We start from the raw sequence: 101,878 nt of genomic DNA, 5'->3' as shown, positions 1-101,878 counted from the left end.
CAAGGTCAATATTGAATCTATCTATAGCTGTGATGGGTCACTAAAACACAAAAGTGAAGATATCCTACAGGAGTTTTTGCATTTTTATGAAACATTGTATTCGTCTGAATCATCTTCTTCTGAACAAGACATTTCCCAATTTTTGTCCAAGATTTCCTCTCCTTTCGACACTCTTCCGGACCTTTCCTCTTTAGAATCAGACCTTACGCAGAAAGATCTCCTTCAAGCTCTTAACTCTCTCAAACATGGTAAAGCTCCAGGTCCCGACGGTTTCACTGTTGAATTCTTTTCCTGTTTCTCAAAACTACTTATTCCCAAATTACATACTCTTCTTTCCACTTTCCTTCAAACTGGTTCCGCTTCTGTCTCTTTCTCTGATGCCCTTATTTGCATTATCCCGAAACCAGGTAAAGATCCACAACATTGTAAAAACTATCGCCCTATTTCTTTAGTAAATATCGACTATAACATTTTTTCAAAGGCTTTAGCATTGCGTTTAGAATATTTTTTACCCGAGCTTTTAGGGAAAGAGCAATCCGGTTTCGTTAAAGGTAGACTGCTGACGGATAATACTAGATTGTTTTTTGACATTCTCTCTAAGACCTCGCATAGCTCTCATCCCCTTGCAGCTATAGCCCTAGATGCAGAGAAAGCTTTTGATCGAGTTGAATGGCCATATTTATTTAGTACTCTTGTGGTAAATAAATAATTAATTACCGGTACTATTTTTCTAGGCATTAACTGAAACAGATAGCTCAATAAATAAGAGGCAGGATCCGTGGTATCTGAGTCGAATAGGCTTTAATCAGATGGCTCGAGCCAATGGACCATCGGGTTCCATCACCTGCAAAGGTTCAGGAAGGGACAGACACAAGGAAAGGGGAATGGCAGCTGCAGCATCTCATTAACATCATACAGTATATATAGTAAAACAGTACAATTGCATTGCATACAGTAGGCGTAACAAGTGACAAACGAAAGATAAGAACACATGGGCGTAAAAAGAAGGCGTGCACAGGGCGTGCACGAAGACATGTGACGTAAACGTCACAGAAGTGTCATAAATGGGTGGATACATGGAGGGGGCTACCTGGGCAGCTGAAACCTTTAACCTACTGGTGCGCGCAAACGGGCCATGACGTGTAACTGGGGAGAGCTGGGGCTCTGACTTCTGGCACTAGAAGAGGAGACTAAAGTCTGGGATGTCAGGACGACATGTACCTATAGCATATCTGATATCTTGTGTTTGGAGAACATGTTGCTTGAATCTAAAAGTCATCAGGGCAAAGGCTACTTGACACTAAGGCTAGTGCATGCATATATTGCTTAGTGTATTGCGTGTGCTATGAATCTTCTATGGATACTAATTCAGTAATTCTCTTGCATGGAGACAGAGAGACTAGACTATAGCTGAAAATGTTTATGCGGTTCGTTAGCTTAGGAATGTGAAGCCGGGGAGCTGAACTGATAACTAGAGGCATAACATATTCTTGGCAGACAGGCAGGCAGGCCAGGCCGGGCACCACGCTGCTTGGCAGGAAGTAAGTGAAGGGTCAGGGATGCGGGAGGGGCTGCATCGCTCCTCGGAGTGGTTTCAGGAGACTTGAGACTCGAATCTGGTGTCCGGGCCCTTTGAGGCCTAGAAACGGGGACAACTCGATGAATTAACGTTCACAATGTAAAGACGTTGGCAACATAGGCCTAATACTCGTTGCTTTCACGAGGGACTGGATAACTGGCATACTAACGTTGGACACAACTATAATCGCGTCTTTATTCGGTCAAGGGGGTAAATATGCATAGCGATCATGCACATATAGCATATAATGGGGAACACGTAGGGACACATGACAGGGCAAAATTCAATTTTCCTCATTCCCTCCTTGTTCCCTACTTGTTCCTTCAGGAAACATCAATATTCATGATACCATCTATCTGTTCATATAGCATCATTTGCTCGTCTCGAATCTTTTTGGAACGGGACTTAGGACTTGGAATACAAGAGGTAGCGCACAAGCCGCAAATCGCAGGGCCACATTGTAAACAGAGACAACAACTGAATATGATCATTACTACTATTCCCAGGAATGACAGTACTTTCCATCCCCATGCAGATATTATACTCCAGAGCCAACCGGACCATGTCCAGGTGCCTGGATTCTGGTGTAGCTGATGGGCTATCTTGTGAAGTCTGGTTATAGCTGAATAAACAGACGGTGCGTTATTAGGAATGAAAATGCAACAACTAGATCCGATGACTCTACAAGCTCCGCCCCTATCGGCCAGTATGACGTCAAGAACAAGGCGGTTCTGAAGAACAACAAATCTCATAGCAGACTGCTCTTCTGTTAAGTTACCTAGAGCGGAAGTAGTCTCATTCACTACTGCTTCAAGGGTTCTGGTTAACCTACGTATTAGCTTACTATTCTGGACAGGCCCTATGAAGAAAAAGAAACCTTTATTGAAGTCTGTATACTGTTCTAATGCAGTTTCAGTCTGATCGACAATTGGGGACTCGATCTCCCTTCTATGTCTGATGTGTACTAGATGTGTATTTCGGTGGTAATCGGATGGGGCTAGGAAAACTGGTGGCAGTAGGAAGGCAATGTAACATGTTCCATCCCAATCTAGGGGCAGACGTACATATGCGGTCTGACCACACACAAAATATGAATGACGTGAGGCTTTGAAAGTAGATTTCCCACTGTCACTATACTCGACCACAGTAGTACAATCACTGTGTCCTAGATGTACTGAACCATTCTTTCTAACACATAATTCGCCTTTCACTGGTAGAACTGTTATAGCAGGCAAATCTGGAGTAGTCTCGGACTGAACATTCAAAACCATGAAATTCGAGGAGAAATTACCTAGATCATATACTTCATTTTCTAGATCTAACCCTGTTCTATGGGAAAGACCTTCCTTGTCTGGGAAACATGTCTTATTCAGAAAGGACTTATCGTCTAAGGATGATGTTAACGTAAACCATGCTCCACACGAACCATTGTGTGAAAACGGATAGGGAAAGAGTGGCAGAACTCCCTTCGGTGTCTGGAAAGGGGGGAGTCGACCACACACCCAACAATTAGTGGCATTGCTGGTCTGGTGTGAATAGTGTAACATTCGGATAAAAGTATTGTTGCGCATGGCAAGTCGATAGGATAACTCGTGTGGAGGTAGTTCACTAAAAGTGTGCTCTACTGTATTATTAGAGGAAAGATGTACATGTGAATCAAGAGGAGGAAAAAATACATGTAAAACGTAACTTATACATGTGATCGTAAGACTCAGAAATAACATAAACAACAACGTAATAACGCATCTGCTGCGCAGATTTTTACAATAACGTATTTTCTTGGAGTTTCGTCTAACTCTCTCACTATGGGGGTCTATCTCATACATGTCAGGAACCTGTCTAACCGCTTCACCCGAGAGGGACTTAAACAATTAAACTGTCTGACTTGCTAGACCTTAACTTGATTTTATACTCCTGCTGCGGAGTTTTCTCTAACAGGGGAAGTTTAGAGTCAGTATCGGGGCAGTCCTTGAAAAAAGTCTTTGGACGGAGTCCATGAAAACGCTTGATGTGGCTGGAGTGGAGCCATCCCTTGCGGCCCTCCACTTTGACGGCGGTCCTTGTGGTCATCAGAACAAGCTTCGGCTCTTTCCAGCGGGGCTCCAGCGGACTTGAACGATCAAAGTTCCTCACTAGAACGAGGTCGCCTGGAATGACCTCGTGCGGTTTCACTTGGGTGTTGTCTGGAAAGGCAGCCGCGACCTGTGAACGACAAGAGAGTAGTGCAGACATCAAGGAAGCTAGGTAATCTGTCAGCATATTACTGTCAACATCGGTAATTTTACGTGGCATAGGTGTACCCCACATGTTCGGGGGACGACCGAATACAACCTCGAAAGGGGACAGACCTGAACGGGAGTGAGCGACCATTCTCATATAAAAAAGGGCGACTGGCAGGGCTACCATCCAATCTACACCTTTCTCTGCGCAAACTTTTGCAATGCGGATTTTCAGAGTCTGATTATGTCTCTCGACGAGGCCAGCTGCCTCGGGATGTCGTACACAGTGGAACTTCCACTGGTACCCTAACAGAAGAGATACTTGTTTCATGAGTTCGGATGAGAATGGCTGGCCGTTGTCTGAATACACGACCCTGGGCAAACCATAGCGTGGGAAAAACTCACGAACCAACTGCCTAGCAGTGGTCGCGGCAGTGTAATCTGGAACTGGATATGCTTCTGTCCATCTGGACAAAGCGCATACAACTACGAGGACATACTTGAAACCTCGACATCGATCCATCTGAATATAATCCATCTGGAGGACTTCAAAAGGGTGGTCAGGAGGATGGAATCCACCTTGTTCCACCGGAACACCTTTTCCTGGATTAAACTGACAACAGATCATGCAGGTACGCACTTTCTGCTTGGCTGCTGCTCGTAAATGCTTGTTAAACCAAAGGTTCTGGATGCTGTCTAACATGGCTTTTTCTCCTAAGTGTGCTGGACTATGTGCTGTATTAATGATGACTTGAACCATAGAGTCGGGGAGAAACCATGTGGCTTTTCCCTTCGTCAACCATCCCTGATCTGTCTGGACCCCTCCTTGTTCAGACCATTGCTTGATTTCGTCTGGGGTAGCATGTGACTGTATGTCTAGTACGTCTTGTGTAGGGTCCTTCACTGTCATGCAAGTTGTCAGGACTGAAACGTCTGTCTTTGTCTTGTCAGCTGGAATGTCTGGAGTCTGAGCTGTAAGCTTGGCTGTTCGATCTGCCAGATCGTTACCTTGGGAAATGGTGTCAGTGGCTTTCGTATGTGCTTTGCACTTCATAATGGCAATGGCTGTCGGTAAATGTATTGCTTCTAACAGAGCTTGAATGAGGGGGCCATGCTGAATCTTGGCTCCATGAGAGGTCATGAAACCTCTTTCTTGCCAGAGTACTCCAAAGTCGTGAACGACTCCGAATGCATAACGTGAATCTGTATATATGTTCACTTTCAGGTTCTTGGCTCGTATGCAGGCTTGGGTCAGAGCAATGAGCTCTGCTGCTTGAGCAGACAGGGTGTCAATACGATGTGTTTCTATAACTTCAGTTTCAGTAGTCACTGCATACGCGGCTACTAACTCTCCTGTACTTGTTCTCATACATGAACCGTCCACATAAAGTGTCAGGTCTGGATCAGATAATGCAATGTCCGTCAAGTCTTGTCTTGGCTTTGTCATGGTGTTAATAACTTCCACACAGTCATGTGTGGCAGGGTTTGATGTAATCGAGGGTAACAGTGTAGCAGGATTTAATACGTTGCAGCGTCTGATTTCTATGTGTGGCTGAAATAGTGTCAATTCATATCCTGTTAAACGTGCAATTGTCAGGTGCTGAGTCTGTGTTCGGTTTAAAAGAACTTCCACGGAGTGTGGAACTTGTACTGTCAGGGAGTGTCCTAACACTATGGAATCACTTTGTCTGATAGCTAGAGCTGTGGCTGCAACTGACTTGAGGCACGCAGGCAAAGCCTGGGCTACTGGATCTAATGTGCTAGAAAAATAAGCACAAGGCTTGTGTTGTCCTGCTTGATCTTGTGTGAGAACAGACAATGCTGTACCATCACGTTCAGTGACAAAAAGTGTAAAAGGCTTACTGTAGTTTGGTGTTGCTAGAACAGGTGCATTACATAAAGCTTTCTTTAACTCATTAAAAACAAGTGTATGTTCCTGGGTCCAAGGGAGGACAGTCGATACGGCTGCCTCCTGTGTCGTTAACTGTATCAGTGGTTTGGCTAGATATGCATACTGAGGGATCCATTGTCTGCAGTAAGAAGTGAGGCCAATAAAAGCTCGTACCTCCTTCTGTGTCTTGGGCTGTGGAAGATGTGCTATTAACTGGATACGGTCTGGTGTCAACTGTCTACCCCTCTTGGACAGTAAGTGTCCAAGGTATACCACTTGCTGGACACAGAATTGCAGTTTGGAAGGGGAAACCTTGTGCCCCATGTCTGCCAGGAAATACAAGACTGTCAGTGACGCACGTTCGCAGTCACGTTCTGTACGGGCTGTGATCAATAGATCATCGACATACTGGAGCAGGGCAGTGTCAGTTGGCATGTGAATACTGTCTAGTTGTCTTTTAAGTGCTTGACTGTAAATACTAGGACTTTCTGTGAAACCTTGAGGTGCTCGTGTGAATTTATAGCTACGTCCATTTAAACAGAATCCGAAAAGGAACTGGCTGTCTGGATGAATGGGGACACTAAAGAATGCGTTCTTGAGATCAATAACAGTAAAGAACGTAGCTTCAGAATCAATGGCAGTCAATAGGGAAGAGATATCTGGAACCACTGGGTACTGGGGTATGATACATTTATTAAGTTCTCAGAGGTCAATCAGTAATCGATAAACTGGGGGTGCATTTGGATCAGTACGTTTAAGAATCGGAATGATAGGAGAATTACATACATTGGAGTCAGTTTCTACAACTACTCCTTGAGCGATGAGCTCGTCAATTATTTTCGATAAGGCTGCTACAGCCTCAGGGGGTTACTTGTACTGTCGGATTCGTGGTAATACAACACCTTGTTTCAGAGTGACACGATATGGTGTAATATGCATACAACCTACATCAGTTGGACCTTGCGCCCATAAATGCTGTGGTACATTCAATAATCTTGGATCAAAATCACGTAACACATAATGACCTTTAAAATCTCGTAAAAACAATCTCACTCCTTCCGGAGAGCAGCATATTACCGCTCCTAATTCTTTCAATGTTTTAATACCCAGTAAATTTTCAGGACAGGATTTCGTAAGCAACAAATCTGTAGTTCGGGACAATGGACCAACTTCTAGGGAAACTGGTTTCGATATTTCATTAACAATAGGCTTTCCTGAAAATTCCAGGGAAACATTTCTTGAGCCTGAGAGTGGAGCCCCTGGAACCTCGTCATGACTGATGGTAGTCCTACTTGCCCCTGTATCAATCAGAAACTTTCTGTCTTTCCCTAATACTTGACTGTGTACATAGGGACCCTCTTGATCTACAGGAATCTCGATGAGAGGCAAGCCAACCTCCCTCTCTAGGCTATTTCATGAATACTGCTGATACTCTGGATAATCAGACTGTGCGTACTGGTACATCTGTTGTGTAACGTGTTGTGTGGCAGCTATAGGCTGCGGTACTGTAACTGGCTGTTGTGCGTTCTGCGGGGGTTGCGTATTTTGCGGAACATGTTCTTGTCTAGGAGGACGCGGTCTCTCTTTCGTCTTACCTGTAGCTATGTTATGTTTCAGAACTGCACATTCGTTTATGTAATGACCTGGCTGTTTACAGTAATTGCATGTCCCTTTAACGGGAGCTGCAGAATGACTAGTCTGATTCGTACCCCTCTTCTGACTATCTGATGGAACAGACTGTGCAACTAGTACTTTCATTTTCGTGTCTTTCATACGTCTTCTTTCGTGTTCTTGCTCTTCCCTGATTCTGTTCTGGTGATACTGTAACATCTGGAGCATTTGGGACGGGGTATTAGCTTGCCATGTACTCTCGACTTTTAATACTCGATTTTTAACTTGTGGTAAAGAATTCTCAACTAGTTTGGTAACAAAAAGATGTGGATATGACTCACTACTTGTTTTCAGACCGCTATTAATAATGAAACATTTCTCAAATCTGGAATAAAAATCACTAGTGTCTTCGTCCTGTTAATGTTTACAGGCTGAGATGGCGTCCCAGTCTTCCTTTTTCGTGGCTAGTAATCTTGGCAAGACTTGTATTAACAGCTCGGGCAACTCTTTGGCTTTATCCCCAAGACCAGTACCTGGGACTCGTGTGTTATCTTCGTTCTCTAACGCTGTCCAGTCAATCTTTTTCTCTCCCACCTCCCATTCTTTTTCTTTAAGTTTTTCATATATGCCCGCAGGCAACAGGACCTTTAACATTTTGATGATATCGGGATACGTGTATTCTCCCATACGGAGCATGTCTTTTAACTCCCGGTGGAACCCTGCAGGATCTTTATCGTGACAGGGCACTAACTTTTTCATTTCTAGTAATTCTATTTTCGTTATAGGGGTGTAAACAAATACTCGTTCGAGCTCACCCCCCGTTCCCTTAACAGGATGTACTTCTCGCAACGGATTCTGTCTATCTATGTAGAATGGGGGTGAAACAGAAACAAAATGCGGAGTCAGGAACGTTCTGTATTTGTGGCGCTGTTCTAGAATGACGTTAATTAAATCGGTACCTAGACCTCTCCATCTGTTTAGGAGTAACTCGTTCAGTACATTATATAAGGGACCTGGATCAGAATGCTGACTCTCGTACAGTGTAATGAGGTGCTGGATCATGTACATACCCACCAGTCGCTGCTCGGCTGGCGGTAGTTTCAGAAACATTTGAGCCACTACTTCGTCTGGAAACGTAGTAGAATCACTAGTCCATCGGACTGCTGATCGGGCGAGTTCTTGTTCATGCATGGTACTAATTTTACTGTAACCAATTCGTAATTTCAGAACTTTATCGGTAGCCTGGAATACTTGTTCAAGAGAACACTGTTCCGGCACGGGAGGAGGAAAAGCTTTCTTGTAGTCTAGGTGTGTGTGTCGATCAGAAGGTCTCTTCCTACCTACATACGCTATTCTGGTGGGATTCTCGTTGTCTACCTCTTCGTCTGAAGAGTCATTCTCTTTCTCTGCTATTATTCTTGCTTTCTCCCTCTCGTGTATGCCTATAATTTCTTTACGAATCTTCCTGTACATGGTTTCTATACTATTTTGTGTTCTGTGTTTTCCTTCTGCTATATTGTCACTCCATCTGGTCAGGACTCTCATCTCTTCTGGATTTTTATCAGGATGATCCTGTTCTCTTATTAAACAATTTATTAAAAATTGCAAAATCATGCCTTGAATCTCAACTTTTCTGTGTACCATAGCTTCGTGAATACTTTCTGGTTTCTCCCCTGTTCGGATGAAATGATATATTCTGTCTAGATGTTCTTTCATATTTGATATGGTAACCAAGAAGCTTGCAACTCGTCGTAAGCGTATGGAATATATTATCATACTATCTTCACCTGGTACTGGATCATATCTACAATCAGATCCGTACTCATTGAAATACTTTCTGAGGGCTTCGTACGTAGTCACTTTCGGGGTACGTTGTAACGCTGCATCTCTCAGCGTCAGGCGTTTTGTTTGAGGCGGGGTGATAGGAGTACCTCCCCCTGCCCCTCCTGAACTGGAATCGTCAATTAATACTGAATGTGCGGCTACTGGTAACGTGACTGGCAAAGTAGGGGTACGTAATGTGGGTTGGTCCTGGGATACTGGCAATGTGCAGGACAGGACCAACGACTGGAGGCACAGTAATTACATTATTAACAGGAGGTGGAAGTTGAACTGGCGGAGGATTCGTATTAGCATATTCTGGGACAGTGTCGTCCAAATAGGAAGAAAGGAAAATTTCAGCCGCGGTCGGTTTATGACGTAGCTTAGTCGGGACCAAGGGTGGCGGTAAATTACAGGACGTTTCCGGGGTCGCTTTAGGCAAGCCCTCGGCGAGAAGGGGATACATACCTTTAATAAGAGCATTCCTCTGTCTGTCTGACTGTTCTGCTCTAACTCGTTCACCTTCTTCTAGTAATTCCCTTTCTTGGGCTTTTTCGGAGGATTCTCTACTTAATTCTGCTTTTCTGAATTCTTTCTCTGTTCTTTTATGCGATTCTTTACGCCATAATTCTATGGCATCTTTCTGGGATTGTCTGGCTTTCTTTTTCCATAATGCTTCTTCTACTCTCATGATGCACTCGGCATCCCATGTTCCTGAAACAGGCCATCTATATTTCTCTTCAAGATGTTTGGTGTAGTCCACCCATAAATCTAGATACAGTATGGCATCTAAGCCATGCTTATGATACATGAAGGGTCCAGGACTGTCCCTGGGAGGGACAGGAACTGATTCTTCGAGTAACCCTTTTCTGGTTTTTATCTGACGTAACTTCGAAAACAGCGGCATATTTGAACCGTACTTGAACTTGAACACAATACACAATGGACACAGTAATGAAATAGCAAAACAATCACTCATACCACGATATCAAAAAAACCACGTTAATAACAGTTCCAACAGATACTACCTAATACATTGAAAACATAATACTTGAATTTCTCGAGAACAGACTTACTAGAATTACTGGATGCACTGCTAAAACAGTACAGAACATACCGGTCTCCTAACACGTCATACCGTATCCACCTAGGTGAACACGTCGGACCGGATCTGTGTACCCAAACCCGTCGGACCGGGCACTTATTAATGAACCCGTCTAGATACCCCCAGCAACGGTACTCACCGGGAAGCAAACTGAAGGCCTCGGACTGGACTGGACTGCTACGACGTCTGGTTACTGCTACGCACTACGCATGCGCCTCGGGCTTCGGGCTTCGGAAACAGGTGGGCCTCCGGATACCTCGGACCTTGCTCTCTCGGCTTGGGCTCTGGTCGGGACGATCCGCCTTCCTCACCGCCTCGTCTGGATGCCGGACCGCAGTCTCCGTCTCCTCCGTGGGCCTGAGGGAGACTTGAAGCAGAAATATCTGCACGTGCACAGTAGGGGTCCGTCACAGCTGTAGAAGGGTCAGGGGGCCTGCGTTACATCGCCGGCGCGTGGGGAAGGGGCTCGTCCCTATTCGGGCGCCATTTATGTGGTAAATAAATAATTAATTACCGGTACTATTTTTCTAGGCATTAACTGAAACAGATAGCTCAATAAATAAGAGGCAGGATCCGTGGTATCTGAGTCGAATAGGCTTTAATCAGATGGCTCGAGCCAATGGACCATCGGGTTCCATCACCTGCAAAGGTTCAGGAAGGGACAGACACAAGGAAAGGGGAATGGCAGCTGCAGCATCTCATTAATATCATACAGTATATATGGGCGTAAAAAGAAGGCGTGCACAGGGCGTGCACGAAGACATGTGATGTAAACGTCACAGAAGTGTCATAAATGGGTGGATACATGGAGGGGGCTACCTGGGCAGCTGAAACCTTTAACCTACTGGTGCGCGCAAACGGGCTATGACGTGTAACTGGGGAGAGCTGGGGCTCTGACTTCTGGCACTAGAAGAGGAGACTAAAGTCTGGGATGTCAGGACGACATGTACCTATAGCATATCTGATATCTTGTGTTTGGAGAACATGTTGCTTGAATCTAAAAGTCATCAGGGCAAAGGCTACTTGACACTAAGGCTAGTGCATGCATATATTGCTTAGTGTATTGCGTGTGCTATGAATCTTCTATGGATACTAATTCAGTAATTCTCTTGCATGGAGACAGAGAGACTAGACTATAGCTGAAAATGTTTATGCGGTTCGTTAGCTTAGGAATGTGAAGCCGGGGAGCTGAACTGATAACTAGAGGCATAACATATTCTTGGCAGACAGGCAGGCAGGCCAGGCCGGGCACCACGCTGCTTGGCAGGAAGTAAGTGAAGGGTCAGGGATGCGGGAGGGGCTGCATCGCTCCTCGGAGTGGTTTCAGGAGACTTGAGACTCGAATCTGGTGTCCGGGCCCTTTGAGGCCTAGAAACGGGGACAACTCGATGAATTAACGTGCACAATGTAAAGACGTTGGCAACATAGGCCTAATACTCGTTGCTTTCACGAGGGACTGGATAACTGGCATACTAACGTTGGACACAACTATAATCGCGTCTTTATTCGGTCAAGGGGGTAAATATGCATAGCGATCATGCACATATAGCATATAATGGGGAACACGTTAGGGACACATGATAGGGCAAAATTCAATTTTCCTCACTCTGAAGTGGTTTGGTTTTGGTCCAAAGATCTCCACCCTGATTTCGTTCCTTTATTCCTGCCCTAGAGCAGCAATTTCGGCAAACGGTACCTTATCTTCTTACTTTTCTCTTAATAGAGGGGTTAGACAGGGATGCCCACTTTCACCTTTTTTATTTAATCTTGCTTTAGAACCTTTCCTTTTGAGAATTCGTCAGAATGCTAATATACATGGTTTTAATTTCCACGACTCTGATATTAAGATGGCAGCATACGCTGACGATGTATTATTATTTCTCTCCCAACCAGACGCATCTCTCCCTGCTTTTTTGGATGAAGTTAACTCATTTGCACAAGTATCTGGCTACAAATTAAATAAGGATAAATGTGAAATTTTGCGACTTACCAAACTAACTCTCAAGGACGATTTCTCTGCTTCGGGCTTTACTTGGAGCCCTAACTCTATTAAATATTTGGGTCTCCATTTTACTTCTTCTCTTTCGGGCACAGTTACTAAGTGTATGGATGACTGTTTACAAAAATTGACTACTCTCACTAGCAAATGGCATCCTCTATATCTATCGTGGTGGGGGAGATTAGATACAATCAAGATGATGCTCTCTCCCATTGTGCTATTTACAATCTCTAACATACCGTTTTCTATCCCTTTGAAATGTTTCAAGAAAATTAACTCTATTTTATCTTCCTTTTTGCGGGGACATAAAAAGTCTCGTATGTCTTTGTCCAAATTAATGCGTTCTAAAAGAGAGGGTGGGGTAAACTTTCCGAATTTTGCCTTATATCATAAATCCTTTTTATTGAATCAAGTGTCGAACTGGATTACGGATTCCGCATCATCCTCTCCTCTCTGGTTGGCCTTAGAAAAATCTTTTATATCCCCCTTTTCTTTCAAAGAATATCTTATGTTTTCTCGTAAACCTCCATCTTTATCTACTCCTATTCTTAAGTATACCTCCAAAATCCTTCCTTCCTTTCCCGTTTCATCCTTTTTTGATCAACCTATTTGGCACAATACATCTATATTAGTTAACAATAAGCCGATTTTTGGGAAATCCTGGAGATCACGTGGCCTTATCTGGGTGCATCAATTGTTTCACCAAAATCAGATCATCCCATTTGCATTAGCTGCTACTTCTTTGAATCTACCTCCCGCTTTTCGAGTTAGATATTCATTACTGTCACACGCATTACAACTTGCCTACGATGCTCCCCTTGCTGCACCTCCTCCATCAAACCACGTATCCTCCGATATGTCTTCACTGAGTTCTTTACTTCTTAAACAACCTAAAGCTTCAAAAATCTACGCTTTTCTTCAAACTCAGTCTTCATCTCGCACGAAAACCACAACTGAAGAAACCTGGGAAAAAGACCTAGAAGTCTCTTGGCCTATTGAGCTATGGGACAAATTATGGCTTAAGATTCGTAGATCTTCCAGAGCTGCTAATACTACTCAAACACTATTTTTTATTTATAATCGTTTATTATTTTCACCACTAGTTCTTAGTAAACAATACCCAGATTCTTCTGATAAGTGTTGGTCCTGCTCCTTACCATCTGCAGATCTTTTCCACATGCTTTTCAGTTGTCCCCTGGTTCATAATTTTTGGCGGCAAGTTTGGTCTCAAATTAACAAGATTTTTTCCTCTAATCACTCCTTCTCTTTATCTCACATTTTCTTAGGGAGTGTTTCCCCCATCTGGGATCATTGCACTTTCAGGGTTAGAATAATTGACTTATTGTTGGCAGTAGCTTTCCAGCAAATAACTAAAAATTGGAAGGATTTTACCAAAATATCTTATCAGGCTTGGTGGTATGCTGTTTGCTATAATCACAGGTTAGATACGACTTTTGTCTACCCCTTGGCTTTAGCTGCCAAGCGAAAAGAATTGTGGAGTCCAGTTACACTATTTTTTTATTTAAGTGCTCAGAGTTCTCTGCCTTTGTCCCCGTTACAACAAGAAGTTCCTAAACCTCCATAAATTCCTGTATTTTGTTAAACATATTAATATTATTTTCGCTTTTATTGTAATTACAATGTATATTTAGTATATCTTTTATTACCTTATATCATACCAGTTGCCAATTTTGCTTATATTTATTCTTAATTTTTGATGTTTCTTTTTGTAGCTTATATTAATACCTTTAATTTTCTTGATGTATACTTTTGCTTGTTATTTTCTTTGTCTTACTTTGTAAGCTTATGTCATATTCTTTCAATAACATTTTTCTGAACTTAGAAAAGCACTGTACACTCTAAAATGACCATTCACAAGATAACATCCCTTGGCTGAAACCTAAATCTTTTTTGAAAGTAGATGAAAACAGGATATTGGATTTTATTTGACTGAAACCTGCCCGCCAATTTCAAAAAGCCACGATGCACTTTTTGAATTATCTTTATACTTTGTTTAAATACTTTTGTCAACTAGGAAAGTTTTTGTATTAACAAAATACACTATGCACTTTTAAGAATGACCGTCTTACCTATGGGGTAAAAAAAGCACTATGTGTCATGATTGCCAGCTCCGCTGTTCGATCCAAGATGGCCACCCCAAACTGCGCATGCGCGAGGAAGGTCAGACAGCCCTAAAAGCCTGACTTCCCTTTGACTGAGCGCTTCGCGTTTTAGTGATCGCTTCTCTCGCGTCACTTCCGCTTCGCCGAGCCACCATCTCTCTCCTTTGCTTCGGGAGTACCTCGTTCCTGACTTCCCGGTTTTGTTGGAACCGTGGGGTACTTGTTGCCCCTTATGCGTTCTGTTCCCCATGGTGCTTCCCTCTTCGTTTTTTGGATCTTTGTTGGTAGGGAGCGCTGAGGGGTTAACGCTTTCTGTTGTGTTCCCATTTTTCCGCCCTCCTGGCTCGCTACTCTCCCTGTGGTCTGGCGGGCTGGCCGGGCTGTCTACTCTCGTTTCCGCTTGCCTGCCGGACACTTTGTTCCATCGGCCAGCCGGACTTGAGTTGGGGCGGCTCCGTTGGCCCTACTGAGGGATCTTGGGAGTTGTAGTCTCCACTCCCGGTATTATCTTCCTCCCTTATTATTTATGCTTCATTGGACTCGAGGAATCATCGGGTTTCTGGCAATCATTGCAGCGGCATCCTCTTGGAGTAACAGGTACAGGCGCATAGCGCTACATGCTTCTACATGATCAGGTACATAAATATATTAACAGAACAATTGCTCTAATTCTTTTACAGCTGTTTGACCACTGAATAAGGTTATCATTGCACTGGTTAGTGGAGGAATATCCTAAACTCCGTGTCCCTGATGTATTTCTAGGGTAAGCTCTGTACATGCTGATAGATATCCCTCCATACATTGATAGATAGCTGGTATGGAAGTTCTTTACCGTTACAGGGGCAAGATTAGAGGCACCTTCATTCCAGACCAGAGCCACTAGTGAAGAAGATACGGCCATTTACTATAAAGAGTATGCTCGTAGGTAGGAATGACAACACCAATGAATATTATTTAGTTATCCTGTTATATGTAAATGCCATTGTGATGTGATGTTCCTTTATTTTAGGGTCTGTAGTGCCAGCCTGACGACCTTCTATTCAGTCCACGGAGCATTCCCCTTTCTTTCCTTGTTTTGTTCCCTCCTTTCCCTCCATATTACCCTTGTGTTCTAGGGTTTGATAGACACTGGAGGTGTAGGGGGGAAGGGTTTGGGTTTGTCATCAGTTCCGGACACTCCTGCAGAAACATCACCTGGATCCTTACAGAACGCGAAGCCCACGTTTTTTTTTGTGCCCGAGTGTCATGGAGCTGACTCAAGTCACGTTGGCTGATTTAGCCAATATGTTAGGTAATTTACAGATAGAGACACAGTCATTGGCAACCCGTGTGGACGCCATGCAAAGAGACAGAAGGGCTGATCAGGAAGGAGTTAGAGCTAGTGCAGGTACTCCTCCTATAATTCAGGTGTCAACCCCCCAGTCTATTCCTTTGGCGCCACCTGAACGTTTTATGGGGGATACGTCTAGGTTCGCTGCTTTCATCAGTCAGTGCCAATTGCATTTTATGTGCAAAGCTAGCTGTTTTCCCACCGATCAGGCTAAGGTAGCTTTTGTCATTTCTTACTTGGGAGGTTCAGCTGCCAATTGGACCATCCCATTAATTGAAAGAAATGATCATTTACTACAGGATTATTCTGCGTTTCGTAGAGAATTAAAGAAGTTGTTTGACAGACACACATTTACTCACTCAGCCGACACAGAATTACTATCATTAAAACAGGGCACTAAGGATTTAGCTACTTATATTACTACCTTTCATCGATTAGTAATTGAGGCAAATTGGCCTGAAGAAAAGCGTAGTGCTTTATTCTATAAGGGACTAAGAGATGACCTTAAAGATGCTCTATCTCAAGTAGTAGATCCCCCTGATAGATGCCCAGATCTTATTGATTTAGTGGTGAAACTAGATCACCGTATTCAAGAGAGAAAACGAGAAAGAGGAAAATCTGACTCCAAAGGGTTTGTGTTTCGAGAAAAACCAGCTGTGATAGAGAAACCTATGGATGAAGGAGAACCTATGCAAATAGGTAGTATTAGAGGCCCTTTGAGTTCCGAAGAGAGACAGCGCAGACGAGACAATAAACTATGTCTCTACTGCGGAAAATCTGGCCATTTTCTAAGAACTTGCCCTTCTAAACCCACACCTAGTAAGAAGACGGAAAACTAGAGAGCCCGAGGCCCTGTGAGGCCGGGACCTCGGGTAATTCAGGGTTAAGTGTCTCATCTATAGAAACCAGTGGAGATCAGTTGAGTCATTTTTCTGTACCTGCTAGTTTAGTTTGGGAAGACCAGGAATTGCCCGTCTTTGTAACAAGGAATTTCATTGATCAAAACTGGGCTTCAAGCCATAACATTGCTTACCAACCTAAAGACATTTGGAAAAAGGTTACCACTATAGACGGTAGTATGTTAAAGTCAGGTCCCATCACACAGAAGACTATTACATTACAATTAGTCTTAAAACAAGGACATAGGGAATATTTTACTTTTGATCTCATACAATCACTCCAATTCCCAGTGTTATTGGGGTTACCTTGGCTCCGCACTCATAACCCTACCATTGACTGGGTGAATGCTTCTTTAGATTTCCAGAATGAGTGTTGTAAGGAGCATATCTTGGGACTCCTTCAACCTATTAAAACCCCACAAAAACCACTTCTTTTTGAGAACCAGGAGTTACCCGCTCAATATCATGAATTTCAAAGTGTTTTCGATGTGGAGCAGGCACTCAATTTACCACCCCATAGTCCTTATGATTGCCGTATAGACCTGTGTGATGGAGCAAAGATACCGTGTAGTCGAGTCTATTCCCTTACGGAAAAAGAAAATCTTTACTTAAGAGAATATTTGGACCATATGCTTGACATCAGGTTCATCCGACCTTCCAGATCTCCTGCCTCATCTTCTTCTCTTTTTTTTATCCCCAAGAGGGAAGGAGGATTGAGGTGTTGTATTGATTATAGGGCTTTGAACACCGTTACGATAAAGAATCGATACCCTCTTCCTTTGATTTCCTCCCTCCTTGACAAAGTAAAGAATGCCACCATCTTTACTAAGTTAGATCTCCGCGGAGCATACCACCTAACGCGTGTCAAGGAGGGGGATGAATGGAAGACAGCCTTTTGCACCAAATTTGGGTTATTTGAATATCTTGTTATGCCCTTTGGGCTCTGTAATGCCCCTGCGGCTTTTCAGTTTTTTATCAACGAAGTCTTGAAAGAACTGCTAGATGAATGCGTCATAGCATATATAGACGATTTGCTCATATTCTCCTCTTTGGTACAAGAGCATGAAGGTCATGTCAGAAAGGTCTTGGAAAAGTTGCAAGAAAACTCTTTGTATTGTAAATTGGAAAAGTGCTTGTTTCACACAAAGGAGGTGGCTTTTCTGGGATTCATTATATCCCTTCAGGGATTACGCATGGATCCACAAAAGGAGGAAGCCATTCATAAATGGCCAGCCCCAAGGAAAATCAAAGAAATCCAGAGTTTTTGGGGATTCGCTAATTTTTATCGTCGTTTTATTGAAGGATTTTCTAAATTAGCGAGTCCCATTACTGCTTTACTGAAAAAGGGGGTGAAGTTTCAATGGTCAGAAGAGGCAGACATAGCTTTCCAATCCCTGAAAACAGCCTTCACTCAGGCTCCGATACTCCGTCACCCTAATCCTGCACGTATGTTTGTAGTTGAGGCCGACGCCTCTCACGTGGCAGTAGGGGGGGTTCTTTCACAAGCAGACCCTGATACAGGTGTTCTCCATCGGTGGCATTCTTTTCACATAAGTTGTCTCCTGCTGAAATAAATTACAGCATCGGCGAGAAGGAGCTTCTTGCAATAAAACGAGCATTTGAGGACTGGAGGCAGTATTTGCTGGGTGCAAATCATACGGTGACCGTGCTTACGGATCACCGTAACCTCCAGTTCTTAAGATCTGCTAGAGCTCTGTCTATGAGACAGTTAAGATGGACCTTATTCTTTAGCGAATATGATTTTATCATCAAGTATAGGGCAGGAAGAAAGGATGGGAAAGCAGATGCCCTATCTCGCTTAGGATATGATCCAGTTGAAAAACAGAGAGAGCCTCCTCCCATAATAGAGCCCAGTAGGATAATAGGACGAGTTCATTCTGAAAAAGAGTTTCTAGACAAGGTCAGGATAGAACAAAGTCAGGCAGATATGGAGCACATGTTACTGTCCGAAGAGTCCACCACTACAGACGGTTATGTGTATGTCAAGGGAGGTCTTGTTCTTCCTACCCTTGGATTACAAGAGCAGGCATTGGAATGGGGACATTCCCATCCTTTAACCGGACATCCAGGTTACGCAAAGACTATTGACAACTTGAGAAGACATTTTTGGTGGCCAAACATGGGGAAAGACGCCAAACGATACATACAGAGTTGTCATGTTTGTGCTCAAAGCAAGTCTTCACATCAGAATCCTGTGGGGTTATTACAACCACTGCCCACGCCCCCTAAACCTTGGCATACCGTCTCACTGGGCTTTATAGTAGAATTACCACGTACCACCAAGGGACATAATACCTTACTCGTAGTTGTAGATACTTTTACGAAAACAGCCCATTTCATTCCTCTGAAAGGACTTCCTACATCAAGAACCTTAGCTGTTGTTTTTTTGCAGCAAGTGGTGCGTCTACATGGTCTCCCTTCCATCCTTATCTCAGATAGGGGTGCCCAGTTTGTATCCAGATTCTGGAAAAATGTATGTTCTCTGTTATCCATGGAGGTCAGATTATCCTCTAGTCACCACCCACAAACGGATGGTCAGACCGAAAGGGTCAATCAATGCTTTGAACAGTATATCAGGAGTCAGACCCTTAATTCACTTTCTGATTGGGAAGACCTAGTGTGGTTGGCAGAAATTGCATATAATAACAGCCTTCATGCTTCAACTGGGTATTCTCCCTTTTACTGTTCAAACGGGTACCATCCTAGAACCATACCCAGCCCATCCTATTCCTCTTGCACAACACCTGCAGCAGCTGAGTTAATTCAGGAATTACAAAGAATACACACACTGACGCAACACAACATAGAACATGCTAAGAGGCAGTATAAGAAGGGAGCTGATCAACATAGACGACCAGAACCACCGTATAAACAGGGAGATGAGGTTTGGTTATCCTCCAAGAATTTGAAATTGAAGGGTGCTTGTAAATTCAAACCTAGATATATAGGTCCCTACAAGATACTTAAAGTGATAAATCCAGTGGCTATGAAATTAGATCTACCAACCCCACTCAAGATGCACCCTGTTTTTCATGTGTCCCTTTTGAAGCCAGTGGAACCGGATACAAGGTTGCCGGTGTCCCCTCCTTCTTCTATCATGATTGAAGACGACGCTGAATATGAAGTAGAGGCCATCATAGACTCCCGCAGAGCTCGGCGTCGCCTCCAATACCTCATTCACTGGAAGGGGTATGGGATTGAAGAACACACGTGGGAGCCGGCAAGTAATGTACATGCACCCCGATTAGTACGTCTCTTTCATAGAAGACATCCCAACAAACCCAAACCTGTGGGGGGCACTGTAGGGGGGATGTACTGTCATGATTGCCAGCTCCGCTGTTCGATCCAAGATGGCCGCCCCAAACTGCGCATGCACGGGGAAGGTCAGGCAGCCCTAAAAGTCTGACTTCCCTTTGACTGAGCGCTTCGCGTTTTAGTGATCGCTTCTCTCGCGTCACTTCCACTTCGCCGAGTCACCATCTCTCTCCTTTGCTTCGGGAGTACCTTGTTCCTCAATTCCTGGTTTTGTTGGAACCGTGGGGTACTTGTTGCCCCTTATGAGATCTGTTCCCCATCGTGCTTCCCTCTTCGTTTTTTGGATCTTTGTTGGTAGGGAGCGCTGAGGGGTTAACGCTTTCTGTTGTGTTCCCATTTTTCCTCCCTTCAGGCTTGCTACTCTCCCTGTGGTCTGGCGGGCAGGCCGGGCTGTCTACTCTCGGTTCCGCTTGCCAGCCAGACACTTTGTTCTGTCGGCCAGCCGGACTTGAGTTGGGGCGGCTCCGTTGGCCCTACTGAGGGATCTTGGGAGTTGTAGTCTCCACTCCTGGTATTATCTTCCTCCCTTATTATTTATGCTTCATTGGACTCGAGGAATCATCGGGTTTCTGGCAATCATTGCAGCGGCATCCTCTTGGAGTAACAGGTACAGGCACATAGCGCTACATGCTTCTACATGATCAGGTACATAAATATATTAACAGAACAATTGCTCTAATTCTTTTACAGCTGTTTGACCACTGAATAAGGTTATCATTGCACTGGTTAGTGGAGGAATATCCTAAACTCCGTGTCCCTGATGTATTTCTAGGGTAAGCTCTGTACATGCTGATAGATATCCCTCCATACATTGATAGATAGTTGGTATGGAAGTTCTTTACCGTTACAGGGGCAAGATTAGAGGCACCTTCATTCCAGACCAGAGCCACTACTGAAGAAGATACGGCCATTTACTATAAAGAGTATCCTCGTAGGTAGGAATGACAACACCAGTGAATATTATTTAGTTATCCTGTTATATGTAAATGCCATTGTGATGTGATGTTCCTTTATTTTAGGGTCTGTATTGCCAGCCTGACGACCTTCTATTCAGTCCACGGAGCATTCCCCTTTCTTTCCTTGTTTTGTTCCCTCCTTTCCCTCCATATCACCCCTGTGTTCTAGAGTTTGATAGACACTGGAGTTGTAGGGGGGGAAGGGTTTGGGTTTGTCATCAGTTCCGGACACTCCTACAGAAACATCACCTGGATCCTTACACTATGTACTTTAATAATGACTGTTTACAATATAGTATGTCTTGGCTGAAACCCAAATTTTATTTTGAAAGTAAATAAAAATAGGACAGTGGATTCCATTTAATCGAAACTTGCCGGCTACCCTGAAAAGTCACTATGCACTTTATTGAATGTCAACATGCTATGTTTAAGCATTTTTGTTGTTGTTGTTGTTAATTAGGAAAGTATTTTATTAACAAAAGGCACTATGCACTTTTAGGAATGAATGTTTGACTGTGGGGTCTGGCTGTGTCTCAAAACGAAAAATTGCCCTGTAGAGGGTGAAAACTGACAATGATTTTTTTCTGACCTCACATGGATGGTCATTACGTGTTCTTTTTCATGAATCTTACGTGCATCAAGATGCTCTCTGTTAGTTTTATGTTTCTTATGTATTTTATATGTCTGTGACTTTTATGGTTTACCAAAAACCGAATAAAGTTTTTTATGATGATGATGTTAATGTAACTTTCGTTGCTGTATATTCACGATCTCAACTAAATTCCCCTCCAGAACTGTCATTCTCAATGCATAATGAAGATGAAAGTACAACTTCGAGGAGTTTCACCATTGCCTTTGGTGAAATCTGATCATTTTCTTTTATCCGTCCATGTCCTACCTCTTCTCTGTCTACGTGGATACTTCTTTGGCTAGACAGTGACTTCTGGCAACACGTGACAGTGACTTCTGGCAACACAGCAAGGATTACACCAGAATACTCGCCGTCACGCTTGCGGTAAACTTTAAGGATGCTAGCTGGTCTTATGAAGACCGGATGCTGATTGGAGAAATTGCACTAATACGTTGCTGAAAGTACTACACTTGGATATATATATTGACCTTCGAATCAGAGGAAGGCTGATTGCGGCAGAGGTTATCAAAGTCTACTTTTTGAATAGATATTGCACTCCACACCCTGATGAAGTCTTTGGTTATTGTCATTAGACGAAACACGTGTTGGCATGAATTGTGGCTGTTGGTTGTATCGATGAAAAACTGAAGCGAAATCTGAAAAAAATCTTTTCAAGATACAGAATAAAGATCAAGAATGAACATTTGAGAAATACTACTGCATGGATTAATTATTGATGGACACTATATGATTGTGGCTCAGGAAATTGACTTTGCATTGAGAAATTGGAAGTAGTCAGAAAGAAAGTTAATAAGAGGTAGAAAGAGGACAGTAAAAGTGGAGGCGACACCCTGCGAAAGTAGCGCCGGTGAGTGGACTGGTGCGCGGCTCAGGAGGAACCCCTCTTTGAGGCATGAGGCTGTCCCGCAAAGTTCCAAAGAGTTTGGGGCAAATGGCTGAACCTACTGTTTTAAAGTTGTTGGCTTTGGCTCCCCCATGTAACGGGTGCTTTTGTGGGAGATGGAAGGGGTTTTACTCTGTAATATTGATGCTGTCACTGTATTTGCTTTTTTGTTTGATGCAAACGAAAATAAAATTGATTACCAAAAAAAAACTTGTGGCGACATAAGGAAGAGTTTAGAGTGAGGTAGAAAGAGCTAAAAATAGGGAGAATGAAAAGTAGAGCGAGGGAGAGGCACAGAGAGGCTGAGACGTGGGGTAGTCATAGAAGTACAGAGAGATGCAGGATACAGTGGTGAGATAGAAAAAGACCCAAATGATAAGAGGTATTCAGGTGAAAAGAGAAATGAGGCAGAGAGAAAGAGAGCCGTTTTGAAATGTAGGTAGAGCGGCAGTGTAGAGAAAAGCAATGAGGGGGAGAGAGGTGCAGCAGAGAAAGAGGGGAGAGAGAGCGAGAGAGAGAGAGAGAGAGGGAGAGAGAGAGAGAGAGAGAGAGAGAGAGAGAAAGGGTCCTAAGTTGTGAGAAGAGAGAGATAAAGAGAGAGAAGGTAGATGGAAGTACAAAGAGAGTAGAAGGATGAGGGTAAGTTGAAAAAACAAAAAGTGCATGGAGAGAGATACGAACTGTAATGTAATTACCATTAAATGCATCAGAGGACAGGTGTTAAAGTTGGGCATGCTGAGCTGTCAAATGTGAAAATTATGTCTTTCTGCACACCATTAACAGTTACCAGTGGGCCCCTTCGAAGGTGGGTTGGTGTCCTGAGCTATTGCCTCCTTAAAACGGGTCTGTGTATGGTGAATACTATGTCCTAAACTCCATTTCTTTTCACGAACATACTCAATAGAAAATGTCACACATGTCCAAATAATTCGCGCTATTATAAAACAAGTAATTATTGAAAGAAACATAAAAAAAGTCATTTTACTAAAGAGTTGTTTTTTTTAATCATTGAAATTGAATAGAGGTCAGAGGTCTGTGCGTGCTGACCAGTCCACGGGTCTCCGCTCGAAAAGAGACAGCTGGGCGAGTAATCCACCTCTTAAAGAATTCTGCGACCGCGTGTATTTTGCACCTCAAATATGAAATTTTATGTATGACAGGTGCGTGGTTAATGGGCTGTTGCAGTGTTCTGCACGTCATACAAATATTAGTCATTAAGTTAATGCTTGTGCTGCAGATATCTGTGTGTATGTGTGTGTGTGTAGTCTGCAGGTCAAGGAATTAGGATTTTTTAAACTGCAGTGTCAAAATGTCAACAGCCACGTATTCTAAATGAGAAGGTAAGGGAGACACACACACTATCATTACAAATAAGGATTTTTTTTAAATAGCGCATTTGGCCAGTAGGGGGCAGGGTTGGATGTGAAGTGTCTTTCTATAAATACGGTCACGGCAAAGGTTTCTCCTCCTCAGTACCAGTTAACACCTGGGAGGTGGCACCCTAACCTTTGCTTAGAGTCTGACACTGCCGTGCCCCCACGTGTTGCATACTTTATTTTTTGTAAGGCTTCATTATTTTTTTGTCGCAATCAGAAAATGATGTCGCAATTGATGATTATTTTTTCGGCAAATGCAGTAAATCATAATTATGAAGTAAACGCTGAGGTTGCAGTCTCACATAATTATAGCGGCTGATAAAGAAAAAATGTCCAAGCGGTCACAAGGTGGCTGGCCCAGAAATCTTATGCTATCCTAAGAGAACCCCCACTTCTGGAAGCAACTTACCATCAGAAGATAAAACAAAGCTTATTGGCACAAGACTCAGCGATATTCCCACGTTAGATTTCCTTCCAAGATGGAGGGAAGACGGCCAAGGATGATTTAAGAACGGCCGGCTATGTCCCCAGGCGGATGAATCCCTGCAGCACGTCGTATGTATCTGTCCCGCTGTGGCCTCACAGCCAAGAGGCTTGTTGAGAAAAGAGTTTAACAACCTAAGAGTCAGGATCCGTAGATCCGCAGGAATGGATCCACTGGGATCCAAGTAATATAATGCTAAACATTAGACTGGTCCAGTTCATGGACATTTTCAAAATCCTGGTCTAGGCACAGGCATGGGCATTGGTGGGGTAGAGAGATTGGTGAAAAAGTCTAAAAAAAAAAGAACCCTTGTGTGTATTACGGAGAGGCGGGCTTCTAGGGACAATGAACACCAATTGCTTCCTATCCCGTCAGGCTCAGTACAAATGCAACATCATTTTTATATGTCCTTTGGTTATTTTGCATTATTCTTGGTGTTGCCATCATTGATATTTACATGGTGGTTGTTTCTATGATCTTTGCATTATTATTAGTTATCATTATTTTTTTTAGCGTCACTCTCTGATTAAATGAATCTTTTTTTTTTAAAAAAAGGCTGAAACGCCAACTTTTGGCCCCTTGAGGGTGCATGAAGCAGAATGCAGATAACCAGGGGCGGCTACTCCATGTGGGCGTCGAAGCGTCGCCCCACTGCTTTCTCGCAGTGTGAAAAGCAGAAACGTAAAATGGTATAAATACCATTTTACGTTTCTGCTTCTCGCACTGCGAGAAAGCAGAAGAAGGGTATGGCTCGTTGGGGGCGGGCAGGTGGGCGGGGAGGAGTGGCTAGCCCAATTGCATAGGCCAGGGGCGTAACACAGGCCCCCGCAGCCCACGCAGTGCTTTATTTATTTATTTATTTATGCGTTTTATATAGCGCGGACTTTACCCGAAGGTGTCAGAGCGCTTCACAATAGGAACAGAACTGATACATGAGAACATTACGAGTGAGCAAAATACAAAAGCAAACGTTACATTAAATGAAGCAAAAATGACAATCGTGAGCCAACAAAATACAAGAGGTAGCAAACGGTGCATTACAAAAGTGACAATCGTGAGCCAACAAAATACAAGAGGTAGCAAACGGTGCATTGCAGGAGGAAAAAGTGACGTGGATGTAGAGAGCCACCCGAGCTCTCACCTACAATGTATCCTTTCTAGCACGCACGCACACGCAGCCTCGGGGCGGGCTCGCCCCTACGTATAAATAAACAAGCGGAAGACCGCTCGGGGTCTTTCCGGCTAACTGCACATCAGAGTCCGTGTATAATTATTACTGTGCGAGCACACACGTGGTAGGCCTTACCTCACCACCCTACATTGGCGACGAGGCCGGCTCTCTTCCCACGTGTGCCCGGTGCCTCTGGCCTGCTGCGCTGCCTGCCTCCGGCTGCGGTGCCCGCCCGCTGGTGTGTGCCGGTTCCCCTCCTGTCGAGGCCCGCCCACGCGTCTCCCGTGAGGGAGCGCCTTCAGCCGGCGGGACTCGTGGAGCCGGCGCGCTGCTTCAAGATCCTGCGGGTGAGTGTGCCGTCTGCCCCGCCTGCGCGGCCCCGCCTCGCCTCCTCTCGTGTGCCTGCGCGGAGGAGGTGCGCCTGCTGGCCGCTGGTGCTCCCCGGATCCCTGACGCCGTACCACGTGCCTGTGGCCTGCGGAGGTCCCGCCTGTTTCTCCCTGCAGCGGGACGCGCTGAGCGCCGCATCTGGCCCCTCCCGCCTCGCTCCTGCTCCCGCAGCTCGCAGGGCGCCCGTCTTCGCTGCTGCCGCGTGGGCCCATGCGCCTAATGCTGGGGAGGAATTCAAAAGAACAATAAATTAGAGGAGAAGGGACACATCAAGCGGCACGCCATACAACATAAAAAGCCACATAACGAGCAGGGAGAGGGGGCACATCAAGCATTGGCAAATACAAGGACTCTTGCGAGCAGCAGCTACCGCCCAGAGCTCCAAGCACCCCGCGCACGCCCAAACTGCGCCCAGCACCCTGTGCCCGTCCACACGACGCTCACGCCCGGAAAGCACCTGCACGGCCTGCGTGACACCACGCCATGAACCAGGACGGAGCAGCCCAAGACGGGGCTGGCCAGCCCCCCCAGCAGGCGATCCAGCCGCCACCAGTCATGCCCGCAGCTCAACAGCCGGCTCCGGCTCAAGCTCAAGCGGGGGCAATGGCCCCAGTGGGTCCCCCCACACCTGCGCCTCACGCGCATCAGCACGCCGGCGCAGCACCCATACCGCCATTTAGCAAATCTGCGGACCCAGCGACGGCTGCCAGCCGCTGGAAAGCTTGGGTCGGTCGCCTCAATCTATACTTCAAGGGCACCAGAGAGACTGATGGAACTGTGAAGAGGTCGCTCCTCATTCTGTATGGGGGCCAAGAAATCTATGATCTGTTTGAGTCGCTCCCTAACACTGGGCCGGAGGACAACTACGAGGCCGCGGTAGCGGCCCTCAATGCGCATTTTGATCCACAGCTTAACAATGATTTTGAAAAGTTCAAGTTCAAACGTGCCTGGCAGATGGACTCCGAGTCGGTCGACATGTACTATTCTCGACTCCGACGGCTTGCAAGCACGTGTCCGTTCACCAATCCTCGTGACGAAATCAGGGATCAGATCATTGTTGGCTGCAAGTCCAAGCTGCTGAGGAAGTTGATACTGAGGCAACCGGGAATCACTCTTGACGAGATCCTCGTCCTGGCTAGATCGCATGAACTGTCCGATGCCCGTGCAGAGGAGATGGAAGTAGCGCTGCGCACCCCGGTGATTGCCCCGTCGGCGGCGAGGGCCCCGACCATCAAAGAAGAACGAGTGGATGCAGTACACAGACGATTCCCGCCCGCAAGGCCGCGAGGCGGCCCGCCGAGAGGCGGTCAGTGCGGGTATTGCGGCGAAGACCACCCTGCCACTGCCACGTGTGGCGCCAAAGGCAAGACGTGCCTCAAGTGCGGACGCCTAAATCATTTCGCCGCCGTCTGCCGAGGAGGGAAATTCCGGTCAGCAGGCCCGCGCGCCAGAACTGTGACACAGCGTGTCCGGCAGCTGTCTCTTGACCAGGAGAGACCCCCTCCCGACACAGAGGCTCAAGACTGCCGGCCCAGGTACGAGGACGATGAAGACGACGAAGTATATGTCATCTCCTATGTGAGCCGGGCATCCACGAAAAGACGACCGCCCCCCATGTGTTCCGTCTCAGTTGATGGGACGAGTGTCCACGCGCTGATCGATACAGGGGCGTCCGTGAACGTCATGGACTCGGACCAGTACGAGCGCATGTCCCCGAAACCAACGCTGGCACCGTCCGCGGCACGCATCTACACCTATGGAGGGACGGAACCCATGCCTCTTCGTGGAGTGATCCAGACCACCGTTGTCAACGGAGAATATTCCACAGTGACCAAGTTCCACATCACCGAAGGCAAGAAGGGCACCCTCCTGAGCTGCCACACAGCAGAGGACCTGGGACTGGTGTTCTTCGCCAACCAAGTGCACCAAGCTCACGCGGACTTCATGCTAAAAGACTTCCCCGAACTGTTCAAGGGCCTCGGCAAGCTCAAGGGAAAGAAGTTTAAGCTACACATCGACGCGACCGTGAAACCTGTTGCTCTCAGGCACCGGCGAGTGCCTTTCAACCTCAGGCCTCAAGTGGAGGAAGAGCTTCGCAAGCTTGAAGAGTTGGGAGTAATCGAGAAAGTGTCGGGCCCGACACCCTGGGTCTCACCACTGGTAGTCGCCCCCAAACCGAAGCAGCCGGGGGCCATACGTCTATGCGTGGACATGAGGCTCCCCAACACCGCTGTCAAGCGCGAACGGCACATCACCCCTACTATGGATGACATCATAGCTGACCTCAACGGGGCGAAGTGGTTCTCTAAACTGGACCTCAACTCAGGCTATCATCAGCTGGAGTTAGAGCCGGCTAGCAGGTACATCACCACATTTTCGACGCACGTGGGGCTGCGTCGCTACACCCGGCTCAGTTTTGGGGTCTCGTCGGCAGCCGAGGTCTTTCAAAACGCCATTCGCGAGGTGCTATCTGGCCTACGGGGGGTTATCAACCTGAGTGATGACATCCTAGTATACTCCACGACCCTCGAGGAGCACCACGCCAACTTGAGGGCGACCTTGCAGAGACTCGCCGACAGCGGCCTTACCCTCCACCGCGCCAAATGTGCCTTCTATCAAGAATCGGTGGACTTCTTTGGATACATCTTTACGAGGGAAGGCCTGAAGGTTGACCCCAAGAAGGCAGAAGCCATCAAAGCAGCCAGCACCCCACGGAGTCAAACCGAGGTCCGCAGCTTTCTGGGCATGGCCACGTACTGTGGCCGGTTCATCCCGAACCTAGCTGACATAGCGGAACCCCTCCGAGCCCTCACCCGTGCTGATCAGAAATGGGACTGGACTGCAGCCGCTAACAAAGCGTTCCAGACCATCAAGGCCAGTCTGTTAGACAACACCACCATGGCCTACTTCCAGCCACGAAGGCGAACCAAATTGATTGTCGACGCCAGCCCAGTAGGGTTAGGAGCCGTTCTGCTGCAAGAGTACGGACCTGAAGAGTGGAAGCCCGTTGCCTATGCCAGCAAGGCCCTGTCTGACACCGAGACCAGGTATGCCCAAATTGAAAGAGAAGCCTTGGCCATCAAATGGGCGTGCCAGCATTTTCACCTCTACCTCTGCGGGCAGGAATTCACAGTAATCACAGACCACAAGCCCCTTCTACCCCTCTTTGCGGGAACGTCACGGCTTGCTCCCCCGCGCATCGAACGGTGGGCTGTCCAACTGCAGGGCTACCGGTTCAAGGTGGTGTTCAGGCCAGGAGCACACAATCCCGCCGACTACCTGTCGCGACATCCTGATGTCATCCCGCCAAAGGCCCTCGCAGACGAAGGGGACGAGGTGGAGGAGATCGTACACATGATCACACAAGCGGCGTGCCCGGAGAATATGTCACTCCAGGAAATTGGCGACGCCACGGCGGCGGACGAGACCCTGGTGAGGGTCAGACAAGCACTCGAGGGGAATCGCTGGGCCCATTTTCTTGATGGCGCATCTTGCCTCCGGCCGGAGGTGAGTCATGGCAGACAGCAGTTGTGGCAAATACGGAGTGAACTAAGCATCGGAGACGAGGGAGTGGTGCTACGCGGGCACCTCATCGTCATGCCCGAAGGCCTTCAGCAACGAGCCCTGAGTCTAGCCCACGTGGGACACCAAGGTATGGCTAAAACCAAGGCCCGCTTGAGGAGTAAAGTGTGGTTTCCCGCGATGGACAGCCAGGTGGAAGATATGATACGGTCCTGCCACGCATGCACGATCACGGGCGGAGACCCTGCCCCAGCACCCGTGCTCACGGAAGAAGCACCCCAGGCCCCGTGGGCTCAACTCAGCATTGACTTTGGCAGCTTTCCGGACGGTCGGCACATGCTGGTGCTGGTTGATTCCTTTTCAAAATTCCCAATCGTGGAAGTCATCGCGTCCACTGCATTCCCGCAGGTAAAGAAGGTCCTAAACTGAGTGTTTGCCACGATGGGGCTCCCCGAAGAAATCAAGTCCGACAACGGACCCCCCTTTCAAGGGAGAGAGTTTCAGGCCTACTTGGAAGCTCTCCGGATCAAACATCGGAAAGTCACACCCCTGTGGCCCCAAGCTAATGGGGAAGTCGAGAGGCTGATGCGAACATTAAATAGAGCACTCAGGATAGCAGTGGACAATGGTGAAGACCCGGAGACTGCCCTGGACGACTTCCTCGGAGCTTATCGTCAGACGCCTCACTCAACGACCAAGTGTGCCCCTTCCCATGTGCTGTTCAAGCGAGCTCCAAGGGATGGCATCCCCACTGTAAGCACGTGGGTACCGGAAGAAAGGGACGCGGAGGCCATACAGTCCCGACGACAAGCCACGAACATCAAAGCAAGTGTACACCGTCATGCCAAAGAACCCACTCTCCGGGAAGGTGATGCGGTCATTGTCAAGGATCGCCATCCTGGGTGGAAGTTTCGGACTCCCTTTGAGCCAGAAGTGTGGACAGTGGAACGAGTACAAGGTACCATGATTACAGCTACAAGAGATGGCCAAGCTGTAACGAGAAATGTCTCGTGTTTCCGGAAGGTAACCAACGCCCTAGGCGGGCATCAGAGAACGGAGAGAATGGTACCAGGAGTCCTCGAAGACATGGACTTCGACAACTTTCCTAGTCCTGCACCTACTCCGCCAAGAGAGGACACTCCGCCAAGGCCGATGCCACCCGGCCCCGATGTAGGGCGGAGTCAGCCAAGGGTCGAAGATGCGAGTGACGGTCCGAGGACAGCCCCGGCTGGGGTTGGCGAACTACCTCGGACCCAGAATCGTCGCTATGACCTGCGGCCCAATCCAAGGCCGAGTCAACGGTTGCTGGACTTTGCCTGGTCATCTCCGTGAACATGAGTCTCCGAAAGTGCCTGCCGAAAGGGACTAAAATAAAGGAGGGATGTAGAGAGCCACCCGAGCTCTCACCTACAATGTATCCTTTCTAGCACGCACGCACACGCAGCCTCGGGGCGGGCTCGCCCCTAGGTATAAATAAACAAGCGGAAGACCGCTCGGGGTCTTTCCGGCTAACTGCACATCAGAGTCCGTGTATAATTATTACTGTGCGAGCACACACGTGGTAGGCCTTACCTCACCACCCTACAGTGTGCAGGTTACAAAAGCGTACAAAATAAACATAAAGGTATAATACTGCAATATATGGAGGACATTCAAGCACAAGAACAAACGTTACGTAGGCACTGGTGGCACTTGTGCAGGTATCGAAAACAAACAAATGTAAGAGGTAGAAAACAGTGTGTTACAAGAGAAAGTGACGGGTGCATGTTACACACGAGTCCAAAACACAGGTAGAAGGATAATACTGCAATAAATGGCAGACTCTCAAACCACAAGAGCACACTGGGAAGACACTTCCATAGTCATGTAAAGTAGATTTTTCAATAATTGAAGGGCTTCCTTCAGATAATAGAGAGGGCATGGATTACATTTGGAAGTGTCTTTGAAGGAGGAGAACTTTGAGATCAGTTTTGAAGGCCTGGGAGGAGGTGGTTGTCCGGAGCTGAGGCGGAAGTGAGTTCCAGATTCTCACTGCGCTGCCTGAAAAGGATTGGGCCATCGATCTTTCCTTCTTGAAAGTGGGAGGTTCAAGCAATAGAATATCCGCATTTTGTGATGGTCTAGAGCCTCCAGCGAGTTTCAGTTTATTCGCCAGGTAGCGCAGAGAGGAGGAGTGCAAGGCTTTGTGGGTGATGCAGGCAGTCTTGTAGATAGCTCTAGCCTCGGTGGGAAGCCAGCGGAGGGAGGATAACATGGGAGTGATGTGGTCGCTTCTTTTGGCCCCATAAATGAAACTAGCTGCTGAATGTAGAACAGACTTAAGGGGGGGTAGGTGGGATTTGGGGAGGCCAGTCAGAAGAGAATTGCAGTAGTCCAGTCTGGAGAGGACCAGCGATTGGACCAGGGTTTTAAGGTCATGCTCCGGAAAGAAGCGACGAATCCCCCAAAGAAGGCGCAGTTGGTATCGGGCAGACTTTGCAATTGAATTATTGTGGGAAAGTAGATTGAATTTTGTGTCGAGTATGACACCAAGGGATTTTGCGCTGTCGACAATGATGGGTTTATTGTTCAGCAGATTCATCTGGTCCATCCACGATTGAACCGGGGGAGGAGAAAGTGAGGAGGCGAGGAGGAGTGTGAGAAGTTGGCCTGATGTGCAGTGTTCACTATTCTAGTGATCACTATATATCAGTCCAAACAACCCTTATTGATGATTGGTTGTAAGTCAACCTTATAGACCAGCTATCCTAGTAGCGTGGATACGAGCAGTCTAAGGCTAAGACTCTAGAGGGCGTGTTAAGCCAGCTGTTTTACCATCACATTACCCCTTGAACACCCAGTGAAAGGACACCACACAAGTGTTATGAAAATAAACAATGTATTTATTAGAATCACAACAACCCTGTACTCTTTATGAGGACAGGGTGCTAAGCACACAACAAAACTCTTACGAAAATACTTAAGTTAGCACGGTATACACAAATGCCCAAGGGGCACGAAAAACCATATACTTTAAAAGTGGAATGCGAAATTACTAGCAGGTAAGTACAGTACTAATAGGCTTTGGAATCGCTAGGACTTGACTATGGAATCGTTAGATTACTTCTAGGAAGCCTAGGGGACTCGGGTGCAGAGTGTGCACTCTCACGCGGGATGCGGGACAAAGTCTATGGAAGCTAGTAAAGTTAAAGTTAGTGTTTACGGTCGAACCCGACCTGGTGGGAAGAAAACGACAGTGGATCCTGACCCTTGGATAGTGAGGCTATGCTGGGGCACCGAAATGCCGAAGTTACCTAGCCCAGGGGCTGCAGCTGCATAGGTCTCAAAAGACGTCGGGAATCCTCGTTGCCGGACCAGGAGCCTGGAAGAAAGATGCTGGCAGGCGACCAGTGAAGATTGTTCGAGTTGATCCAAGCCTGGATCTGGAAGAAGGATGACACCTGAAAGCAGAGGGGACCAAGTTCGTGACTACTAGCCAGTAGTCAGTGGGCACCAGGAGGGCACCGGATGGTAGTCACCTCGACTAGGTGAGTGGGCGACGCTGGCTCTGCAGATCTCACGGACCAGGAGGCGTTGTCGGCGACCAGGATGGAGAGGCGAGCTGTCCCACGATGGAGAAAGCTGTCGGCGTCGAAGTTACCCAGGATTGGGCAACAAGCCTTGGCTAATTCAAGCCCACGCGGTGGACTCAAAATGGCGTCTTGAGTGGACCAGGAGGGTCCGGGGTGCTCCTCTTCGGGAAGGGAGCAAGGGCCAGTCTGGAGCAACCAGACCAGCAGCAGTGATGTCGTCGGGCGTCGTTCAGAAGGCCACAAGCCAGCGGGCTAGTAGCCAAACAACGCGGTGAGCAGCAAAAAGCAGAAGGGCCCCACGCAGATCGTGGAGATGCTGGGAGGCTGCACTTCGGTGCTGGAGCTGCTCAGGGTCGGGGCTTCTCGGACCCCAAAGGACTCACCAGGAAATTACTCGGCGGGCTTGCTGTGCAGAAGTCGTGCAGTCTTGCAGATGGCCGGTCCCTCGAGGTCTTGTCGCACCCACGGTTCTCAGCTGAGCTGTAGAGGTGGGTAGAGGTCAGAGGTGCCAGGGAAGCCGGTTCTCGTCGAGCTGGGCAGTCGGATTCCGGAGGAAGGACTTGCAGCAGACCGCAGTGTTCTTGCGATGGTGCCTGCGGATGCAGGGTGACTACTCCTTAGCCACAAGGGAGAAATCTTAGGAAGAAGTCTTGAGTTCCTTTCGTAGAAAGTAGTTTCAGGATTCAAAGATGATCTAGATCTGGAAGGGGGCCAGTTCCTACCTTTATCTGGGAAAAGGGGGCTGGCACGCGACTAAGTCCTGCCCTAGGGGTGGGACCAGGAGGGGGGTGGTTACACCCACTTCCTTGGCGGGCTTTTCCCCAGCACAGGGTCTGGAGTGTCCCTGGAACTGGTTCAAGCCAGCCTATGCACAGTGAGCACCGGGGTGCCACGTGCAGTCACCTTCCTCTGAAGCCCTGCCTACCTACAATACACAAAATCCTGTCTGGGACGGTGCTGGCACCGCCCCTGGCAGGAAACCCTTTGTCCTTGCCTCCTGCTCTGGGAGGACTCCCAGCAGCAGGAGGGCAGACTTGTGTCTCGGTGGCAGCATCCATTTTGTGGAAGCTAAGGCTCAGTCTGACTTTAACCGGGGTTATAGGTTACATACATGTCGTGTCCCTCTAGAAGGGTGGAATGCTAACCCCGTCGCCAGAATTGGCGAGGGGTTAGTATTCCAATTCGTATGACACCTTACTCGACATGTTTTGATAAAGCGATACCAGAGTTGGCATATAACCGCGAGGATTATAATGCACTTAAGAGTATATGGTATGCGATATCATGGAAACGGCTAAGGGATGGATCCTGAAAGCCGCAGACAGGCTCAGCTCATGCCAGAGCACCATCTCACACGATCCCAAGCACTCTGCCTTCAGGATTGTTAAGGCCTGCCATAGTAGTGACTGATAGGAGATCTGTGTGTCCATTTTAGGGTTAGATATAGGTATACTATATCTAAAGCAAGGGGTGATTACACCACCTTGCCCCAGCTGTCATGCAGCCAGTTGTGTCAGATTTGGATGGCCAGCCAGGGGTGGCATAATACATGCTGCAGCCCCTGGTAGGCCCTGGGTACACCTATGCCCTGGGTACCTAAGGTACTCTGTACAGGGACTGATAAGGTGACTCAGTATCCAATTGGATATGTACGTAGGGTACATGGAATCCATTTTACAGTGAGAGCAGTAGGCCTGGGGTCCTGAATAGCAGGGCCCCAGGTCAACTAAGTCAGAAAACCAGCAAAACACCAGGCAAAAAGTTGGGGGCAACCATAGTCAGGGATCTACCTTCCTATACAACCCCCCCCCCAACGAAAGGAGATAAGGCTATCCTTGCCAGGTAAGCCTATATTGCCTGAGTGGCCATATAAGGAAGTACCAGCACTGGCATGGTTACCCCCTATCTCATGGTCCACTAAGCAATCCCTCACCCTAAGGGTATCTGAGGGTCTCCACCATAGGGAATCTCTACCTGTGGTGTGTTTTGGCAAAGGAAAAGGCTGGTGCTGAAATGGAGAACTGAAGTGAGGCTCCACTAATTTTGGGCTCAGCTTCCTCCAATCATTTTCCACCATATAGGCCTTTCTTTCCAAGACTGAGTTGTTTTGGGCTCTCAGGGTCAACCTCTGGCTACCTACAGCTGGAGGTTGGGTCCCTCTGTTTGGCTTACTGGAGGGACAGGTCAGGTCTGGGGCCCTCAGGTCCCAAGTTTGGCTGTGCCCAACAGTGTCCATCTGTGGGAGGTCCCTAACTAAATTTAAGGGGAATCCCTCAGGAGTTGGTTTTATTTTCACTTGGCTAGGACTACTAGCTTCAGTGCCCTTAATCTGCTGATTGGGGAATTCTTTTGGACAGGGGGCCCTTTGGGGTCCAACACTGGCCTCCCTGACCTCTACAGCCCTGGGCTGACTGAGGCAGGTTAGAGAGGGGCAGGTTACCTGCTCCAGACTGGGTCCCACCTTGGAAGGGTCCACTGACATCAGGGGCTCTGCCAGGCTAGGCCTGACTACCTCTGTGGCAGTTTCTTCACAAGGGGTCAGATCAGTTCCCTGAGGAGGCTGACCCTTTCCTAAAGTCTGGTGGGAGGGAGATTTCTCTTCTTCCTCAATGCCCTCTGTTTGAGTGGAGTGATCCATAGTTTCAGGCTTCACAACACTATCATCTGTCTGAGTTTGAGCTGTGGCCATCACAACTCTCCCAACCTTTTCAGGAGGGGGCTCAGTTTGGGTATGGGCTGTGACCATCACAGCCTTGACAACCTGTTCTGGGAAGGAAGTTGTCTGAGATTGGGCTGTGACTGGCACAGCCCTCCTGACCTGTTCAGGGAGGATATCTTGGACTGGGGCTGTGGCTATCACTGCCCCACTAACCTTACCATGGATGTTTACCATTTTAGAATGGGTTTCTTGCTCTACTTCAGCCCAGGCTGAGAGCTCTAAATCATTCCCCAGTAGGCAATCTACAGGCAAGTTTGGGGACACTGCCACTCTCTTGTGGTCAGTGACACCTCCCCAGCTGAGATTGACCACTGCCATGGGATGATCTCTCTGTACTCCATCAATATTGGTCACCTGGTATGTGGCACCAGGTAAAAGTTGCCTTGAGGGGACTAGACTCTCAGTCACCATAGTGATGCTAGCCCCTGTATCTCTATAGGCCTCAACTTTTATACCATTGATGAGGGGCTCCTGTCTGTACTTGCCCAAAGTGTTGGGACAAGTTGTGAAGTTGGCAAACCCCATGCCAGTCTCACAGACAAGAGTATCTAAGTTTGGGGACCTGGTTAGGCCAGAGTCCCCAGGAACTCCCAAAGTAAATGCACCCAAATTCTTGGGGGCACTCCCACCACCGTGGGGATTACTACTAATAGTAACAGGAGGTTTGGGAATGTTACTTGGGGGTATGTTCTCCTTATTGTTATTCTTTGGGCAACTGCTGTCAGTTTTCAAATGACCCACCTGTTTACAGGGATAACAATAAGGTTTCTTCTGGTTATTAGAAGGATTCTGGGACCCACCCCCCTCAGAGGATTTTTGGGGCCCTGATGTGGTTTGATCTGGAGATTTATTCCCACCCTTCTCTTGAGGCTTGGTTGATTCCTTTTTCTGGTCACCACCTTGGTTCTTGGGCCTAATCCTGGTTCTGACCCATTTGTCTGCCCTCTTACCCAATTCTTGTGGAGAGGTCAAATCAGAGTCTACCAGGTGCTGGTGTAATAACTGGTTCTGACAATTATTTAAGACTTGCTCTCTCATAATAAGATTATACAATCCTGTGAAGTCAGTAACCTTGCTACCCAGTAGCCAGCCTTCCAAAGCCTTAGTGGCACAATCAACAAAGTCAGACCAGTCCTGAGACTGAGTTTTCTGGGTGTCCCTGAACAGCAACCTGTACTGCTCAGTGGTTAAGCCAAACCCATCAACCAGTGCATTTTTCAGGACCTGGTAATTGTTAGCATCCTCAACTCTAGTAGTGAGGAGCTTATCTCTACCTTTGCCATCAAAGGAGAGCCACAGTATAGCTGCCCACTGACTCTGGGGAATGCACTGCACAGTGCAGGCCCTCGCCAGAGCAGCCATCCATTTCTGGATGTCATCCCCTTGCTTAAAGGGGGGCACTATCTTAGTCAGGTGTTTAGTGTCTAAACCCTTCTCTCTATCTCTTGGGAGATTGCTGCCACCAGTGGGAGCTAACCCACTCATCTGCTGCTCTCTAGCAAAGGCAAGCTTCTCTTTGGCCAGGGCAAGTTCTTCCCTTTCAATCCTCAGTTTAGCTTGTCTCATCCTTGCTTCATGCTCTCTTCTCTGAGGGGAAGTCAATCTCCTTTGTGGAGAGTTCCCTCTCCTCTGAGAAGAGGCATTAGAGTGCAGAGATCTAACGGAGTCCCTAGAAAGAGATCTATCTCTCCTAACTCCAAGGTTAGGCCTCATCAGGGTCAGTACTGGGGGTCCCCCAGATCCTTCCCCAAGTAGGTCTAAGTTGGCCCTAGTTAGCCTTCTGACTACCTCAAGACCTTTGTCTACCTCATCCCCAGAGAGTTCCTCCTGATCCTCCTCCTCCTCAACTGCAGTAGCAGTGTTGGGGAGGTCTGGATCCCCAGAGGTTCCCTCTAAGGCTGGCATGTTCCCATGTAACTGAGAAATCTTTCTGGCATCATATGTCTCTAAGAGACCTATCAGAAAGGGAATGGTGGGGTTAGACCCCTGCTTCAGTTTCCTGGAGGTACAGACTTGTCTCATCTCCTGGAAACTGAGAGCTGCATATCTTGAAGTGACCTGTGGAGGGTCAACACTTACCAGGGGAGTCTCAGTGGACTCTCCATGGTTAGACATGCTTTTCTAGTGAGGTGTAAGTGGTGCACTTACCTACACTATATGTTTGCCTACTGATCCCTTGCTAGAGTTGTAGTTTAGGGTGTGCTAGGCCCTAGGAGCTACAACAGCTGGTTCAGTAGAACTCAGAGTATTCTAAGCTAAGTTATATGTACCTTTAGTACTTATGTGATCTTTCACAAGATATTCTTAGGATATGTGTGGTAAAACAACAGCAAGCTCAAATCCCAACCGCTGCTCACCAATGTGAGAAGTTGGCCTGATGTGCAGTGTTCACTATTCTAGTGATCACTATATATCAGTCCAAACAACCCTTATTGATGATTGGTTGTAAGTCAACCTTATAGGCCAGCTATCCTAGTAGCGTGGATACGAGCAGTCTAAGGCTAAGACTCTAGAGGGCGTGTTAAGCCAGCTGTTTTACCATCACATTACCCCTTGAACACCCAGTGAAAGGACACCACACAAGTGTTATGAAAATAAACAATGTATTTATTAGAATCACAACAACCCTGTACTCTTTATGAGGACAGGGTGCTAAGCACACAACAAAACTCTTACGAAAATACTTAAGTTAGCACGGTATACACAAATGCCCGAGGGGCACGAAAAACCATATACTTTAAAAGTGGAATGGGAAATTACTAGCAGGTAAGTACAGTACTAATAGGCTTTGGAATCGCTAGGACTTGACTATGGAATCGTTAGATTACTTCTAGGAAGCCTAGGGGACTCGGGTGCAGAGTGTGCACTCTCACGCGGGATGCGGGACAAAGTCTATGGAAACTAGTAAAGTTAAAGTTAGTGTTTACGGGCGAACCCGACCTGGTGGGAAGAAAACGACAGTGGATCCTGACCCTTGGATAGTGAGGCTATGCTGGGGCACCGAAATGCCGAAGTTACCTAGCCCAGGGGCTGCAGCTGCATAGGTCTCAAAAGACGTCGGGAATCCTCGTTGCCGGACCAGGAGCCTGGAAGAAAGATGCTGGCAGGCGACCAGTGAAGATTGTTCGAGTTGATCCAAGCCTGGATCTGGAAGAAGGATGACACCTGAAAGCAGAGGGGACCAAGTTCGTGACTACTAGCCAGTAGTCAGTGGGCACCAGGAGGGCACCGGATGGTAGTCACCTCGACTAGGTGAGTGGGCGACGCTGGCTCTGCAGATCTCACGGACCAGGAGGCGTTGTCGGCGACCAGGATGGAGAGGCGAGCTGTCCCACGATGGAGAAAGCTGTCGGCGTCGAAGTTACCCAGGATTGGGCAACAAGCCTTGGCTAATTCAAGCCCACGCGGTGGACTCAAAATGGCGTCTTGAGTGGACCAGGAGGGTCCGGGGTGCTCCTCTTCGGGAAGGGAGCAAGGGCCAGTCTGGAGCAACCAGACCAGCAGCAGTGATGTCGTCGGGCGTCGTTCAGAAGGCCACAAGCCAGCGGGCTAGTAGCCAAACAACGCGGTGAGCAGCAAAAAGCAGAAGGGCCCCACGCAGATCGTGGAGATGCTGGGAGGCTGCACTTCGGTACTGGAGCTGCTCAGGGTCGGGGCTTCTCGGACCCCAAAGCACTCACCAGGAAATTACTCGGCGGGCTTGCTGTGCAGAAGTCGTGCAGTCTTGCAGATGGCCGGTCCCTCGAGGTCTCGTCGCACCCACGGTTCTCAGCTGAGCTGTAGAGGTGGGTAGAGGTCAGAGGTGCCAGGGAAGCCGGTTCTCGTCGAGCTGGGCAGTCGGATTCCGGAGGAAGGACTTGCAGCAGACCGCAGTGTTCTTGCGATGGTGCCTGCGGATGCAGGGTGACTACTCCTTAGCCACAAGGGAGAAATCTTAGGAAGAAGTCTTGAGTTCCTTTCGTAGAAAGTAGTTTCAGGATTAAAAGATGATCTAGATCTGGAAGGGGGCCAGTTCCTACCTTTATCTGGGAAAAGGGGGCTGGCACGCGACTAAGTCCTGCCCTAGGGGTGGGACCAGGAGGGGGGTGGTTACACCCACTTCCTTGGAGGGCTTTTCCCCAGCACAGGGTCTGGAGTGTCCCTGGAACTGGTTCAAGCCAGCCTATGCACAGTGAGCACCGGGGTGCCACGTGCAGTCACCTTCCTCTGAAGCCCTGCCTACCTACAATACACAAAATCCTGTCTGGGACGGTGCTGGCACCGCCCCTGGCAGGAAACCCTTTGTCCTTGCCTCCTGCTCTGGGAGGACTCCCAGCAGCAGGAGGGCAGACTTGTGTCTCGGTGGCAGCATCCATTTTGTGGATGCTAAGGCTCAGTCTGACTTTAACCGGGGTTATAGGTTACATACATGTCGTGTCCCTCTAGAAGGGTGGAATGCTAACCCCGTCGCCAGAATTGGCGAGGGGTTAGTATTCCAATTCGTATGACACCTTACTCGACATGTTTTGATAAAGCGATACCAGAGTTGGCATATAACCGCGAGGATTATAATGCACTTAAGAGTATATGGTATGCGATATCATGGAAACGGCTAAGGGATGGATCCCGAAAGCCGCAGACAGGCTCAGCTCATGCCAGAGCACCATCTCACACGATCCCAAGCACTCTGCCTTCAGGATTGTTAAGGCCTGCCATAGGAGTGACTGATAGGAGATCTGTGTGTCCATTTTAGGGTTAGATATAGGTATACTATATCTACAGCAAGGGGTGATTACACCACCTTGCCCCAGCTGTCATGCAGCCAGTTGTGTCAGATTTGGATGGCCAGCCAGGGGTGGCATAATACATGCTGTAGCCCCTGGTAGGCCCTGGGTACACCTATGCCCTGGGTACCTAAGGTACTCTGTACAGGGACTGATAAGGTGACTCAGTATCCAATTGGATATGTACCTAGGGTACATGGAATCCATTTTACAGAGAGAGCAGTAGGCCTGGGGTCCTGAATAGCAGGGCCCCAGGTCAACTAAGTCAGAAAACCAGCAAAACACCAGGCAAAAAGTTGGGGGCCACCATAGTCAGGGATCTACCTTCCTATACATAATATAATTCAGTTTTGGAGGGGTTCAGAATCAGTTGATGTGTTCACATCCAGTTTTGAATGGAGTCTAGAGTAGAGCTTAGGACGGAGAGATCGTGAGTGGAGGCAACCTTGAGGTAGATTTGAGTGTCGTCAGCGTAGAGATGATGGTTGACCCCAGATTTACTTAGGAGATTTCCCAGAGGTTCCAAATAGAGATTGAACAATGTGGGTGCAAGAATAGAGCCTTGGGGAACACCTTGACCCACCGCCAAAGGAGATGAAAGACTGTCCGCTATTTTGATCATTTGGGATCTATCAGAAAGGAAAGAAGCAAACCATTTAAGCACAGTGTCCTCCATGCCCATTCTCTGTTGAAGAGTGTTGAGGAGGGTGTTGTGATTGACAGTGTCAAAGGCTGCCGAAAGGTCAAGGAGAATTAGAAGACAAGACCCCCCCCCCGAGTCTAGTATTCGCAGCGCGTCATCGATCACTTGCAGCGGGGCAGTTTCAGTGCTGCAGTTTTGGATGAAGCCGGACTGACAATTATCAAGAAGATCATTGTCCTTGATATGACGAGAGAGTTGTTTCACAACACATCTTTCTGTGATCTTCGCAAGAAAGGGTAGGTTAGTGATGGGGCGGAAGTTGTTGAGGTCATTCGCATCCGCAGTGGGTTTTTTAAGCAGAGGGCTGACCTGCCCAGTTTTGAAGGAAACAGGAAGGGAGCCTTGACAGAGGGAGAGGTTGGCCAGAGTGGTCCAATAGGGAAGAGAAAGGGTATAGAAGTCAATGGCAATGGCACTAGGGATGGGGTCGAGCGAGTGGTTGGAGGGCTTTGTTTCGAGGATGCACTTGAGGAGGACATCTTCAGAGATGGGGTCGAAGTTCTGCCAGATGGCTAGTGATTTGCGCTCCTCTGGAGGGGTAGGATGAGCGACCTGAACCACAAGTGATTTCTTTTTTTCATCAAAGAATACAGGAAAATCAGCAGCTTTCTTTGTAGAATCCTCCAATTTGGAGGTTGGGGGAGAGTAGTTAGTATTCTTGATGAGATCAAATAGTTTTTTGGGTCTATTTTTGGCTGAGTCAAGGAGGGTTCTGAAGTGTGATGCTTTCCCAAGGAAGATGTGCTTGTGGTACTTGGATCTTGCTGAACGAAGCGTAGCCAAATTATCGGTGGAGGGTGCTTGCCTCCATTGTTTCTCCAGGAGTCTAAGGTGCTTCCTTTCTTCATATAGGGATTTGCTGAACCAGGGTGCTGAGGGAATGGGCCTTTTCTTTTTGCTTTGGAGAGGAGCGACGCTATTGATTTCGACTGCAAGGACTGAGAGGCATTGTGAGGTGAGATCGTCAACATCTAGGTTCGGGTCTATCCTTGGAAGTGACGGAAAAGCTGATTCACAGAAGGAAACAGTGTCAATATTTTTAGCGTCCCGGAACCAGGAGGTAGCCCTCTTAGGTTGGACAAGAGTAATAGAGTGTGCTAGGTGAAGAGAGAATGGAATGAGGAGGTGGTCAGACCCCTAGCTCCAAGGGGCCCCCTCGGCACTAAACTCTGGCCGGGAGAGCTCCTGATTGAGCCCGACGGGGGGCCCCCCTAAGTACCGTGCAGGGAGGCCCCCTCACTTTTCGTTACGCCAGCGTTATGGACGCTGACTGTTTGGTCAGCCCCAGGGCCGACCAAACCAGTCATAGCACACTCCATTTTCTTCATGCAGGCTGAAGAAAATGGCTTCCCCATAGATGCCTGTAAGCAGCCACGGCAGGCAGTGGGAGTACCTGCAGGGCGGTGACATGGGGAGAGGGAGGGGCAGGGTGGGGGGTAGTAATGTATGGATTACGGAGTTTTACAGGTAAGTAAACATTTAAATAAGTAAAACGAATTTTATTGCCCGCATTGCATCACATTTGGGGATGAAGTGCACTTAACGAAATTCGTTTTATTTATTTAAATGTTTACTTACCTGGGAAGCTCCGTAATCCATACATTACTACCCCCCACCATGCCCCTCCCCACGTCTCCGCCCTGCAGGTACTCCCACTGCCGGCCGCGGCTGCCTGTAAGGACGGTCTCCTAGCCATTCACAACACTGCCATTGCAGCGTTGTGATTGGCTTAGGGGAAGAGAGGGAGGCAGCTTGCTTCTGCCTCTTGTTTGCGGAGTCAAAACAACAGTTGATGGACAGAATGCAGAACAATGTCATACATTCACCCCAGTACAGAGATCTGGGCCTAAATCCATCGTTTTTTTGCACTCCACACCACCCCAGTTCGGACATGGCCATATACAAATCAGCCTTGACCCTGTGCCTCATGGGAACAGTCCAGCCGGAACTGCCAAGCCATTCTTTCCTGGACCGGAATCAAGCATCCTAGGACCGGTTTCTGGCTATCAGCCGTCTTCAGCCAGGATAGCTTGACTCCTGTGGTGTGGAGAGCATGGGACTCACGTCTGAGCATACCCATACCACTCGGGGTGACAAATACAAAACAACAGTTGATGGACAGACGCGGCGATTGAGGCTGCCGATGTGTTGCTTTATTTTATCTCCTCCTAAAAACGCTGATAGCTGACTAATAGCTTACTTGTTTTTTAAACGGTTTCGTACATTATTGAATGTGTGTGATTTTAACTGTTAATGCTGGCACTTCATCGTGAGAGCTTCTCACCTGTATAATCTCCGCTCCAGGCCCCGTTCCGCCCCGGCTGAGTGCCGTTTGTGCGGAGGGTCGAATTGCAGAGCGCCATTCTCCGCCTTCTCTCCACCACTTCCGCCCTGCCTTACCCAGCGCAGGTTAGCGGTCTAGTGGCTACTGATGAGGGAAGCTATATCTTGCTCGCTAACGCTGCTAATCAGTTGACAGACGCGGCGATTGAGGCTGCCGATGTGTTGCTTTATTTTATCTCCTCCTAAAAACGCTGATAGCTGACTAATAGCTTACTTGTTTTTTAAACGGTTTCGTACATTATTGAATGTGTGTGATTTTAACTGTTAATGCTGGCACTTCATCGTGAGAGCTTCTCACCTGTATAATCTCCGCTCCAGGCCCCGTTCCGCCCCGGCTGAGTGCCGTTTGTGCGGAGGGTCGAATTGCAGAGCGCCATTCTCCGCCTTCTCTCCACCACTTCCGCCCTGCCTTACCCAGCGCAGGTTAGCGGTCTAGTGGCTACTGATGATGGAAGCTATATCTTGCTCGCTAACGCTGCTAATCAGTTGACAGACGCGGCGATTGAGGCTGCCGATGTGTTGCTTTATTTTATCTCCTCCTAAAAACGCTGATAGCTGACTAATAGCTTACTTGTTTTTTAAACGGTTTCGTACATTATTGAATGTGTGTGATTTTAACTGTTAATGCTGGCACTTCATCGTGAGAGCTTCTCACCTGTATAATCTCCGCTCCAGGCCCCGTTCCGCCCCGGCTGAGTGCCGTTTGTGCGGAGGGTCGAATTGCAGAGCGCCATTCTCCGCCTTCTCTCCACCACTTCCGCCCTGCCTTACCCAGCGCAGGTTAGCGGTCTAGTGGTTCACTTTAGATTTGCATATAATGATGACATGGAGGAAGCGCAGCGGACGAGCGCAGCGGGAGCGCCGACTTCGCGCCGAAGTCGCACCTAAGTCCAGCCCGTCTGCGCCCGTCCGCGGCCGGGCGCGACCAGCGGCCGCATACCCTGCCCAAACTATCACTTACTCGTCTGCCGATTTACACGCTTTACGACAGGCAGTTCCTTTACCGCTTTGTGCCATTAGAATGGCCCAGGAGTGCGGCATCTTGATTACTCCAATCTCAATGACCCACATTCCGCCTTTTCCTACTCCTACTTCTGCACCCCCGCTTTCCACCTCCCTTTTGCCAGAGACGCGTTCCTTAACTATTCTATACCTTAACACCCGCTCTATGGCGAAACACCAGCTGGAAATTCATCGCCTGCTCGAAGATAGTGCCGTGGATATTCTTCTCCTCTCCGAGACCTGGCTTACAGATGACTCTGTACCCGATATTCTGGCCGCCATTCCTAATGGTTACTATATCATGCAAGCTAACCGTCCAGGGGGACAAGCTGGTGGTGGAGTTGCAGCCATCATTCGCAAAGAGCATATCTTTTCCACCTTGGATTGCACTCCCATCCCCAATACTCAAACCCTTGTCATTAAACTCCGCTCAGCCAGGTCCTCCCTCACTTGCGTCCTGATGTATAGACCCCCGACTTACATGCCCTCTTTCCCACAACAAGTTGGGGACCTTGTCTCTCAAATTATTATTAATCATGCTAAAGTCATCATCATTGGTGACTTTAATTATTGGCCTTTTGACCCTCGGGAAAGTCGACTATCTGAGCAGTTCTCAGAAATTCTAATCAGCATGAACTGTCGACAATTGATCTCTACGCCTACTCACTGTAAGGGCCACATACTAGATCAGGTCTGGACGGCAAACTTAGACATCCTGCCCCCATTGGTAACCCCCTGTTCATGGTCGGACCATTATTTTATTTCCTTTTCAGTAGACCTCTCCATCCCTCACCGCCCCCCTCTCCCTATCAACATCTCAGCCCGCAATTGGAAGAAAGCCAACTTAATTGAATTACACTCTCTTTTGGCAGTTTCAGTCCCTCCGCCCTCCGGCTCAGCCTCCCATCAAGCCTCTATCCTTGAACAATGGCTGACGGCGGCCTCCAATTCAGTAGCCCCACTAAAAACCATAAAAGCTGTGCGCCCTCACGACGCCCAGCGATGGTTTACTGACCAGTTAAAACTGGATAAACTGGCCCTCCGCCAAGCTGAACGCCGATGGCGCCACAACTATGATCCCCTACTCAAAATTGAATTCATGACCCTTTTAAAAAATTATAAATCCTCTATCCTAGAGGCTAAAACATCCTATTTTTCCCGCAAAATCTTGGGATCGGCCTCCAAAGCAAAAGACATCTTTTCGATTGTTAATGAGCTCTCCCTTCCCGATCGTGTCACTCTTCCCCCCCATGCCTACTCAGGCGCTGTGTGATGAGCTTAATGCCTTCTTTCAGGATAAAATTTCCACTATTAAAAACAATATTCCTTCACCCTCCTCGTCCCATTCACTTTTATCACCCCCCAAAAATTCCCAGCAATTCGACGCATTCCCTCTTATATCTATTACCGAGTTCCACAACCTTCTGCACAAAGTCAGTTCCGGGTCTCCCAACGACTGCTGCCCCCCTCACATCCTCAAAGAAATTTTTCTGACCTGCCCTGACCCTGCTTTGGCTCTTCTTAACACCTCTTTAGCCACAGGAGTAGTCCCAGATTCCTTCAAGCAGGCTGTAGTGCTACCAATTCTAAAAAAAGCCAACGCTGACCCCTTAGTTCTGAGTAACTATAGACCTATTTCTCTTCTTCCCTACCTGGGAAAGATTTTAGAGACTTACGTGACTCGGTGTCTGAGTACCTTCATCGAGAGCTCATCTTTTTTGGACCCTCAACAGGCTGGCTTCCGCCCCCTCCATTCCATTGAGGCGGTCATTGCGGCCGTCATGGATATTTTAAGAACAGGAGCCGACAATAACATTTCTCAAGCCCTCGTCCTGTTAGACCTGTCGGCGGCTTTTGACACGGTCGATCACTCTATATTGATCGACCGTGTCACTAATGCCGGCATTCAGGGCGTTGCCCTTGACTGGGTCCGCTCTTTCCTCGACGGGCGCCCTCAAGCAGTTCACCTCTCCACTTTTTCTTCCCCTCTTTCCTCCCTTTTCTGTGGTGTTCCTCAGGGTTCGGCTCTATCCCCCCTTCTTTTTAATTTATATATGCAACCCCTTATGGTTTCTCGTCGTCATTTCCCTGCTACTATTTATAATTAGACAACAAAGAAACAGTTGACCAGGTAGGTTATTTTAACAACAAAGTCTGGTACCACTTACCAAATTAATCTAAGTGGACACACTTGTGGTTTAGTATTTTTACTTATTTTTCCGTTTTTAGCAGTTCATTTCAAAAAATGGCTGAAGAAGGGTACAATCAAATGACAACCAAATTCACATAAAATATATGCTTATTAGACATAAACTGTACAATCACCGTGAGTGAAACATATTTACAAATATACAATTAGTACAAACAAAACAGTATAAAACGAGAAATGCCTATCCTCATTAAATGTTCAAGGCACCAGTCCTAGTATCTAACCTGCAAGCCAGCATTTCGAACCCACACGATATTCTGGGGTTCTCCTCAGGACTTGGACTGGAAACTTGTCCTGTACTGAACTGTGGCGTGTTTAGCACTGTATTCCTTCTTGTCAGGGAAACTGCGATTCTGTAGGCGGGATTTTCAGTGTTCACCCTTGTTTAGTGTCTCCTCGCAGGGGTCGCTCGCGTATAGCTCAGCGATGTCTCTCCAGCGCCTGCCGGTCGGATGTTCAATCCTCGCCTCTGTCTCACGAACTGCATACAATTTGGCGTCTGACGTCACAACGCCAAGTCCTGAGGAGAACCCCAGAATATTGTGTGGGTTCGAAACGCGTTGGCACGATACTGGAAGAATTTACACGAAGGGCATATCAGGAGTTTGATTTAAGATTAATTTAACCTGATTTTTTGACCCTAGAAATCGGTGCATTCCAGTATAGGCAAGCTAGCGGGCTAATAATTACATCTAAAAAGCTTCCTGCTGGCTTGCAGGTTAGATACTAGGACTGGTGCCTTGAACATTTAATGAGGATAGGCATTTCTCGTTTTATACTGTTTTGTTTGTACTAATTGTATATTTGTAAATATGTTTCACTCACGGTGATTGTACAGTTTATGTCTAATAAGCATATATTTTATGTGAATTTGGTTGTCATTTGATTGTACCCTTCTTCAGCCATTTTTTTAAATGAACTGCTAAAAACGGAAAAATAAGTAAAAATACTAAACCACAAGTGTGTCCACTTAGATTAATTTGGTAAGTGGTACCAGACTTTGTTGTTAAAATAACCTACCTGGTCAACTGTTTCTTTGTTGTCTAGTTAGAGTGGTCTAGGCCAGATAGTGTACGGACCCAAGCCTTATTTGTTTCTACTATTTATAATTATGCAGACGATCTGCAGCTGATCTTCCCTCTCGATACCTCTCCCTCTTCTCGCACCAATTTTCAAACCACCATGTTATACATCTCTGATTGGATGGCCCACAGCCAGCTCAAGTTAAATCCATCCAAGACGGAACTCGTCCTGGTGAGTGGACCGGCCAATCCGTGGAATGACAACTACTGGCCCCCCTCTCTCGGTGCCCCCCCCTGCCCTGTCAGCTCTGTGAAAAGCCTTGGAGTAGTCATCTCTGGTGATCTATCTATGAAATCGCAGATCTCGGCAGTAACATCATCCTGCTTTTTCCATCTGCGCAGGATCCGCAAGATCTGTCGATTCCTCACCAGAGAGGCACTCATCTTAGTCATTTTGGCTCTAGTTATTTCCAGGGTTGACTTTGCAAACATCTTATATGTGGGGATTCCTGCGTACCAGCTCCATAGGCTTCAACTGATACAAAATCAGGCCGCCCGCTTGGTGTTCTACCAGCCCAAACACCAGCACGTCTCCCCACTGCTGAGGAGCCTCCACTGTCTTCCAGTGGCCAAACGGTGCACCTTCAAACTTGGATGCACCATTTTTAAAGCACTTTACAATCTGGCACCCGCTTTTATTTCTTCCAATTTAAAGCGGTATTTACCAACTCGTAACTTACGTTCCTCCGCCGACAATCTTTTGTGCATCCCTCATATCCACCGCAAGAAACATGGTGGTCTACGTTTCTCCTTTTTAGGCCCTGCCTTTTGGAATTCCCTTCCCCCTTCCTTTCGTCACTGCCCTTCCTATGAGACTTTCCGCAAGACATTAAAGACGTTCCTCTTTAAAGCTGCTTTTTAGTAACCACCGACCCTTGTCCGCTGTGTTTGTTATGAGCGCCAAGAAACCGTTTTGGTGAACGTGCGCGGTATAAGAATTTTAACATAACATAACATAACATAACACCCCAGTTCAGACATGGCCATATGCAAATCAGCCTTGACCCCGTGCCTCATGGGAACAGTCCAGCCGGAACTGCCAAGCCATGTTTTTCTTGGACCGGAATCAAGCATCCTAGGACCAGTTTCTGGCTATCAGCATCTTAAATGTATGATTAAGTATTTCAACATTATATGCCAGCACCATTGTTGAAAAATCTGAAGCTGACCCCCCTTTCATACTGACCAAGCTTCGCCCCTGTGTTAGGTGTGTAAAAATATCTGATTTATGAATTTGATGTGTTGCTGCCAATGGCCTATCAAAATTTTGAGATCGACGGTCCATCTTGATGAATAAAGTGATGGCATTGATGGTCAAGAGTGATGCGGTGGCATCAATGGTTTGTCGTGATATGTTGGTATGAATGATGCATCTGACATTGTGTTGGCAGCGGAAGTGAATCCTGATGATGGATGTATCGGGATCTATGGTGCAGGATGGTGCTGCTTTGGCATCGATTGTCTGTCATGGCAGAGGATATTTCGGCATCTATGGCCCATCTTGAGGAAGGATTAGTTGGTGTCAATGGGACACAATAATGTTATGTTGGCGTCAATGGGCAATCTTGATAAATTATGTTTTAGCTTTGCTGGTCCAGTGTGATGTTATGTTTGCATTAAAAGTCAACTGTGATGAAGCATGTGTTCTCATCAATCGTGTTGTAGTGAAATAGAAAGTCAGCCCTGCAGAAGTACTTGTTGGTATCAATGGCACATTACAATGGTGGCTTGGTGTGGATGTTCCATTGCGATGAAGGATGTGTTTGCGCCTGTGGTTGTTGCCCGATTGTGTTGTCTTGGCATGGATTACCTATCGTGGTGAAGGACATGTTAGTGTTCATGTTTCGTTGTCATCATTGATGCATCACGATGTGTTGGTATCGAGAGTCTATCGTGAAGAAGGCTGTGTCTGCATTAATGGTGCACTATGATGTTTAATTGGCACCAGTAGTCCATCTTGATGAAGAATGTGTTGTCATTAATGGTGCATCATGGCGATGTGTTGTGTGAATTGTTTATCTTGATGAAGAGGTGCAGACAGTGATTGAGCTTCCTGGTGATACATTGATCTCAACGGCGCATCATGATGTGTTGCTGCTGATAGGCCAATATGAGAAAGCATATATTGGTGTGAAAGTTCATTTCGATGTTGTGTTGGCTGCAATGGTGCTCCATGATGAGGGGTTGCTTTTTGTATTACAACATTATCTTAGTGCATGGTCTATTCTGGTGAAAGATTTGCTTACATTAGTGGTCAATTTAGATGAACTATGTATTGGTTTAATGGATGCTTCATGATTCAGGGTGGATTGTTGTCATTGGTGCTGTGTTGGTGTGGACAGCTCATTATGATAAAGGATAAGTCGGTCCCAATGGCTCTTTGTGTTGTACGGTGTGTTGGCCTCAATGGTGCATCTTGATGATGGTCAGGTGTCAATGGACTATCATGGTGAAGATGTGTTGGTACCGACAAAGGAAGGAGAGTATGTATTTGTGTTGATGGACTGCTTTGATGAAGAATATGCCGTCATCAATGGTCTATCATGATAAAGGATGTGTTTGTGTTGGTGGTGCATAGTGATGGTGTGTTGGCATTGATGGTCCGAAATGATGAAGGATTTGTTGCCATTGATGGTACATCGATGTTAAAGTGCATACTAAGGTTAGCCAGTGACTTAGGTGCATGCAATTCCTTCTGCGTTGATTAAGACAAACCCTTTTCCTTTTGTGTTCGCCTTGCACTTTATGGTGTACAGACAAGTGCTGAGGCCCTGTGCCTCATTGTGGAAATTTGATAAAACCGCCCCTTCCCCCCTCCTGCACTGAAGACCTTTTCTTCTCAGTACTTGAGTCCCAGCACGTTACTTCTCAGACAGGTCTGTGCGTCACCTAGCCACTTCCTGGAGCTGCTGGGGCCTGTGGGTGTCACAAAACAGCGCTCACAGGCTCCGAGAACCCCTGCCACGGCAAATCAGAAAATGTTTTTCTACGTTTTAATAAATATACATATTTAAGGGTATAGTTTTTATTGTTGTAAGGGAGGCCGTGGTAAAGCTATGGCTCAGTAAATTAGGGACAGCAAGGGTATGGGGTCTTTTAATACACAAACATTTTTAATAAGCCATTTCTCCTAAAATAAAAGGGTGTAAGATCAAAAAAGTAGATAGGACGTAGAGAGAAAAAAGACAAATTAAAGGGATAGGCAAGCACCGTTGAAGTACCCAACCATGAAGATCCCGCTTCTTAGCACTCTCCTCGGAGTTGTTGTGTCTGCTGGTGAGTACACACTATCAATTTATTTGGTATGTCTTAGAAATGCACTGAAGCTGCCTTGATGTTGTCTGTGGCTATAAAATCCCCATAATAGAGATATTATTTTATGTATTCTGTGTCGTGCCAGTGTTGAGATTGTTGCATGGGTGCATTTAAGGGATTCTTGACGCACAACCCTACCGACTGAAATGCTCCAAAGGCGCTGCGACAGCTTCACTGCAAAGTTGGAAAATGTATAAAAGTGGATCGGGGGTAAATGAATGTCACCATTTTAGAATAAGATCCTAGCCCACTCTTTCTTAATTTCCCCACAGATAAGTAGCACAGGGATAATTAATCCATCCATATATCACTAAATAGTCTCCCCTTCCAGCAGCCCATCAGGCTGACTAAAACGTACTCAATATCTGGTAAATCTTTGCTCTAACACAAAGATTACTCCTTGGCCTGTGGGCTCACTTCAATTGTAAGTGATTGAATGAGCACCAAGTAGAATTACCTCTGAAATATGACAATTAGAGAAATCCGGCAAAATACTTCCATTCATCTTAAACATATAATTAATTAAAAATATGTGTGTAATAACTCTCAGCTTCTTTGGGCATCGTGTATTGTATGGAAGGCTCCCAAGTTTGCACCTTTATCTGCCCCTTTTGTTCAGATGGACACTGCATTGAAGATACAAGGGTCCATTTTAAGATGGGACCAGTCCAAATAAGAGACTTTCTTTTCCGTCCAACCTCTTCACTGCCTATTGCAAATCCATATCACCCCTTTCACACTAGAAAAATATACATAAACTCTATACATAGACTGAGAGATGGACCGGAGTCACGTCCAATGGCGTTTTCGCTGAAGCAATATAGTGCTGAAGATAATCATCACTGGATATTCCATATTTGCAAAAAATGTAAAAAGTAGATTAAAACTGAAATACTCAATCAAAGTCTTTTGTTTATTCTTTGATACAGTATAAAAAGCGATTGTGTGAATACCTAGGGGCTATCTGAACTTGTATTTCTCTTCATTCATTTTAATCTTCCTATGGTCCTGTAGGGGTGTCATTGCCTTTTTATTTGGCTGTTTGCTTGCTTAGCAATTTTATAGCACTTGGAGCAGATTGGGTCTTCTTAAAAATATTTAAAGTAAACAGAACTACAAGTAAAGTTTTTCCTGTAGCTGGTTCTGGAGGAGCCTGGAGTTTGACATATTGAAAACCACCAGCTTAATAACCTTTTATCCGGTGATGAAGCACCAATTCAGTTGGCAGCAGCCCCACATATGTCATTAGCAATATTATTTTTACTTATTATATTATTATTATATTTGTATAATATGGGTATTGCTATAGTACAGGTATATCAGTATTATTGTTATTATTGGTTGTGACAAGGGCCTATTAGAATGCATGTTTTTAGGAATTTGTATACAGCACAACTGAATATCATTGTTTGGTATTTAAATAGATGTTTTTTCATTTGAGAACAAGAGTGGCTCTGATGTGTCTCCTGTACAGTTGTTTAATGATATGTCCCGGTTAAGAATAGGCTCTGGCGATTACTGGGGCACTCCTAAGAGGACCTGGCAGGGAGGGCAGTAGCCTATTCTGAAATAACACACACTGGGCCCGATTCCGATCTCGTAAGGAAAGCATCCCGACCGAATCGGATCAGGAATCCTTTCCGTACGATTCAGTGCACTGGAGTCCGACTGACGGTTCGCTCGGACTCTCATTGAACTGTATGGGAGCCTGTATACTGGACACGTACACAAGCTCCCATAGCAAAAAGTGGTGGTTGGGGAAAAGCGTACACCCTGTGGCGGGCACCCCATGGTGCCCGCCATACTGTGCATGCTTGGATCGGGGGACCCATGGGCATCCCCACGGGTCCAAATCAGAGGGCTCCAGGTTACGGGTCCTGCTACGGGCCCCCAAAGAACGATTCCGGCAGTCTTTTCAATTCGGACATACCATATCGTAAAGGCTGTCATAATCGTTCATCATACTTGCTCGCTTGTAAACAGAGTCCATTTAGCTGTACGAATTGTCTCCGTATGAGTCGTACAGACTGGATAAGGTTCGTAAACGATTCGGTCAACGCGGATGCAATATTTGCATCGTACTTGGTCGTTCGGAATGGGGGACGATTCGGTCGGGAACAAGGGCTCCGTAACGGTTTAGGCAATTCCGTACACGTTTCGGACTCCTTCCTTACGAGATCAGATTTGGTCCCACAGTCTTTATTCTACCCTTCACTACCAAAACAGCATGGAATATCAGCATTAGAAACTAATGAACAACTGTGTTTATTTGATTCATTTTTTTTCTATTTTATTGCAGTCTGGGTCTTGGTTGTGACAGCAGGTAAGACACAAGCCTTTATTTCCAAATAGCAATATTTTACGTTTGGATGAATGATTTGCTGAAATGTGGAATATTAGCACGCTGAAAATGGCGGTCATACCCGTATACTTTTCAGAGGTGTAAAGAAAGCAGCCAGAGTTTTACTAAACTCAGAGGAGTCCAGTGGTGTAGGAGGCGTGCCAAACGTCCAAATACAATGGAAATGACCCCCAATAACCACAGGGTGGGTAGTAAGAACACGCCAGAGAAGTCAAGCAAGGGGGGGGGGGGGCTTATATCTCTGGGCCCTGGTGCCACTGCACCTGCTGCACTATTGAAATCTATGCCTCTGAGGGAGTCTCCTCGTGTCTTACTAATGTCCACGATCAGGGTTTTGACATTTCATCTCATTGCAATGGATGTAAATACATACTGTTTTCCTGAGAAACAGGAGACGGGCGAATCTCTCTTCAGTGGATATAATTACCTTCTCTCTTCCTTATGTAGGCAGACAGACGAAGACTCTTTCCAGGGTTTTAATTTCATGTAGTGTTTTACTAAATTGTACAGATTTCACCATGTCTGTGATACAGGAGCGTAGCTATTAATGCAGCAGGTGTGGTGGCACTCAGTCCGAACGGTGTAAGGGGAATTTTGAAGCCCAATTATGGATGTTTTTGTTGCCCAGTCATGTTTTAGGGTGGCACTTTCCTTCCTGGTAATTCCACTGCGTACTATCTTTCTGTACCAGGCTGGAATTCACACGTTCTGCGGCAGGCAGGAGAGGTGGGAAGAAGTAACCAGGAATGAGGAAAGGAAGAATTTTGGGAACTGAGGGGAGGAGGGTCAATCCTGGTTGCTTAGCCACCAGCACGCTGCATTCTGGGACTTGTAGTTGCACTACTAACATTGCAATTATGTACTCAAAACTCTCAACCTGTAAAGAGTTGTTGACTAAAATTGCAGAAGATACTGTAGATGAATTCGAACATTATCATTATATTACTATAAACAATTGTAGAGTGCATTATTACTAGGGCTCCCAGTTTTATGGTATTTATTTTTGTATATTTCCATCTGTATTTATCCATATTTATTTTGTGTTTGAGGTGATAACTTGTATATTTCTGCATTCATTTAACGGTTAAACATGGACTCATACTAAGATGCCTGTCAGGTTTTAGCACATTACACAGCCAAAAATACGAAAATAATAAACCCACATTAAAAAAATAGTGTTATAACACATGTACATGTTGAGATATGCAGTCATTTAAGTACATCTCATTGAGCTTTGTAGCTCCGCATGTTGTCCTTATGTACAGCTACTGACCTGAAACGAAGCCAAATGATCTGTATTTTTCTGCTTTTAAAAAATAAATACAGACAGAAGAGACAGTATCTGTATTTATCTGTAAAAATCTGTAAACACGGAAAACAAGGAGCCCTAATTATTACCTAAAAAGCGCCCTGGCTCATGGGGCCAGTTGGTAGCTAAGGTACAATATCATTGTATAAATGGAAATTTCCTTTGAACATTTAGCCACTGGGGGATTCCCTTGAAACCTGATCAGTAGAGAGAACTCACTTTGGGCTTTGGTACAAGGTAAACAGACCCCACCCCAGCCCCGCTGCTATTTAGATCTGAGAGGTATAATGGCAAGGAAACGGGTCTGTTTGGATGCTAGTCTGTATTCCCTTTGAAGGTGATTTTTCCTTTGCCACAGAAGGACATGTATGTTATACTACTGGCATTTGTATAGCACAACATCTGCCATTCGTGGGGCTTCGTTGCACTACTAAAGTACATGGGATGTACTTTTATTCCATGGGACGGACGAGGTTGTAGACAGTGGGGAGAAATCGTAGGAAAGAGTAAGAAGCAACACGAACATGGTCCTGAAATTGCTGATTTCCCTCCTGGACAGGCCTTTTCTGATTATGAAAGACCATGTATCAACAAAAGTACTTTTTTTTTATCATCCGCATTTCTGATATTTCGTGCTTTATTTTCTTGTCGCCCTACACCTCTTTGATCGCCCTCTCTTCTCACTTCCGGTGCCTCTCTCCCTTCACTTCCGGTGCTGCATTCGCTCTTCCACCCCCCTGTCTCTTTCCCCATGTTTTATTATTTCCCTCTCACACCACAGGTGATCCAGGATTCACTGTGCGCATCTCCGGGTCCTCCGTGTTTATTACCTGTCCTGGGACGAACCCTGGTGCTGGCAAAGTCAATCTGTCGAAAGATGGAAAACCCATGAAAATGACGAACCCGGATACGGGGGAACACGAACTTAAAAAGTACGAGGAGGACAACAATGGGGAGTACCTTTGTGAGGTGCAGACACAAAACTATCGACTCTACCTGAAAGCCAAGGGTAAGAAGCATCTACTCTAGAAGCAATGATAAGGGAGGGTTTATGAGGTGCTTAATTTGTAAAAAAAAAAATGCCTGGCTGTCCTCAGTACTCAGGAGGCATCTGCAGCTTTCACCACCCATTGCCCTGGACAGTACAAACGCACCTACCAACATCATACTCCTTCAAGTGTGGCACTTCAGACTACTTCAGCACCCCAAAGCTACAAGAATGGCTTGGTTGGCTGGTATTAGCCATTTTAAAGTATGTATAATGAATACACACCTGCTGTTGTGCTCATTTCGAAAAAAAACACTAACAGAGCCTCCACATGGCAGACTCTTGTAAGACCTGGTGTTAGCAATTAAGTGCTGGTGGCGAACACCGGAAACGCAGGCTCAAATTAAGCACTGGGTTTATGGGGTAAGAAGAGATTGTCTAGGACAGGGCTCTCCAACGAGTACCTCGTGAGCTACTAGTAGCTCACCAATTACCTGTAAGTAGCTTTCCTTTATGCAGCCCAACATACTGAATTAGAAGCTTTTGCTTGGTGGAATTAATGTATGTTTTCCAAAATTGGGAAGGGTTTCCTTAATACAAAAATGTGTGCATTTTCAGAATTCATAAGCTGATGTTTGAAGAAAAATGGTTGAATTTCCAAAATATATTTAAAGCTGGTATTTGAATGACAGGAAATGAATGAAAATTCATCTGGTGTTGGGCAGACCTAATATTAGTTTTATGAACTTGGTGCCAGGGGCATTGTAACTATTGCAGTTATGTATTTTCCTTGTAGAGGCATGCCACATTGACAGACCATTTTTTATATTACTGCTGGCAACCGCCCCTGATGTACTGACATGAACACTGCTGGTAATCTTGCATTACCAATGTAATCCTGGCTGAAGTAGCCACTATTACAACTCTCATAATATTAGTAGCTCAGGTAGATTTTCATTGGACATAAGAGGCTCTCATTACAGAAACGGTTGGAGACCCCGGTCTCGGATATGCTACCCCGAAGCCTGATGGCAAGAGACACCAAGACCTAAAGACAAGGAAGGGTCTACCACTGCAAAGGATAGCGTACGAGAAACTACTTGGGAGATAATGGTAAAAGTCGTGTAGAACCAGAGACAGCATGGGGCCTATGGCAGCAAGAGATAGCGACAAAGATGCGACTTGAAGGCAAAGTGTAAGAGGTTCCTGGAAATTAGGTCAAGAAAGGGTGTGTGGGGTAAAACAAAGCATTGGCAAATTTACCTGACAACTAACATTAAGAATAACCCAGTACAAGGCAAGGCCCATGGGAGCATGCTATAGCATAAGAGATGGTTCCTGATGGTGAACATTAAGAATCACCTAGAGCAAAGGAGGGTCTATGGCAGTGGTCTTTATACTTTTTCATGCCGCGCCCACCCGTACATGACTCCACCGGCAGCTTACTGTCAGAATCACTTAGAATCAGGGACGAGGGAAGATAAACCATTCAGAGTTTCCCATAAGATACTCTACCTGAATGTAAAAGATGGAGGCACATGGAACCATATTAAATAGATTCAGATACGAGAGACAAGTAAGAATCTGTAGGTGGGAAGTGATAGGGTACGAGATTCTACTGGAATAATATGGACAGGAACGACTCATGCAGGTAAGAGCGGTGGGGCGGAGTGGGAAAGGGATTCGACAGACGATGACGAGGGAAAATGTAAAAAATAATGAATTGTGCCTCGTCCTCGTCTGTCGAATCCCCCCTCCACCCGCCCCACCTTCTGTTACCTGCACAGGCCGCTCCTGAATAAGGATAAGGTACAGCTAGAACCAGAGACAAGGAAGAGTTTAGGGTGGGCAAGGTCATGCACAGTTGGCAGGAGCTGATGACCAAGAGTAAGCGGGATAATGATAAGAGATGGGTGCATGTGAGAATGAGGACAAGAACAATACTCTTCCGAAGGCTCAGGATACTGGGCCCAAGAGATGGAGAGAGTGATGAGGGGTCTGAATAGGGTCTACCAGGCCAAAACCAATCGCCAAAGACTCTCCCTCAAGGCAGAGAGGAAGGGGGCTAGGTAGAGTCTAAAAGGGATGGGTTTGAAGATGCAAGGCATACTATGATGGTCGAATGTAAGGGGAACCCAGACTCAGTGACAGAGAATGGTTATTAGAGTGCGTTCAAGAGTAGGAGACTCTACATGAGTATCACTCATAAAGAGGACCTAGAACCAGAGATAGAGAAAAGTGCACAGAGGCAAGACCAAGTGAAGGACACTATTTCTGATGGACGTGTTAGGAGGACCTAGAACCTGTAGGAAGTGGACATGGAAGAGTAGGACTGAACACCAAACCAATCAACCTAATAAACAATAATATTGGTTCCTAGGGTCAGAGACAGCCTAAGTGCTCCCCAGGCACAGGTTTAACCCCTTCGACGCTCATGACGAGCTGGGCTCGTCATGCAGTAGCCTCCCAGCACGCTCATGACGAGCCCAGCTCGTCATGAATAATGGGTTTTTGCATATTCCAGCGCAGGAGCGGACCTCATCGAGCACCGATGTGGTTCAGACAGACCCAGTACCAGAAAGGGTTTATTGGGTTGACACAAAGTCCCAGATGCTGCTCATAAAGACCAGTAGTAAGAAGAGCTCATAACATTGAAATGGGTAAGCACAACACAAGTGAAAATACTTGGAGCTGTATTACACATTGTGCCCCGGGGGTGCAACGGGCATGTGCACCCGCTTTGTGTGTCCCCGGGGCAAAATGGTATTACGTTTGTGTTTCACCTTCTGTAATACAGACAGCACCGGCACACATGTTGCACCAGTGCTATCATAAGATGAAGTTCCCTCATTTGCAAGGAGGCATGCCCCCATGCAAATGAGGGAATCAGTTTGCCCCTGTGTCTGCGCCATATTATGGACACAGGCACAGAGGCAAATATGCCATTAGGAGGCTCACAGTAAGAGCGCCTTCTAAAGGCAGCCCTCTGGAGGGGAGAACGGCAGCCGCGGCCGGTAGTGGAGTACCGGCCGGGCGGTGACGAGGGGAGGGGGAGGGGCAGGGTGGGGGCTAGTAATGTATGGAATCCGAACCTTAACAGGTAAGTAAACATAAAAATAAATAAAACGAATTTCGTTGCACACACTGCATCACCAAATGCGATGCAGTGCGCGCAACAAAATTCGTTTTATTTATTTTTATGTTTACTTACCTTTTAAAATCCGTAATCCATACATTACTACCCCCCACCCTGCCCCTCTCCCTCCCCATGTCACCGCCCGACCGGTACTCCCACTACTGGCCACGGCTGGAAAAAGGGGGCCTCCCCCTGCATGCGGGTGCAGTCACTCCCTTTACCCGCCTACAAGGGAATCTTTCTCTCCTCTTCAAAGTACAGGTAGCATGACTCTTGCACTGTGGAACACAGAGCAGTTTTTAACAACTTCTATGTTTTTCACTTAATGCACTCCCCAAGGGCAGCGCTAGTTTGCTGCTGCTCTGGGGGGCACCTCATTCTTTCTAAATGGCACACTGTCCTTGTCTGTACCTGGCGCACCTTTTAAAAGGTGCACCATGGCACAAACAGGGACAGTGTGCAATATTCATCATACAGCCCCAGGTAGCAATGTATAAGATGAACCTAAAACAAGAGACACAGAACAATCTGTGGAAGGAGAAATCAGGGGTCTGAGAACCCATCTAAAGACTAAGGGCACAGGGGATTGAAAACCAGAGGAGGAAAAGTGTCTTTAAAGTAAGGGTGGGACCTTGAACGCGAAATATTTAAGAGTGTACGGGACCATGACAATGTGTTAGAAACTCTACCTAAATGTCAAGGGCATGAGAGATGTACAAGCAAAGACAGATAATGGGCTCCAAGATCAAGTATTGGTTGCTCTACCAAAGCATTGACAGAAAACAACCTGCAAGGGCTGGGACTAAGTGCTAGAGGCTCTGCTTGAAGGGTATGTGATGCCTAGGATCAGAGACAGAGAAAGAACAACAGTGGGCAAGTCAAGTACCACAGACTACATAAAGGCCAATTGTAACGAGACCTAGAATTGATGATGGAGAGCAGATTCATGGTCAAGACGGATTATCAGACAACTAACCTGCAAAACAAGATGAAGTGGAAGAAATCCTCTTGCTGCAACAGAGCACAGGGTTGTGAGAGACTGGCCAGGCACTGTGTAAAGTTGGTCTTTCCATCTGCAGAATGTGATAGTATCAATATGGAGTCCCAACTCTGGTACATGTGATGATTTTCTCTCTTCCCATCTCTTCTATGCTTCCGCAGTGTGCGAGCGTTGCATCGACATGGAGTTCTGGACCGTGGCTGGAATTGTGGTGGGTGACCTCCTGATCACCGTTGGAGTGGTCATCCTAGTTTATTTCTGGGCCAAGGGCAGAAAGCAAAGCCCAGGTGCTGGAGGTGCACCTGCACGGAGAACGAAAGGTAGGTTAAACGTTCATATTCTGAACGGCCACACCATACAAGTGCCACCATTAACCTGTGAAATCTCCAGTATATAGCTATGCCCCTATTAGACATTGAAGCTCAAACATATACACCTAGACCATCTTGTTTGTTCAGAAATTCCCCTATGTTTACATGCCTGGCATACAAAGTGTAGTACATAAGATAAAGTCACAGTGGAAAGCCTTCACAATACATCAAGGAACAAAACATAATCTAAGTAGACAAAGTATAACAACACCAAAAATCTCATTCAAAAAATGATTGTGATTTAATTATATCACATGGATTGACATGAAATCAAAGCTATAGAGTATAATGTATAACACATTTATGCATTTATAAAAAACAGGTGCACACAATGTGAAGTAACAAGTGCGTAACAGGGATAAGTGCAGGTGATGTGCAAAGGGAAGGTAGTATGCATACATACATCAACAATCAGTGATATACATTATACTCTAAAGCTTTGATTTAATGTCAATCCATGTGATATAATTAAATCACAATCATTTTTTGAATGAGAATTTTGGTGTTGTCATACTTTGTCTACTTAGATAATTTTTTGTTCCTTGATGTATTGTGAATGCTTTCCACTGTGACTTTATCTTAAATACTACAATTTACCCGGGTCCAGTGGTCTATCGAGTTACCCCATTAATACATAACTTTTTTGGCATACAAAGTGGTTCTTTCAACATACATGGTCACTTTCAGGGGTTGGGTGGCTATGGAGCACCACCATAAACCAGCATATATCCTACAGGCCCATATCTTGATTCTCTCGCCACAATTAGAGGTGGGGAAACTGCTGTTTTCCCTATAGCGGTACTACCACTGGTCCTGCCATGGGGAAGACTGAGACTGTCGCCCCTCCAATCTAGTGTTTTGTCTTGCCCAGTTCAACCCTGCATGACATGCAGGACATGGCAGTCTTGAAGAAAAAAACGAAATATCCCTGTGTTGTCAGTCACAGGTTTAGTTTACTTTTTGATTTTCAAAGACAAAATCCTGGATTGGGGGTTTGACTTTAAAAACAAAAAAAAAGTCATGATGGGCTGTTCTTTTTTACACGAAAAGTGCTCCCGCCCATTCAGAAAAAAGAATCCTTAATAATATACTGGATAGCCCCATATAGGGTGGACCAGGCACAAGTGGGCCAGTGGTAGGGGACCTCTTCTAACTCAGTAGTTTGGCAGCCTGGCCTGGCACCTTTAAAAGAGGCCCATACACGGCAAAAACTCAGAACTCAAAAATATCTGCTACCAAAATAATGACCATACATAAATATCTCCCCACAAAAGTTTCAACCAGCTTTAAATTTCTATCTTTCCACATTCTTCTCAATAAGATTAATTTACTTTTCTAACTCATGTGTCTTGACATATTTAGGGGCATTGAAGGGGCTGCATTTATCTGAGTCAAATCTTCTCAATCAAACCAGCCCAGGTGTTAAAGTTGGCCTGGGTCAGCTTTACTGCCTATTTCTCAAATTTAAATTAAGAAACAAAATTCCAACTAAAGTATAAAATATATCTAGTTTATAGTATTAAAGATTTGAAGGTGATGCATAAAATGAATTACATTATTAAAAAAGAAAGTAATACATATGTTTTATTGCAGATACTCTTTTAATATTAACATACATGTACTTATATTTTACATAGTTTAAATAATTTGATTTATTTGAACATTAATTCCGATAGGGTTTAACTTTAAGTCCCTACCTCTTTATTATCTATGGAATGGTGTTGCAGTACCAGTGATTGGCAATGTGTGGTGCTGGACTTACTCCAGCTCTGAGCTGGAGAACATGTACTACTCGTTTGGTTCTTTTTTGGCTGTAGTAACTATCGAAGTGCAGCTTGTGAAGAAAAATGGGCGTACTATTTTGTGTGTGGATGCATGTCCCTCCCTAAACCCTTAACTAGGCCCCCTTAAACGCCTCCTTCGATCTCCCCTAACCCTTTTCCTTTATTCCTAAATATTCCACATTTTCCAGTGACTACTCTCCCACATTTAATACTCAGGGGCCGATTCCGATGTCAGACAGACCAGAGTACGGCCAACATCGGTCAGGAACTGTAACCATACGACCTCTTGTTGTCGGTTCCAGACCTGCAAGTAAGATGGTCGCAATCCTATACTTAACAATGGGAGCATGCTTTCCGCACGGAATGCATGCTCGCATGCATAAGTCCAGAGGTGCAGTTCATCCCTGCACCCCGTGGCAGGCGCCCCAAGGTGAGAGCCGGCCGAGGGAGTACTGAAGAGTTTCCGGATGGCCGGCGGGCTCTCTGAGCCCGTTGGAAGCCATCCGGAAAACCGAGTCCGATTCCTTTCTGACCAAGCCCCTCAGAATGGCTCAGTCAGAAAGGAATCCGAACAGCAGTGCACAATGCTGGCAGGCGTCCTTCCTGCCCGCATCGGAATCGGGCCCTAAGACGTATACTTATGTGTACAGAGATCTCTGCAGTCGGGCGGAGCTCCACAAATAAAAGCTAGGAGAGGCAGAGGACTAGACTTCCGTACCTATAAAAGTGAAGAGTAAGTTATTAGCACTTGCTAAAGAATTACTAAACGAATTATAAAATGTAGGTTGTGAATAGTCCCCAAAATCCGAAATGGTCAATTTAATTTGTTATCTCCTGGCAGAAAGTATATGCTAATCTTGGGTCTTACATGCTCCTGCCTAGATAATACCAATTCCCTCTATTTGGAGCTTCCACAAATTCTTCTACAAAACAGTGGTGGCTGGCATCTACGGGGTGGTGGGGGTGGGCGGGTGGTCACATGTGCTCAAATATTTTAATAAAAAATGAAAATACGTACCTGAACCAATGTCCTCTACTCCGGACCTCTTCTCAATCGGATGCTGCAGTGCGGGTACCAGGGCCGTTTCTAGGTGTTTTGCCGCCCTAGGCGAGAATTGAAAAATGCCGCCCCCTCCCATTTACTACCATCACTCTCTCCCCCCGTCATCCAGGCTAGAGAGGCACACCCTCTACTGCCGAACACTTCTATGTTACTCTCATTTACTATCAGGAAACACATCACAACAGTCAGTCCTGCAAACTACTTCAATGAAAGGCCCAAGCCAGAGAAGTCCTGCAAATGACTTCAACGAAAGGCCCAAGCCAGACCATTACAGTAGCCATACACTCCCAGAACTATGTACACGGATGCCCATTGGAGCCTTGTGTTTAAATACCACCGAGGCGTCAAGTGCACCTCGTTTTCAAAACCAGAAACAAAAAAAATAGTAACTTGCATTGCTCACTCACCCAGTACCTGCCCTCAGTACCCCTCACTCAACACAGTCTTCAATGCTCAATTGGTTCGTATCAGTCCTGAGAGACCCTCGGTGAGTACCAATTCTCAGTGCCCTTCCCTCAGTGCCAGTCCGCATAATCTCTCTCCAGTGACAGTCCTTAGTGCCCCTCTGTGAGTATCAATCCTCAGTGCCAGTCCTCAATGCCTCTCCGTGGGTAGTACCCCCTCAGCACCTCTCTCTCAGTGACAGAAGTGTGCGTGTTTGTGAGATGTCTTGTATCACCAGTACTTTTTTTGAGTACATCAATTTAGCGTGCTAAAGCACACTTCCTCTTCTGACGCATTAGGTAGTGATAGTCAGCAGCGTGCAAGGCCTGTATAGGCCATGCACGCTGCTGACTACCACTACCTAGAGCGTTTACATTTTAGTGTATATATAGATTTTTTTTGTTTTATAACGGACTGAACTAATGTATTTTTCTTCTATTTTATTATCAATTCTAATTTGTTTAGTAATATTGAAAGAGGCGCTGGCTAAAATGAACAAATGTATGTTTATTTCTGGCGGAATTATGCAGAGTTCAGAGCTTTCTGTGCGAGAGCAGATCTTCCAGTCCAGGTTTTCGCTTCACACTCAGGGATTTGTAGTCCTGTTGAAAACCTGGACTGGACGATCTAATCTCGACTCGAGCCCCCCCACCTCATAAATCCAGCAGTTTTGTAATTAGTCAACTGCAAATTCAGCCCTCCTTCGCATGTACTTTCATCATATGCATATCGCCACAAAATAATTACCCATATCAAACACATGCAGTCCTAGAATTTGCTGAAGAGCTTGTGCTTACTCTGATAAATTTGCCTACAAGAAGCTAGAGCCTGTTTTTCTTACACCCGATGCATGCATAACAAGGATTTATCTAGACTTGTGTTATGTTTTAACATCAACAATCATGTGAAGGTGGCGTGGTAAACGAATATGGCAGCTTAGACGTGTCACGTTAAAGCTCCCAATGTGGAGGCCCAAATATCTGATCAATCCTGCGGCCCTGGTTGAGCAAAGTCCCTGCAGAGTGTGACATTACACCCCTGCACCCCACCTGCATTTAGAGACAGAGCTCTGCCCTCTGCAGCGGGCCGGCGGACGGTCCAGAGACCGGGCCGTGTGTACAGTCTGGTGCGGAACTGTGCTATCAGGGGTCAGCGTTACCCGGGGACAGGCTGGAGTGCCCGGCAGCGAGATGCTTGCGCGGAGTGCCGAGAAAGGTGGCACCTGGGCTATCGGTGACCTGATGCCCCAGCTGGAAAACGAAGGATAGGTGAGGCTGAGGCAGGGGCTGTGCTACAGTGGAGAAACAGGGAGGCAGCCGCTTGAGTTATCTACAGGCAGAGCGCCGACAGGTAACTGCGGAGCACCGTTCTTTATACGGTGCCTCTGCCCTATTCAGAACTGCCTCATGCCTGGAAGGGGGTGTAGATGGCTCCCAGACACAAACAGACGGGAGCCGGCTGCATCGGGTACCACTGGCAAGCCCGATATGGCCGCACGTGGCCCTGCAAACCGGCTTCAGCATTGTATTAACCCCTATCCCCTGCCACTTTCTTGTATGGGGGGGGGCAGGGTCGTTTCTACCATTAGGCAAGACTTTGCGGCCGCCTAGCTTTACTTCCGTAGGTTAAAATAAAAATAAAAATTCCCCCTTTTGCCGCCCTAGCTTTTTTGCCGCCCTAGGCAGCCGCCTAGTCTTGCCTAATGGTAGAAACGGCCCTGGCGGGTAGCAATCCCGGTGCTGCTCTAATGCTGTGAGAGCAGCGCCATGATTGGAGGAAGCGGCCTCACTCACCACTCTCAAGGATACTGGAGCCCTGCGCTTACTCTGACCCATCTGTCATAGGACAGCTGGGTTAGAGGTTTCAAGCATGCATGTCTGGCTGGCCGTCACAAGATGGCAAAGGGACATGCGCACTTCGAAAAGGGCAAACACAGTCCAACCTCCTCCCTGCTGCTGTCATTCAGCAGCGTCCCGCCCCCTTTCTGACACTTGGTTATCTTGTCACGTGATCAAGTCAAGAAGAATTACATCAGAGGGGTTTCAATATTTAGCCAATGTGCACAATGGATGATTTTCAACCACTGGTTCTGAAAGCCTTGCTTCATGGCCCAGAACAGAAGTCAAATGTAAGTAAGTAAATTGTTTTTGTTTGCATTTTTTTTTAGTTTATAAAAAACAAATTGTCACCCTGCCCCACCAGCTTATGTATTTGGGTGACCACCGGTCCAGTCTTTCCTTTATCTTCTTCAGAACTGCATCCTCATTGTGTTCTAATGTGGATTTTAGGTCTCTCCCGAATAGCAGCCCTAGGTATTTGAGCGGTTTTGTCTGCCACGCCAGTCCTGAGTCTCCGAGTACATCTTTTGTGGTGTGGATGTTCATTGGTTTACATTCCGATTTGTCTTTATTGAGTTTGTACCCTGAGGCTTCAGCGTATTCTCCTATTGTGTTCATTAGGGCTGTTATCGATGTTGACGGCTTGGTGGATGTGATAAGGATGTCGTCCGCATATGCTGCGAGTTTGACGGTTTTGTCTTTGATTGTGACGCCTGTTATTCCGTCGTCGTCTCTTATTCTGGCTAGTAGTGGTTCTAGTGCCAGTAGAAAGAGACCTGGTGAGCGGGGGCAGCCTTGCCTGGTGCCTCTCCCCAGCGTTAGTGTTTCTGATGTGCTCCCGTTTACCACCACTTTTGCTCTTGGTCCGTTGTACAGGGCCATCACCATAGTTCTGTATTTGGCTCCTAGTCCGAACTTGCTCATGCAGTTGTTCAGGAATGGCCAGGAGACTCTGTCGAACGCCTTCTCTGCGTCCAGTGCTATCATCACCGCCTGTTCACTGCTCTGTGTAGTGTGGTTGATAAGGTGGCATAGTAATCTTTTGTTGTCTTGCGATACTCTGTTCTTGATGTATCCTACTTGTGAGTTGTGGATGAGGGATGGTAGGACCCTGTTTAGTCTGGTGGCAAGTATCTTCGCGTAGATTTTGCAGTCAACATTTATGAGCGATATAGGTCTGTAGTTCTGCGGGAATTGTGGGTCTTTCCCCTCTTTGGGCATTACTATGATGTTTGCCTCGGCCATGGATTCGGTCATTTTGCCTCTTAGTATGCAGTCTGTGTATGTTTCCGCCATTAATGGTTTCCTTCACGTTGTCCTTGTTCTGAAGGATATCGTTGTTTAATCGCCATCTGCTGGTTGGTTTCTCGTTGTGCCTGCCACTTAGTGATAGAGTGATGTGTGCATGGTCTGAGATGGTGATTGGTGCGATTTCAGTGTGGTCGATCAGGTGTGTGTGAGTGCTGGACATCAGTATGTAGTCTATCCTGCTATAGGAGTTGTGTGGGTGTGAGTAGAATGTGTATTCACGGGCATTTGGGTTTTGAAGTCTCCACGGGTCAGCCAGGTGTAGCTTGGTGCACAGGTCTCTCAGGGTGTAGGTGTTGTGGGAGTCGTGGCTAGTTCTATGTAGGTGTCTGTCTGTGGCTTGGTCCATTACCCGGTTCATGTCTCCAGCCACCAACAGGAGGTCCTCTTGAGGAATTGTGGAGAGCAGCGTGTCTACTTTCTGCCAAAACTCCTTGTCTTCGGAGTTTGGCCCATATATGTTGGCTATGTGTATTTGTTCCTCTCCTTTCACTAGGCTTGTTACTAGTACTCTCCCCTCCTCGTCTGCATGTGAGTTTTTTAGGATCAGGTTTGCCTTCTTGCTCACTATGGTGATGACACCTCGTTTTTTTTTTGTTAGCCGGTGAGCAGATGACATCCCCTATCCACCTTGCCTTCAAATGCTTTGCTTCTTCTTCTGTGAGTTTCGTTTCTTGCAGTGTGTAGATGTCTCCCTTCAGCTTGGCTAGGTGATCTAGTACTTTCCTTCGTTTGATTGGGTGGTTGAGGCCCTTGACGTTCATGGACACTACTTTGAGGTTTGCCGTTAACTTGTGTTTTGTTGTGTCAGTCATGGTGGTTTGGGGCTCTCGCTGTCTATCTGGTTCTTAGCTCGGTGATGGGCTGAGGGCGGCTTCAACCTTCGGTTGCCTCCTTGAGAAGCCCCCCCGGGGCATGGGGTGTAGGAGGTGGGGTGATAGGTGGAGAAAATATATACAAAGAAAAAGATATCATAGATGCAAAATTACGTACTGTACCATTCGCCTTCCGTTCTACATTCCCCCCGTTTCCCCGCGCTCCCCCCCTTCATCCCCCCCCACCCTCCGCCTCTAGTACTTTGAGTGTGTGACAGCAAGGGTCCTCCCACTCTCTCTCCCCCCAAGTCTCTGTCTGGTGGGGAGTGTGGCTTCATTGCCTTTGTGTCTTTGCGAAGTGATGGCACACTTCGCTCAGTTAGTGTCAGTTAGTCTACATAGGTAAAAGATAAAAAGGATATGGCTGGTTGTCTCTTCTCCGTTGCTTGCGGTCAGGGTTGATCTGCTACAGGGGTTGTTCTTCTTCCTTGTTGAGGTAGATATGGTTGACATTGTGTGCGTACGCAAACGTGCGTTGTTTGAGGTAGTTGTTGTTCGTTCTGTGCAACTGTGCGGTCTGGGGGTATTCTTGGGTTCTTCTGATTGTCTGTGCGTCCTTGAGTGGACTTAGTCTTAGTCTCTAGTTCCTAGTCTCTGGTAGTCGTGGGGGTGAGGTGTAAACAGGTTCTGGTACATCGTGACTCTTGTTTACTACTCCCCTCCCCCTTCTGCCCCGTCCGATGACGCTCTGCGCTTTGCCCCTGGGCTTGGTAATTCCATTTCCTCCGGCTCTGGGCCTCTTATGTATCTCCTTAGTTCGTTGGGGTCTTCAAAGAATCTGCTACCGTGCTTGTCCGTTATTTTCATCCTGGAGGGTCCCGCGAACGTGAAGGCGATGTTGCTTCTGCGCATGTGATCTCGTAAGGCTAGAAACCCTTTCCTCACTTCAACCGTGAGTTTGGAGTAGTCCTGAGTGATTGTTACCTTCTGGCCATCTATCAGCAGTGGCTGGCCTTTCCTTGCTACTGTGAATATTGCGTCCGTGTGGTTGGCGCGTAGGGGCTTGCAGATTATTGGCCTCGGGTTGTTGCTGTTCGCAGGTTTCCTTGCTGGGATTCGGTAGGCTTTCTCGATCTCGAAGGGTCTGTCGAAATTGAAGCCTGTGAGCTTGGGTATTATGGTCTCTAACATGAGGGTGCACGCACCCGGGGTGTCTTCCTCCCCCTCGGGGACTCCCAGTAGTCTGACATTCCCCTTACGGCTTTTGTCTTCTTGCTCTGCCAGCGCTCTTTGTAGGGTTGTCGTTCTTCTTATTACTATACCCAGGTCTTTGTGCATCGTCCCTGTGCGGTCTTCGAGGTCGCTCACTCTTTTCTCCGCCTCATCGATCCTACCATTCGCCTTGCTTTGCTCCGCCCTTATTGCTATCAGCTCCATTTGAATGTTGTCCACTGTCTTTTTTTTGTGGCCTTTGTTATTTCGTTGCCTTCCGTGATCTTCTTCAGTAGTGTATCGAGCGTTATAATTTTGCTGCCCTGGCCATTTTTATTTTTGCCTGGGGAGTCTGGGTATTCGTTTTTGCTCTTCTTTGGGTCGTTCACGACCCTCTTTTCTTCCTTTCCTGACATGGCGTCGAAGCCTCTTCTGACTTGGTGGGTCTGAAGTCTGCCTTCCTTCTGTTGCTGCTTGGTTGGCTCTGCTCTCGGGTCTTTTGCTGCTTTGATAGTGCTGCTTCTGAGTGGGGGCGGCGTTTCTTCCCTGAATCTGCACGGCCACTTGATGGTGCGGGTCCTGGTCTTTGCTCCCGCCAGCCTTCTGCGTGCGGCGTGCGCCTGGTGTGTCTGGTGTGTCCTGGTGGCGACCTGACTTTGCTCGATTTTTTGGGCCCGCAGCTGGCTCTCTTTCTTTCATGATGTTCACTTCTTTGTTTCATCTGTTACCCTCTCTGCGGGGCGTTTTATGTTGCTCTCTGGCTTTGTCGCGGCTGGTCTGGTCAGGTCAGCTCAGGCACTCAGGCACTCGCTACCTTTGTGATGCTCGCTGGCAGGGCCCCGAGCGTTTGACGATGTAGCTCGACTTATCTCGGCTGCCAATATTCTCTCTTCCTTGCGCTGAGTTGCTTGAGCCCTCTTGCGCGCTGCCTGTCGTTTACCGGTGGTACGGGCTGCCCACTCACAGGTGGCTGCTGCCTCCGCTTTTGCCTGCACTAAGATGGCCCCCAGTTCTCCCGTGCCTCTTTGCCTTCTTTGCCTTTGCCCCGATGGCAGCTGCGCCTCCTGTTGGCCCCTCTTCTGCTGTGCTTATGCTGTGACCGCTTATTGTCTGTGTCACCATCGGTATCCCCAGTTCGTGCTCGCTCAGTTAGGTTCTCGCTGTGTCACAATTATTGCCAGCTATACTGCAGCAAAGGCCGCCTCGTGGCTCTTTGCCTTTACTAAGATGGCGGCTTCGGTGCCGGCTTGCTCGATCCGCAGCGTGCTCTCTGTGGCTGTTTAGCTATGCGGCGTTTGTTCTGCGCTGTCGTTGTTATCGTTGTTAATATCGCTCTGTTAAGTCCTGTTCTCGCTGTACCGCTCTTACAGCCCGCTATGTTGCATCGAGACCTAGATCAAGATCAAGATGGCCGCCTCGTGCTGCTTTGCCTTTACTAAGATGGCGGCCGCGTTCCCGGTTGGCTCAATATGCTACGTGCTTTTTTTTTTTTTTTTTTTTTGGCTATTTCGCTTTGCAGCTTTTATTCTGCACTGTTCTTGTTATATTTATTGTATTTTTTTCCTTTTTTTCCCCCCGATCGCGCTTACTTTGTTCGCTCGCAGTGGCGCTCTTACTGCCTGTTGTGTGTCGAGATGGCTGCCTCGTCTGTCGCTTCGTTCCTCACTGGATTTGTTGTTGCCTTTGTGCAATTGTTAGTGACCCCGTTCGGTCCCTTGCTGCCAGTCCTCCGGTGTGGGGTGCTCGGTTGCTATGCCCGCTGTTGCTGGTAAAGCGCGATGGTTCTGCACTGCTTGCGCGTCTCGCCTTTCCCAAGATGGCCGCTTCAGTTCCCCGTTGGCCCCGACGATTGCCTACTTCATGGTTCGGGTGGCCGCCTCGTTCGCGTCTACTGCCCGGCAGGCCTCAGAGCTTCTGGTGAGGGGTCGGGGGTCGGGGGATCTGGTCGGCTGCCGCTTGCACGGTTGTACGCTCCTCCGTGTTTCCTTCTCTGTCTCCGGGCTCACGCCGCCATCTTGGGGTAGCTTCTTCCTCCCTACACCGTCTGCCTTCCCGCCTCCGCTGCCGCCGTTGTGTCTCCTTCGGGTCTATCAGCCCTCTGGTATGGTGCTGCTGGCGTTCCTACACACCCTCATTCACTTCTGGCCCTATTCCTTCGAGTTTTCCCTCGTTGCTCGCCGCTCGTTCGACTTGGGGGTCGGGAGCTCCGGTCATGCTACCGCTGACAATGACGGACACATTCCACAAAAAACTAGACAAACTCATAAACAACTTTATATGGAGAGACAAGAGACCTAGAATCAACCTTCAAAAACTGAGGCTGACGAAAGACCGGGGGGGCCTTAACCTAACGAACTTTAAAAACTTTCAGACCGCATGCCTAGCGAAGCAGGGAACCTTCTGGCTAGCCAACACCCAGAGTTATGAACCCGTATGGCTGGAGGTGGAAATGAACATCCTGGGAGGAATGAACCCCATAGCGCTACTCACCGCGAACAAACACCCCCTACGGCTCAACCCAATCCTGAGACACACCAGAGAGGCGTTAATGAAAATAGACAAACGAATGGCACGGAAAATGAAAGGCACAGCATGGGAGTCAATCTGGCTTAACTCAAAGATAACATACCAAGGGAGGACACTGCTCAACGAAACATGGATAGAGAAAGGAATAACCCGACCAAGTCAACTAGAAGCAAAACACTCACCAATAACATTCCAAACCCTGCAACAATTACACGGGCTCTTAGAACGAGAACTATACACGTTCCTGAACATCAAAACAGCCATAACGAAAGCAAACCTAAGCAAGGAAGAACCGACCATCATCAAATACATGCAAAACCTGAACACGACGGGCCACCAAACGGCAAAGCTATACAAGCTCCTCAGCCCAACCACATCTGCACTAAACAAGAAAACAACGAACACATGGGAACAGCTCCTGGGAAGGCAGCTAAACGACGACGAAAAGTGCAAATTGTGGCGCTCGGCGTCAACAAATAAGATAACCCCACAACTAGCCCAGACAAAATTCTGGCTCCTCCACAGAGCCTATTGGACCCCGGCAAAACTACACAAAGCTGGTATAAGAGACACAGACAGCTGCTGGAACTGCGGGAAAGAGGAAGGCACCCTAGAACACCTGATCTTCAACTGCCCCAAAGTCAGGAAGTTCTGGTCGAGGGTGAACAGCTTCATAAATGACATCTTCAACAAAGACCTAACAATCAGCTTTGTAAGCCTAGCCACAGAATACATGACAGCAGACCTAAACAGTAAAGCAGAAAGAGACCTATTGGACATACTGCTTACAGCTGCCCTAAAAATAATCCTGACGAACTGCAAAAACACTGCCAAAGCAAACTTTAAGACCTGGATGAACTAGGTTACCTTTCTCAGAGGAGCAGACAATATAACCGGGAAGTTCACAAAGGAACACAACCCAAAGGAGGAGATGTGGGAACTACTCGTCGCACACCTGACGCAACCCCCGGACACGCGGCAAAGGGGCGAGGCATAGACCCCCCCCTCCTTTCTTCTTTTTTCTCTCCTTTTCTCTTCTCTGAAGACAAGGCGCCGCGTTTCATTATGTACTGTATATATAACGTTTGATTTGTACACTTTATATTTTAATAAAAACACTTGAACTATGAAAAAACAAATTGTCAAGTAGTAAAGTTATTGTAGAACATACATTTCTCAAGTACAGATCCATGAAGCTCGGGAGCAGCTCTCTCTGCATTTGCTTGCATTAGGTCCCATCTTACTTCTTACTGTATTCCCCTTGCTGGTTCCTGCATCGCCCTCCGTTACCTTAATCTGCAATGGAGACCTCACATGGTTCATGAGTGCAGTGGCGGCCGGCATAGCTTGAGGGTGGTGAGCGGGCGCTGGGGTCACAGGGTAGGTGGGGGTCGCGCGGGATGTTGATTTAAAAAAAAAAAAAGAAGAAACTTACTTTGAGGCCCAGTCCCACGTTTCTGCTCCTGCTCTCCTGAACAGCAAGCAGACAGCCAGGCTCCCTCCCCTAAGACAAAAACAACACTACAATGCAGCGTTGCGATTGGTCTGAGCCCCATGACACGGTGCTCAGCCTGGGGCTGGAGGGGTGGGCATGGTCTCCATGCAGGCTGTAATGCAGCCTGCATGGAGAACGGGGAAAGTGAGCATGACTGGTTTGAGGTGCCCGAGAGGGTCGACCGAACAGTAATTGCGCACTTATGAGTGGGCAAACAGCTCCTCCACTGCTTCGAGAGCAGAGCAGCACTGCCCAACCACCCGCCCGCAAAGCAGCAGGACATGAAGCATAACATGATAATAACTCTAAGTTATAATCAGTTTATGTTTCTACATGGCACTGCTTTAAAGCAGTGGGGTGATGCTCCTCCGCCATAGTGGAGGAGCTGCCCCTGCGTGAGTAGCAAATCAACGGAGCCTCTAACAACCAGCTTTTCCTTGGGGCGGGGCCTGCAAGGCCACCAGGAGGGTCCAAGAAGCTTACGCCTGAGTCACTGGGAGGTGCTCTGTGATTATGCCTGGACTGTCAGATGTGAACCTCGGCTCCCGTCTTCCCAGCAGTAACTTCGGAGACACTTGACCTGGGGCCGTAACCTTCAGTGACACACAGCCTGACTGCACCCTGGGGCTCCGAGGTGGTGGCCGGCTGTATGATCCCACTCTCCAGTCATCGACGCAGGCTGGTATGAGCCTAATCTCGGTGCGAATAAGGCTCCGCTTATCTCTCATACCTCTGAACAACACATCCCTGATGGCGCAAAAGAGAAGAACAAGAATTTATGGTTTGCCTCTGTAACATGTCAAGTGGAAAAGTGCTGGCGTCCCCACTGTCACATCCTCACTTCAGCATATTTATAGCAGTGTCTTAAATCTTGTGGGTGGTGGCGGAGATCTGAAGGCAGAGGTGAGTCCACATTATGGGGCTCATTAGGATGGCGGTTTTTCCGCATCCTCTGGGCCGGCGGAATCCACCGCCGGCCCGGAGGATGCGGAAAAACCGCAGCGGACCCACCAAAGACCCACCGCCACATTAGGATGGCTGGTGGGTCCTGGTTTCCGTCCGCAGCTTTTCCGCCGCGGTTGGCTTACAACCGCGGCGGAAAAGCTGTAATATGGTGACGGTGTCTCTCAGACACCGTCCACCATATTAGGATGCACAGAAAGAAATGCTTTTACACGGCGGATATTCCGCCGTGTAAAAGCATACGGAGCTTCACTGCGGGGGCCCGTTGCGGGCCCCCTGGGTGAAGGAGGGGTGGGGGGTGCACATGGGGGGTACCTATGGTACCCCCCTGCATATGTATGCAGCAAGCGGCAGGCACCGCGCGGTGCCTGCTGCTTGCTGCATACATATGCAATGTATGCTTTTTTAACATTGCGGCGGGTGCAGCTTGAAGCTGCACCCGCCGCAATGTTAAATATCCAGGATGTGACCGCCAGGGTGGCGGTCACATCCTAATTTGCACGGAGGGACCGCCGCAGCCCATGCGGACGGTCCCTCCTACTCTAGGGTGGCGGACGGATGCAAGTCCGTCCGCCATCCTAATGAGCCCCTTTATTCGTATAACTAATTTACCAAAGGTGGAAATGTTATTTCCGTGCTTCATCTCTACCGTCGACATGTGATCTTTTTCATATTTTCTTGGTGCTAAATATTCTCCCTCAAACTATGACTGGTAAAAAGCTCAGTAGCCGCACTATGCATATGAAGAGACAATCTGTGACTCTTCGTACCAACATAAAGCATAAACAACTCCTGCATATTGGTTCTCTAGAAAACTCCCCTACTATTCCTGAATTCTGTTCTACTGCAAGATCCTTGGCCACTGATGACCAAATTTGCAACAAAAAAAGGAAACCTCGAACCTCCTCTCTTCCAACAAGTTTCTTCAAGTAAATTCACCATCGAAGGTTTCCTTGTGCTAAAATCCTCAATCACATTAAGCAATAAAAAGGTTGTATTACAGGTAAATATATACAGGATCACTTGGAATATAGACAAAATGCACAAATGTAATACCCCGATCTAAGTACATTTACCCACAGAAGAAGGAATAAGACACCGAATAAATCTTCAAAAGAACCTCTGCTATTGTTAATAGGATAGATGACCTTTCTTGTTTGCCTGATTTACTCTCCAAAAACTCTTACCATCTGCCAGAAGGTTACGTGCCCTTCTTTGATGCTCTCAATGCTCTCAAAAGAATCTATGTTGCAGCTGTTTGAAAAAACAACCACAACTTCTGATCACATCTTGGAAACTGTGACAGTTATTTTAAACTCCCTCACTTCACATGTAGAGCCTCCTTCAGACTTTAAAATTTATGGGGAGATTAGGCCTAACAATCATACCACGACTTCTATTTCGGAATTAAGGAAAGTAACATGCTAGATGTGAACAAATTACAAAGTAGGTCAGGGGCAAATCCAGCAGGAAAAGCTTATGTGAACTTTAAAAAGTTGCATGATAGCAAGATCGAAAGAAGAAAAAAATCAAAGCGTAGAATTACCAAAAAAGGACTAAAACGGATCAGATTTAAATTAAAGATTATTATGGAGAAAATAGGGAAATAACTTTCCCTATCTCATTAGAAGTTAATCCAGGTCAAGTCTCAGAACTCTCTCTAACGCCCTCTTCTGCCTCTTTGAGAAATGTTAGTAGGCCTTTAAACCCACATGCACCTGAATTTAAAGCTAACCCCTCTGTTTCTGAGGAAATAGCATCTTAACCTGAAGTGCAATAGCAGCTTGCAGTTCTGAGATAATGAATATTTCCTTGGGAAACACCATTTCCCTTCAATGTTCCTCAACTATCGAAATGAGAAAGGACATGCTAAAGTGTGGTCTACCAATTTGTATTGGGACTTTGAGGTCCTTACACTGCCCTCTAAAAAATGTGCAAAGGATTCGAATTATTATGCCCAAAACAACATCTCTGCAAAACATTTCCATTTTATGATTCAATGTCTACATTCCACCTGACCCACACAATAATAGATTTTGAGCCAATCTTTTGAATTTGTAGTCTCCTTTTCGGATGATGGAAATGACGGAAATGTTCTTGTCATAGATATTTTAATACGGAAATCGAATTAATTATTAAAGCTACACAGGGAAAAAGATCTTGAACATGCCTGAAATAAACCGGAAGCTCTTTTCCCTCTTAAGATTAAAGCAGATAGGTGAAGCAGACTTCTTCTCGAATCACTCCCTAGGATAAACGATTTGCTAGTTAATGGGAGAGTGACTCAGATATTCCAGCACTTCCTACAAGAAGAGGCATAACAGGCTTCTCCCTTTTCGATTATATAATTGCCAGGTATTATCTATACTCTATATTTCTTTCGATGCGCATCCAATTTCATGCTGGTAGTGGTCATGTAATTCTCTACATATCCTTAGACCTCTAGTAACAGGAAACTGCGCCCTGGTCTTTGAATTCCAATAAAGACAGAGCAAGAACCATAGACTTAAGGCAGAGGAAAATATTTTGGGACTGCAGAAGAATTGATACATTGAATTTGACAATTCTCCCTAAATCTAAGGGCTACGTGGGAAAATATGGCAGTCCAATAAAGCTGTATGAAAAAGTTATAACAGCAATAATGGAGAAGATATTGATTAACAGAAATTTGCCAATTAAGAATATACTACAAAAGTACTACATCATCAAGCAAGTTTCTGTGGAAATAAACAATCTTATTCGCCTCCAATTTCTGAATCACTTCCCTTCCAGAAAGAAAGACATTCAAGTGCTGCGGAATAAACTTTTCTTTTTGCACACAGATGCCGTTGTTTTGTTTGATCTAATCCTAATTAGCCTTAATTGTAACCTTAATGCACTATACGCATATGCTCAGTCGAATTGCTTAAGCCTCAATATATCCAAATCAAAAGTTTATCTTTTAAGGGAAGAAAAATAGGTCACCCCTACTCTTAGAAACTTTGTAGAATCAGTTAAATCTTATATTTATCTAGGTAGAGTGTTTTCTCAGAATTTAGATAGTAAGGCCCATATTACTCATTTAGGAAACAAGGCCTATGCACAGGAGGTACATGTCTTAAATAAGTCTTCTATAGCCTGAGAACACATTTTAATAATCTTTTAAACATCTATAAAGTAAAAATACCTTCTATGCACACATATGCACTGGAGTATGTTCCAGTTGAGAAATTATTTTTTACTCCTCAGTATGATGGGAAAGTCCTGCAAAAACTAACAGCAGTCAGCTAAACAACCCCAATCCAATCGTTAAGACTTGAGCTTGCACTAACTGGTTCTGTAGCTTGGCAATGGCAAATTTAGTATGCTGGGCTTAAATTGTACTGCATGCTCTGGAAGGCTCTCTCAGAAACATCAGGGGGAAAAATCAAATTACCTGCGAAAATGTTTACTTTTAATAGAAATGTGAGGTTTGTATTAGGAAAATTAAATTGCAAGATATATTATCATGGTCACCTGGGCAAATGAAGCTTTTAAATAAATAAATATATATATATATATTACCTACTGGCGGTCGCCAGTAGGTAGTTATAGTTAGGATTGTTTTCCATAGGAAATCCGCAACATTCTAATGGGAATAACTTTGGCGCTGAATGAGGGATCTGCCTGTAATTTTCCTTAACTTTGCCTCGCTGCGCTCCGCTCCTTCCCTGAAAGTTTCGGGGGGATCCGTCAAGCGGGGTCCGAGATAAAAGGGGGTCCCAAAACTTGTTTTCCCCATGTTAATTTCCATAGGGCGGTTGGACTCACTTTTAGCCCGAATGGCTGAATGGATTTCCACCAAACTTGGCAAAATTGTAGGGACTGGTACCCCGATGTGCCTTTGCTATGTCTCAAGATATATGCTCCAGTGGTTTTTACGAAAATTAACTTTGAAAAAATATATATTGGGCTACATTGGGCTATATTTATGTTAGAGCCCAAATGTAGCCCAATGTAGCCCAAAGATGGCCACCAGAGACAAAAAAAACAAATGTAGCCCAAATATCAGCCAGATGTAGCCCAACTATAGCCCAATGACAGAATGTCCCAGAGTGTTCTAAAGAACAACTAGAGCGCTAACAGTCTTACTTATGACAAAAGTATGGCACACCTGAAGTCATCTTGATTGGAATAAAGTGTTAACACTTAAAACATTTAATTTGCAAAGGAACAAAATGAGGGGGTTCATTTTGCCATAGAAATTATGATTAGTGCTGAAGAAAGAAAAATTAGGGCACATTTTGAGTGACTTCTCAAATCCTCTTATATTTCATTAAAAAAATTCTGATATGCAGTCTCCCAAGATGGCCACCAGAGACAAAAGAGCCCAAATGTAGCCCAAATATCAGCCAGATGTAGCCCAACTATAGCCCAATGACGGAATGTCCCAGAGTGTTCTAAAGAACAACTAGAACGCTAACAGTCTTACTGATGACAAAAGTATGGCACACCTGAAGTCATCTTGATTGGAATAAAGTGGTAACACTTAATACATTTAATTTGAAAAGGAACAAAATGAGGGGTTTCATTTTGCCATAGAAATTATATATATAAATATAACAGGGGGGCAATCGACTTTATTGCACAGCTCAATAACAATGTATATAACTTGGAGTTTACTCACAACATGAGCCAAACCTGTATTGATTTTTTGGATGTCAAAATTGTAGTTGCTGACAACAAATTACACACCACTTTGTTTCGAAAGCCTACTTCGGGCAACACGTTGCTACATGCCAAGAGTAACCATCTAGCACATCTGATCCGCAGCATTCCCTACGGGGAAATGCTGCGCATCCGACGTATCTGTAGCACGGAAGATCAGTGCACACTGGTGCAACGAGAAAGTAAGGCCCGTTTCCTAGCCAGGGGTTACTCTCCGGGTCTAATAGATTCAGCTATTCGTAAAGTTAATGCCATGTCCAGAGAGAAAGCCTTGCAACCCAGGAAACCATGTAACATAGAAACAGACAGCGCCAACCAACCGGTAAGATTGGTATTAACTTTCAATCGCCAGTTTCAGGCTCTTAGGAAAATTGTCACCAAAAACTGGAATCTGATCAGTTCCGATCCAGTGATTGGCCACCTCATGCCAGGGAGACCTGACATTTCCTACAAAAAGTCCTATTCACTTGGTGAAGCATTAGTCAAATCTAGTCCTGAGGTTGTTACACCTATACCTTGGTACAAAGCAATCAATGGTTTCAAAAAATGTTTGGTTTGCAAAGCCTGTAAACATGGTACCAATGTGACCAAGTACTTAACACCTTTCTCGGATGTTCCACGCTTGATTACCAAGCAATTGACATGCAAAACCGAGTACACAGTGTATGTGCTGGAGTGTCCCTGTGCCCTGCGATATGTCGGCAGTACAAAGTTGCAGGTGCACAAGAGGATACTCCAGCACATTAGGGCCATCAACACTGAGGACCCCACCTATCCGGTGGCTCGGCATTTCAAGGAGCATCACGACAAACAAAGTCACTTACTCAAATACTTTGCGATTGATTCAGTCCCACCTCTTCGCAGAGGTGGAAATCGTGAAGCAATTTTGAGAGCTCTTGAAACTCAGTATATCCTGGATCTCGACACCAAGACACCTCTTGGCTTAAACACCAGTGTCGATTTTCACACTCACCTGTAACTTCCAGCTAGTTCCATCTAGTATGTCCTTCATTAGTCAAGACAACATTCTGACATTTGGTTCATAAGTATTACTGGAACTTTGTGATTGCTTTCTTCAAAATAACCTGAAACAGAACTGCCTCTGTAGTTTTCCCCTACTCGAAAATGATTCATGATCATCAATCCAACACACTCCCATTATCCATCTAGGGAGGGATCTTTTTAATTTTTAGTAATTATTTTTTGTCATCACTGCTCACGACACTCTTTATTTTATGTTTTTCTTGCATTTGACACATCTACATTTATGTAATTGCGATTACTATTATTAAATGTATGTCACAAGTGATCTGGACGATACAATTACTAACAAGATATGTGATATTCACCCACTTGGGTAGTATTAGTGTTTTATCCATCATGAATAGGGAGGTGTAGATATTGTATGGTGAAAAACTGGGATAATTGAACACTGTGTCTACCCTTCAATTTACGCCATATTGTGTTATCATGGAAAAATCAATATTTTTGTTTTTTCCCCCTTTCTCTACACACCCCCTTTTGTGTTCATATGATGTGATAATATCTTTATATGTTGGTTGGAATTTTTCTTTTTATTTGAAATTCCATGTCTGCCTATTGTACATATGTAAACATTAGTTTTTATACAGAAAAACGTTTTAACATTGTAAAACTTTACTGGCATATCCAACGAATAGTATGAACTTGTTTTCTATGTCTATGACCAGGAACTTGTGTTGAACCAATCATGTGTCTTGGCAAGCATGCACTAGCACTTTAAAATCAGTCTGTCCCATCCCTAGCGTCATGTGACCAAGGCCTCTGAGTAGGCCGAAACATTATGCGGGTGGCGATGCATCAAATTTGAAATAAAACATATTTTTCACCTTATGGCTGGGTCAGCTTTCGTTTATTCAGGATAGGTGGTGCCCTGAAACATTGGGGAGTGCCGGTTCGATTTGGACGAGTGCAGTTCCATATATATATATATATATATACATATGTGTATATATATATATATATATATATATATATATATATATATATTCACTGAAAAAACCATAGGTTTCACACCAGTTATAGTTAGGAATTAGCATTTAAAAAACCTATTAAATTCACTGAAAAAACCATAGGTTTCACACCAGTTATAGTTAGGTGGAAATTTTACTCGCATAAAACCATTGAAATTCCCACGTTATAGTTAGTTGGACTCACTATAACTTGCGCGTGCAATGCACTGCTGATGACGTCACATATTACATCACTCATGACATGGTCAGTGACATCACTCATGACATCACTGATGACATCTCAAATGGCATCACTGATGACATCATCCAGTGAATGTGTATCTTTCTGAAAATAAATATTTTTTATATATGTATATCTAAAGGTTGATGGAAGAATAAATGGGTAAATAAATGTCTAAATTGATGTTTTTTTGTGTAAAATTGATTGGTTAACTGACTTATTAAATGTATCTTAGTGAATACATATATTAGCGAGTAATGTTTAAATATTTAAATATCTGTATCTGTGTCTCACTTTGTGTATAAGTGGCTGCATGGGTTGGTGAGTAGCTACATGAGTGTGTATAAGGGTTATTAGTTGTTTTTTTGAGTATCAGTATCAGTGTCTGTATGGTTCGGTGGGGGATATTACTTAGAGCACAGATGCATGAATGAGTGACTCACTATTTGTATGTATTTTGAAGACAGCATGTGTGCAAGACTGTATGGGTGGATGATTGTGTGTATGGGTGGGTTAGTGAGTATGTGTTTTTATAATTGATTGTTTAAGAGAGTAAATATGTTTCCGTTTCTATAGAAGTATGTGTAGTGGTGTGTATATAGCAGTATAATCAAGTAAATGGTTTTTTGATAGTTTATTTGCATGTGTGAATTTGTGTGTGAGTAACTATATGGATGAGTATTAGTGTGTAACAGGATGTATAGGTGTATGAGTACATATGATGAGTAAGTACATGCATGAGTGACTATATAGAACTGTTGGTGAATGAGTGGATGTGTATGTAGATGTTGGAATTACCTAATAAGTTGTTGTAATTGGTATTGGTTTCTCCTTTTTAAAGAAAATGTTAGTTTCTATTTTTGAATGTGTGTGTCAAAGGTTATTTTATGCTGATAGGAGGTCTGCCACTTTGTCACAAGGATGTTGTCATCAGTGATGTCATTTGAGATGTCATCAGTGATGTCATGAGTGATGTCACTGACCATGTCATGAGTGATGTAATATGTGACGTCATCAGCAGTGCATTGCACGCGCAAGTTATAGTGAGTCCAACTAACTATAACGTGGGAATTTCAATGGTTTTATGCGAGTAAAATTTCCACCTAACTATAACTGGTGTGAAACCTATGGTTTTTTCAGTGAATATATATATATATATATATATCTCCTATATCTCCAGGGTTCAGTTTTACAGAAGACAATATTAATTGTAAATCACGTAAGCTATTTTCCTCTTATTTGGATTGCATAGAGTTTTTGCGTCCCCAGAAGTATTTATCTTTTACACTTTTACACTTGATCACGGAATCGGGCGAGTTATACTAGCAGTTAGGTTAGGCATACTCCCATTGAAAAGAAATAAGAATCATTAGCCTACGATGTAAACAGAAACCAACCTTGGTGACGTGTAAAGGAGGGAATCAAGACTTAAAGCATTGTTATTTGTATGGCCACCGATTGCAAAACCCCACATCCGTTACCGAGTCTCTCTGTATTTTAAATTTAATATAACAAATGTCGACAACTTGATTTCTTTAATATTTTCCCCGCTGAAAGAATATATTTGTTACAAAAGTGTAACATTTTTAGCTCATTTATGAAACTCTTTGAATTATTATTGATAATGTTTGGAGGTGTGATATTAAATTTTATTCGTGTTCACCATATTGTTCTTGGTTGATCTCAGTAGAGGCCTATATAAATAAACTTGTCTGTCTGTTTCAAATTGCAGTATAAGCAATAATCAAGCAGTTTGGCGCTGCTCTCCCTAAGAGTTTGCTAGCTTGCCCACCTCTGATTCTGAGCCAGGTTACACTTCCTCTTTCACATGCCCTTCATTCTAGCTTATTTGCAATGCCCACAATACTCGACCAGAAACCACCCCTTTCTCAAATAGGGCTCAGTCCACATTGATTCCCACCTGGAATATGCCTATAGTCTCAAGCCCACTGGGCTATCGCTTGTAGATCGAGACCTACCAGACAGCAAAGCTGTCTTGCTTGCTAACAACATTCTGGGACATTTAGAAAGCTTCCCTTGGAATTCATTCCTCCCATTGCTTACCAGTGTAATTGTATTGTATTGTAATTGCATTTATATAGTGCTTACTACCCCTGACGAGGCACCGAAGCACTTTTTTGGCGAGTAGCACTCTACTCCAGAACCCATAAAGCATTAGTGTTGAATTAGTATATTGAAATATGAAAGTCATTTGAGTGGTGGATATGTTAGTCAGTTATTTAGATTCAGAAGGATAGGGCGGAATAGAAGAGGGAAAAGGTTTGCATTTATATATCGCTTGTTACCCCTGATGGGGTGTTGAATCGCTTTTTTGGCGAGTAGCACGCTACTCCGGAACCCATAAAGGATTAGTGGTGAATTAGTATAGTGAAATATGTAAGTAATTTGAGTGGTGGATATTAGTCAGTTATTTGGATTTTGAAGGATAGTGGAGGGATAGAAGAGGGAAAAAGGTTAGCATTTATATAGCACTTGTTACACCTGATGGGGTGTTGAGGCGCTTTTTGGTGAATAGCACGCTGCTCCGGAACTCATAAAGGATTGGTGCTGAATTAGTATAGTGAAATATGACAGTAACTTGAGTGGTGGATATGTTATTCAGTTATTTGTATAGGGAAGGGTAGCAGCGGGATAGAAGAGGGAAAAAGGTTTGCATTTATATAGGGTTTGTTACACCTCATGGGGTGTTGAAGCACGTTTTAGGCGAGTAGCACGCTACTCCAGAACCCATAAAGGATTAGTGGTGAATTAGTATAGTGAACTATGAAAGTAATTTGAATGGTGGATTTTAGTCAGTTATTTGCATTGAGAGGGATAGCGGAGTGACAGAAGAGGGAAAAAAGGTTTGCATTTATATAGTGCTTGGGACCCCTGATGGGGTTTTCAAGCACTTTTTTGGCAAGTAGCACGCTACTCTGGAACTCATAAAGGATAAGTGGTGAGTTAGTATAGTGAAATATGAAAGTAATTTGAGTGGTGGATATGTTAGTTAGTTATTTGGATTGAGAATGGTAGCGGAGGGATAGAAGAGGGAAAAGGTTTGCATTTATATGGCGCCTGCTACCCCTGATGAGGTGTAGAAGCACTTTTTCAGCGAGTAGCACGCTACTCTGGAACCTATAAATGATTAGTATAATGAAATGTGAGTGGACATGTTAGTCTAATATTTCGATTGAAAATGATAGTGGAGGGATTGAAGAGGGAAGGATTTAGACTTTTTTTGTTTGTTTTGGAGGCTTGGGATGAGTATTAAGGGACGTGGAGGGGAAGAGTCAGATGGAAGGCTTTAGAAATGCTTGTTTCGGGGGAATCCGTATAGCAAAAGAGGTATGAGATGATGCAAGGCAGGGTTGGAGTGAGGAAGAGTCTAGAAAGGGTTATTTTGGGGATCACAGTAGTGGTATGAGGTTTGGGATGAATGAGAGAGTGGAGGTAGTGGATATATTGATAGAGGTATCGGGTGGGACATAGGGTAGTGCATTGGAAAGAGTAGTAGAAAGAGGTTTGAGATGAGTCAGAGTTGAGGTAGAAGACATATTGAGAGCAGTATAGGGTGAGAAATAGGGTAGTACATTGGATATGCTGAATTAGAAGAAAAGTAATAAATATATAGATCCATAAGTACATGGAAAATATATAGATGCATAAACGAAGTGAGTATATGTAGATTGAAGATATTGATAGAATAGAGGTATAGGGTGAGAAATAGGGTAGTGCATTGGAAAGAGTTGTAGAAAGAGGTTTGAGATGAGTCAGAGAGTTGAGGTAGAGGATATATTGAGAGAGGTATAGGGTGAGAAATAGGGAAGTGCATTGGATATGCTATATTAGAAGAAGAGTAATAAATATATAGATCCAAGTACATGGAAGGAATATAGATGCACAAACGAAGTAACTATATGTAAATTAAAGATACATTAAATACATACTGGCTTTCAAGTGTTGTACTTAGGATTTCATTTTATTCATTTGTTTTAAAACATAATTATTTTACACGTTTACACAAAGCAATACACATATAGGTACATATCTATAGTTCAAATAAATGCTTATATACAGAGGGATATGCTGTATATTTCTGTTTGCATATGGTGCCTATGTGTGGAAGAGCCAATTCTTGAGTAGTTTTCTGAAGATAAGGTGGTTGTCAATTAATCTTATGTTGGGGGTAAAGAGTTCCATAGTTTTGCTGCTTGAACAGAGAAGGATGTGCCACCCATGTTTTTTTTCTTGTATCTTGGGATTTTGAGGCGAGGCGCCCCTCTAGAGCTGAGGTTCCTTTGTTGAATGTGTTTTGTGATTTTATTCCTGATGAAGAGCAATCCCGTTCCATGTATCACTTTGTGGGTGATACATAGCAGCTTGAACATGGATCTTCTGGCAACCCGTAACCAAGGCAAGGCTTTCAAGGCAGGGGAGAGGTGGTCTAGCGGTTAGATATGTAGGAGTAGTCTGGCAGCCGAGTTCTGAATAAGTTGTAGTCTTTTCATGGTTGTTAAAGGTGATCTGTGGTAGAGGCTATTGGCATAATCGAGTTTGAACAGAACAAGGGAGATGGTAGCTTGGCCCTTGTGTGGAAATCCCAAATGGGGAAAGATTTGTGGCAGAGTTTTTATAGTACCAAAGTTTGATCTTGATAGTTTGTCCACTTGGCAATAGCTTGGAGCCCATGGTCATTCCAAGATTTCTTACTTCCTTCGATACTTTAGGCAGTGATCCCAGTTCATCCGGCCTGGCGACGAGCGGGTCATAATGTTTCCAATCGCCACACCTGAGTATTTCCATTTTTGAAGCAATCAATTTGAGATCGTTCCACGTCATCCATTGATCCACAGCTCTGAGACAACTGAAAATTGGTGAGTTTCCAATATCTTTGGGGCGTTCCAGTTGAAGGAGTATTTGCGTGTCATCTGCATAGTTATAGTACGTGAGGTGAAATTGATTGATCAGTACTGGTAATGACTTCATGTAGATGTCGAAAAGCATGGGCAAGATTATTTAACCTTGAGGGACCTCTGCTTTTTTGGAGTACCCTTTGGACGAGAAAGGTGGGGTATGGATGACATTAGTTCTGTCGCGAAGGTAGGATGCGATCCAGTCTAGAGCAGTCCCCTCTATGCTGGTTTTAGAGAGTCTTTGTATCAGAGTGTTATGGTCAACCGCGTCAAAGGCAGTCGAGAGGTCCAAGAGAAGTAGCGCAGCAAACCTGTTGCTGTCAAGTGTGTTCTTCGGGTCATCCCAGATGGCAAGGAGGGCAGATTCTGTGCCTCTACCCAGATGGAATCCCATTTTGGAGTCTGAAAGTATGGCATTGTCTTCAATGAATTGTGACATCAGGGCGAATGCTGCTCTTTCTATAAGTTTGCCCAGGAAAGGTCCATTAGTAATGGGTCTGTACATGTCGTTGTGGTTTGTTCCTCACATTTTCTTCCTTTCTATTGGCTGGATTTATTTGTTTTAGGTTGTCCAGCTTCCGTTGCTCCCTTTCGTAGCCCATACCTTATGTACTGTATCCTTCTGAGTGCTCCCTTTCTGTAAACAGGCCTTTAAATCTTGTTCTTATTTTGTCACATTTACTATGCATCTAAAGACAGAGGGAGCTTGGTATTTACTTTTTTTTCTTTGATTTCAACGTGAGAGGATTTATGTGACAATCATGCTAGCTACTGGAGGTAATTCTCGTAATTCTGAAATGTGGTGGAAACAAATATTTTAATACGATCAGTATAAATCAACACACGAGGTGATGACATTTCCACACATTATTGTTTGTGCGCTGTATGCTTTTATCAGTAAAACTGTATCTCAGTACAAATTTAATGGTAATTTCAGTTGAAGATGTGTTGTCTGTAATGGCAGTGCGCTACTACTCCACACATACTCCACTTTACCACACTCCACTTTACTCTGCACCACTCCATGACACTGCACACTACTCTGCATCACTCCCCAGTACGCCACTCCACACTGCATCACTGAACTCTACTCTGCACCATTCCAATCTTCACCGCTTCACTCTATGCCTCTTTACTCTACTCTACATCACTCTACTCTATGCAAATGCACTCTACTCCACACTACTCTTCTGTGCACCACGGCATTCTTCGCCACTGCACTCTACACCACTCCAGTCTATGTCACTCAGATCTCTGCCACTCCACTCAATGACCACTCTACTCTGCATCACTGCACTTTATCCCATCTATGCCACTCCCCTCTATTCCACTCTTCTCTGCAAAATTGCACTCTATTCCACTGCACTGTACGCCAATGCACTCTGCTCTGGACCACTCCATGCCAATCCACTCCACACCAGTCTAATCTACTCTGCACCACTGCACCCATTGCACTCTATGCCACTGCGCTCTACCATGCACCATTCCACTCTACGCCACTTCACTTTACTCTGGAACAGTCTACTCTGCGCCACTCCACTCTTGGTCATCCACTCTGCGTCACTCCACTCTTGACCACTCCACTCTGTGTCACTCCACTCTACTATACGACACTGCAGTATATGCTGCACCACTCCTCTCTGTGCCACTCTACTGTACTCTGTACCACTCTACTCTATGCCACTGTAATCTGTGGCAATTTACTCTAGACCAATTCACTCTGTGCCCCTATACTCTACTCTGCAATACTCTACACCACTGCACTCTGTGTCACTGCATTCAACACCATTGTACGCCACATCACTGCACTCTATGCTACTGAGTTCTACTCTGCACCACTTTACTCTATGCTATTGCTCTCTATACCACTCTACTCGCACCGTATGCCACTCTACTATACACCACTGCGCTCTACAAAAGTCTACTCTGCAACAATGTATTCTCACCCACTGAACTCTATGCTACTCTACTTTATTCCACTGCATTCTATGCCACTGCATTCTATGCTAATGCAGTCCACTCTGTACCACTCTAAGGCACTCTATGCCAATGCACTCTATGCCACTACACTCTACGCCACTCTAATCTGCATCAATACACTGTGCGCCACTGAACTCGAACATGCACCACTCCGCTGTACACTACTCCACTCTGCACCAATCCACTCTATGCCACGCCACCATACTGTGCAACACTGCACTCTTCCCCAAAGCACTCTATGCCACTCTACTCTACACCACTTCACTCTATGACACTCTACTCTGCAACACTGCACTTTCCGCCACTGACCAGAATGCCACTCTACTCGGTGCCACTCCATTCTGGCCCACTGCATTCTTTGCCACTGCACCACTCTACTCTGCACCTCTGCACTCTACGACCCTCTAATCCACTACACTGGCACTGCAGCCTATGCCACTTTACACTACACTTATCTATTCTGCACCACTCCACTCTACAGCAATGCACTCCACTCTAATATATGCAACTGCACTCTACACGACTCCAGTCTGGGCCACTCCACTCTACCCTACACCACTTAACTCTATCCTGTACCACTCCTCTATGCTGCTCCACTCTACTCTGAAGCAATCTACTCAATGTCATTATACTACACACTAATCTACTCTACGCCAATCCGCTCTGCTCTACACCACTCTTCTCTAAACCACTGCACTCTATGCCAGTAACTCTACGCCAGTTTACTCAAACCCAGTGCACTCTATGCCACCTACTCTGCACCACTGCACTCAACGCCACCATACTATAATCTGCAACACTCTACTAAATACCTCTGCAATCCGCACCATTCTACACAATTGCACTCTAAACCACTGCACTCTAAGCCACTCTGTTCTACTCTGCACCACTGTACTGCACATCACTGTTCTCTACAGCATCCTACTCTGCAACACTCTACTCTACGCCACTGCACTCTATGTCAATGCACACTACATAAATGCACTCTACGCCTCTGCACGACTGCACTCTATGGCACTCTACTCTGCAACACTGCACTCTCCACCACTGAACTCTATGTTACTGTACTTTGCACCACTGTACTCTACTCTATGCCACTCAAATCTACACTACTCTACTGCACTCTAAGCAACTAAATGCCTCTTTACTCTGCATCACTCCACTCTATGACACTGCACTCTACACCACTCTAATCTACTCTGCGTCACTGCACTGAACGCCACTCCACTCTACGACATTGCACTGTACGCCACGCCACTCTACTCTGCACCACTCTACTCTATGCCACTGCAATCTATGCCAATGCATTCTACACCACTTTACTTAAAACCAATGCACTCTACGCCAATCTGTTCTCCACCACTGTACTTTACACCACTTCACTCTGCGCCACTCCACTCTACAACACTTCGCTCTATGACACTGCTCTCTATGACACTGCTCTCTATGACACTCTACTTCATTAAACTCTACTCCACTCTGTGACATTCCACTTTACTCCAATCTATTCCACTCTATGATGCTACTCCACTGTACGGCACGCTACGCATCTCCCTCTGCACCACTCAATGCCACTTTACTCCACTCTATTCTATGACACACTGCTCCACTCTACTTAACTCCACTCCATTACTCCACTCTATGCTGCTCCACTCTATGACACTCTATGCCACTCCACTCTATGATACTCTACTCCACTCTACTCCACTCTACAACACTCTACACCATGCCACTCTACTACACTACTCCACAGTATGCCACTCCACTCTATGCCACTCTACTAAAATTCTACTCTAAACAACACCCTCTGCATCACTCCACTCTTCTCTGCACCACTTCACGACACTCTATGCCACTCCATTCTACAACACTCTACTCCACTCTATGCCACTCCACTCTACGAAACTCTTCACTTTACGCCCTCCAACTCTACAACACTCTACTCCCTCAACAACACTCTATGCCACTCCACTCTACACCAATTAATGCCACTCCACGTCACTCCTTGACTCTCTACGCCACTCCATCACACTCCACTCTACTTCATAATACTCTACTTTATGACACTTCACTCCAATCCACTCCACGCCACTCCCCTTTACACCACTAACTTTTAGATACGCTGACCAGCAGCCACGCTTGTGTACAACAAAGTGGCGGCTCCTCCGCTAAGGCAGAGGTGTCGCCCCACTGCTTTTTTGCATTAAAAAAGGGAAAATAAAATGATAATAACTTGCGTTATTATCATTATATTTGCTCCTCCTTACGCAGCTTTGCGTGAGGGGACGGGGCAGGGGAGGAGTGGTAGGCTGCACCCTCCTAAGTGCGCAATGACTGCTTGGGTAGCCCTTTAGGGCAGCCCATAATAGTCTTGGGCACTTTACATGTTCTCCATAGAGGCTGCATTGCAGCCTATGTGGAGAACACATCCAGGCATCCAGTTAGCGTCTACGCGCCGAAACACGGTGCTCAGACCATTCACAACTCTGCTAAGGCAGTGTTGTGTTTGGTTGACTGGGAGCCTGGGTGTTTTTCCTGTGATGAGCGAGGGAGGACTACGGAGGAGAGACGCAGCGAGAAAATAAGTTTTTTTTTATACCAGTGTCCTCCCTCCCTCCTGCCACCACCCTCCTACCTCTGATCCGTGCCGGCCGCCGCTTGTACAACATGGCTAAAACATATTGTCAAAGCCAATAGATTTTACATGTGCAAGACCATTTAGCGTTGCCAATGCTTGTTATATTGCAGCCGTTGATTCTCACCCATGGTACACCTTGACTCCCACAATCCTATGGGGCTAACGTTTTGTTAACAAGGCCATCTATTGTCTCCCATGTTGCAGCAGTTCTCCTCATCTTGGCCGTCCTGTCCTTCAAGTTGTATCGGGACACATAACCCTCACCCTAACTGCTTCTTTTCTTTACTTGCAGACACCAAGGAGCGCCCCCCACCGGTCCCAAATCCAGACTACGAGGTGAGGGCGCCAGCTCACTCCGTGAGAGAGAGAGAGAGAGAGACTCTGGTGACAGGCCCTCCTGTTGACAGAGTCATAGTGAGATATCCAATCACTGTGCATGAGTGAGATTTGTCATTTTTATGAACGTGAGATGTGCATTTATCAAAGACGAGAGTAGGATAATCACCTTCTGTGTGCAAGTGAGATGTTCATCTTCAGTGTAAGAGTGAGGCAGTCAAACTCAGTGTGAAAGTGAGGCCGCCATCCTCTGTGTGAGAGTGGGGTATTCATCTTTCATGACGCTGTGTGTGTGGTACACCTTTACTTCCCATGTGAAAGTGAGATATTAATTTTCCGTGTTAGAGAGAGATAGGGTCATCCTCTTTGTGTGAGTTACACGTTCAAATTGCATGTGTGAGCGTGATATTTTCTTTTTCTATGTGAGATATCTATCCTCTATGTGTGAGTAAGACCTGCTGTGTGAAATAAAGATATTCATTTATGTTCGAAAGTGAGAAATTCATCTCCTGTGAGAGTAAGGCATTCATGCTCTGTGTGTGAGAGACATTCACCATTTGGGTGAGAGGCATTCATTATCTGTGTGAGATTGAGATACAAGTTTTATCATTGTTATACTTTAATACATGTTGTGCGTTTGGCATACTAGTGGCGTTTCCACCAGATGTTGATCTATCCTGAGAGTGAGATACTCCATATTGTGAAAGTAAGGCATGTATACTTTGTGTGGGAGGCAGTCATCAAATGTGATGGTGAGATACTCATCTTCTGTGTGAGGGTAAGGCATTCATGCTGTGTGTGAGAGACATTCACCATTTGTGTGAGAGGCATTCATCATCTGTGTGAGAGTGAGATACTCCTCTGTGTGAGAGTAAGTAATTCATGCTGTGTGTGAGAAGCTTTCATCATCTGTGTGAGAGTGAGATACTCTATTTTGTGGAAGTAAGGCATGCATGCTTTGTGTGGGAGGCAGTCATCAAATGTGATGGTGAGATACTCATCTTCTGTGTGAGGGTAAGGCATTTATGTTGTGTGTGAGGTATTCATTGTCTGTGTGAGAGTGGGATACTCATTTTCTGTGTGAGGGTAAGGCATTCATGCTGTGTGTGAGACATTTGTTGTGTGAGGGGGGATACTCATCTTCTGTGTGAGAGTATGGTATTCCTGCTGTGTGTAGGATACTCATCTATTGTGTGTAAGACATTCATGCTGTGTGTGAGAGGCATTCATATGTGATAGTGAGATACTCATTCTGTGTAAGAGTAAGGCATTCATGCTGTGTGACATTCATTGTGTGAGAGTGGGATACTTATTTTCTGTGTGAGAGTAAGGCATTCATGCTCTGTGTGACATTCATTGTGTGAGAGTAGGATACTCATTTTCTGTGTGAGAGTAAGGCATTCATGCTCTGTGTGAGAGTAAGGCATTCATGCTCTGTGTGAGAGTAAGGCATTCATGCTCTGTGTGAGAGTAAGGCATTCATGCTCTGTGTGACATTCATTGTGTGAGAGTGGGATACTCATTTTCTGTGTGAGAGTAAGACATTCATGCTCTGTGTGAGAGTGAGGTACTCTTCGTCTGGGTGAGACTGATTCATCCTCTGTCGGTCAGAGTGTGACATGAATGTTCCATGTGTGGGAATGAGTCATTAAGTGCTGCTTCCTCCCTGGCAGTCTGAGTTCTGTGAGTACTGCTCTTCCTCGAGGTGTGTGGTCTCTGTCAGTATCCCTCCTTCTCCCCGGCAGAGCTGGTAATGTTTTTATTTTATTTCACCAACAGCCAATCAGAAAAGGTCAGCGTGACGTGTATGACGGTCTGAAGCCCGTATTCTGAGGTGTCTCCTGTAGGTTCTGCCCCCACTCCATGCCCCAACACAATGGACAAGAAACCACGACCTCAACCTTCTTAAGTGTGAAAAAGTGGACTGTTGAAAAGCTGATGAATTTCTCAATTCCTTCCAGTGGTGAATCCAGAAAAGTGTGTAACTCAGCAGCGTAGGCTTTTACTTGTCCTCTTATGTCTGTATTTAATAGATGGATGCCAAAATCACTGCTGTAGCCGTTTCCCTGTTGCATTTAACCTTACAGGGTGTAATCTATCTATCTGTCTATCTATCTATCTATCTATCTATCTATCTATCTATCTATCTATCAACGCACACATGCAGATGTTTGTGTGTATGAGCACTCTAACACGTTTGAATTCTTTTATTGAACAAACTGTAGTAGTCCAGTCATTATGAAATATGTGTTTCATCATATTAATAACAGTCCCCAAACCACTCTGCACAGCTTTACAATTGTCAGGGCCACTGGGACTCTGAGGGATCAGATTATGCAGCAGAGCTGTCTAAATTATGCTCTGACTCTGACTCTGACTCTGACTCTGACTCTGACTCACTCTGTCTAAATTATGCATCATGAAAAGAGAAATATGCAGCATATATTTTTGTGGTGTTATTTTGATCAGCTTGAACTAAAACCAACATGTGCTGCAAATGTGTAAAACCCATATTTATGTGGCAATCTCTACAGCCACAGAATCACATAATGTAGCTTGCCTGTATCACTGTCCATTGGTTTGTCAACAATGTATACATAAAAAGTAAGCACAATCTAAACATTCTGATTTCCATCAGTTGCTATTGTTAGCTGCTCGTTCAAGAGAATGTCTTCAGCAACCACTCTCTTCTATAAACAGAACATTTTTTAATAACATAAAGGTTGTCTTTTTCTAAAAATCATAAATTAATTAGAAAATTCGACATTCTTCTCTTGTTTTTACTGCATACAATCAAACAGTCTGGTCCATTATTTCAGTATCTTGAACTAACAATTTCCTCTTTGAAAATACACATTTTGTCATGCTCATTACCTTACAATAAATATGTAATCTAAAAATAAAATTGAATGATGGATACCACTGTAATATGTTCCAATATTGTCATCGTGGGGTTCTGGAGATATTTGGGTTTCAGTAGTTCTGGTTCTGCCATGAGCATCAGGGTTTGGATGTGTAACCTTGCCTGCATTCAGGCCAGTGACCCTATCTTCCTAGCTCGCCTAACACTTGCTGTGCACGACGCCTACTGTATTCTGCTTTGGCACTCCCCCTGTCTTTTTTTCTCTACCTCTTTCTTTCTCTCCATCTCTTTGCCTCACACCACTTGTTTTTCTCTCTTTTAACCCTAAGTGAAAGTCATGAATTATGTCTGTGCCATATTTGTTTGCAAAATGGTGTACAAATCCACTATTTAAATTGGATGCTCACTTGATTGTGATCACGTTTTGCCTCGCAAATCATGTGCTGTTTTCTGGGATTTTATCCTGGTGTGGTAATCAAGTTTTCCAAGCCTCTTGTGCCCCCACCCCTTTGCTTTTGATAATTTTTTACACAGCACTAAAGTCACGAATCGGAGCAATTCACATTTTTGAAGATGGTAAGAAAAAATTCTATGGACACCTTTTCGAGCCAATCAGATTTGTCAGACAATTCAAATGTGATTGACAAGAGTAGTGAGTCACTTAATCACAATTTTAAGTGGAAGATATATACAAAAGTGTTAACAATTTCAAGACCAGTGATTTTTTTAACACACTTAGGGGCATATTTACAAGCCCCTATCGCCCCTGGACCGTCACCTTTTCTAACGCTCCGGTGTCATTGCTCTCAACCCAATATTTACAAGGTGGCGTGGCTTAATGCCACCATACCGCAGCAGTCTGCTGCAGCAAAGGGGTGGGCAATGGGTGTTGCTGTGGGTGTTCTACTGCAACACCCATTGCTTTTTGATGATGCCCCATATTTACAAGGTATGGGACTGCGCCAAAAATAAGACAAGGAATACCTGGTCTTAAACAGGTGATACGAGGAAAAATGTTTTATTTCTCATTGTATGTTGCTCTTTCTCTCTGTGCTGCATTCTGCAGCACACATAGAAACAGAGAGGTTTGCAAAGCCAGGTTCGTACCTTCAATTGTTGTTAGTTGTGGTTACTACGGGGTCAAGGGAGGCAACAGGAGATGCCTTGCGATGTGTCTCTCTGTGGATCTTCTGACAGTCTGGATCCTGTGGACCTTCTGCAGGTCTAAAGTCCATGTCTCTTCAAGCCAGACATAGGGATGGGCCTTCTAGAGTTTTCTTTGTCTTGTCCAATTTAGATCCTTTAGTGTTTGTAAACAGTGTTCTATCTACCTCCCGTGCCTTTGCTTATGCAAAGCCATACCCAATTAATAGGCCAGCCTGGTTCACATGCATCTTTTTCTGTCTGTAATGGCAAGCACGGCTCATCTGCTGCTGCTTCTGTCGCTAGGGCTCTTCCGAGCTCACATGCCTCTGATTCTGTAAAGTCCCTGCCCAGTTACGTGCCTGTTTCTGTCACTAACGCCCAGCCAAGTTCTTGGACATCTGCTTATGAGTTTAATGCACTGGCCAATTTGCAGACCTCAGTTTGTGTTGGTAATGTCCAACCTGGTTTGAAGAAATCAAGTTTTGATCTCACACGTCACAGTTTATCTGCAATGGCCTTTATTTAAGCCTCAATGTTTGGCGCAGCTCACAGCATTTGGCTTATTTGCAAGTCAATTGCGTCGCCGGTGCGTCACTTTTATTGATGTACCGGTAGTGCAATGGGCTTCCCCATATTAACAAGGCCATGTAAAGCCAACGTGTGTGACTTTTCATGGCCTTGTATGTATGTTTCCCTTTCACGCATAACTCTGTGTGAAAGGGGAGTTCCATGGGTGTTGCTGTGGGTGTTGCCAAAGCAACATCCATGGAACATGACGCATTCCCAGATTTACAACCTTTTGTAAACCTGGGAATGCGTCTGAATCCCACGCCTCCCCAGGAGAGGTTTGAGGGAGGCGCAACGAAGAGAAATACCTTTATTTCTCCTCGTTTATCCTTTTTCTCTGTGTGCTGCATTCTGTAGCACACTAGAAAGAGGAAAACAACTTTTGTGATTGTTTTTAAGCAGGAAGGTGGCCCTTCCTGCATAAAAACAATCACCTCCACAAAGCAGACACCTTTGCACCTTGACACGAGTGCCTGCGTTGGCGCATAGCAGCCCATTGTGCGCCAGCGCAGGGAAAGAGACAGGAATGCGCCGTATCTTGTAGGTACGGCGCATTCCTGCACTTTTCTTTTGACGCACAGTAGTGCTGCAAGAAAGGCTTGCTGCGCTGCTGTGCGTCAAATGTTGTAAATGAGGCCATTACTTTATGTCTTTAAACGTCAGCTTGGCGCACGGACCTCTTTATAATTCTCCAATTCCAAAGAACGGTCAAAAGCCTCCGTTTTTACCTGAAATGCATTGTCCAGATCACAGACTTCATATGGAACGTGTAATGCCCAGGGCATCTCAAGGGCCCTGTTTATCCATGTAGAGCCTTTCTCAGCTCACACCCACCTGTTTCTCTTTGTAATGCATGCCATGCCATGCTCACTGGCCTCAGTTTGTCTGCTGGGCCTTGTCCAGGTCACAGGCCTGAAATCGTGTGTAATGACTTGCTATTCCCAGGCATGTGTTGACTCATGTGTGACTTCTGTATCACTTGAATGTTCCTTTGTATACTTCCTTGTTTTATAATAAAACAATATAAAAACAGTTTATTTTCTATGGTTTGTATGCTTTTCCGTCATTTGAACCCGTCTTCTGTTGTCTTTCCTAACCACAGATGATGCATTAATTAAGCCAAAGGGGACAGAGGAGGCTTCCTTCAGAGTTTACACTCACACAAGTCATAGAGGCAAAGGGTTGGGGGAGCTCCCTGCAGAGCTCACAGTAACACGATTCATACTACACACAGGGGGGCAGAGATTACAACTACGACAGTCAGACCTACACCGGAAGTGTGAGGGAGCTACCTGCAGAACTTTCAGTAACACCGGTCTAGTGAACGTAGGAGGGGAGAGAGAACGTCACGCACATTACGTAGCACGTTTCATATTACGTAACACAAAACGTGCAGACACAGGTGAGCGCGAGCCCCCCGCCGCCTTGTAGTAGCACGAGTTACGCAGGCCACAGGGGCGAGAGGGCGCTCCCTACAGAGCTCAGAACAAGCTTATGTAAAAGAAGGCTTGCAGGAATAGGGGGTGAGAAGGAGCTCGTTCGGGAGTAACACAAGCCACTGAAGCCCCTGGGGACAAGGGGAGGCGGGGCGCCGCCCTTCGGGGCAGGGGTCCAATGCGGGCCCTTCAGGGGCCTTTATTCAGCTGAAGGCCAATACATATCTGTGAAATATAAGAAACTGCGCCCCCCATCACATTCTGCAGGGGCCCGTCATTTTGTGCTACGCCACTGCTTCAGGCGACATCGATTCAGCACAAGGCATGAATGAATGTCAATAAAATTGGGGTGACCCAGGGGCCCCTCACAACTTTCTTCAGGAAAGCCCCATCCTTTTGCACAACACCACTGAGCTGTAGGGAGACGCATTGTTCAGGTTAAAGCACTTTAGTGAGGCACAATGATAGCCTGTAAGGTGAAGGCCAGGTATTGTACTGCTGCTGTGATAGGCACCTGTCTCATTAAAGCGGCCTTTTCCGCGTAAACTAGTTTGTCGCATTTCTTGAGGTGCACCGTCTCCCCTTATAGTCATACCGGTAAACGTGTGAATGGGAGCTCCCTGCAGAAGCACAGGCTGTGAGCCTGACTTTATACTCATATGTGTTGATTGATCATTAACTCTGTGCCATACAAGTAAACACGCATGGTTTCTGTGAAGATGGCTTTTTTCCCGGATGTGAGCAATGGAGGCCTCATAATGAGATACAGGAACCTGAAAACCAAAGGCAGGTGGTTTAACCTCTGCTTTGTGTGCAGCAAAAGCACGCCAGGGGCCCCAGGGCTGGTGTCCCCTCCTCTTTTCACCCCAGAAGATGTACTTCCGCTCGCAGGATGTGGGTAAGACAAGCAGGTGCAGCCGAGCCTATCTCTCAAGAGCCCTGCTGATCTCTTTGGACCACTTTCAGAAGAAGTTTCTAGAAGAGGAGCTCATTCGGTTTAGCACTGGCTGCAGAGACTGAAGTGTTATCTTTAGGTAACAGTTTCCAATTCCATCATAATAATTTACATGGTTTACATCTGCTGCACATATCTGTGTGCAACCTGAAAGCCGTCAGTTTACATTCCAGCAGGAAGGATTCAGGGGCAGATTTACAAGAAACTGACGCATCTGTAGAGATGTGTCAGTTTCCCTGAGCCAGCCTGCGATACCCTTGCGGTACCATGGCACAAGGATTGACAGATGCATCAGCAATTCTGATGCATCTGTTGACCCAAAAGTCACACGTTGCTGGAGATGTGTTGCAAGCACGATGCAACTCCAGCAATGCATTTTGAGGCCTATACTTATTGTACTGCGTCACTCACTTGACGCAGTGGCACCTAAAAGTGCGGACTGCGTCACTTTTAGGAGGCTTTCCTGCGTGGGAAAGCCTACCCTACATACATTATACCTGACGCAGGTATACTGTGACGCAGGGCTTTACAACGTGACACCTCTCCCTAGATGCGTCACGTTGAAAATGGGCCGCATAGTTTATGCCGCTGCGTCACGAAAGTGACGCAACAGCGGCGCAAAAGTGACGCAGGGGGCTTGTATATCTGCCCCTCAGTCTTTTATCCTTAAAAGGTCAATTATTGTGTTGGATATGGGGATGGGTGTGTGTGTGTATGTGTATACACATGGTCAGGGGCACGGATCCAATCTACAGACAGGAGACTGAAAGGGTAACTGGGTTCCTAGAGCAGAAGTGGACAGTTACTGCATCCCGATGCAATGTTTTTTAACATGGGTTGTCTTCGGCTCTCCTTTAAATTGCAGCAGAGTTTGACAGTTCCAGTGTATAAGGGAATGTCGTTCCAGCTCCTACCCCTGACTCTGTTGTAGCTTGACTCAGCAGTGGTCTCTGCAGTGGCCTGTCCTTCATCTCTGGTGGGGTATAGCTTACATAGCAATGGGATCTGCCGTGACCCAGTTTGACGTATTTTTGAAGCCAGGTTCAGCGGTAGGGTCTGCAGGGACCTTGTCTCTGGTGGTGAAGCTTGGCTCAGCAGCAGACTGTGCAGTGTTTCTGTCTTTGGTGGTGAAACTTGATCCAGCTGTGGAGACTTCTGCGTCCCTGCCTCTGGTGGTGAAGCTTGGCCCAGTAACGGGCTCTTTAGTAGCAGTCTATACCGGTGAAGCTTGGCCCAGCAGCAGGCTCTGCAGTGACAGTCTATACTGGTGAAGCTTGGCCCAGCAACTGGCTCTGTAGTGGAAGTCTATACTGGTGAAGCTTGGCCCAGCATCTGGCTCTGCAGTGGAAGTCTATACTGGTGAAGCTTGGCCCAGCAACGGGCTCTGCAGTGGCAGTCTATACTGGTGAAGCTTGGCCCAGCAACGGGCTCTGCAGTGACAGTCTATACTGGTGAAGCTTGGCCCAGCAACGGGCTCTGCAGGGGCAGTCTATACTGGTGAAGCTTGGCCCAGCAACGGCGCTGCAGTGGCAGTCTATACTGGTGAAGATTGTCCCAGCAACTGGCTCTGCAGTGGAAGTCTATACTGGTGAAGCTTGGCCCAGCATCTGGCTCTGCAGTGGAAGTCTATACTGGTGAAGCTTGGCCCAGCAACGGGCTCTGCAGTGGCAGTCTATACTGGTGAAGCTTGGCCCAGCAACGGGCTCTGCAGTGACAGTCTATACTGGTGAAGCTTGGCCCAGCAACAGGCTCTGCAGGGGCAGTCTATACTGGTGAAGCTTGGCCCAGCAACGGCGCTGCAGTGGCAGTCTATACTGGTGAAGATTGTCCCAGCAACTGGCTCTGCAGTGGAAGTCTATACTGGTGAAGCTTGGCCCAGCATCTGGCTCTGCAGTGGAAGTCTATACTGGTGAAGCTTGGCCCAGCAACGGGCTCTGCAGGACCAGTCTATACTGGTGAAGCTTGGCCCAGCAACGGGCTCTGCAGTGGCAGTCTATACTGGTGAAGCTTGGCCCAGCAACGGGCTCTGCAGTGACAGTTTATTCTGGTGAAGCTTGGCCCAGCAATGGGCTCTGCAGGACCAGTCTATACTGGTGAAGCTTGGCCCAGCAATGGGCTCTGCAGTGGCAGTCTATACTGGTGAAGCTTGGCCCAGCAACGGCTCTGCAGTGTCAGTCTATACTGGTGAAGCTTGGCCCAGCAACTGGCTCTGCAGTGACAGTCTATACTGGTGAAACTTGGCCCAGCAACTGGCTCTGCAGTGGAAGTTTATACTGGTGAAGCTGGGCCCAGCAACGGCTCTGCAGGGCCAGTCTATACTGGTGAAGCTTGGCCCAGCAACGGCTCTGCAGTGGCAGTCTATACTGGTGAAGCTTGGCCCAGCAACGGCTCTGCAGTTGCAGTCTATACTGGTGAAGCTTGGCCCAGCAACGGCTCTGCAGGGCCAGTCTATACTGGTGAAGCTTGGCCCAGCAACGGCTCTGCAGGGCCAGTCTATACTGGTGAAGCTTGGCCCAGCAACGAGCTCTGCAGTGGCAGTCTATACTGGTGAAGCTTGGCCCAGCAACGGCTCTGCGGTGGCAGTCTATACTGGTGAAGCTTGGCCCAGCAACGGCTCTGCAGTGGCAGTCTATACTGGTGAACCTTGGCCCAGCAACGGCTCTGCAGGGCCAGTCTATACTGGTGAAGCTTGGCCCAGCAACGGCTCTGCAGTGGCAGTCTATACTGGTGAAGCTTGGCCCAGCAACGGCTCTACAGTGATAATTTCTACTGGTGAAGCTTGGCCCAGCGGCGGGCTCTGCAGTGACAGTCTGTGCTGGTGAAGCTTGGCCCAGCAGCGGGTTCTACAGTGACAGTCTGTGCTGGTGAAGCTTGACCCAGCGGCGGGCTCTGCAGTGACAGTTTGTGCTGGTGAAGCTTGGCCCAGCAGCGGGTTCTGCAGTGACAGTCTCTGCTGCTGAAGCTTGGCCCAGCGGCAGGCTCTGCAGTGACAGTCTCTGCTGGGCGAAGCGTGGCCCAGCAGTGGGATCTGCAGTGACAGTCTCTGCTGGTGAAGCTTTGCCCAACAGCGGGCTCTGCAGTGACAGTCTCTGCTGGTGAAGCTTGGCCCAACAGCGGGCTCTGCAGAGACAATCTCTACTGGTGAAGCTTGGCCCAGCAGCAGGGTCTGCAGTGACAGTCTCTGCTGTTGAAGCTTGGCCCTGTATCGGGTTTGGAACTGATAGTCTATACTGGTGAAGCTTGGCCCAGCAGCGGGCTCTGCAGTGACAGTCTCTGCTGGTGAAGCTTGACCCAGCAGCGGGCTCTGCAGTGCCAGCCTCTGCTGGTGAAGCTTGACCCAGCGGCAGGCTCTGCAATGGCAGTCTCTGCTGGCGAAGCTTGGCCCGGCAATGGGCTCTGCAGTGACCCAGTCTATACAAGAAATCCTACGACAACTCAGTAACACTGAGCATTATTGTAAATTACCCCGCAACCCGACCAGTGAGATCCAGAAACTTATTTCTCAAGTCACCACGGAAGCCCTAGAATCAGGTTTCCTATCAAAAAAAGAATACGAATTCCTCAACACCAAGGCCCCACGCATTCCAGTAATCTACTGTCTCCCTAAGATTCATAAGAACTCAGAATCCCCACCCGGCAGGCCTATCGTCTCGGGCTGCGGCTCCGTCCTGGAACCCCTCGGACACTACATAGACTACTTCATTAAACAATTTGTCCCTGGTACCACCTGTTACATAAAAGACAGTATGGATATGATTAATCTCATTGAGGACCTCTCATTTGATCCCACATCCAGCACCATGTGCACGCTAGATGTGAAATCACTATTTACTAACATTCCCCAATATGAGTCCCTCCGTGTCATTGAGAAAGTGTTAGAAACACGTCCACACCCACATAATGTTCCCTCTGTTTTTATTCTCCAATTATTGGAGATATGATGTCTGACAAAGAATTTTTTCCTTTTTGAAGGGCAGTTCTATGGCCAAGTGCGCGGCACCTCAATGGGAGCGATTTTTGCTCCTAATCTGGCCATCCTCTATATGGACCACCTTGAGACATCCTGCATCCTTGACACTTCTAACCCTTTCCACAATGGCATCGCCTTGTGGAAACGGTATATAGACAATATTTTCTTACTGTGGACGGATTCCTCTGATGGTCTCACACAATTCCATCACTGGCTCAACAATAACAGTGGAGGCCTAAACTACACACTCTCCACCAGTAAAGAATCACTTCCCTTCCTAGATCTGGTGATAAAACACACGGAGGGCCGCCTTACCACCAGTCTACATCGCAAAGCCGACTGAGCGGAACACTCTACTTAACTACAGCAGTCACCACCCACGCGCACTGAGAGATTCTCTCCCCTTTTCCCAGTTCCTTCGAATAAGGAGGAACTGCTACTTTAAAGAAGATTACTTCAGCGAGGCCAAGACACTAAGCCACAA

At 46.2% G+C, this 101,878-nt stretch overlaps 1 protein-coding gene across 1 annotated transcript; it reads left to right on the top strand.

The window, feature by feature from the left end:
- The first annotated feature begins 50,618 nt into the window (after positions 1-50,618).
- CD3E (CD3 epsilon subunit of T-cell receptor complex) lies at positions 50,619-96,059 on the top strand. The gene is made up of 6 exons (XM_078682255.1): positions 50,619-51,016; positions 53,355-53,378; positions 55,508-55,735; positions 60,012-60,170; positions 90,414-90,457; positions 92,237-96,059. The coding sequence occupies exons 1-6, from the start codon at positions 50,968-50,970 to the stop codon at positions 92,288-92,290; spliced, it is 558 nt and encodes a 185-aa protein (XP_078538381.1). The 5' UTR covers positions 50,619-50,967; the 3' UTR covers positions 92,291-96,059.
- The last annotated feature ends 5,819 nt before the right edge of the window (positions 96,060-101,878 follow it).

The sequence above is a fragment of the Lissotriton helveticus genome, chromosome 3_1, assembly GCF_964261635.1.
Source record: "Lissotriton helveticus chromosome 3_1, aLisHel1.1, whole genome shotgun sequence".
Classification (NCBI taxonomy): domain Eukaryota; kingdom Metazoa; phylum Chordata; class Amphibia; order Caudata; family Salamandridae; genus Lissotriton; species Lissotriton helveticus.
Note: the sequence above shows the minus strand (reverse complement) of the source record. Positions and strands in the feature narration are given on the sequence as shown.

What these genes read in the sequence shown, in the direction of transcription:
- CD3E (XM_078682255.1), top strand. Translation starts at nt 50,968, where the DNA reads ATGAAGATCCCGCTTCTTAGCACTCTCCTCGGAGTTGTTGTGTCTGCT. An exon ending in CGGAGTTGTTGTGTCTGCTG is followed by an intron (nt 51,017 to 53,354) that starts GTGAGTACACAC and finishes ATTTTATTGCAG; the next exon opens with TCTGGGTCTTGGTTGTGACA. An exon ending in ACCTGCACGGAGAACGAAAG is followed by an intron (nt 60,171 to 90,413) that starts GTAGGTTAAACG and finishes CTTTACTTGCAG; the next exon opens with ACACCAAGGAGCGCCCCCCA.